Source organism: Diceros bicornis, chromosome 41 (genome assembly GCF_020826845.1).
Source record: "Diceros bicornis minor isolate mBicDic1 chromosome 41, mDicBic1.mat.cur, whole genome shotgun sequence".
Classification (NCBI taxonomy): domain Eukaryota; kingdom Metazoa; phylum Chordata; class Mammalia; order Perissodactyla; family Rhinocerotidae; genus Diceros; species Diceros bicornis.
In genome coordinates this window covers 15,530,829-15,675,007 of record NC_080780.1, presented here as the reverse complement: position 1 = coordinate 15,675,007, position 144,179 = coordinate 15,530,829, and positions in this window count along the sequence as shown.

Sequence of the window (144,179 nt, the reverse complement as noted above, 5' to 3'; positions counted from 1 at the left end):
GCTAAACGTTGTATGTCTCCAACTCCTAGAAATAACTTCATGCCCCATCTCCCTTACTTCCAGCTACTTAGGATCACATAACTCCGAATAATGTTTTGACACAGATTCCCAATTCGGGCATTCAGAACATATAGCACGTTGCTGTAAGCAAGCACATTCTCATTCAAAGTTGCAAGTTACTATGTAGGAACAAGTTTGTATAGGTATTTCAAAGATGCCCAGAACTGAGCTAAACTTGGTATGTGTCCAGCCTCTAGAAATATCTTCATGCCCCATCTCCCTTACTTCCAGCTAGTAAGGATCACATAATTCCTAACAAAGTTTTGACACAGATTCCCAATTCGGACATTCAGAACATGTAGCACGTTGCTGTAAGCAACCACATTCTCATTCAAAGTTGCAAGTTACTATGTAGGAACAAGTTTGTATAGGTATTTCAAAGATGCCCAGAACTGAGCTAAACTTGGTATGTCTCCAACTCCTAGAAATAACTTCATGCCCAATCTCCCTTACCTCCATCTAGTAAGGATCACATAATTCCTAACAAAGTTTTGACACAGATTCCCAATTCGGGCATTCAGAACATACATCACGTTGCTGTAAGCAAGCACATTCTCATTCAAAGTTGCAAGTTACTATGTAGGAACAAGTTTGTATAGGTATTTCAAAGATGCCCAGACTGAGCTAAACTTGGTATGTCTCCAACTCCTGGAAATAACTTCATGCCCCATCTCCCTTACTTCCAGCTAGTAAGGATCACATAATTCCTAAGAAAGTTTTGACACAGATTCCCAATTCGGGCATTCAGAACATATAGCACGTTGCTGTAAGCAAGCACATTCTCATTCAAAGTTGCAAGTTACTATGTAGGAACAAGTTTGTATAGGTATTTCAAAGATGCCCAGAACTGAGCTAAACTTGGTATGTGTTCAACTCCTAGAAATAATTTCATGCCCCATCTCCCTTACTTCCAGCTAGTAAGGATCACATAATTCCTAACAAAGTTTTGACACAGATTCCCAATTCGGGCATTCAGAACATATAGCACGTTGCTGTAAGCAAGCACTTTCTCATTCAAAGTTGCAAGTTACTATCTAGGAACAAGTTTATATAGGTATTTCAAAGATGCCCAGAACTGAGCTAAACTTGGTATGTCTCCAACTCCTAGAAATAACTTCATGCCCCATCTCCCTTACTTCCAGCTAGTTAGGATCACATAATTCCTAACAAAGTTTTGACACAGATTCCCAATACGGGCATTCAGAACATATAGCACGTTGCTGTAAGCAAGCACATTCTCATTAAAGTTGCAAGTTACTATGAAGGAACAAGTTTGTATAGGTATTTCAAAGATGCCCAGAACTGAGCTAAACTTGGTATGTGTCCAACTCCTAGAAATAACTTCATGCCCCATCTCCCTTACTTCCAGCTAGTAAGGATCACATAATTCCTAACAAAGTTTTGACACAGATTCCCAATTCGGGCATTCAGAACATATAGCACGTTGCTGTAAGCAAGCACATTCTCATTCAAAGTTGCAAGTTACTATCTAGGAACAAGTTTGTATAGGTATTTCAAAGATGCCCAGAACTGAGCTAAACTTGGTATGTCTCCAACTCCTAGAAATAACTTCATGCCCCATCTCCCTTACTTCCAGCTACTTAGGATCACATAACTCCGAAAAATGTTTTGACACAGATTCCCAATTCGGGCATTCAGAACATATAGCACGTTGCTGTAAGCAAGCACATTCTCATTCAAAGTTGCAAGTTACTATGTAGGAACAAGTTTGTATAGGTATTTCAAAGATGCCCAGAACTGAGCTAAACTTGGTATGTGTCCAGCCTCTAGAAATAACTTCATGCCCCATCTCCCTTACTTCCATCTAGTAAGGATTACATAATTTCAAACAAAGTTTTGACAGAGATTCCCAATTCGGGCATTCAGAACATGTAGCACGTTGCTGTAAGCAAGCACATTCTCATTCAAAGTTGCAAGTTACTATGTAGGAACAAGTTTGTATAGGTATATTAAAGATGCCCAGATCTGAGATAAACTTGGTATGTCTCCAACTCCTAGAAATAACTTCATGCCCCATCTCCCTTAATTTCAGCTAGTAAGGATCACATAATTCCTAACAAAGTTTTGACAAAGATTCCCAATTCGGGCATTCAGAACATATTGCACGTTGCTGTAAGCAAGCACATTCTCATTCAAAGTGGCAAGTTACTATGTAGGAACAAGTTTGTATAGGTATTTCAAAGATGCCCAGAACTGAGCTAAACTTGGTATGTGTTCAACTCCTAGAAATAATTTCATGCCCCATCTCCCTTACTTCCAGCTAGTAAGGATCACATAATTCCTAACAAAGTTTTGACACAGATTCCCAATTCGGGCATTCAGAACATATAGCACGTTGCTGTAAGCAAGCACTTTCTCATTCAAAGTTGCAAGTTACTATCTAGGAACAAGTTTATATAGGTATTTCAAAGATGCCCAGAACTGAGCTAAACTTGGTATGTCTCCAACTCCTAGAAATAACTTCATGCCCCATCTCCCTTACTTCCAGCTAGTTAGGATCACATAATTCCTAACAAAGTTTTGACACAGATTCCCAATACGGGCATTCAGAACATATAGCACGTTGCTGTAAGCAAGCACATTCTCATTAAAGTTGCAAGTTACTATGAAGGAACAAGTTTGTATAGGTATTTCAAAGATGCCCAGAACTGAGCTAAACTTGGTATGTGTCCAACTCCTAGAAATAACTTCATGCCCCATCTCCCTTACTTCCAGCTAGTAAGGATCACATAATTCCTAACAAAGTTTTGACACAGATTCCCAATTCGGGCATTCAGAACATATAGCACGTTGCTGTAAGCAAGCACATTCTCATTCAAAGTTGCAAGTTACTATCTAGGAACAAGTTTGTATAGGTATTTCAAAGATGCCCAGAACTGAGCTAAACTTGGTATGTCTCCAACTCCTAGAAATAACTTCATGCCCCATCTCCCTTACTTCCAGCTACTTAGGATCACATAACTCCGAATAATGTTTTGACACAGATTCCCAATTCGGGCATTCAGAACATATAGCACGTTGCTGTAAGCAAGCACATTCTCATTCAAAGTTGCAAGTTACTATGTAGGAACAAGTTTGTATAGGTATTTCAAAGATGCCCAGAACTGAGCTAAACTTGGTATGTGTCCAGCCTCTAGAAATAACTTCATGCCCCATCTCCCTTACTTCCATCTAGTAAGGATTACATAATTTCAAACAAAGTTTTGACAGAGATTCCCAATTCGGGCATTCAGAACATGTAGCACGTTGCTGTAAGCAAGCACATTCTCATTCAAAGTTGCAAGTTACTATGTAGGAACAAGTTTGTATAGGTATATTAAAGATGCCCAGATCTGAGATAAACTTGGTATGTCTCCAACTCCTAGAAATAACTTCATGCCCCATCTCCCTTAATTTCAGCTAGTAAGGATCACATAATTCCTAACAAAGTTTTGACAAAGATTCCCAATTCGGGCATTCAGAACATATTGCACGTTGCTGTAAGCAAGCACATTCTCATTCAAAGTGGCAAGTTACTATGTAGGAACAAGTTTGTATAGGTATTTCAAAGATGCCCAGAACTGAGCTAAACTTGGTATGTCTCCAACTCCTAGAAATAACTTCATGCCCCATCTTCCTTACCTCCATCTATTAAGGATCACATAATTCCTAACAAAGTTTTGACACAGATTCCCAATTCGGGCATTCAGAACATATAGCACGTTGCTCTAAGCAAGCACATTCTCATTCAAAGTTGCAAGTTACTATGTAGAAACAAGTTTGTATAGGTATTTCAAAGATGCCCAGAACTGAACTAAACTTGGTATGTCTCCAACTCCTAGAAATAACTTCATGCCCCATCTCCCTTACCTCCAGCTAGTAAGGATCACATAATTCCTAACAAAGTTTAGACACAGATTCCCAATTCGGGCATTCAGAACGTATAGCACGTTGCTGTAAGCAAGCACATTCTCATTCAATGTTGCAAGTTACTATGTAGGAAGAAGTTTGTATAGGTATTTCAAAGATGCCCAGAACTGAGCTAAACTTGGTATGTCTCCAACTCCTAGAAATAACTTCATAACCCATCTCCCTTACTTCCAGCTAGTTAGGATCACATAATTCCTAACAAAGTTTTGACACAGATTCCCAATTCGGGCATTCAGAACATATAGCACGTTGCTGTAAGCAAGCACATTCTCATTAAAGTTGCAAGTTACTATGTAGGAACAAGTTTGTATAGGTATTTCAAAGATGCCCAGAACTGAGCTAAACTTGGTATGTCTCCAACTCCTAGAAATAACTTCATGCCCCATCTCCCTTACTTCCAGCTAGTAAGGATCTCATAATTCCTAACAAAGTTTTGACACAGATTCCCAATTCGGTCATTCAGAACATATAGCACGTTGCTGTAAGCAAGCACATTCTCATTCAAAGTTGCAAGTTACTATGTAGGAACAAGTTTGTATAGGTATTTCAAAGATGCCCAGAACTGAGATAAACTTGGTATGTGTCCAGCCTCTAGAAATAACTTCATGCCCCATCTCCCTTACTTCCAGCTAGTAAGGATCACATAATTCCTAACAAAGTTTTGACACAGATTCCCAATTCGGACATTCAGAACATGTAGCACGTTGCTGTAAGCAAGCACATTCTCATTCAAAGTTGCAAGTTACTATGTAGGAACAAGTTTGTATAGGTATTTCAAAGATGCCCAGAACTGAGCTAAACTTGGTATGACTCCAACTCCTAGAAATAACTTCATGCCCCATCTCCATTACTTCCATCTAGTAAGGATTACATAATTTCTAACAAAGTTTTGACACAGATTCCCAATTCGGGCATTCAGAACATGTAGCACGTTGCTGTAAGCAAGCACATTCTCATTCAAAGTTGCAAGTTACTATGTAGGAACAAGTTTGTTTAGGTATTTTAAAGATGCCCAGATCTGAGATAAACTTGGTATGTGTCCAACTCCTAGAAATAACTTCATGCCCCATCTCCCTTACTTCCAGCTAGTAAGGATCACATAATTCCTAACAAAGATTTGACACAGATTCCCAATTCGGACATTCAGAACATGTAGCACGTTGCTGTAAGCAACCACATTCTCATTCAAAGTTGCAAGTTACTATGTAGGAACAAGTTTGTATAGGTATTTCAAAGATGCCCAGAACTGAGCTAAACTTGGTTTGTGTCCAACTCCTAGAAATAACTTCATGCCCCATCTCCCTTACTTCCAGCTAGTAAGGATCACATAATTCCTAACAAAGTTTTGACACAGATTCCCAATTCGGGCATTCAGAACATATAGCACGTTGCTGTAAGCAAGCACATTCTCATTCAAATTTGCAAGTTACTATGTAGGAACAAGTTTGTATAGGTATTTCAAAGATGCCCAGAACTGAGCTAAACTTGGTATGTGTCCAACTCCTAGAAATAACTTCATGCCCCATCTCCCTTACTTCCAGCTAGTAAGCATCACATAATTCCTAAGAAAGTTTTGACACAGATTCCCAATTCGGGCATTCAGAACATATAGCACGTTGCTGTAAGCAAGCACATTCTCATTCAAAGTTGCAAGATATTATGTAGGAACAAGTTTGTATAGGTATTTCAAAGATGCCCAGAACTGAGCTAAACGTTGTATGTCTCCAACTCCTAGAAATAACTTCATGCCCCATCTCCCTTACTTCCAGCTAGTAAGGATCACATAATTCCTAACAAAGTTTTGACACAGATTCCCAATTCGGGCATTCAGAACATATAGCACGTTGCTGTAAGCAAGCACATTCTCATTCAAAGTTGCATGTTACTATGTAGGAACAAGTTTGTATAGGTATTTCAAAGATGCCCAGAACTGGGCTAAACTTGGTATGTCTCCAACTCCTAGAAATAACTTCATGCCCCATCTCCCTTACCTCCAGCTAGTAAGGATCACATAATTCCTAACAAAGTTTTGACACAGATTCAAATTTCGGGCATTCAGAACATATAGCACGTTGCTGTAAGCAAGCACATTCTCATTCAAAGTTGCAAGTTACTATCTAGGAACAAGTTTATATAGGTATTTCAAAGATGCCCAGAACTGAGCTAAACTTGGTATGTGTCCAACTCCTAGAAATAACTTCATGCTCCATCTCCCTTACTTCCAGCTAGATAGGATCACATAATTCCTAACAAAGTTTTGACACAGATACCCAATTCGGGCATTCAGAACATATAGCACGTTGCTGTAAGCAAGCACATTCTCATTAAAGTTGCAAGTTACTATGTAGGAACAAGTTTGTATAGGTATTTCAAAGATGCCCAGAACTGAGATAAACTTGGTATGTGTCCAACTCCTAGAAATAACTTCATGCCCCATCTCCCTTACTTCCAGCTAGTAAGGATCACATAATTCCTAACAAAGTTTTGACACAGATTCCCAATTCCGGCATTCTGAACATATAGCACGTTGCTGTAAGCAAGCACATTCTCATTCAAAGTTGCAAGTTACTATGTAGGAACAAGTTTGTATAGGTATTTCAAAGATGCCCAGAACTGAGCTAAACTTGGTATGTGTCCAACTCCTAGACCTAACTTCATGCCCCATCTCACTTACTTGCAGCTAGTAAGGATCACATAATTCCTAACAAGGTTTTGACACAGATTCCCAATTCGGACATTCAGAACATGTAGCACGTTGCTGTAAGCAAGCACATTCTCATTCAAAGTTGCAAGTTACTATGTAGGAACAAGTTTGTATAGGTATTTCAAAGATGCCCAGAACTGAGCTAAACTTGGTATGACTCCAACTCCTAGAAATAACTTCATGCCCCATCTCCCTTACTTCCATCTAGTAAGGATTACATAATTTCTAACAAAGTTTTGACACAGATTCCCAATTCGGGCTTTCAGAACATGTAGCACGTTGCTGTAAGCAAGCACATTCTCATTCAAAGTTGCAAGTTACTATGTAGGAACAAGTTTGTATAGGTATTTTAAAGATGCCCAGATCTGAGATAAACTTGGTATGTCTCCAACTCCTAGAAATAACTTCATGCCCCATCTCCCTTACTTCCAGCTAGTAAGGATCACATAATTCCTAACAAAGTTTTGACACAGATTCCCAATTCGGGCATTCAGAACATATAGCACTTTGCTGTAAGCAAGCACATTCTCATTCAAAGTGGCAAGTTACTATGTAGGCACAAGTTTGTATAGGTATTTCAAAGATGCCCAGAACTGAGCTAAACTTGGTATGTGTCCAGCCTCTAGAAATAACTTCATGCCCCATCTCCCTTACTTCCAGCTAGTAAGGATCACATAATTCCTAAGAAAGTTTTGACACAGATTCCCAATTCGGGCATTCAGAACATATAGCACGTTGCTGTAAGCAAGCACATTCTCATTCAAAGTTGCAAGTTACTATGTAGGAACAAGTTTGTATAGGTATTTCAAAGATGCCCGGAACTGAGCTAAACGTTGTATGTGTCCCACTCCTAGAAATAACTTCATGCCCCATCTCCCTTACTTCCAGCTAGTAAGGATCACATAATTCCTAACAAAGTTTTGACACAGATTCCCAATTCGGGAATTCAGAACATATAGCACGTTGCTGTCAGCAAGCACATTCTCATTCAAAGTTGCAAGTTACTATGTAGGAACAAGTTTGTATAGGTATTTCAAAGATGCCCAGAACTGAGCTAAACTTGGTATGTCTGCAACTCCTAGAAATAACTTCATGCCCCATATCCCTTACTTCAGGCTAGTAGGGATCACATAATTTCTAACAAAGTTTTGACACAGATTCCCAATTCGGGCATTCAGAACATATAGCACGTTGCTGTAAGCAAGCACATTCTCATTCAAAGTTGCAAGTTACTATGTAGGAACAAGTTAGTATAGGTATTTCAAAGATGCCCAGAACTGAGCTAAACGTTGTATGTCTCCAACTCCTAGAAATAACTTCATGCCCCATCTCCCTTACTTCCAGCTAGTAAGGATCACATAATTCCTAACAAAGTTTTGACACAGATTCCCAATTCGGGCATTCAGAACATATAGCACGTTGCTGTAAGCAAGCACATTCTCATTCAAAGTTGCAAGTTATTATGTAGGAACAAGTTTGTATAGGTATTTCAAAGATGCCCAGAACTGAGCTAAACTTGGTATGTGTCCAACCTCTAGAAATAACATCATGCCCCATCTCCCTTACTTCCAGCTAGTAAGGATCACATAATTCCTAACAAAGTTTTGACACATATTCCCAATTCTGGCATTCAGAACATATAGCACGTTGCTTAAGCAAGCACATTCTCATTCAAAGTTGCAAGTTACTATGTAGGAACAAGTTTGTATAGGTATTTCAAAGATGCCCAGAACTGAGCTAAACGTTTTATGTCTCCAACTCATAGAAATAACTTCATGCCCCATCTCCCTTACTTCCAGCTAGTTAGGATCACATAATTCCTAACAAAGTTTTGACACAGATTCCCAATTCGGGCATTCAGAACATATAGCACGTTGCTGTAAGCAAGCACATTCTCATACAAAGTTGCAAGTTACTATGTAGGAACAAGTTTGTATAGGTATTTCAAAGATGCCCAGAACTGGGCTAAACTTGGTATGTGTCCAACTCCTAGAAATAACTTCATGAACCATCTCCCTTACTTCCAGCTAGTAAGGATCACATAATTCCTAACAAAGTTTTGACACAGATTCCCACTTCGGGCATTCGGAACATATAGCACGTTGCTGTAAGCAAGCACATTCTCATTCAAAGTGGCAAGTTACTATGTAGGAACAAGTTTGTATAGGTATTTGAAAGACGCCCAGAATTGAGCTAAACGTTGTATGTCTGCAACTCCTAGAAATAACTTCATGCCCCATCTCCCTTACTTCAGGCTAGTAATGATCACATAATTTCTAACAAAGTTTTGACACAGATTCCCAATTCGGGCATTCAGAACATATAGCACGTTGCTGTAAGCAAGCACATTCTCATTCAAAGTTGCAAGTTACTATGTAGGAACAAGTTTGTATAGGTATATCAAAGATGCCCAGAACTGAGCTAAACGTTGTATGTCTCCAACTACTACAAATAACTTCATGCCCCATCTCCCTTACTTCCAGCTAGTAAGGATCACATAATTTCTAACAAAGTTTTGACAGAGATTCCCAGTTCGGGCATTCAGAACATATAGCACGTTGCTGTAAGCAAGCACATTCTCATTCAAAGTTGCAAGTTAGTATGTAGGAACAAGTTTGTATAGGTATTTGAAAGATGCTCAGAACTGAGCTAAACTTGGTATGTCTCCAACTCCTAGAAATAACTTCATGCCCCATTTCCCTTACATCCAGCTAGTAAGGATCACATAATTCCTAACAAAGTTTTGCCACAGATTCCCAATTCGGACATTCAGAACATATAGCACGTTGCTGTAAGCAAGCACATTCTCATTCAAAGTTGCAAGTTACTATGTAGGAACAAGTTTGTATAGGTATTTCAAAGATGCCCAGAACGGAGCTAAACTTGGTATGTCTCCAACTCCTAGAAATAACTTCATGCCCCATCTCCCTTACTTCCAGCTAGTAAGGATCACATAATTCCTAACAATGTTTTGACACAGATTCCCAATTCGGGCATTCAGAACATATAGCACGTTGCTGTAAGCAAGCACATTCTCATTAAAGTTGCAAGTTACTATGTAGGAACAAGTTTGTATAGGTTTTTCAAAGATTCCCAGAACTGAGCTAAACTTGGTATGTGTCCAACTCCTAGAAATAACTTCATGCCCCATCTCCCTTACTTCCAGCTAGTAAGGATCACATAATTCCTAACAAAGTTTTGACACAGATTCCCAATTCGGGCATTCAGAACATATAGCACGTTGCTGTAAGCAAGCACATTCTCATTCAAAGTTGCAAGTTACTATGTAGGAACAAGTTTGTATAGGTATTTCAAAGATGCCCAGAACTGAGCTAAACTTGGTATGTGTCCAACTCCTAGAAATATCTTCATGCCCCATCTCCCTTACTTCCAGCTAGTAAGGATCACATAATTCCTAAGAAAGTTTTGACACAGATTCCCAATTCGGGCATTCAGAACATATAGCACGTTGCTGTAAGCAAGCACATTCTCATTCAACGTTGCAAGTTACTATGTAGGAACAAGTTTGTATAGGTATTTCAAAGATGCCCAGAACTGGGCTAAACTTGGTATGTGTCCAACTCCTAGAAATAACTTCATGCCCCATCTCCCTTACTTCCAGCTAGTAAGGATCACATAATTCCTAACAAAGTTTTGACACAGATTCCCAATTCGGGCAGTCAGAACATATAGCACGTTGCTGTAAGCAAGCACATTCTCATTCAAAGTTGCAAGTTACTATGTAGGAACAAGTTTGTATAGGTATATCAAAGATGCCCAGAACTGAGCTAAACGTTGTATGTCTCCAACTCCTACAAATAACTTCATGCCCCATCTCCCTTACTTCCAGCTAGTAAGGATCACATAATTTCTAACAAAGTTTTGACAGAGATTCCCAGTTCGGGCATTCAGAACATATAGCACGTTGCTGTAAGCAAGCACATTCTCATTCAAAGTGGCAAGTTACTATGTAGGAACAAGTTTGTATAGGTATTTGAAAGATGCTCAGAACTGAGCTAAACTTGGTATGTCTCCAACTCCTAGAAATAACTTCATGCCCCATTTCCCTTACTTCCAGCTAGTAAGGATCACATAATTCCTAACAAAGTTTTGCCACAGATTCCCAATTCGGACATTCAGAACATGTAGCACGTTGCTGTAAGCAAGCACATTCTCATTCAAAGTGGCAAGTTACTATGTAGGAACAAGTTTGTATAGGTATTTCAAGGATGCCCAGAACTGAGCTAAACGTTGTATGTCTCCAACTCCTAGAAATAACTTCATGCCCCATCTCCCTTACTTCCATCTAGTAAGGATTACATAATTCCTAACAAAGTTTTGACACAGATTCCGAATTCGGGCATTCAGAACATACAGCACGTTGCTGTAAGCAAGCACATTCTCATTCAAAGTGGCAAGTTACTATGTAGGAACAAGTTTGTATAGGTATTTCAAAGATGCCCAGAACTGAGCTAAACTTGGTATTTCTCCAACTCCTAGAAATAACTTCATGCCACATATCCCTTACTTCAGGCTAGTAAGGATCACATAATTTCTAACAAAGTTTTGACACAGATTCCCAATTCGGGCATTCAGAACATATAGCACGTTGCTGTAAGCAAGCACATTCTCATTCAAAGTTGCAAGTTACTATGTAGGAACAAGTTAGTATAGGTATTTCAAAGATGCCCAGAGCTGAGCTAAACTTGGTATGTCTCCAACTCCTCGAAATAACTTCATGCCCCATCTCCCTTACCTCCATCTAGTAAGGATCACATAATTCCTAACAAAGTTTTGACACATATTCCCAATTCGGGCATTCAGAACATATAACACGTTGCTGTAAGCAAGCACATTCTCATTCAAAGTTGCAAGTTACTATGTAGGAACAAGTTTGTATAGGTATTTCAAAGATGCCCAGAACTGAGCTAAACTTGGTATGTCTCCAACTCCTAGAAATAACTTCATGCCCCATATCCCTTACCTCCATCTAGTAAGGATCACATAATTTCTAACAAAGTTTTGACACAGATTCCCAATTCGGGCATTCAGAACGTATAGCACGTTGCTGTAAGCAAGGACATTCTCATTCAAAGTTGCAAGTTACTATGTAGGAAGAAGTTTGTATAGGTATTTCAAAGATGCCCAGAACTGAGCTAAACTTGGTATGTCTCCAACTCCTATAAATAACTTCATGCCCCATCTCCCTTACTTCCAGCTAGTAAGGATCACATAATTCCTAACAAAGTTTTGACACAGATTCCAAATTCGGGCATTCAGAACATATAGCACGTTTCTGTAAGCAAGCACATTCTCATTCAAAGTTTCAAGTTAGTATGTAGGAACAAGTTTGTATAGGTATTTCAAAGATGCCCAGAACTGAGCTAAACTTGGTATGTGTTCAACTCCTAGAAATAATTTCATGCCCCATCTCCCTTACTTCCAGCTAGTAAGGATCACATAATTCCTAACAAAGTTTTGACACAGATTCCCAATTCGGGCATTCAGAACGTATAGCACGTTGCTGTAAGCAAGCACATTCTCATTCAAAGTTGCAAGTTACTATGTAGGAACAAGTTTGTATAGGTATTTCAAAGATGCCACGAACTGAGCTAAACTTGGTATGTCTCCAACTCCTAGAAATAACTTCATGCCCCATCTCCCTTACTTCCAGCTAGTAAGGATCACATAATTCCTAACAAAGTTTTGACACAGATTCCCAATTCGGGCATTCAGAACATATAGCACGTTGCTGTAAGCAAGCACATTCTCATTCAAAGTTGCATGTTACTATGTAGGAACAAGTTTGTATAGGTATTTCAAAGATTCCCAGAACTGGGCTAAACTTGGTATGTGTCCAACTCCTAGAAATAACTTCATGCCCCATCTCCCTTACTTCCAGCTAGTAAGGATCACATAATTCCTAACAAAGTTTTGACACAGATTCCCAATTCGGGCATTCAGAACATATAGCACGTTGCTGTAAGCAAGCACATTCTCATTCAAAGTGGCAAGTTACTATGTAGGAACAAGTTTGTATAGGTATTTCAAAGATTGCCAGAACTGGGCTAAACATGGTATGTGTCCAACTCCTAGAAAAAACTTCATGCCCCATCTCCCTTACTTCCAGCTAGTAAGGATCACATAATTCCTAACAAAGTTTTGACACAGATTCCCAATTCGGGCATTCAGAACATATAGCACGTTGCTGTAAGTAAGAACATTCTCATTCAAAGTTGCAAGTTACTATCTAGGAACAAGTTTGTATAGGTATTTCAAAGATGCCCAGAACTGAGCTAAACGTTGTATGTCTCCAACTCCTAGAAATAACTTCATGCCCCTTCTCCCTTACTTCCAGCTACTTAGGATCACATAACTCCGAATAATGTTTTGACACAGATTCCCAATTCGGGCATTCAGAACATATAGCACGTTGCTGTAAGCAAGCACATTCTCATTCAAAGTTGCAAGTTACTATGTAGGAACAAGTTTGTATAGGTATTTCAAAGATGCCCAGAACTGAGCTAAACTTGGTATGTGTCCAGCCTCTAGAAATATCTTCATGCCCCATCTCCCTTACTTCCAGCTAGTAAGGATCACATAATTCCTAACAAAGTTTTGACACAGATTCCCAATTCGGACATTCAGAACATGTAGCACGTTGCTGTAAGCAACCACATTCTCATTCAAAGTTGCAAGTTACTATGTAGGAACAAGTTTGTATAGGTATTTCAAAGATGCCCAGAACTGAGCTAAACTTGGTATGTCTCCAACTCCTAGAAATAACTTCATGCCCCATCTCCCTTACCTCCATCTAGTAAGGATCACATAATTCCTAACAAAGTTTTGACACAGATTCCCAATTCGGGCATTCAGAACATACATCACGTTGCTGTAAGCAAGCACATTCTCATTCAAAGTTGCAAGTTACTATGTAGGAACAAGTTTGTATAGGTATTTCAAAGATGCCCAGAACTGAGCTAAACTTGGTATGTCTCCAACTCCTAGAAATAACTTCATGCCCCATCTCCCTTACCACCAGCTAGTAAGGATCACATAATTCCTAACAAAGTTTTGACACAGATTCCCAATTCGGGCATTCAGAACGTATAGCACGTTGCTGTAAGCAAGCACATTCTCATTCAAAGTTGCAAGTTACTATGTAGGAACAAGTTTGTATAGGTATTTCAAAGATGCCACGAACTGAGCTAAACTTGGTATGTCTCCAACTCCTAGAAATAACTTCATGCCCCATCTTCCTTACTTCCAGCTAGTAAGGATCACATAATTCATAACAAAGTTTTGACACAGATTCCCAATTCGGGCATTCAGAACATATAGCACGTTGCTGTAAGCAAGCACATTCTCATTCAAAGTTGCATGTTACTATGTAGGAACAAGTTTGTATAGGTATTTCAAAGATGCCCAGAACTGGGCTAAACTTGGTATGTGTCCAACTCCTAGAAATAACTTCATGCCCCATCTCCCTTACTTCCAGCTAGTAAGGATCACATAATTCCTAACAAAGTTTTGACACAGATTCCCAATTCGGGCATTCAGAACATATAGCACGTTGCTGTAAGTAAGAACATTCTCATTCAAAGTTGCAAGTTACTATCTAGGAACAAGTTTGTATAGGTATTTCAAAGATGCCCAGAACTGAGCTAAACTTGGTATGTCTCCAACTCCTAGAAATAACTTCATGCCCCATCTCCCTTACTTCCAGCTACTTAGGATCACATAACTCCGAATAATGTTTTGACACAGATTCCCAATTCGGGCATTCAGAACATATAGCACGTTGCTGTAAGCAAGCACATTCTCATTCAAAGTTGCAAGTTACTATGTAGGAACAAGTTTGTATAGGTATTTCAAAGATGCCCAGAACTGAGCTAAACTTGGTATGTGTCCAGCCTCTAGAAATAACTTCATGCCCCATCTCCCTTACTTCCAGCTAGTAAGGATCACATAATTCCTAACAAAGTTTTGACACAGATTCCCAATTCGGACATTCAGAACATGTAGCACGTTGCTGTAAGCAACCACATTCTCATTCAAAGTTGCAAGTTACTATGTAGGAACAAGTTTGTATAGGTATTTCAAAGATGCCCAGAACTGAGCTAAACTTGGTATGTCTCCAACTCCTAGAAATAACTTCATGCCCCATCTCCCTTACCTCCATCTAGTAAGGATCACATAATTCCTAACAAAGTTTTGACACAGATTCCAAATTCGGGCATTCAGAACATACATCACGTTGCTGTAAGCAAGCACATTCTCATTCAAAGTTGCAAGTTACTATGTAGGAACAAGTTTGTATAGGTATTTCAAAGATGCCCAGAACTGAGCTAAACTTGGTATGTCTCCAACTCCTAGAAATAACATCATGCCCCATCTCCCTTACCACAAGCTAGTAAGGATCACATAATTCCTAACAAAGTTTTGACACAGATTCCCAATTCGGGCATTCAGAACGTATAGCACGTTGCTGTAAGCAAGCACATTCTCATTCAAAGCTGCAAGTTACTATGTAGGAACAAGTTTGTATAGGTATTTCAAAGATGCCCAGAACTGAGCTAAACTTGGTATGTGTCCAACTCCTAGAAATAACTTCATGCCCCATCTCCCTTACTTCCAGCTAGTTAGGATCACATAATTCCTAACAAAGTTTTGACACAGATTCCCAATTCGGGCATTCAGAACATATAGCACGTTGCTGTAAGCAAGCACATTCTCATTAAAGTTGCAAGTTACTATGTAGGAACAAGTTTGTATAGGTATTTCAAAGATTCCCAGAACTGAGCTAAACTTGGTATGTGTCCAACTCCTAGAAATAACTTCATGCCCCATCTCCCTTACTTCCAGCTAGTAAGGATCACATAATTCCTAACAAAGTTTTGACACAGATTCCCAGTTCGGGCATTCAGAACATATAGCACGTTGCTGTAAGCAAGCACATTCTCATTCAAAGTGGCAAGTTACTATGTAGGAACAAGTTTGTATAGGTATTGCAAAGATGCTCAGAACTGAGCTAAACGTTGTATGTCTCCAACTCCTAGAAATAACTTCATGCCCCATTTCCCTTACTTCCAGCTAGTAAGGATCACATAATTCCTAACAAAGTTTTGCCACAGATTCCCAATTCGGACATTCAGAACATGTAGCACGTTGCTGTAAGCAAGCACATTCTCATTCAAAGTTGCAAGTTACTATGTAGGAACAAGTTTGTATAGGTATTTCAAAGATGCCCAGAACTGAGCTAAACTTGGTATGTCTCCAACTCCTAGAAATAACTTCATGCCCCATCTCCCTTACCTCCATCTAGTAAGGATCACATAATTCCTAACAAAGTTTGACACATATTCCCAATTCGGGCATTCAGAACATATAGCACGTTGCTGTAAGCAAGCACATTCTCATTCAAAGTTGCAAGTTACTATGTAGGAACAAGTTTGTATAGGTATTTCAAAGATGCCCAGAACTGAGCTAAACTTGGTATGTCTCCAACTCCTAGAAATAACTTCATGCCCCATCTCCCTTACCTCCAGCTAGTAAGGATCACATAATTCCTAACAAAGTTTTGACACAGATTCCCAATTCGGGCATTCAGAACGTATAGCACGTTGCTGTAAGCAAGGACATTCTCATTCAAAGTTGCAAGTTACTATGTAGGAAGAAGTTTGTATAGGTATTTCAAAGATGCCCAGAACTGAGCTAAACTTGGTATGTCTCCAACTCCTGGAAATAACTTCATGCCCCATCTCCCTTACTTCCAGCTAGTAAGGATCACATAATTCCTAACAAAGTTTTGACACAGATTCCCAATTCGGGCATTCAGAACATATAGCACGTTTCTGTAAGCAAGCACATTCTCTTTCAAAGTTGCATGTTACTATGTAGGAACAAGTTTGTATAGGTATTTCAAAGATGCCCAGAACTCAGCTAAACTTGGTATGTGTCCAACTCCTAGAAATAACTTCATGCCCCATCTCCCTTACTTCCAGCTAGTAAGGATCACATAATTCCTAACAAAGTTTTGACACAGATTCCCAATTCGGGCATTCAGAACATATAGCACGTTGCTGTAAGCAAGCACATTCTCATTCAAAGTTGCAAGTTACTATCTAGGAACAAGTTTATATAGGTATTTCAAAGATGCCCAGAACTGAGCTAAACTTGGTATGTGTCCAACTCCTAGAAATAACTTCATGCCCCATCTCCCTTACATCCAGCTAGTTAGGATCACATAATTCCTAACAAAGTTTTGACACAGATTCCCAATACGGGCATTCAGAACATATAGCACGTTGCTGTAAGCAAGCACATTCTCATTAAAGTTGCAAGTTACTATGTAGGAACAAGTTTGTATAGGTATTTCAAAGATGCCCAGAACTGAGCTAAACTTGGTATGTGTCCAACTCCTAGAAATAACTTCATTCCCCATCTCCCTTACTTCCAGCTAGTAAGGATCACATAATTCCTAGCAAGTTTTGACACAGATTCCCATTTCGGGCATTCAGAACATATAGAACGTTGCTGTAAGCAAGCACATTCTCATTCAAAGTTGCAAGTTACTATGTAGGAACAAGTTTGTATAGGTATTTCAAAGATGCCCAGAACTGAGCTAAACTTGGTATGTGTCCAACTCCTAGAAATAACTTCATGCCCCATCTCCCTTACTTCCAGCTAGTAAGGATCACATAATTCCTAACAAATTTTTGACACAGATTCCCAAATCGGGCATTCAGAACATATAGCACGTTGCTGTAAGAAAGCACATTCTCATTCAAAGTTGCAAGTTACTATGTAGGAACAAGTTTGTATAGGTATTTCAAAGATGCCCAGAACTGAGCAAAACTTGGTATGTGTCCAACCTCTAGAAATAACTTCATGGCCCATCTCCCTTACTTCCAGCTAGGAAGGATCACATAATTCCTAACAAAGTTTCGACACAGATTCCCAATTCGGGCATTCCGAACATATAGCACGTTGCTGTAAGCAAGCACATTCTCATTCAAAGTTGCAAGTTACTATGTAGGAACAAGTTTGTATAGGTATTTCAAAGATGCCCAGAACTGGGCTAAACTTGGTATGTGTCCAACTCCTAGAAATAACTTCATGCCCCATCTCCCTTACTTCCAGCTAGTAAGGATCACATAATTTCTAACAAAGTTTTGACACAGATTCCCAATTCGGGCATTCAGAACATATAGCACGTTGCTGTAAGCAAGCACATTCTCATTCAAAGTTGCAAGTTACTATGTAGGAACAAGTTTGTATAGCTATTTCAAAGATGCCCAGAACTGAGCTAAACTTGGTATGTGTCCAGCCTCTAGAAATAACTTCATGCCCCATCTCCCTTGCTTCCAGCTAGTAAGGATCACATAATTCCTAACAAAGTTTTGACACAGATTCCCAATTCGGACATTCAGAACATGTAGCACGTTGCTGTAGGCAACCACATTCTCATTCAAAGTTGCAAGTTACTATGTAGGAACAAGTTTGTATAGGTATTTCAAAGATGCCCAGAACTGAGCTAAACTTGGTATGTCTCCAACTCCTAGAAATAACTTCATGCCCCATCTCCCTTACCTCCATCTAGTAAGGATCACATAATTCCTAACAATGTTTTGACACAGATTCCCAATTCGGGCATTCAGAACATACATCACGTTGCTGTAAGCAAGCACATTCTCATTCAAAGTTGCAAGTTACTATGTAGGAACAAGTTTGTATAGGTATTTCAAAGATGCCCAGAACTGAGCTAAACTTGGTATGTGTCCAACTCCTAGAAATAACTTCATGCCCCATCTCCCGTACTTCCAGCTAGTAAGGATCACATAATTCCTAACAAAGTTTTGAAACAGAATCCCAATTCGGGCATTGAGAACATATAGCACGTTGCTGTAAGCAAGCACATTCTCATTCAAAGTTGCAAGTTACTATCTAGGAACAAGTTTATATAGGTATTTCAAAGATGCCCAGAACTGAGCTAAACTTGGTATGTGTCCAACTCCTAGAAATAACTTCATGCCCCATCTCCCTTACTTCCAGCTAGTTAGGATCACATAATTCCTAACAAAGTTTTGACACAGATTCCCAATTCGGGCATTCAGAACATATAGCACGTTGCTGTAAGCAAGCACATTCTCATTAAAGTTGCAAGTTACTATGTAGGAACAAGTTTGTATAGGTATTTCAAGGATGCCCAGAACTGAGCTAAACTTGGTATGTGTCCAACTCCTAGAAATAACTTCATGCCCCATCTCCCTTACTTCCAGCTAGTAAGGATCACATAATTCCTAACAAAGTTTTGACACAGATTCCCAATTCGGGCATTCAGAACATATAGCACGTTGCTGTAAGCAAGCACATTCTCATTCAAAGTTGCAAGTTACTATGTAGGAACAAGTTTGTATAGGTATTTCAAAGATGCCCAGAACTGAGCTAAACTTGGTATGTGTCCAACTCCTAGAAATAACTTCATGCCCCATCTCCCTTACTTCCAGCTAGTAAGGTTCACATAATTCCTAACAAAGTTTTGACACAGATTCCCAATTCGGGCATTCAGAACATAGAGCACGTTGCTGTAAGCAAGCACATTCTCATTCAAAGTTGCAAGTTACTATGTAGGAACAAGTTTGTATAGGTATTTCAAAGATGCCCGGAACTGAGCTAAACGTTGTATGTGTCCAACTCCTAGAAATAACTTCATGCCCCATCTCCCTTACTTCCAGCTAGTAAGGATCACATAATTCCTAACAAAGTTTTGACACAGATTCCCAATTCGGGAATTCAGAACATATAGCACGTTGCAGTAAGCAAGCACATTCTCATTCAATGTTGCAAGTTACTATGTAGGAACAAGTTTGTATAGGTATTTGAAAGATGCCCAGAACTGAGCTAAACTTGGTATTTCTCCAACTCCTAGAAATAACTTCATGCCACATCTCCCTTACTTCCAGCTAGTAAGGATCACATAATTCCTAACAAAGTTTCGACACAGATTCCCAATTCGGGCATTCAGAACATGTAGCACGTTGCTGTAAGCAAGCACATTCTCATTCAAAGTTGCAAGTTACTATGTAGGAACAAGTTTGTATAGGTATTTCAAAGATTCCCATAACTGAGCTAAACTTGGTATGTGTCGAACTCCTAGAAATAACTTCATGCCCCATCTCCCTTACTTCCAGCTACTAAGGATCACATAATTCCTAACAAAGTTTCGACACAGATTCCCAATTCGGGCATTCAAAACATATAGCACGTTGCTGTAAGCAAGCACATTCTCATTCAAAGTGGCAAGTTACTATGTAGGAACAAGTTTGTATAGGTATTTCAAAGATTCCCAGAACTGAGCTAAACTTGCTATGTGTCCAACTCCTAGAAATAACTTCATGCCCCATCTCCCTTACTTCCAACTAGTAAGGATCACATAATTCCGAACAAAGTTTTCACACAGATTCCCAATTCGGGCATTCAGAACATATAGCACGTTGCTGTAAGCAAGCACATTCTCATTCAAAGTGGCAAGTTACTATGTAGGAACAAGTTTGTGTAGGTATTTCAAAGATGCCCAGAACTGAGCTAAACGTTGCATGTCTCCAACTCCTAGAAATAACTTCATGCCCCATCTCCCTTACTTCCAGCTAGTAAGGATCACATAATTTCTAACAAAGTTTTGACACAGATTCCCAATTCGGGCATTCACAACATATAGCACGTTGCTGTAAGCAAGCACATTGTCATTCAAAGTGGCAAGTTACTATGTAGGAACAAGTTTATATAGGTATTTCAAAGAGACCCAGAACTGAGCTAAACTTGGTATGTGTCCAACTCCTAGAAATAACTTCATGCCCCATCTCCCTTACTTCCAGCTAGTAAGGATCACATAATTCCTAACAAAGTTTTGACACAGATTCCCAATTCGGGCATTCAGAACATAGAGCACGTTGCTGTCAGCAAGCACATTCTCATTAAAGTTGCAAGTTACTATGTAGAAACAAGTTTGTATAGGTATTTCAAAGATGCCCAGAACTGACCTAAACTCGCTATGTGTCCAACTCCTAGAAATAACTTCGTGCCTCATCTCCCTTACTTCAGGCTAGTAAGGATCACATAATTTCTAACAAAGATTTGACACAGATTCCCAATTCGGGCATTCAGATCATGTAGCACGTTGCTGTAAGCAAGCACATTCTCATTCAAAGTTGCAAGTTACTATGTAGGAACAAGTTTGTATAGGTATTTCAAAGATGCCCAGAACTGACCTAAACTTGGTATGTCTCCAACTCCTAGAAATAACTTCATGCCCCATCTCCCTTACTTCCAGCTACTAAGGATCACATAATTCCTAACAAAGTTTTGACACAGATTCCCAATTCGGGCATTCAGAACATATAGCACGTTGCTGTAAGCAAGCACATTCTCATTCAAAGTGGCAAGTTACTATGTAGGAACAAGTTTGTATAGGTATTTCAAACATGCCCGGAACTGAGCTAAACGTTGTATGTGTCCAAGTCCTAGAAATAACTTCATGCCCCATCTCACTTACTTCCAGCTAGTAAGGATCACATAATTCCTAACAAAGTTTTGACACAGATTCCCAATTCAGGAATTCAGAACATATAGCACGTTGCTGTAAGCAAGCACATTCTCATTCAAAGTTGCAAGTTACTATGTAGGAACAAGTTTGTATAGGTATTTCAAAGATGCCCAGAACTGAGCTAAACTTGGTATTTCTCCAACTCCTAGAAATAACTTCATGCCCCATCTCCCTTACTTCCAGCTAGTAAGGATCACATAATTCTGAACAAAGTTTTGACACATTTTCCCAATTCGGGCATTCAGAACATATAGCACGTTGCTGTAACCAAGCACATTGTCATTCAAAGTTGCATGTTACTATGTAGGAACAAGTTTGTATAGGTATTTCAAGATGCCCAGAACTGGGTTAAACTTGGCATGTGTCCAACTCCTAGAAATAACATCATGCCCCATCTCCCTTACTTCCAGCTAGTAAGGATCACATAATTTCTAACAACGTTTTGACACAGATTCCCAATTCGGGCATTCAGAACATATAGCACGTTGCTGTCAGCAAGCACATTGTCATTCAAAGTTGCATGTTACTATGTAGGAACAAGTTTGTATAGGTATTTCAAGATGCCCAGAACTGGGCTAAACTTGGTATGTGTCCAACTCCTAGAAATAACTTCATGCCCCATCTCCCTTACTTCCAGCTAGTAAGGATCACATAATTTCTAACAAGTTTTGACACAGTTTCCCAATTAGGGCATTCAGAACATATAGCACCCTGCTGTAAGCAAGCACATTCTCATTCAAAGTGGCAAGTTACTATGTAGGAACAAGTTTGTATAGGTATTTCAAAGATGCCCAGAACTGAGCTAAACGTTGTATGTCTCCAACTCCTAGAAATAACTTCATGCCCCATCTCCCTTACTTCCAGCTAGTAAGGATCACATAATTCCTATCAAAGTTTTGACACAGATTCCCAATTCGGGCATTCAGAATCTATAGCACGTTGCAGTAAGCAAGCACATTCTCATTCATAGTTGCATGTTACTATGTAGGAACAAGTTTGTATAGGTATTTCAAAGATGCCCAGAACTGGGCTAAACTTGGTATGTGTCCAACTCCTAGAAATAACTTCATGCCCCATCTCACTTACTTCCAGCTAGTAAGGATCACATAATTTCTAACAAAGTTTTGACACAGATTCCCTATTCGGGCATTCAGAACATATAGCACGTTGCTGTAAGCAAGCACATTCTCATTCAAAGTTGCAAGTTACTACGTAGGAATAAGTTTGTATAGGTATTTCAAAGATGCCCGGAACTGAGCTAAACTTGGTATGTCTCCAACTCCTAGAAATAACTTCATGCCCCATCTCCCTTACTTCCAGCTAGTAAGGATCACATAATTCCTAACAAAGTTTTGACACAGATTCCCAATTCGGGCATTCAGAACCAATAGCACGTTGCTGTAAGCAAGCACATTCTCATTCCAAGTGGCAAGTTACTATGTAGGAACAAGTTTGTATAGGTATTTCAAAGATGCCCAGAACTGAGTTAAACGTTGCATGTCTCCAACTCCTAGAAATAACTTCATGCCCCATCTCCCTTACTTCCAGCTAGTAAGGATCACATAATTTCTAACAAAGTTTTGACACAGATTCCCAATTCGGGCATTCAGAACACATAGCACGTTGCTGTAAGCAAGTACATTCTCATTCAAAGTGGCAAGATACTATGTAGGAACAAGTTTATATAGGTATTTCAAAGAGACCCAGAACTGAGCTAAACTTGGTATGTGTCCAACTCCTAGAAATAACTTCATGCCCCATCTCCCTTACTTCCAGCTAGTAAGGATCACATAATTCCTAACAAAGTTTTGACACAGATTCCCTATTCGGGCATTCAGAACATAGAGCACGTTGCTGTCAGCAAGCACATTCTCATTAAAGTTGCAAGTTACTATGTAGGAACAAGTTTGTATAGGTATTTCAAAGATGCCCAGAACTGAGCTAAACTTGGTATGTGTCCAGTCTCTAGAAATAACTTCATGCCCCATCTCCCTTACTTCCAGCTAGTAAGGATCACATAATTTCTAACAAAGTTTTGACACAGATTCCCAATTCGGGCATTCAGAACATGTAGCACGTTGCTGTAAGCAAGCACATTCTCATTCAAAGTGGCAAGTTACTATGTAGGAACAAGTTTGTATAGGTATTTCAAAGATGCCCAGAACTGAGCTAAACTTGGTATGTCTCCAACTCCTAGATATAACTTCATGCCCCTCTCTCTTACTTCCAGCTACTAAGGATCACATAATTCCTAACAAAGTTTTGACACAGATTCCCAATTCGGGCATTCAGAACATATAGCACGTTGCTGTAAGCAAGCACATTCTCATTCAAAGTGGCAAGTTACTATGTAGGAACAAGTTTGTATAGGTATTTCAAAGATGCCAAGAACTGAGCTAAACGTTGTATGTCTCCAACTCCTAGAAATAACTTCATGCCCCATCTCCCTTACTTCCAGCTAGTAAGGATCACATAATTTCTAACAAACTTTTGACACAGATTCCCAATTCGGGCATTCAGAACATATAGCACGTTGCTGTAAGCAAGCACATTGTCATTCAAAGTGGCAAGTTACTATGTAGGAACAAGTTTGTATAGGTATTTCAAAGATGCCGAGAACTGAGCTAAACATTGTATGACACCAATTCCTAGAAATAAATTCATGCCCCATCTCCCTTACTTCCAGCTAGTAAGGATCACATAATTTCTACCAAAGTTTTGACACAGATTCCAAATTCGGGCATTTAGAACATATAGCACGTTGCTGTAAGCAAGCACATTCTCATTAAAAGTTGCAAGTTACTATGTAGGAACAAGTTTGTATAGGTATTTCAAAGATGCCCGGAACTGAGCTAAACTTGGTATGTGTCCAACCTCTAGAAATAACTTCATGCCCCATCTCTCTTACTTCCAGCTAGTAAGGATCACATAATTTCTAACAAAGTTTTGACACAGATTCCCAATTCGGGCATTCAGAACATATAGCACGTTGCTGTAAGCAAGCACATTCTCATTCAAAGTGGCAAGTTACTATGTAGGAACAAGTTTGTATAGGTATTTCAAAGATGCCCAGAACTGAGCTAAACGTTGTATGTCTCCAACTCACAGAAATAACTTCATGTCCCATTTCCCTTACCTCCAGCTAGTAAGGATCACATAACTTCTAACAAAGTTTTGACACAGATTCCCAATTCGGGCATTCAGAACCAATAGCACGTTGCTGTAAGCAAGCACATTCTCATTCCAAGTGGCAAGTTACTATGTAGGAACAAGTTTGTATAGGTATTTCAAAGATGCCCAGAACTGAGTTAAACGTTGCATGTCTCCAACTCCTAGAAATAACTTCATGCCCCATCTCCCTTACTTCCAGCTAGTAAGGATCACATAATTTCTAACAAAGTTTTGACACAGATTCCCAATTCGGGCATTCAGAACACATAGCACGTTGCTGTAAGCAAGCACATTCTCATTCAAAGTGGCAAGATACTATGTAGGAACAAGTTTATATAGGTATTTCAAAGAGACCCAGAACTGAGCTAAACTTGGTATGTGTCCAACTCCTAGAAATAACTTCATGCCCCATCTCCCTTACCTCCATCTAGTAAGGATCACATAATTCCTAACAAAGTTTTGACACAGATTCCCAATTCGGGCATTCAGAACATATAGCACGTTGCTGTAAGCAAGCACATTCTCATTCAAAGTGGCAAGTTATTATGTAGGAACAAGTTTGTATAGGTATTTCAAAGAGGCCCAGAACTGAGCTAAACGTTGTATGTCTCCAACTCCTAGAAATAACTTCATGCGCCATCTCCCTTACTTCCAGCTAGTAAGGATCACATAATTCCTAACAAAGTTTTGACACAGATTCCCAATTCGGGCATTCAGAAGATATAGCACGTTGCTGTAAGCAAGCACATTCTCATTCAAACTGGCAAGTTACTATGTAGGAACAAGTTAGTTTAGGTATTTCAAAGATGCCCAGAACTGAGCTAAACGTTGTATGTCTCCAACTCCTAGAAATAACTTCATGCCCCATCTCCCTTACTACCAGCTAATAAGGATCACATAATTCCGAACAAAGTTTTGACGCAGATTCCCAATTCGGGCATTCAGAACATATAGCACGTTGCTGTAAGCAAGCACATTCTCATTCAAACTTGCAAGTTACTATGTAGGAACAAGTTTGTATAGGTATTTCAAAGATGCCCAGAACTGAGCTAAACTTGGTATTTCTCCAACTCCTAGAAATAACTTCATGCCCCATCTCCCTTACTTCCAGCTAGTAAGGATCACATAATTCCTAACAAAGTTTTGACACAGATTCCCAATTCGGGCATTCAGAACATATAGCACGTTGCTGTAAGCAAGCACATTCTCATTCAAAGTTGCAAGTTACTATGTAGGAACAAGTTTGTATAGGTATTTCAAAGATGCCCAGAACTGAGCTAAACATGGTATGTCTCCAACTCCTAGAAATAACTTCATGCCCCATCTCCCTTACTTCCAGCTAGTAAGGATCACATAATTTCTAACAAAGTTTTGACACAGATTCCTATTTCAGGCATTCAAAACATATAGCACGTTGCTGTAAGCAAGCACATTCTCATTCAAAGTGGCAAGTTACTATGTAGGAACAAGTTTGTATAGGTATTTCAAAGATGCCCAGAACTGAGCTAAACTTGGTATGTGTCCTTCTCCTAGAAATAACTTCATGCCTCATCTCCCTTACCTACATTTAGTAAGGATCACATAATTCCGAACAAAGTTTTGACACAGATTCCAAATTCGGGCATTCAGAACATATAGCACGTTGCTGTAAGCAAGCATTCTCATTCAAAGTGGCAAGTTACTATGTAGGAACAAGTTTGTATAGGTATTTCCAAGATGTCCAGAACTGAGCTAAACGTTGTATGTCTCCAACTCCTAGAAATAACTTCATGCCTCATCTCCCTTACTTCCAGCTAGTAAGGATCACATAATTCCTAACAAAGTTTTGACACAGATTCCCAATTCGGGCATTCAGAACATATAGCACGTTGCTGTAAGCAAGCACATTCTCATTCAAAGTGGCAAGTTATTATGTAGGAACAAGTTTGTATAGGTATTTCAAAGATGCCCAGAACTGAGCTAAACGTTGTATGTCTCCAACTCCTAGAAATAACTTCATGCGCCATCTCCCTTACTTCCAGCTAGTAAGGATCACATAATTCCTAACAAAGTTTTGACACAGATTCCCAATTCGGGCATTCAGAAGATATAGCACGTTGCTGTAAGCAAGCACATTCTCATTCAAAGTGGCAAGTTACTATGTAGGAACAAGTTAGTTTAGGTATTTCAAAGATGCCCAGAACTGAGCTAAACGTTGTATGTCTCCAACTCCTAGAAATAACTTCATGCCCCATCTCCCTTACTTCCAGCTAATAAGGATCACATAATTCCGAACAAAGTTTTGACACAGATTCCCAATTCGGGCATTCAGAACATATAGCACGTTGCTGTAAGCAAGCACATTCTCATTCAAAGTTGCAAGTTACTATGTAGGAACAAGTTTGTATAGGTATTTCAAAGATGCCCAGAACTGAGCTAAACTTGGTATTTCTCCAACTCCTAGAAATAACTTCATGCCCCATATCCCTTACTTCCAGCTAGTAAGGATCACATAATTCCTAACAAAGTTTTGACACAGATTCCCAATTCGGGCATTCAGAACATATAGCACGTTGCTGTAAGCAAGCACATTCTCATTCAAAGTTGCAAGTTACTATGTAGGAACAAGTTTGTATAGGTATTTCAAAGATGCCCAGAACTGAGCTAAACATGGTATGTCTCCAACTCCTAGAAATAACTTCATGCCCCATCTCCCTTACTTCCAGCTAGTAAGGATCACATAATTTCTAACAAAGTTTTGACACAGATTCCTATTTCAGGCATTCAAAACATATAGCACGTTGCTGTAAGCAAGCACATTCTCATTCAAAGTGGCAAGTTACTATGTAGGAACAAGTTTGTATAGGTATTTCAAAGATGCCCAGAACTGAGCTAAACTTGGTATGTGTCCTTCTCCTAGAAATAACTTCATGCCTCATCTCCCTTACCTACATTTAGTAAGGATCACATAATTCCGAACAAAGTTTTGACACAGATTCCAAATTCGGGCATTCAGAACATATAGCACGTTGCTGTAAGCAAGCACATTCTCATTCAAAGTGGCAAGTTATTATGTAGGAACAAGTTTGTATAGGTATTTCAAAGATGCCCAGAACTGAGCTAAACGTTGTATGTCTCCAACTCCTAGAAATAACTTCATGCGCCATCTCCCTTACTTCCAGCTAGTAAGGATCACATAATTCCTAACAAAGTTTTGACACAGATTCCCAATTCGGGCATTCAGAACGTATAGCACGTTGCTGTAAGCAAGCACATTCTCATTCAAAGTGGCAAGTTACTATGTAGGAACAAGTTAGTTTAGGTATTTCAAAGATGCCCAGAACTGAGCTAAACGTTGTATGTCTCCAACTCCTAGAAATAACTTCATGCCCCATCTCCCTTACTTCCAGCTAATAAGGATCACATAATTCCGAACAAAGTTTTGACACAGATTCCCAATTCGGGCATTCAGAACATATAGCACGTTGCTGCAAGCAAGCACATTCTCATTCAAAGTTGCAAGTTACTATGTAGGAACAAGTTTGTATAGGTATTTCAAAGATGCACAGAACGGAGCTAAACGTTGTATGTCTCCAACTCCTAGAAATAACTTCATGCCCCATCTCCCTTACTTAAGGCTAGTAAGGATCACATAATTTCTAACAAAGTTTTGACACAGATTCCCAATTGGCGCATTCAGAACATATAGCACGTTGCTGTAAGCAAGCACATTCTCATTCAAAGTTGCAAGTTACTATGTAGGAACAAGTTTGTATAGGTATTTCAAAGATGCCCAGAAATGAGCTAAACTTGGTATGTCTCCAACTCCTAGAAATAACTTCATGCCCCATCTCCCTTACTTCCAGCTAGTAAGGATCACATAATTCCTAACAAAGTTTTGACACAGATTCCCAATTCGGGCATTCAGAACATATAGCACGTTGCTGTAAGCAAGCACATTCTCATTCAAAGTTGCAAGTTACTATGTAGGAACAAGTTTGTATAGGTATTTCAAAGATGCCCAGAACTGAGCTAAACTTGGTATTTCTCCAACTCCTAGAAATAACTTCATGCCCCATCTCCCTTACTTCCAGCTAGTAAGGATCACATAATTCCTAACAAAGTTTTGACACAGATTCCCAATTCGGGAATTCAGAACATATAGCACGTTGCTGTAAGCAAGCACATTCTCATTCAAAGTTGCAAGTTACTCTGTAGGAACAAGTTTGTATAGGTATTTCAAAGATGCCCAGAACTGAGCTAAACATGGTATGTCTCCAACTCCTAGAAATAACTTCATGCCCCATCTCCCTTACTTCCAGCTAGTAAGGATCACATAATTTCTAACAAAGTTTTGACACAGATTCCTATTTCAGGCATTCAAAACATATAGCACGTTGCTGTAAGCAAGCACATTCTCATTCAAAGTGGCAAGTTACTATGTAGGAACAAGTTTGTATAGGTATTTCAAAGATGCCCAGAACTGAGCTAAACTTGGTATGTGTCCTTCTCCTAGAAATAACTTCATGCCTCATCTCCCTTACCTACATTTAGTAAGGATCACATAATTCCGAACAAAGTTTTGACACAGATTCCAAATTCGGGCATTCAGAACATATAGCACGTTGCTGCAAGCAAGCACATTCTCTTTCAAAGTGGCAAGTTACTATGTAGGAACAAGTTTGTATAGGTATTTCCAAGATGTCCAGAACTGAGCTAAACGTTGTATGTCTCCAACTCCTAGAAATAACTTCATGCCCCATCTCCCTTACTTCCAGCTAGTAAGGATCACATAATTCCTAACAAAGTTTTGACACAGATTCCCAATTCGGGCATTCAGAACATATAGCACGTTGCTGTAAGCAAGCACATTCTCATTCAAAGTGGCAAGTTACTATGTAGGAACAAGTTTGTGTAGGTATTTCAGAGATGCCCAGAACTGAGCTAAACGTTGTATGTCTCAAACTCCTAGAAATAACTTCATGCGCCATCTCCCTTACTTCCAGCTAGTAAGGATCACATAATTCCTAACAAAGTTTTGACACAGATTCCCAATTCGGGCATTCAGAAGATATAGCACGTTGCTGTAAGCAAGCACATTCTCATTCAAAGTGGCAAGTTACTATGTAGGAACAAGTTAGTTTAGGTATTTCAAAGATGCCCAGAACTGAGCTAAACGTTGTATGTCTCCAACTCCTAGATAACTTCATGCCCCATCTCCCTTACTTCCAGCTAATAAGGATCACATAATTCCGAACAAAGTTTTGACACAGATTCCCAATTCGGGCATTCAGAACATATAGCACGTTGCTGCAAGCAAGTACATTCTCATTCAAAGTTGCAAGTTACTATGTAGGAACAAGTTTGTATAGGTATTTCAAAGATGCACAGAACGGATCTAAACGTTGTATGTCTCCAACTCCTAGAAATAACTTCATGCCCCATCTCCCTTACTTCCAGCTAGTAAGGATCACATAATTCCGAACAAAGTTTTCACACAGATTCACATTTCGGGCATTCAGAACATATAGCACGTTGCTGTAAGCAAGCACATTCTCATTCAAAGTGGCAAGTTACTATGTAGGAACAAGTTTGTATCGGTATTTCAAAGATGACCAGAACTGAGATAAACTTGGTATATGTCCAACTCCTAGAAATAACTTCATGCCCCATCTCCCTTACTTCCAGCTAGTAAGGATCACATAATTCCTAAGAAAGTTTTGACACAGATTCCCAATTCGGGCATTCAGAACATATAGCACGTTGCTGTAAGCAAGCACATTCTCATTCAAAGTGGCAAGTTACTATGTAGGAACAAGTTTGTATAGGTATTTCAAAGATGCCCAGAACTGAGCTAAACTTGGTATGTGTCCAACCTCTAGAAATAACTTCATGCCCGATGTCCCTTACTTCCAGGTAGTAATGTTCACATAATTCCTAACAAAGTTTGACACAGATTCCCAATTCGGGCATTCAGAACATAAAGCACGTTGCTGTAAGCAAGCACATTCTCATTCAAAGTTGCAAGTTACTATGTAGGAACAAGTTTGTATAGGTATTTCAAAGATGCCCGGAACTGAGCTAAAGTTGGTATGTGTCCAACTCCTAGAAATAACTTCATGCCCCATCTCCCTTACTTCCAGCTAGTAAGGATCACATAATTCCTAACAAAGTTTTGACACAGATTCCCAATTCGGGCATTCAGAACATATAGCACGTTGCTGTAAGCAAGCACATTCTCATTCAAAGTTGCAAGTTACTATGTAGGAACAAGTTTGTATAGGTATTTCAAAGATGCCCAGAACTGAGCTAAACTTGGTATGTGTCCAACTCCTAGAAATAACTTCATGCCCCATCTCCCTTACTTCCAGCTAGTAACGTTCACATAATTCCTAACAAAGTTTTGACACAGATTCCCAATTCGGGCATTCAGAACATAGAGCACGTTGCTGTAAGCAAGCACATTCTCATTCAAAGTTGCAAGTTACTATGTAGGAACAAGTTTGTATAGGTATTTCAAAGATGCCCGGAACTGAGCTAAACGTTGTATGTGTCCAACTCCTAGAAATAACTTCATGCCCCATCTCCCTTACTTCCAGCTAGTAAGGATCACATAATTCCTAACAAAGTTTTGACACAGATTCCCAATTCGGGAATTCAGAACATATAGCACGTTGCAGTAAGCAAGCACATTCTCATTCAATGTTGCAAGTTACTATGTAGGAACAAGTTTGTATAGGTATTTGAAAGATGCCCAGAACTGAGCTAAACTTGGTATTTCTCCAACTCCTAGAAATAACTTCATGCCACATCTCCCTTACTTCCAGCTAGTAAGGATCACATAATTCCTAACAAAGTTTCGACACAGATTCCCAATTCGGGCATTCAGAACATGTAGCACGTTGCTGTAAGCAAGCACATTCTCATTCAAAGTTGCAAGTTACTATGTAGGAACAAGTTTGTATAGGTATTTCAAAGATTCCCATAACTGAGCTAAACTTGGTATGTGTCGAACTCCTAGAAATAACTTCATGCCCCATCTCCCTTACTTCCAGCTACTAAGGATCACATAATTCCTAACAAAGTTTCGACACAGATTCCCAATTCGGGCATTCAAAACATATAGCACGTTGCTGTAAGCAAGCACATTCTCATTCAAAGTGGCAAGTTACTATGTAGGAACAAGTTTGTATAGGTATTTCAAAGATTCCCAGAACTGAGCTAAACTTGCTATGTGTCCAACTCCTAGAAATAACTTCATGCCCCATCTCCCTTACTTCCAACTAGTAAGGATCACATAATTCCGAACAAAGTTTTCACACAGATTCCCAATTCGGGCATTCAGAACATATAGCACGTTGCTGTAAGCAAGCACATTCTCATTCAAAGTGGCAAGTTACTATGTAGGAACAAGTTTGTGTAGGTATTTCAAAGATGCCCAGAACTGAGCTAAACGTTGCATGTCTCCAACTCCTAGAAATAACTTCATGCCCCATCTCCCTTACTTCCAGCTAGTAAGGATCACATAATTTCTAACAAAGTTTTGACACAGATTCCCAATTCGGGCATTCACAACATATAGCACGTTGCTGTAAGCAAGCACATTGTCATTCAAAGTGGCAAGTTACTATGTAGGAACAAGTTTATATAGGTATTTCAAAGAGACCCAGAACTGAGCTAAACTTGGTATGTGTCCAACTCCTAGAAATAACTTCATGCCCCATCTCCCTTACTTCCAGCTAGTAAGGATCACATAATTCCTAACAAAGTTTTGACACAGATTCCCAATTCGGGCATTCAGAACATAGAGCACGTTGCTGTCAGCAAGCACATTCTCATTAAAGTTGCAAGTTACTATGTAGAAACAAGTTTGTATAGGTATTTCAAAGATGCCCAGAACTGACCTAAACTTGCTATGTGTCCAACTCCTAGAAATAACTTCGTGCCTCATCTCCCTTACTTCAGGCTAGTAAGGATCACATAATTTCTAACAAAGATTTGACACAGATTCCCAATTCGGGCATTCAGATCATGTAGCACGTTGCTGTAAGCAAGCACATTCTCATTCAAAGTTGCAAGTTACTATGTAGGAACAAGTTTGTATAGGTATTTCAAAGATGCCCAGAACTGACCTAAACTTGGTATGTCTCCAACTCCTAGAAATAACTTCATGCCCCATCTCCCTTACTTCCAGCTACTAAGGATCACATAATTCCTAACAAAGTTTTGACACAGATTCCCAATTCGGGCATTCAGAACATATAGCACGTTGCTGTAAGCAAGCACATTCTCATTCAAAGTGGCAAGTTACTATGTAGGAACAAGTTTGTATAGGTATTTCAAACATGCCCGGAACTGAGCTAAACGTTGTATGTGTCCAAGTCCTAGAAATAACTTCATGCCCCATCTCACTTACTTCCAGCTAGTAAGGATCACATAATTCCTAACAAAGTTTTGACACAGATTCCCAATTCAGGAATTCAGAACATATAGCACGTTGCTGTAAGCAAGCACATTCTCATTCAAAGTTGCAAGTTACTATGTAGGAACAAGTTTGTATAGGTATTTCAAAGATGCCCAGAACTGAGCTAAACTTGGTATTTCTCCAACTCCTAGAAATAACTTCATGCCCCATCTCCCTTACTTCCAGCTAGTAAGGATCACATAATTCTGAACAAAGTTTTGACACATTTTCCCAATTCGGGCATTCAGAACATATAGCACGTTGCTGTAAGCAAGCACATTGTCATTCAAAGTTGCATGTTACTATGTAGGAACAAGTTTGTATAGGTATTTCAAGATGCCCAGAACTGGGCTAAACTTGGCATGTGTCCAACTCCTAGAAATAACATCATGCCCCATCTCCCTTACTTCCAGCTAGTAAGGATCACATAATTTCTAACAACGTTTTGACACAGATTCCCAATTCAGGCATTCAGAACATATAGCACGTTGCTGTCAGCAAGCACATTGTCATTCAAAGTTGCATGTTACTATGTAGGAACAAGTTTGTATAGGTATTTCAAGATGCCCAGAACTGGGCTAAACTTGGTATGTGTCCAACTCCTAGAAATAACTTCATGCCCCATCTCCCTTACTTCCAGCTAGTAAGGATCACATAATTTCTAACAAGTTTTGACACAGTTTCCCAATTAGGGCATTCAGAACATATAGCACCCTGCTGTAAGCAAGCACATTCTCATTCAAAGTGGCAAGTTACTATGTAGGAACAAGTTTGTATAGGTATTTCAAAGATGCCCAGAACTGAGCTAAACGTTGTATGTCTCCAACTCCTAGAAATAACTTCATGCCCCATCTCCCTTACTTCCAGCTAGTAAGGATCACATAATTCCTATCAAAGTTTTGACACAGATTCCCAATTCGGGCATTCAGAACCTATAGCACGTTGCAGTAAGCAAGCACATTCTCATTCATAGTTGCATGTTACTATGTAGGAACAAGTTTGTATAGGTATTTCAAAGATGCCCAGAACTGGGCTAAACTTGGTATGTGTCCAACTCCTAGAAATAACTTCATGCCCCATCTCACTTACTTCCAGCTAGTAAGGATCACATAATTCCTAACAAAGTTTTGACACAGATTCCCAATTCGGGCATTCAGAACATATAGCACGTTGCTGTAAGCAAGCACATTCTCATTCAAAGTTGCAAGTTACTATGTAGGAACAAGTTTGTATAGGTATTTCAAAGATGCCCAGAACTGAGCTAAACATGGTATGTCTCCAACTCCTAGAAATAACTTCATGCCCCATCTCCCTTACTTCCAGCTAGTAAGGATCACATAATTTCTAACAAAGTTTTGACACAGATTCCTATTTCAGGCATTCAAAACATATAGCACGTTGCTGTAAGCAAGCACATTCTCATTCAAAGTGGCAAGTTACTATGTAGGAACAAGTTTGTATAGGTATTTCAAAGATGCCCAGAACTGAGCTAAACTTGGTATGTGTCCTTCTCCTAGAAATAACTTCATGCCTCATCTCCCTTACCTACATTTAGTAAGGATCACATAATTCCGAACAAAGTTTTGACACAGATTCCAAATTCGGGCATTCAGAACATATAGCACGTTGCTGTAAGCAAGCACATTCTCATTCAAAGTGGCAAGTTATTATGTAGGAACAAGTTTGTATAGGTATTTCAAAGATGCCCAGAACTGAGCTAAACGTTGTATGTCTCCAACTCCTAGAAATAACTTCATGCGCCATCTCCCTTACTTCCAGCTAGTAAGGATCACATAATTCCTAACAAAGTTTTGACACAGATTCCCAATTCGGGCATTCAGAACGTATAGCACGTTGCTGTAAGCAAGCACATTCTCATTCAAAGTGGCAAGTTACTATGTAGGAACAAGTTAGTTTAGGTATTTCAAAGATGCCCAGAACTGAGCTAAACGTTGTATGTCTCCAACTCCTAGAAATAACTTCATGCCCCATCTCCCTTACTTCCAGCTAATAAGGATCACATAATTCCGAACAAAGTTTTGACACAGATTCCCAATTCGGGCATTCAGAACATATAGCACGTTGCTGCAAGCAAGCACATTCTCATTCAAAGTTGCAAGTTACTATGTAGGAACAAGTTTGTATAGGTATTTCAAAGATGCACAGAACGGAGCTAAACGTTGTATGTCTCCAACTCCTAGAAATAACTTCATGCCCCATCTCCCTTACTTAAGGCTAGTAAGGATCACATAATTTCTAACAAAGTTTTGACACAGATTCCCAATTGGCGCATTCAGAACATATAGCACGTTGCTGTAAGCAAGCACATTCTCATTCAAAGTTGCAAGTTACTATGTAGGAACAAGTTTGTATAGGTATTTCAAAGATGCCCAGAAATGAGCTAAACTTGGTATGTCTCCAACTCCTAGAAATAACTTCATGCCCCATCTCCCTTACTTCCAGCTAGTAAGGATCACATAATTCCTAACAAAGTTTTGACACAGATTCCCAATTCGGGCATTCAGAACATATAGCACGTTGCTGTAAGCAAGCACATTCTCATTCAAAGTTGCAAGTTACTATGTAGGAACAAGTTTGTATAGGTATTTCAAAGATGCCCAGAACTGAGCTAAACTTGGTATTTCTCCAACTCCTAGAAATAACTTCATGCCCCATCTCCCTTACTTCCAGCTAGTAAGGATCACATAATTCCTAACAAAGTTTTGACACAGATTCCCAATTCGGGAATTCAGAACATATAGCACGTTGCTGTAAGCAAGCACATTCTCATTCAAAGTTGCAAGTTACTCTGTAGGAACAAGTTTGTATAGGTATTTCAAAGATGCCCAGAACTGAGCTAAACATGGTATGTCACCAACTCCTAGAAATAACTTCATGCCCCATCTCCCTTACTTCCAGCTAGTAAGGATCACATAATTTCTAACAAAGTTTTGACACAGATTCCTATTTCAGGCATTCAAAACATATAGCACGTTGCTGTAAGCAAGCACATTCTCATTCAAAGTGGCAAGTTACTATGTAGGAACAAGTTTGTATAGGTATTTCAAAGATGCCCAGAACTGAGCTAAACTTGGTATGTGTCCTTCTCCTAGAAATAACTTCATGCCTCATCTCCCTTACCTACATTTAGTAAGGATCACATAATTCCGAACAAAGTTTTGACACAGATTCCAAATTCGGGCATTCAGAACATATAGCACGTTGCTGCAAGCAAGCACATTCTCTTTCAAAGTGGCAAGTTACTATGTAGGAACAAGTTTGTATAGGTATTTCCAAGATGTCCAGAACTGAGCTAAACGTTGTATGTCTCCAACTCCTAGAAATAACTTCATGCCCCATCTCCCTTACTTCCAGCTAGTAAGGATCACATAATTCCTAACAAAGTTTTGACACAGATTCCCAATTCGGGCATTCAGAACATATAGCACGTTGCTGTAAGCAAGCACATTCTCATTCAAAGTGGCAAGTTACTATGTAGGAACAAGTTTGTATAGGTATTTCAGAGATGCCCAGAACTGAGCTAAACGTTGTATGTCTCAAACTCCTAGAAATAACTTCATGCGCCATCTCCCTTACTTCCAGCTAGTAAGGATCACATAATTCCTAACAAAGTTTTGACACAGATTCCCAATTCGGGCATTCAGAAGATATAGCACGTTGCTGTAAGCAAGCACATTCTCATTCAAAGTGGCAAGTTACTATGTAGGAACAAGTTAGTTTAGGTATTTCAAAGATGCCCAGAACTGAGCTAAACGTTGTATGTCTCCAACTCCTAGATAACTTCATGCCCCATCTCCCTTACTTCCAGCTAATAAGGATCACATAATTCCGAACAAAGTTTTGACACAGATTCCCAATTCGGGCATTCAGAACATATAGCACGTTGCTGCAAGCAAGTACATTCTCATTCAAAGTTGCAAGTTACTATGTAGGAACAAGTTTGTATAGGTATTTCAAAGATGCACAGAACGGATCTAAACGTTGTATGTCTCCAACTCCTAGAAATAACTTCATGCCCCATCTCCCTTACTTCCAGCTAGTAAGGATCACATAATTCCGAACAAAGTTTTCACACAGATTCACATTTCGGGCATTCAGAACATATAGCACGTTGCTGTAAGCAAGCACATTCTCATTCAAAGTGGCAAGTTACTATGTAGGAACAAGTTTGTATCGGTATTTCAAAGATGACCAGAACTGAGATAAACTTGGTATATGTCCAACTCCTAGAAATAACTTCATGCCCCATCTCCCTTACTTCCAGCTAGTAAGGATCACATAATTCCTAAGAAAGTTTTGACACAGATTCCCAATTCGGGCATTCAGAACATATAGCACGTTGCTGTAAGCAAGCACATTCTCATTCAAAGTGGCAAGTTACTATGTAGGAACAAGTTTGTATAGGTATTTCAAAGATGCCCAGAACTGAGCTAAACTTGGTATGTGTCCAACCTCTAGAAATAACTTCATGCCCGATGTCCCTTACTTCCAGGTAGTAATGTTCACATAATTCCTAACAAAGTTTGACACAGATTCCCAATTCGGGCATTCAGAACATAAAGCACGTTGCTGTAAGCAAGCACATTCTCATTCAAAGTTGCAAGTTACTATGTAGGAACAAGTTTGTATAGGTATTTCAAAGATGCCCGGAACTGAGCTAAAGTTGGTATGTGTCCAACTCCTAGAAATAACTTCATGCCCCATCTCCCTTACTTCCAGCTAGTAAGGATCACATAATTCCTAACAAAGTTTTGACACAGATTCCCAATTCGGGCATTCAGAACATATAGCACGTTGCTGTAAGCAAGCACATTCTCATTCAAAGTTGCAAGTTACTATGTAGGAACAAGTTTGTATAGGTATTTCAAAGATGCCCAGAACTGAGCTAAACTTGGTATGTGTCCAACTCCTAGAAATAACTTCATGCCCCATCTCCCTTACTTCCAGCTAGTAACGTTCACATAATTCCTAACAAAGTTTTGACACAGATTCCCAATTCGGGCATTCAGAACATAGAGCACGTTGCTGTAAGCAAGCACATTCTCATTCAAAGTTGCAAGTTACTATGTAGGAACAAGTTTGTATAGGTATTTCAAAGATGCCCGGAACTGAGCTAAACGTTGTATGTGTCCAACTCCTAGAAATAACTTCATGCCCCATCTCCCTTACTTCCAGCTAGTAAGGATCACATAATTCCTAACAAAGTTTTGACACAGATTCCCAATTCGGGAATTCAGAACATATAGCACGTTGCAGTAAGCAAGCACATTCTCATTCAATGTTGCAAGTTACTATGTAGGAACAAGTTTGTATAGGTATTTGAAAGATGCCCAGAACTGAGCTAAACTTGGTATTTCTCCAACTCCTAGAAATAACTTCATGCCACATCTCCCTTACTTCCAGCTAGTAAGGATCACATAATTCCTAACAAAGTTTCGACACAGATTCCCAATTCGGGCATTCAGAACATGTAGCACGTTGCTGTAAGCAAGCACATTCTCATTCAAAGTTGCAAGTTACTATGTAGGAACAAGTTTGTATAGGTATTTCAAAGATTCCCATAACTGAGCTAAACTTGGTATGTGTCGAACTCCTAGAAATAACTTCATGCCCCATCTCCCTTACTTCCAGCTACTAAGGATCACATAATTCCTAACAAAGTTTCGACACAGATTCCCAATTCGGGCATTCAAAACATATAGCACGTTGCTGTAAGCAAGCACATTCTCATTCAAAGTGGCAAGTTACTATGTAGGAACAAGTTTGTATAGGTATTTCAAAGATTCCCAGAACTGAGCTAAACTTGCTATGTGTCCAACTCCTAGAAATAACTTCATGCCCCATCTCCCTTACTTCCAACTAGTAAGGATCACATAATTCCGAACAAAGTTTTCACACAGATTCCCAATTCGGGCATTCAGAACATATAGCACGTTGCTGTAAGCAAGCACATTCTCATTCAAAGTGGCAAGTTACTATGTAGGAACAAGTTTGTGTAGGTATTTCAAAGATGCCCAGAACTGAGCTAAACGTTGCATGTCTCCAACTCCTAGAAATAACTTCATGCCCCATCTCCCTTACTTCCAGCTAGTAAGGATCACATAATTTCTAACAAAGTTTTGACACAGATTCCCAATTCGGGCATTCACAACATATAGCACGTTGCTGTAAGCAAGCACATTGTCATTCAAAGTGGCAAGTTACTATGTAGGAACAAGTTTATATAGGTATTTCAAAGAGACCCAGAACTGAGCTAAACTTGGTATGTGTCCAACTCCTAGAAATAACTTCATGCCCCATCTCCCTTACTTCCAGCTAGTAAGGATCACATAATTCCTAACAAAGTTTTGACACAGATTCCCAATTCGGGCATTCAGAACATAGAGCACGTTGCTGTCAGCAAGCACATTCTCATTAAAGTTGCAAGTTACTATGTAGAAACAAGTTTGTATAGGTATTTCAAAGATGCCCAGAACTGACCTAAACTTGCTATGTGTCCAACTCCTAGAAATAACTTCGTGCCTCATCTCCCTTACTTCAGGCTAGTAAGGATCACATAATTTCTAACAAAGATTTGACACAGATTCCCAATTCGGGCATTCAGATCATGTAGCACGTTGCTGTAAGCAAGCACATTCTCATTCAAAGTTGCAAGTTACTATGTAGGAACAAGTTTGTATAGGTATTTCAAAGATGCCCAGAACTGACCTAAACTTGGTATGTCTCCAACTCCTAGAAATAACTTCATGCCCCATCTCCCTTACTTCCAGCTACTAAGGATCACATAATTCCTAACAAAGTTTTGACACAGATTCCCAATTCGGGCATTCAGAACATATAGCACGTTGCTGTAAGCAAGCACATTCTCATTCAAAGTGGCAAGTTACTATGTAGGAACAAGTTTGTATAGGTATTTCAAACATGCCCGGAACTGAGCTAAACGTTGTATGTGTCCAAGTCCTAGAAATAACTTCATGCCCCATCTCACTTACTTCCAGCTAGTAAGGATCACATAATTCCTAACAAAGTTTTGACACAGATTCCCAATTCAGGAATTCAGAACATATAGCACGTTGCTGTAAGCAAGCACATTCTCATTCAAAGTTGCAAGTTACTATGTAGGAACAAGTTTGTATAGGTATTTCAAAGATGCCCAGAACTGAGCTAAACTTGGTATTTCTCCAACTCCTAGAAATAACTTCATGCCCCATCTCCCTTACTTCCAGCTAGTAAGGATCACATAATTCTGAACAAAGTTTTGACACATTTTCCCAATTCGGGCATTCAGAACATATAGCACGTTGCTGTAAGCAAGCACATTGTCATTCAAAGTTGCATGTTACTATGTAGGAACAAGTTTGTATAGGTATTTCAAGATGCCCAGAACTGGGCTAAACTTGGCATGTGTCCAACTCCTAGAAATAACATCATGCCCCATCTCCCTTACTTCCAGCTAGTAAGGATCACATAATTTCTAACAACGTTTTGACACAGATTCCCAATTCAGGCATTCAGAACATATAGCACGTTGCTGTCAGCAAGCACATTGTCATTCAAAGTTGCATGTTACTATGTAGGAACAAGTTTGTATAGGTATTTCAAGATGCCCAGAACTGGGCTAAACTTGGTATGTGTCCAACTCCTAGAAATAACTTCATGCCCCATCTCCCTTACTTCCAGCTAGTAAGGATCACATAATTTCTAACAAGTTTTGACACAGTTTCCCAATTAGGGCATTCAGAACATATAGCACCCTGCTGTAAGCAAGCACATTCTCATTCAAAGTGGCAAGTTACTATGTAGGAACAAGTTTGTATAGGTATTTCAAAGATGCCCAGAACTGAGCTAAACGTTGTATGTCTCCAACTCCTAGAAATAACTTCATGCCCCATCTCACTTACTTCCAGCTAGTAAGGATCACATAATTCCTATCAAAGTTTTGACACAGATTCCCAATTCGGGCATTCAGAACCTATAGCACGTTGCAGTAAGCAAGCACATTCTCATTCATAGTTGCATGTTACTATGTAGGAACAAGTTTGTATAGGTATTTCAAAGATGCCCAGAACTGGGCTAAACTTGGTATGTGTCCAACTCCTAGAAATAACTTCATGCCCCATCTCACTTACTTCCAGCTAGTAAGGATCACATAATTTCTAACAAAGTTTTGACACAGATTCCCTATTCGGGCATTCAGAACATATAGCACGTTGCTGTAAGCAAGCACATTCTCATTCAAAGTTGCAAGTTACTACGTAGGAATAAGTTTGTATAGGTATTTCAAAGATGCCCGGAACTGAGCTAAACTTGGTATGTCTCCAACTCCTAGAAATAACTTCATGCCCCATCTCCCTTACTTCCAGCTAGTAAGGATCACATAATTCCTAACAAAGTTTTGACACAGATTCCCAATTCGGGCATTCAGAACCAATAGCACGTTGCTGTAAGCAAGCACATTCTCATTGCAAGTGGCAAGTTACTATGTAGGAACAAGTTTGTATAGGTATTTCAAAGATGCCCAGAACTGAGTTAAACGTTGCATGTCTCCAACTCCTAGAAATAACTTCATGCCCCATCTCCCTTACTTCCAGCTAGTAAGGATCACATAATTTCTAACAAAGTTTTGACACAGATTCCCAATTCGGGCATTCAGAACACATAGCACGTTGCTGTAAGCAAGCACATTCTCATTCAAAGTGGCAAGATACTATGTAGGAACAAGTTTATATAGGTATTTCAAAGAGACCCAGAACTGAGCTAAACTTGGTATGTGTCCAACTCCTAGAAATAACTTCATGCCCCATCTCCCTTACTTCCAGCTAGTAAGGATCACATAATTCCTAACAAAGTTTTGACACAGATTCCCTATTCGGGCATTCAGAACATAGAGCACGTTGCTGTCAGCAAGCACATTCTCATTAAAGTTGCAAGTTACTATGTAGGAACAAGTTTGTATAGGTATTTCAAAGATGCCCAGAACTGAGCTAAACTTGGTATGTGTCCAGTCTCTAGAAATAACTTCATGCCCCATCTCCCTTACTTCCAGCTAGTAAGGATCACATAATTTCTAACAAAGTTTTGACACAGATTCCCAATTCGGGCATTCAGAACATGTAGCACGTTGCTGTAAGCAAGCACATTCTCATTCAAAGTGGCAAGTTACTATGTAGGAACAAGTTTGTATAGGTATTTCAAAGATGCCCAGAACTGAGCTAAACTTGGTATGTCTCCAACTCCTAGATATAACTTCATGCCCCTCTCTCTTACTTCCAGCTACTAAGGATCACATAATTCCTAACAAAGTTTTGACACAGATTCCCAATTCGGGCATTCAGAACATATAGCACGTTGCTGTAAGCAAGCACATTCTCATTCAAAGTGGCAAGTTACTATGTAGGAACAAGTTTGTATAGGTATTTCAAAGATGCCAAGAACTGAGCTAAACGTTGTATGTCTCCAACTCCTAGAAATAACTTCATGCCCCATCTCCCTTACTTCCAGCTAGTAAGGATCACATAATTTCTAACAAACTTTTGACACAGATTCCCAATTCGGGCATTCAGAACATATAGCACGTTGCTGTAAGCAAGCACATTGTCATTCAAAGTGGCAAGTTACTATGTAGGAACAAGTTTGTATAGGTATTTCAAAGATGCCGAGAACTGAGCTAAACATTGTATGACACCAATTCCTAGAAATAAATTCATGCCCCATCTCCCTTACTTCCAGCTAGTAAGGATCACATAATTTCTACCAAAGTTTTGACACAGATTCCAAATTCGGGCATTTAGAACATATAGCACGTTGCTGTAAGCAAGCACATTCTCATTAAAAGTTGCAAGTTACTATGTAGGAACAAGTTTGTATAGGTATTTCAAAGATGCCCGGAACTGAGCTAAACTTGGTATGTGTCCAACCTCTAGAAATAACTTCATGCCCCATCTCTCTTACTTCCAGCTAGTAAGGATCACATAATTTCTAACAAAGTTTTGACACAGATTCCCAATTCGGGCATTCAGAACATATAGCACGTTGCTGTAAGCAAGCACATTCTCATTCAAAGTGGCAAGTTACTATGTAGGAACAAGTTTGTATAGGTATTTCAAAGATGCCCAGAACTGAGCTAAACGTTGTATGTCTCCAACTCACAGAAATAACTTCATGTCCCATTTCCCTTACCTCCAGCTAGTAAGGATCACATAACTTCTAACAAAGTTTTGACACAGATTCCCAATTCGGGCATTCAGAACCAATAGCACGTTGCTGTAAGCAAGCACATTCTCATTCCAAGTGGCAAGTTACTATGTAGGAACAAGTTTGTATAGGTATTTCAAAGATGCCCAGAACTGAGTTAAACGTTGCATGTCTCCAACTCCTAGAAATAACTTCATGCCCCATCTCCCTTACTTCCAGCTAGTAAGGATCACATAATTTCTAACAAAGTTTTGACACAGATTCCCAATTCGGGCATTCAGAACACATAGCACGTTGCTGTAAGCAAGCACATTCTCATTCAAAGTGGCAAGATACTATGTAGGAACAAGTTTATATAGGTATTTCAAAGAGACCCAGAACTGAGCTAAACTTGGTATGTGTCCAACTCCTAGAAATAACTTCATGCCCCATCTCCCTTACCTCCATCTAGTAAGGATCACATAATTCCTAACAAAGTTTTGACACAGATTCCCAATTCGGGCATTCAGAACATATAGCACGTTGCTGTAAGCAAGCACATTCTCATTCAAAGTGGCAAGTTATTATGTAGGAACAAGTTTGTATAGGTATTTCAAAGAGGCCCAGAACTGAGCTAAACGTTGTATGTCTCCAACTCCTAGAAATAACTTCATGCGCCATCTCCCTTACTTCCAGCTAGTAAGGATCACATAATTCCTAACAAAGTTTTGACACAGATTCCCAATTCGGGCATTCAGAAGATATAGCACGTTGCTGTAAGCAAGCACATTCTCATTCAAACTGGCAAGTTACTATGTAGGAACAAGTTAGTTTAGGTATTTCAAAGATGCCCAGAACTGAGCTAAACGTTGTATGTCTCCAACTCCTAGAAATAACTTCATGCCCCATCTCCCTTACTACCAGCTAATAAGGATCACATAATTCCGAACAAAGTTTTGACGCAGATTCCCAATTCGGGCATTCAGAACATATAGCACGTTGCTGTAAGCAAGCACATTCTCATTCAAACTTGCAAGTTACTATGTAGGAACAAGTTTGTATAGGTATTTCAAAGATGCCCAGAACTGAGCTAAACTTGGTATTTCTCCAACTCCTAGAAATAACTTCATGCCCCATCTCCCTTACTTCCAGCTAGTAAGGATCACATAATTCCTAACAAAGTTTTGACACAGATTCCCAATTCGGGCATTCAGAACATATAGCACGTTGCTGTAAGCAAGCACATTCTCATTCAAAGTTGCAAGTTACTATGTAGGAACAAGTTTGTATAGGTATTTCAAAGATGCCCAGAACTGAGCTAAACATGGTATGTCTCCAACTCCTAGAAATAACTTCATGCCCCATCTCCCTTACTTCCAGCTAGTAAGGATCACATAATTTCTAACAAAGTTTTGACACAGATTCCTATTTCAGGCATTCAAAACATATAGCACGTTGCTGTAAGCAAGCACATTCTCATTCAAAGTGGCAAGTTACTATGTAGGAACAAGTTTGTATAGGTATTTCAAAGATGCCCAGAACTGAGCTAAACTTGGTATGTGTCCTTCTCCTAGAAATAACTTCATGCCTCATCTCCCTTACCTACATTTAGTAAGGATCACATAATTCCGAACAAAGTTTTGACACAGATTCCAAATTCGGGCATTCAGAACATATAGCACGTTGCTGTAAGCAAGCATTCTCATTCAAAGTGGCAAGTTACTATGTAGGAACAAGTTTGTATAGGTATTTCCAAGATGTCCAGAACTGAGCTAAACGTTGTATGTCTCCAACTCCTAGAAATAACTTCATGCCTCATCTCCCTTACTTCCAGCTAGTAAGGATCACATAATTCCTAACAAAGTTTTGACACAGATTCCCAATTCGGGCATTCAGAACATATAGCACGTTGCTGTAAGCAAGCACATTCTCATTCAAAGTGGCAAGTTATTATGTAGGAACAAGTTTGTATAGGTATTTCAAAGATGCCCAGAACTGAGCTAAACGTTGTATGTCTCCAACTCCTAGAAATAACTTCATGCGCCATCTCCCTTACTTCCAGCTAGTAAGGATCACATAATTCCTAACAAAGTTTTGACACAGATTCCCAATTCGGGCATTCAGAAGATATAGCACGTTGCTGTAAGCAAGCACATTCTCATTCAAAGTGGCCAAGTTACTATGTAGGAACAAGTTAGTTTAGGTATTTCAAAGATGCCCAGAACTGAGCTAAACGTTGTATGTCTCCAACTCCTAGAAATAACTTCATGCCCCATCTCCCTTACTTCCAGCTAATAAGGATCACATAATTCCGAACAAAGTTTTGACACAGATTCCCAATTCGGGCATTCAGAACATATAGCACGTTGCTGTAAGCAAGCACATTCTCATTCAAAGTTGCAAGTTACTATGTAGGAACAAGTTTGTATAGGTATTTCAAAGATGCCCAGAACTGAGCTAAACTTGGTATTTCTCCAACTCCTAGAAATAACTTCATGCCCCATATCCCTTACTTCCAGCTAGTAAGGATCACATAATTCCTAACAAAGTTTTGACACAGATTCCCAATTCGGGCATTCAGAACATATAGCACGTTGCTGTAAGCAAGCACATTCTCATTCAAAGTTGCAAGTTACTATGTAGGAACAAGTTTGTATAGGTATTTCAAAGATGCCCAGAACTGAGCTAAACATGGTATGTCTCCAACTCCTAGAAATAACATCATGCCCCATCTCCCTTACTTCCAGCTAGTAAGGATCACATAATTTCTAACAAAGTTTTGACACAGATTCCTATTTCAGGCATTCAAAACATATAGCACGTTGCTGTAAGCAAGCACATTCTCATTCAAAGTGGCAAGTTACTATGTAGGAACAAGTTTGTATAGGTATTTCAAAGATGCCCAGAACTGAGCTAAACTTGGTATGTGTCCTTCTCCTAGAAATAACTTCATGCCTCATCTCCCTTACCTACATTTAGTAAGGATCACATAATTCCGAACAAAGTTTTGACACAGATTCCAAATTCGGGCATTCAGAACATATAGCACGTTGCTGTAAGCAAGCACATTCTCATTCAAAGTGGCAAGTTATTATGTAGGAACAAGTTTGTATAGGTATTTCAAAGATGCCCAGAACTGAGCTAAACGTTGTATGTCTCCAACTCCTAGAAATAACTTCATGCGCCATCTCCCTTACTTCCAGCTAGTAAGGATCACATAATTCCTAACAAAGTTTTGACACAGATTCCCAATTCGGGCATTCAGAACGTATAGCACGTTGCTGTAAGCAAGCACATTCTCATTCAAAGTGGCAAGTTACTATGTAGGAACAAGTTAGTTTAGGTATTTCAAAGATGCCCAGAACTGAGCTAAACGTTGTATGTCTCCAACTCCTAGAAATAACTTCATGCCCCATCTCCCTTACTTCCAGCTAATAAGGATCACATAATTCCGAACAAAGTTTTGACACAGATTCCCAATTCGGGCATTCAGAACATATAGCACGTTGCTGCAAGCAAGCACATTCTCATTCAAAGTTGCAAGTTACTATGTAGGAACAAGTTTGTATAGGTATTTCAAAGATGCACAGAACGGAGCTAAACGTTGTATGTCTCCAACTCCTAGAAATAACTTCATGCCCCATCTCCCTTACTTAAGGCTAGTAAGGATCACATAATTTCTAACAAAGTTTTGACACAGATTCCCAATTGGCGCATTCAGAACATATAGCACGTTGCTGTAAGCAAGCACATTCTCATTCAAAGTTGCAAGTTACTATGTAGGAACAAGTTTGTATAGGTATTTCAAAGATGCCCAGAAATGAGCTAAACTTGGTATGTCTCCAACTCCTAGAAATAACTTCATGCCCCATCTCCCTTACTTCCAGCTAGTAAGGATCACATAATTCCTAACAAAGTTTTGACACAGATTCCCAATTCGGGCATTCAGAACATATAGCACGTTGCTGTAAGCAAGCACATTCTCATTCAAAGTTGCAAGTTACTATGTAGGAACAAGTTTGTATAGGTATTTCAAAGATGCCCAGAACTGAGCTAAACTTGGTATTTCTCCAACTCCTAGAAATAACTTCATGCCCCATCTCCCTTACTTCCAGCTAGTAAGGATCACATAATTCCTAACAAAGTTTTGACACAGATTCCCAATTCGGGAATTCAGAACATATAGCACGTTGCTGTAAGCAAGCACATTCTCATTCAAAGTTGCAAGTTACTCTGTAGGAACAAGTTTGTATAGGTATTTCAAAGATGCCCAGAACTGAGCTAAACATGGTATGTCTCCAACTCCTAGAAATAACTTCATGCCCCATCTCCCTTACTTCCAGCTAGTAAGGATCACATAATTTCTAACAAAGTTTTGACACAGATTCCTATTTCAGGCATTCAAAACATATAGCACGTTGCTGTAAGCAAGCACATTCTCATTCAAAGTGGCAAGTTACTATGTAGGAACAAGTTTGTATAGGTATTTCAAAGATGCCCAGAACTGAGCTAAACTTGGTATGTGTCCTTCTCCTAGAAATAACTTCATGCCTCATCTCCCTTACCTACATTTAGTAAGGATCACATAATTCCGAACAAAGTTTTGACACAGATTCCAAATTCGGGCATTCAGAACATATAGCACGTTGCTGCAAGCAAGCACATTCTCTTTCAAAGTGGCAAGTTACTATGTAGGAACAAGTTTGTATAGGTATTTCCAAGATGTCCAGAACTGAGCTAAACGTTGTATGTCTCCAACTCCTAGAAATAACTTCATGCCCCATCTCCCTTACTTCCAGCTAGTAAGGATCACATAATTCCTAACAAAGTTTTGACACAGATTCCCAATTCGGGCATTCAGAACATATAGCACGTTGCTGTAAGCAAGCACATTCTCATTCAAAGTGGCAAGTTACTATGTAGGAACAAGTTTGTATAGGTATTTCAGAGATGCCCAGAACTGAGCTAAACGTTGTATGTCTCAAACTCCTAGAAATAACTTCATGCGCCATCTCCCTTACTTCCAGCTAGTAAGGATCACATAATTCCTAACAAAGTTTTGACACAGATTCCCAATTCGGGCATTCAGAAGATATAGCACGTTGCTGTAAGCAAGCACATTCTCATTCAAAGTGGCAAGTTACTATGTAGGAACAAGTTAGTTTAGGTATTTCAAAGATGCCCAGAACTGAGCTAAACGTTGTATGTCTCCAACTCCTAGATAACTTCATGCCCCATCTCCCTTACTTCCAGCTAATAAGGATCACATAATTCCGAACAAAGTTTTGACACAGATTCCCAATTCGGGCATTCAGAACATATAGCACGTTGCTGCAAGCAAGTACATTCTCATTCAAAGTTGCAAGTTACTATGTAGGAACAAGTTTGTATAGGTATTTCAAAGATGCACAGAACGCATCTAAACGTTGTATGTCTCCAACTCCTAGAAATAACTTCATGCCCCATCTCCCTTACTTCCAGCTAGTAAGGATCACATAATTCCGAACAAAGTTTTCACACAGATTCACATTTCGGGCATTCAGAACATATAGCACGTTGCTGTAAGCAAGCACATTCTCATTCAAAGTGGCAAGTTACTATGTAGGAACAAGTTTGTATCGGTATTTCAAAGATGACCAGAACTGAGATAAACTTGGTATATGTCCAACTCCTAGAAATAACTTCATGCCCCATCTCCCTTACTTCCAGCTAGTAAGGATCACATAATTCCTAAGAAAGTTTTGACACAGATTCCCAATTCGGGCATTCAGAACATATAGCACGTTGCTGTAAGCAAGCACATTCTCATTCAAAGTGGCAAGTTACTATGTAGGAACAAGTTTGTATAGGTATTTCAAAGATGCCCAGAACTGAGCTAAACTTGGTATGTGTCCAACCTCTAGAAATAACTTCATGCCCGATGTCCCTTACTTCCAGGTAGTAATGTTCACATAATTCCTAACAAAGTTTGACACAGATTCCCAATTCGGGCATTCAGAACATAAAGCACGTTGCTGTAAGCAAGCACATTCTCATTCAAAGTTGCAAGTTACTATGTAGGAACAAGTTTGTATAGGTATTTCAAAGATGCCCGGAACTGAGCTAAAGTTGGTATGTGTCCAACTCCTAGAAATAACTTCATGCCCCATCTCCCTTACTTCCAGCTAGTAAGGATCACATAATTCCTAACAAAGTTTTGACACAGATTCCCAATTCGGGCATTCAGAACATATAGCACGTTGCTGTAAGCAAGCACATTCTCATTGAAGTTGCAAGTTACTATGTAGGAACAAGTTTGTATAGGTATTTCAAAGATGCCCAGAACTGAGTTAAACTTGGTATGTGTCATACTCCTAGAAATAACTTCATGCCCCAGCTCCCTTACTTCCAGCTAGTAAGGATCACATAATTCCTAACAAAGTTTTGACACAGATTCCCAATTCGGGCATTCAGAACATATAGCACGTTGCTGTAAGCAAGCACATTCTCATTCAAAGTGGCAAGTTACTATGTAGGAACAAGTTTGTATAGGTATTTCAAAGATGCCCAGAATTGAGCTCACCTTGTTATGTCTCCAACTCCTGGAAATAACTTCATCCCCCTTCTCCCTTAAATCCATCTAGTAAGGATCACATAATTTCTAACAAAGTTTTGAGACAGATTCCCAATTCGGGCATTCAGAACATATAGCACGTTGCTGTAAGCAAGCACATTCTCATTCAAAGTGGCAAGTTACTATGTAGGAACAAGTTTGTATAGGTATTTCCAAAATGCCCAGAACTGAGCTAAACTTGGTATGTGTCCAACTCCTAGAAAGAACTTCATGCCCCATCTCACTTACATCCAGCTAGTAAGGATCACATAATTTCTAACAAAGTTTGGACACAGATTCCCAATTCGGGCATTCAGAACATATAGCACGTTGCTGTAAGCAAGCAAATTCTCATTCAAAGTGGCAAGTTACTATGTAGGAACAAGTTTGTATAGGTATTTCAAAGATTCCCAGAACTGAGCTAAACGTTGTATGTCTCTAACTCCTAGAAATAACTTCATGCCCCATCTCCCTTACTTCCAGCTAGTAAGGATCACATAATTTCTAACAAAGTTTTGACACAGATTCCCAATTCGGGCATTCAGAACATATAGCACGTTGCTGTAAGCAAGCACATTCTCATTCAAAGTGGCAAGTTACTATGTAGGAACAAGTTTATATAGGTATTTCAAAGATACCCAGAACTGAGCTAAACTTGGTATGTGTCCAACTCCTAGAAATAACTTCATGCCCCATCTCCCTTACTTCCAGCTAGCAAGGATCACATAATTCCTAACAAAGTTTTGAAACAGATTCCCAATTCGGGCATTCAGAACATATAGCACGTTGCTGTAAGCCAGCACATTCTCATTCAAAGTTGCAAGTTACTATGTAGGAACAAGTTTGTATAGGTATTTCAAAGATGCCCAGAACTGAGCTAAACTTGGTATGTCTCCAACTCCTAGAAATAACTTCATGCCCCATCTCCCTGACTTCAGGCTAATAAGGATCACATAATTTCTAACAAAGTTTTGACACAGATTCCCAATTCGGGCATTCAGAACATATAGCACGTTGCTGTAAGCAAGCACATTCTCATTCAAAGTGGCAAGTTACTATGTAGGAACAAGTTTGTATAGGTATTTCAAAGATGCCCAGAACTGAGCTAAACGTTGTATGTCTCCAACGCCTAGAAATAACTTCATGCCCCATCTCCCTTACTTCCAGCTAGTAAGGATCACATAATTCCTAACAAAGTTTTGACACAGATTCTGAATTCGGGCATTCAGATGATATAGCACGTTGCTGTAAGCAAGCACATTCTCATTCAAAGTGGCAAGTTACTATGTAGGAACAAGTTAGTTTAGGTATTTCAAAGATGCCCAGAACTGAGCTAAACGTTTTTTGTCTCCAACTCCTAGAAATAACTTCATGCCCCATCTCCCTTACTTCCAGCTAGTAAGGATCACATAATTCCTAACAATGTTTTGACACAGATTCCCAATTCGGGCATTCAGAACATATAGCACGTTGCTGTAAGCAAGCACATTCTCATTCAAAGTTGCAAGTTACTATGTAGGAACAAGTTTGTATAGGTATTTCAAAGATGCCCAGGACTGAGCTAAACTTGGTATGTGTCCAACTCACAGAAATAACTTCATGCCCCATCTCCCTTACTTCCAGCTAATAAGGATCACATAATTCCGAACAAAGTTTTGACACAGATTCCCAATTCGGGCTTTCAGAACATATAGCACGTTGCTGCAAGCAAGCACATTCTCATTCAAAGTTGCAAGTTACTATGTAGGAACAAGTTTGTATAGGTATTTCAAAGATGCCCAGAACTGAGCTAAACTTGGTATGTGTCCAACAACCAGAAATAACTTCATGCCCCATCTCCCTTACTTCCAGCTAATAAGGATCACATAATTCCGAAAAAAGATTTGACACAGATTCCCAATTCGGGTATTCAGAACATATAGCACGTTGCTGCAAGCAAGCACATTCTCATTCAAAGTGGCAAGTTACTATGTAGGAACAAGTTTGTATAGGTATTTCAAAGATGCCCAGAACTGAGCTAAACGTTGTATGTCTCCAACTCCTAGAAATAACTTCATGCCCCATCTCCCTTACTTCCAGCTAGTAAGGATCACATAATTCCTAACAAAGTTTTGACACAGATTCCCAATTCGGGCATTCAGATCATATAGCACGTTGCTGTAAGCAAGCACATTCTCATTCAAAGTGGCAAGTTACTATGTAGGAACAAGTTAGTTTAGGTATTTCAAAGATGCCCAGAACTGAATTAAACGTTTTATGTCTCCAACTCCTAGAAATAACTTCATGCCCCATCTCCCTTACTTCCAGCTAGTAAGGATCACATAATTCCTAACAAAGTTTTGACACAGATTCCCAATTCGGGCATTCAGAACATATAGCACGTTGCTGTAAGCAAGCACATTCTCATTCAAAGTTGCAAGTTACTATGTAGGAACAAGTTTGTATAGGTATTTCAAAGATGCCCAGAACTGAGCTAAACTTGGTATGTATCCAACTCCCAGAAATAACTTCAGGCCCCATCTCCCTTACTTCCAGCTAATAAGGATCACATAATTCCGAACAAAGTTTTGACACAGATTCCCAATTCGGGCATTCAGAACATATAGCACGTTGCTGTAAGCAAGCACATTCTCATTCAAAGTTGCAAGTTACTATGTAGGAACAAGTTTGTATAGGTATTTCAAAGATGCCCAGAACTGAGCTAAACTTGGTATGTGTCCAACTCCCAGAAATAACTTCAGGCCCCATCTCCCTTACTTCCAGCTAATAAGGATCACATAATTCCGAACAAAGTTTTGACACAGATTCCCAATTCGGGCATTCAGAACATATAGCACGTTGCTGTAAGCAAGCACATTCTCATTCAAAGTGGCAAGTTACTATGTAGGAACAAGTTTGTATAGGTATTTCAAAGATGCCCAGAACTGAGCTAAACTTGGTATGTGTCCAACCTCTAGAAATAACTTCATGCCCCGTCTCCCTTACTTCCAGCTAGTAAGGATCACATAATTCCTAACAAAGTTTTGACACAGATTCCCAATTCGGGCATTCAGAACATATAGCACGTTGCTGTAAGCAAGCACATTCTCATTCAAAGTTGCAAGTTACTATGTAGGAACAAGTTTGTATAGGTATTTCAAAGATGCCCAGAACTGAGCTAAACTTGGTATGTGTCCAACTCCCAGAAATAACTTCAGGCCCCATCTCCCTTACTTCCAGCTAATAAGGATCACATAATTCCGAACAAAGTTTTGACACAGATTCCCAATTCGGGCATTCAGAACATATAGCACGTTGCTGTAAGCAAGCACATTCTCATTCAAAGTGGCAAGTTACTATGTAGGAACAAGTTTGTATAGGTATTTCAAAGATGCCCAGAACTGAGCTAAACTTGGTTGTGTCCAACCTCTAGAAATAACTTCATGCCCCGTCTCCCTTACTTCCAGCTAGTAAGGATCACATAATTCCTAACAAAGTTTTGACACAGATTCCCAATTCGGGCATTCAGAACATATAGCACGTTGCTGTAAGCAAGCACATTCTGATTCAAAGTTGCAAGTTACTATGTAGGAACAAGTTTGTATAGGTATTTCAAAGATGCCCAGAACTGAGCTAAACTTGGTATGTGTCCAATCTCTAGAAATAACTTCATGCCCCGTCTCCCTTACTTCCAGCTAGTAAGGATCACATAATTCCTATCAAAGTTTTGACACAGATTCCCAATTCGGGCATTCAAAACATATAGCACGTTGCTGTAAGCAAGCACATTCTCATTCAAAGTGGCAGGTTACTATGTAGGAACAAGTTTGTATAGGTATTTCACAGATGCCCAGAACTGAGCTAAACTTGGTATGTGTCCAACTCCTAGAAATAACTTCATGCCCCATCTCCCTTACTTCCAGCTAGTAAGGATCACATAATTCCTAACAAAGTTTTGACACAGATTCCCAATTCGGGCATTCAAAACATATAGCACGTTGCTGTAAGCAAGCACATTCTCATTCAAAGTGGCAAGTTACTATGTAGGAACAAGTTAGTTAGGTATTTCAAAGATGCCCAGAACTGAGCTAAACGTTTTATGTCTCCAACTCCTACAAATAACTTCATGCCCCATCTCCCTTACTTCCAGCTAGTAAGGATCACATAATTCCTAACAAAGTTTTGACACAGATTCCCAATTCGGGCATTCAGAACATATAGCACGTTGCTGTAAGCAAGCACATTCTCATTCAAAGTTGCAATTTACTATGTAGGAACAAGTTTGTATAGGTATTTCAAAGATGCCCAGAACTGAGCTAAACTTGGTATGTGTCCAACTCCTAGAAAGAACTTCATGCCCCATCTCCCTTACTTCCAGCTAGTAAGGATCACATAATTTCTAACAAATTTTTGACACAGATTCCCAATTCAGGCATTAAAAACATATAGCACGTTGCTGTAAGCAAGCACATTCTCATTCAAAGTGGCAGGTTACTATGTAGGAACAAGTTTGTATAGGTATTTCAAAGATGCCCAGAACTGAGCTAAACGTTGTATGTCTCCAACTCCTAGTAATATCTTCATGCCCCATCTCCCTTACTTCCAGCTAGTAAGGATCACATAATTCCTAACAAAGTTTTGACACAGATTCCCAATTCGGGCATTCAGATCATATAGCACGTTGCTGTAAGCAAGCACATTCTCATTCAAAGTGGCAAGTTACTATGTAGGAACAAGTTAGTTTAGGTATTTCAAAGATGCCCAGAACTGAGCTAAACTTGGTATGTGTCCAACTCCTAGAAATAACTTCATGCCCCATCTCCCTTACTTCCAGCTAGTAAGGATCACATAATTCCGAACAAAGTTTTGACACAGATTCCCAATTCGGGCATTCAGAACATATAGCACGTTGCTGCAAGCAAGCACATTCTCATTCCAAGTGGCAAGTTACTATGTAGGAACAAGTTTGTATAGGTATTTCAAAGATGCCCAGAACTGAGCTAAACGTTGTATGTCTCCAACTCCTAGAAATAACTTCATGCCCCATCTCCCTTACTTCCAGCTAGTAAGGATCACATAATTCCTAACAAAGTTTTGACACAGATTCCCAATTCGGGCATTCAGATCATATAGCACGTTGCTGTAAGCAAGCACATTCTCATTCAAAGTTGCAAGTTACTATGTAGGAACAAGTTAGTTTAGGTATTTCAAAGATGCCCAGAACTGAGCTAAACGTTTTATGTCTCCAACTCCTAGAAATAACTTCATGCCCCATCTCCCTTACTTCCAGCTAGTAAGGATCACATAATTCCTAAGAAAGTTTTGACACAGATTCCCAATTGGGCATTCAGAACATATAGCACGTTGCTGTAAGCAAGCACATTCTCATTCAAAGTTGCAAGTTACTATGTAGGAACAAGTTTGTATAGGTATTTCAAAGATGCCCAGAACTGGGCTAAACTTGGTATGTGTCCAACTCCTAGAAATAACTTCATGCCCCATCTCCCTTACTTCCAGCTAGTAAGGATCACATAATTCCTAACAAAGTTTTGACACAGATTCCCAATTCGGGCATTCAGAACATATAGCACGTTGCTGTAAGCAAGCACATTCTCATTCAAAGTTGCAAGTTACTATGTAGGAACAAGTTTGTATAGGTATTTCAAAGATGCCCAGAACTGAGCTAAACTTGGTATGTGTCCAACTCCTAGAAATAACTTCATGCCCCATCTCCCTTACTTCCAGCAAGTAAGGATCACATAATTCCGAACAAAGTTTTGACTCAGATTCCCAATTCGGGCATTCAGAACATATAGCACGTTGCTGCAAGCAAGCACATTCTCATTCAAAGTGGCAAGTTACTATGTAGGAACAAGTTTGTATAGGTATTTCAAAGATGCCCAGAACTGAGCTAAACGTTGTATGTCTCCAACTCCTAGAAATAACTTCATGCCCCATCTCCCTTACTTCCAGCTGCTAAGGATCACATAATTCCTAACAAAGTTTTGACACAGATTCCCAATTCGGGCATTCAGATCATATAGCACGTTGCTGTAAGCAAGCACATTCTCATTCAAAGTTGCAAGTTACTATGTAGGAACAAGTTTGTATAGGTATTTCAAAGATGCCCAGAACTGGGCTAAACTTGGTATGTGTCCAACTCCTAGAAATAACTTCATGCCCAATGTCCCTTACTTCCAGCTAGTAAGGATCACATAATTCCGAACAAAGTTTTCACACTGAATCACATTTCGGGCATTCAGAACATATAGCACGTTGCTGTAAGCAAGCACATTCTCATTCAAAGTGGCAAGTTATTATGTAGGAACAAGTTTGTATAGGTATTTCAAAGATGCCCAGAACTGAGCTAAACGTTGTATGTCTCCAACTCCTAGAAATAACTTCATGCCCCATCCCCCTTACTTCAGGCTAGTAAGGATCACATAATTCCAAACAAAGTTTTGACACAGATTCCCAATTCGGGCATTCAGAACATATAGCACGTTGCTGTAAGCAAGCACATTCTCATTCAAAGTGGCAAGTTACTATGTAGGAACAAGTTTGTATAGGTATTTCAAAGGTGCCCAGAACTGAGCTAAACGTTGTATGTCTCCAACTCCTAGAAATAACTTCATGCCCCATCTCCCTTACTTCCAGCTAGTAAGGATCACATAATTCCTAACAAAGTTTTGACACAGATTCTCAATTCGGGCATTCAGAACATATAGCACGTTGCTGTAAGCAAGCACATTCTCATTCAAAGTTGCAAGTTACTATGTAGGAACAAGTTTGTATAGGTATTTCAAAGATGCCCAGAACTGGGCTAAACTTGGTATGTGTCCAACTCCTAGAAATAACTTCATGCCCCATCTCCCTTACTTCCAGCTAGTAAGGATCACATAATTCCAAACAAAGTTTTGACACAGATTCCCAATTCGGGCATTCAGAACATATAGCACGTTGCTGTAAGCAAGCACATTCTCATTCAAAGTGGCAGGTTACTATGTAGGAACAAGTTTGTATAGGTATTTCACAGATGCCCAGAACTGAGCTAAACTTGGTATGTGTCCAACTCCTAGAAATAACTTCATGCCCCATCTCCCTTACTTCCAGCTAGTAAGGATCACATAATTCCGAACAAAGTTTTGACACAGATTCCCAATTCGGGCATTCAGAACATATAGCACGTTGCTGTAAGCAAGCACATTCTCATTCAAAGTTGCAAGTTACTATGTAGGAACAAGTTTGTATAGGTATTTCAAAGATGCCCAGAACTGGGCTAAACTTGGTATGTGTCCAACTCCTAGAAATAACTTCATGCCCCATCTCCCTTACTTCCAGCTAGTAAGGATCACATAATTCCGAACAAAGTTTTCACACAGATTCACATTTCGGGCATTCAGAACATATAGCACGTTGCTGTAAGCAAGCACATTCTCATTCAAAGTGGCAAGTTACTATGTAGGAACCAGTTTGTATAGGTATTTCAAAGATGCCCAGAACTGAGCTAAACGATGTATGTCTCCAACTCCTAGAAATAACTTCATGCCCCATCTCCCTTACTTCCAGCTAGTAAGAATCACATAATTCCTAACAAAGTTTTGACACAGATTCCCAATTCGGGCATTCAGAACATATAGCACGTTGCTGTAAGCAAGCACATTCTCATTCAAAGTGGCAAGTTACTATGTAGGAACAAGTTTGTATAGGTATTTCAAAGATGCCCAGAACTGAGCTAAACGTTGTATGTCTCCAACTCCTAGTAATAACTTCATGCCCCATCTCCCTTACTTCCAGCTAGTAAGGATCACATAATTCCTAACAAAGTTTTGACACAGATTCCCAATTCGGGCATTCAGATCATATAGCACGTTGCTGTAAGCAAGCACATTCTCATTCAAAGTTGCAAGTTACTATGTAGGAACAAGTTAGTTTAGGTATTTCAAAGATGCCCAGAACTGAGCTAAACATGGTATGTGTCCAACTCCTAGAAATAAGTTCATGCCCCATCTCCCTTACTTCCAGCTAGTAAGGATCACATAATTCCGAACAAAGTTTTGACACAGATTCCCAATTCGGGCATTCAGAACATATAGCACGTTGCTGCAAGCAAGCACATTCTCATTCAAAGTGGCAAGTTACTATGTAGAAACAAGTTTGTATAGGTATTTCAAAGATGCCCAGAACTGAGCTAAACGTTGTATGTCTCCAACTCCTAGAAATAACTTCATGCCCCATCTCCCTTACTTCCAGCTGGTAAGGATCACATAATTCCTAACAAAGTTTTGACACAGATTCCCAATTCGGGCATTCAGATCATATAGCACGTTGCTGTAAGCAAGCACATTCTCATTCAAAGTGGCAAGTTACTATGTAGGAACAAGTTAGTTTAGGTATTTCAAAGATGCCCAGAACTGAGCTAAACATTTTATGTCTCAAACTCCTAGAAATAACTTCATGCCCCATCTCCCTTACTTCCAGCTAGTAAGGATCACATAATTCCTAACAAAGTTTTGACACAGATTCCCAATTCGGGCATTCAGATCATATAGCACGTTGCTGTAAGCAAGCACATTCTCATTCAAAGTGGCAAGTTACTATGTAGGAACAAGTTAGTTTAAGTATTTCAAAGATGCCCAGAAGTGAGCTAAACGTTTTATGTCTCCAACTCCTAGAAATAACTTCATGCCCAATATCCCTTACTTCCAGCTAGTAAGGATCACATAATTCCTAACAAAGTTTTGACACAGATTCCCAATTCGGGCATTCAGAACATATAGCACGTTGCTGTAAGCAAGCACATTCTCATTCAAAGTTGCAAGTTACTATGTAGGAACAAGTTAGTTGAGGTATTTCAAAGATGCCCAGAACTGGGCTAAACTTGGTATGTGTCCAACTCCTAGAAATAACTTCATGCCCCATCTCCCTTACTTCCAGCTAGTAAGGATCACATAATTCCAAACAAAGTTTTGACACAGATTCCCAATTCGGGCATTCAGAACATATAGCACGTTGCTGTAAGCAAGCACATTCTCATTCAAAGTGGCAAGTTACTATGTAGGAACAAGTTTGTATAGGTATTTCAAAGATGCCCAGAACTGAGCTAAACGTTGTATGTCTCCAACTCCTAGAAATAACTTCATGCCCCATCTCCCTTACTTCCAGCTAGTAAGGATCACATAATTCCGAACAAAGTTTTGACACAGATTCCCAATTCAGGCATTCAAAACATATAGCACGTTGCTGTAAGCAAGCACATTCTCATTCAAAGTGGCAGGTTACTATGTAGGAACAAGTTTGTATAGGTATTTCACAGATGCCCAGAACTGAGCTAAACTTGGTATGTGTCCAACTCCTAGAAATAACTTCATGCCCCATCTCCCTTACTTCCATTTAGTAAGGATCACATAATTCCGAACAATATTTCCACACAGATTCCCATTTCGGGCATTCAGAACATATAGCACGTTGCTGTAAGCAAGCACATTCTCATACAAAGTGGCAAGTTACTATGTAGGAACCAGTTTGTATAGGTATTTCAAAGATGCCCAGAACTGAGCTAAACGTTGTATGTCTCCAACTCCTAGAAATAACTTCATGCCCCATCTCCCTTACTTCCAGCTGGTAAGAATCACATAATTCCTAACAAAGTTTTGACACAGATTCCCAATTCGGACATTCAGAACATATAGCACGTTGCTGTAAGCAAGCACATTCTCATTCAAAGTGGCAAGTTACTATGTAGGAACAAGTTTGTATAGGTATTTCAAAGATGCCCAGAACTGAGCTAAACGTTGTATGTCTCCAACTCCTAGTAATAACTTCATGCCCCATCTCCCTTACTTCCAGCTAGTAAGGATCACATAATTCCTAACAAAGTTTTGACACAGATTCCCAATTCGGGCATTCAGATCATATAGCACGTTGCTGTAAGCAAGCACATTCTCATTCAAAGTAGCAAGTTACTATGTAGGAACAAGTTAGTTTAGGTATTTCAAAGATGCCCAGAACTGAGCTAAACTTGGTATGTGTCCAACTCCTAGAAATAACTTCATGCCCCATCTCCCTTACTTCCAGCTAGTAAGGATCACATAATTCCGAACAAAGTTTTGACACAGATTCCCAATTCGGGCATTCAGAACATATAGCACGTTGCTGCAAGCAAGCACATTCTCATTCAAAGTGGCAAGTTACTATGTAGCAACAAGTTTGTATAGGTATTTCAAAGATGCCCAGAACTGAGCTAAACATTGTATGTCTCCAACTCCTAGAAATAACTTCATGCCCCATCTCCCTTACTTCCAGCTAGTAAGGATCACATAATTCCTAACAAAGTTTTGACACAGATTCCCAATTCGGGCATTCAGATCATATAGCACGTTGCTGTAAGCAAGCACATTCTCATTCAAAGTGGCAAGTTACTATGTAGGAACAAGTTAGTTTAGGTATTTCTAAGATGCCCAGAACTGAGCTAAACGTTTTATGTCTCCAACTCCTAGAAATAACTTCATGCCCCATCTCCCTTACTTCCAGCTAGTAAGGATCACATAATTCCTAACAAAGTTTTGACACAGATTCCCAATTCGGGCATTCAGAACATATAGCACGTTGCTGTAAGCAAGCACATTCTCATTCAAAGTTGCAAGTTACTATGTAGGAACAAGTTTGTATAGGTATTTCAAAGATGCCCAGAACTGGGCTAAACTTGGTATGTGTCCAACTCCTAGAAATAACTTCATGCCCCATCTCCCTTACTTCCAGCTAGAAGGATCACATAATTCCAAACAAAGTTTTGACACAGATTCCCAATTCGGGAATTCAGAACATATAGCACGTTGCTGTAAGCAAGCACATTCTCATTCAAAGTTGCAAGTTACTATGTAGGAACAAGTTTGTATAGGTATTTCAAAGATGCCCAGAAGTGAGCTAAACTTGGTATTTCTCCAACTCCTAGAAATACCTTCATGCCCCATCTCCCTTACTTCCAACTAGTAAGGATCACATAATTCCTAACAAATTTTTGACACAGATTCCCAATTCGGGCATTCAGAACATGTAGCACGTTGCTGTAAGCAAGCACATTCTCATTCAAAGTTGCAAGTTACTATGTAGGAACAAGTTTGTATGGGTATTTCAAAGATGACCAGAACTGAGCTAAACGTTGTATGTCTCCAACTCCTAGAAATAACTTCATGCCCCATCTCCCTTACTTCAGGCTAGTAAGGATCACATAATTTCTAACAAAGTTTTGACACAGATTCCCAATTGGGGCATTCAGAACATATAGCACGTTGCTGTAAGCAAGCACATTCTCATTCAAAGTTGCAAGTTACTATGGAGGAACAAGTTTGTATAGGTATTTCAAAGATGCCCAGAACTGGGCTAAACTTGGTATGTGTCCAACTCCTAGAAATAACTTCATGCCCTATCTCCCTTACTTCCAGCTAGTAAGGATCACATAATTCCGAACAAAGTTTTCACACAGATTCACATTTCGGGCATTCAGAACATATAGCACGTTGCTGTAAGCAAGCACATTCTCATTCAAAGTGGCAAGTTACTATGTAGGAACAAGTTAGTTTAGGTATTTCAAAGATGCCCGGAACTGAGCTAAACGTTTTATGTCTCCAACTCTTAGAAAGAACTTCATGCCCCATCTCCCTTACTTCCAGCTAGTAAGGATCACATAATTCCTAACAAAGTTTTGACACAGATTCCCAATTCGGGCATTCAGAACATATAGCACGTTGCTGTAAGCAAGCACATTCTCATTCAAAGTTGCAAGTTACTATGTAGGAACAAGTTTGTATAGGTATTTCAAAGATGCCCAGAACTGGGCTAAACTTGGTATGTGTCCAACTCCTAGAAATAACTTCATGCCCTATCTCCCTTACTTCGAGCTAGTAAGGATCACATAATTCCGAACAAAGTTTTCACACAGATTCACATTTCGGGCATTCAGAACATATAGCACGTTGCTGTAAGCAAGCACATTCTCATTCAAAGTGGCAGGTTACTATGTAGGAACAAGTTTGTATAGGTATTTCAAAGATGCCCAGAACTGAGCTAAACGTTGTATGTCTCCAACTCCTAGAAATAACTTCATGCCCCATCTCCCTTACTTCAGGCTAGTAAGGATCACATAATTCCAAACAAAGTTTTGACACAGATTCCCAATTCGGGCATTCAGAACATATAGCACGTTGCTGTAAGCAGGCACATTCTCATTCAAAGTGGCAAGTTACTATGTAGGAACAAGTTTGTATAGGTATTTCAAAGATGCCCAGAACTGAGCTAAACATTGTATGTCTCCAACTCCTAGAAATAACTTCATGCCCCATCTCCCTTACTTCCAGCTAGTAAGGATCACATAATTCCTAACAAAGTTTTGACACAGATTCCCAATTCGGGCATTAAGATCATATAGCACGTTGCTGTAAGCAAGCACATTCTCATTCAAAGTGGCAAGTTACTATGTAGGAACAAGTTAGTTTAGGTATTTCTAAGATGCCCAGAACTGAGCTAAACGTTTTATGTCTCCAACTCCTAGAAATAACTTCATGCCCCATCTCCCTTACTTCCAGCTAGTAAGGATCACATAATTCCTAACAAAGTTTTGACACAGATTCCCAATGCGGGCATTCAGAACATATAGCACGTTGCTGTAAGCAAGCACATTCTCATTCAAAGTTGCAAGTTACTATGTAGGAACAAGTTTGTATAGGTATTTCAAAGATGCCCAGAACTGGGCTAAACTTGGTATGTGTCCAACTCCTAGAAATAACTTCATGCCCCATCTCCCTTACTTCCAGCTAGAAGGATCACATAATTCCAAACAAATTTTTGACACAGATTCCCAATTCGGGCATTCAGAACATATAGCACGTTGCTGTAAGCAAGCACATTCTCATTCAAAGTTGCAAGTTACTATGTAGGAACAAGTTTGTATGGGTATTTCAAAGATGACCAGAACTGAGCTAAACGTTGTATGTCTCCAACTCCTAGAAATAACTTCATGCCCCATCTCCCTTACTTCAGGCTAGTAAGGATCACATAATTTCTAACAAAGTTTTGACACAGATTCCCAATTGGGGCATTCAGAACATATAGCACGTTGCTGTAAGCAAGCACACTCTCATTCAAAGTTGCAAGTTACTATGGAGGAACAAGTTTGTATAGGTATTTCAAAGATGCCCAGAACTGGGCTAAACTTGGTATGTGTCCAACTCCTAGAAATAACTTCATGCCCTATCTCCCTTACTTCCAGCTAGTAAGGATCACATAATTCCGAACAAAGTTTTCACACAGATTCACATTTCGGGCATTCAGAACATATAGCACGTTGCTGTAAGCAAGCACATTCTCATTCAAAGTGGCAAGTTACTATGTAGGAACAAGTTAGTTTAGGTATTTCAAAGATGCCCGGAACTGAGCTAAACGTTTTATGTCTCCAACTCTTAGAAAGAACTTCATGCCCCATCTCCCTTACTTCCAGCTAGTAAGGATCACATAATTCCTAACAAAGTTTTGACACAGATTCCCAATTCGGGCATTCAGAACATATAGCACGTTGCTGTAAGCAAGCACATTCTCATTCAAAGTTGCAAGTTACTATGTAGGAACAAGTTTGTATAGGTATTTCAAAGATGCCCAGAACTGGGCTAAACTTGGTATGTGTCCAACTCCTAGAAATAACTTCATGCCCTATCTCCCTTACTTCGAGCTAGTAAGGATCACATAATTCCGAACAATGTTTTCACACAGATTCACATTTCGGGCATTCAGAACATATAGCACGTTGCTGTAAGCAAGCACATTCTCATTCAAAGTGGCAGGTTACTATGTAGGAACAAGTTTGTATAGGTATTTCAAAGATGCCCAGAACTGAGCTAAACGTTGTATGTCTCCAACTCCTAGAAATAACTTCATGCCCCATCTCCCTTACTTCAGGCTAGTAAGGATCACATAATTCCAAACAAAGTTTTGACACAGATTCCCAATTCGGGCATTCAGAACATATAGCACGTTGCTGTAAGCAGGCACATTCTCATTCAAAGTGGCAAGTTACTATGTAGGAACAAGTTTGTATAGGTATTTCAAAGATGCCCAGAACTGAGCTAAACATTGTATGTCTCCAACTCCTAGAAATAACTTCATGCCCCATCTCCCTTACTTCCAGCTAGTAAGGATCACATAATTCCTAACAAAGTTTTGACACAGATTCCCAATTCGGGCATTAAGATCATATAGCACGTTGCTGTAAGCAAGCACATTCTCATTCAAAGTGGCAAGTTACTATGTAGGAACAAGTTAGTTTAGGTATTTCTAAGATGCCCAGAACTGAGCTAAACGTTTTATGTCTCCAACTCCTAGAAATAACTTCATGCCCCATCTCCCTTACTTCCAGCTAGTAAGGATCACATAATTCCTAACAAAGTTTTGACACAGATTCCCAATGCGGGCATTCAGAACATATAGCACGTTGCTGTAAGCAAGCACATTCTCATTCAAAGTTGCAAGTTACTATGTAGGAACAAGTTTGTATAGGTATTTCAAAGATGCCCAGAACTGGGCTAAACTTGGTATGTGTCCAACTCCTAGAAATAACTTCATGCCCCATCTCCCTTACTTCAAGCTAGAAGGATCACATAATTCCAAACAAATTTTTGACACAGATTCCCAATTCGGGCATTCAGAACATATAGCACGTTGCTGTAAGCAAGCACATTCTCATTCAAAGTTGCAAGTTACTATGTAGGAACAAGTTTGTATGGGTATTTCAAAGATGACCAGAACTGAGCTAAACGTTGTATGTCTCCAACTCCTAGAAATAACTTCATGCCCCATCTCCCTTACTTCAGGCTAGTAAAGATCACATAATTTCTAACAAAGTTTTGACACAGATTCCCAATTGGGGCATTCAGAACATATAGCACGTTGCTGTAAGCAAGCACATTCTCATTCAAAGTTGCAAGTTACTATGTAGGAACAAGTTTGTATAGGTATTTCAAAGATGCCCAGAACTGGGCTAACCTTAGTATGTGTCCAACTCCTATAAATAACTTCATGCCCTATCTCCCTTACTTCCAGCTAGTAAGGATCACATAATTCCGAACAAAGTTTTCACACAGATTCACATTTCGGGCATTCAGAACATATAGCACGTTGCTGTAAGCAAGCACATTCTCATTCAAAGTGGCAAGTTACTATGTAGGAACAAGTTAGTTTAGGTATTTCAAAGATGCTCAGAACTGAGCTAAACGTTTTATGTCTCCAACTCTTAGAAAGAACTTCATGCCCCATCTCCCTTACTTCCAGCTAGTAAGGATCACATAATTCCTAACAAAGTTTTGACACAGATTCCCAATTCGGGCATTCAGAACATATAGCACGTTGCTGTAAGCAAGCACATTCTCATTCAAAGTTGCAAGTTACTATGTAGGAACAAGTTTGTATAGGTATTTCAAAGATGCCCAGAACTGAGCTAAACTTGGTATGTGTCCAACTCCCAGAAATAACTTCAGGCCCCATCTCCCTTACTTCCAGCTAATAAGGATCACATAATTCCGAACAAAGTTTTCACACAGATTCCCAATTCGGGCATTCAGAACATATAGCACGTTGCTGTAAGCAAGCACATTCTCATTCAAAGTTGCAAGTTACTATGTAGGAACAAGTTTGTATAGGTATTTCAAAGATGCCCAGAACTGAGCTAAACTTGGTATGTGTCCAACTCCCAGAAATAACTTCAGGCCCCATCTCCCTTACTTCCAGCTAGTAAGGATCACATAATTCCTAACAAAGTTTTGACACAGATTCCCAATTCGGGCATTCAGATCATATAGCACGTTGCTGTAAGCAAGCACATTCTCATTCAAAGTTGCAAGTTACTATGTAGGAACAAGTTTGTATAGGTATTAAAATGATGCCCAGAACTGAGCTAAACTTAGTATTTCTCCAACTCCTAGAAATAACTTCATGCCCCATCTCCCTTACTTCCAAATAGTAAGGATCACATACTTCCTAACAAAGTTTTGACACAGATTCCCAATTCGGGCATTCAGAACATGTAGCACGTTGCTGTAAGCAAGAACATTCTCATTCAAAGTTGCAAGTTACTATGTAGGAACAAGTTTGTATAGGTATTTCAAAGATGCCCAGAACTGAGCTAAACTTGATATGTCTCCAACTCCTAGAAATAACTTCATGCCCCATCTCCCTTACTTCCAGCTATTAAGGATCACATAATTCCGAACAAAGTTTTGACACAGATTCCCAATTCGGGCATTCAGAACATATAGCACGTTGCTGTAAGCAAGCACATTCTCATTCAAAGTTGCAAGTTACTATGTAGGAACAAGTTTGTATAGGTATTTCAAAGATGCCCAGAACTGGGCTAAACTTGGTATGTGTCCAACTCCTAGAAATAACTTCATGCCCTATCTCCCTTACTTTCAGCTAGTAAGTATCACATAATTCCGAACAAAGTTTTCACACAGATTCACATTTCGGGCATTCAGAACATATAGCACGTTGCTGTAAGCAAGCACATTCTCATTCAAAGTGGCAGGTTACTATGTAGGAACAAGTTTGTATAGGTATTTCAAAGATGCCCAGAACTGAGCTAAACGTTGTATGTCTCCAACTCCTAGAAATAACTTCATGCCCCATCTCCCTTACTTCAGGCTAGTAAGGATCACATAATTCCAAACAAAGTTTTGACACAGATTCCCAATTCGGGCATTCAGAACATATAGCACGTTGCTGTAAGCAGGCACATTCTCATTCAAAGTGGCAAGTTACTATGTAGGAACAAGTTTGTATAGGTATTTCAAAGATGCCCAGAACTGAGCTAAACATTGTATGTCTCCAACTCCTAGAAATAACTTCATGCCCCATCTCCCTTACTTCCAGCTAGTAAGGATCACATAATTCCTAACAAAGTTTTGACACAGATTCCCAATTCGGGCATTCAGATCATATAGCACGTTGCTGTAAGCAAGCACATTCTCATTCAAAGTGGCAAGTTACTATGTAGGAACAAGTTAGTTTAGGTATTTCTAAGATGCCCAGAACTGAGCTAAACCTTTTATGTCTCCAACTCCTAGAAATAACTTCATGCCCCATCTCCCTTACTTCCAGCTAGTAAGGATCACATAATTCCGAACAAAGTTTTGACACAGATTCCCAATTCGGGCATTCAGAACATATAGCACGTTGCTGTAAGCAAGCACATTCTCATTCAAAGTTGCAAGATACTATGTAGGAACAAGTTTGTATAGGTATTTCAAAGATGCCCAGAACTGAGCTAAACTTGGTATTGTCCAACTCCCAGAAATAACTTCATGCCCCATCTCCCTTACTTCCAGCTAATAAGGATCACATAATTCCGAACAAAGTTTTGACACAGATTCCCAATTCGGGCATTCAGAACATATTAGCACGTTGCTGTAAGCAAGCACATTCTCATTCAAAGTGGCAAGTTACTATGTAGGAACAAGTTTGTATAGGTATTTCAAAGATGCCCAGAACTGAGCTAAACTTGGTATGTGTCCAACCTCTAGAAATAACTTCATGCCCCATCTCCCTTACTTCCAGCTAGTAAGGATCACATAATTCCTAACAAAGTTTTGACACAGATTCCCAATTCGGGAATTCAGAACATATAGCACGTTGCTGTAAGCAAGCACATTCTCATTCAAAGTTGCAAGTTACTATGTAGGAACAAGTTTGTATAGGTATTAAAATGATGCCCAGAACTGAGCTAAACTTGGTATTTCTCCAACTCCTGGAAATAACTTCATGCCCCATCTCCCTTACTTCCAGCTAGTAAGGATCACATAATTCCTAACAAAGTTTTGACACAGATTCCCAATTCGGGCATTCAGAACATATAGCACGTTGCTGTAAGCAAGCACATTCTCATTCAAAGTTGCAAGTTACTATGTAGGAACAAGTTTGTATAGGTATTTCAAAGATGCCCAGAACTGAGCTAAACTTGGTATGTGTCCAACTCCCAGAAATAACTTCAGGCCCCATCTCCCTTACTTCCAGCTAATAAGGATCACATAATTCCGAACAAAGTTTTCACACAGATTCCCAATTCGGGCATTCAGAACATATAGCACGTTGCTGTAAGCAAGCACATTCTCATTCAAAGTTGCAAGTTACTATGTAGGAACAAGTTTGTATAGGTATTTCAAAGATGCCCAGAACTGAGCTAAACTTGGTATGTGTCCAACTCCCAGAAATAACTTCAGGCCCCATCTCCCTTACTTCCAGCTAGTAAGGATCACATAATTCCTAACAAAGTTTTGACACAGATTCCCAATTCGGGCATTCAGATCATATAGCACGTTGCTGTAAGCAAGCACATTCTCATTCAAAGTTGCAAGTTACTATGTAGGAACAAGTTTGTATAGGTATTAAAATGATGCCCAGAACTGAGCTAAACTTAGTATTTCTCCAACTCCTAGAAATAACTTCATGCCCCATCTCCCTTACTTCCAAATAGTAAGGATCACATACTTCCTAACAAAGTTTTGACACAGATTCCCAATTCGGGCATTCAGAACATGTAGCACGTTGCTGTAAGCAAGAACATTCTCATTCAAAGTTGCAAGTTACTATGTAGGAACAAGTTTGTATAGGTATTTCAAAGATGCCCAGAACTGAGCTAAACTTGATATGTCTCCAACTCCTAGAAATAACTTCATGCCCCATCTCCCTTACTTCCAGCTATTAAGGATCACATAATTCCGAACAAAGTTTTGACACAGATTCCCAATTCGGGCATTCAGAACATATAGCACGTTGCTGTAAGCAAGCACATTCTCATTCAAAGTTGCAAGTTACTATGTAGGAACAAGTTTGTATAGGTATTTCAAAGATGCCCAGAACTGGGCTAAACTTGGTATGTGTCCAACTCCTAGAAATAACTTCATGCCCTATCTCCCTTACTTTCAGCTAGTAAGTATCACATAATTCCGAACAAAGTTTTCACACAGATTCACATTTCGGGCATTCAGAACATATAGCACGTTGCTGTAAGCAAGCACATTCTCATTCAAAGTGGCAGGTTACTATGTAGGAACAAGTTTGTATAGGTATTTCAAAGATGCCCAGAACTGAGCTAAACGTTGTATGTCTCCAACTCCTAGAAATAACTTCATGCCCCATCTCCCTTACTTCAGGCTAGTAAGGATCACATAATTCCAAACAAAGTTTTGACACAGATTCCCAATTCGGGCATTCAGAACATATAGCACGTTGCTGTAAGCAGGCACATTCTCATTCAAAGTGGCAAGTTACTATGTAGGAACAAGTTTGTATAGGTATTTCAAAGATGCCCAGAACTGAGCTAAACATTGTATGTCTCCAACTCCTAGAAATAACTTCATGCCCCATCTCCCTTACTTCCAGCTAGTAAGGATCACATAATTCCTAACAAAGTTTTGACACAGATTCCCAATTCGGGCATTCAGATCATATAGCACGTTGCTGTAAGCAAGCACATTCTCATTCAAAGTGGCAAGTTACTATGTAGGAACAAGTTAGTTTAGGTATTTCTAAGATGCCCAGAACTGAGCTAAACCTTTTATGTCTCCAACTCCTAGAAATAACTTCATGCCCCATCTCCCTTACTTCCAGCTAGTAAGGATCACATAATTCCGAACAAAGTTTTGACACAGATTCCCAATTCGGGCATTCAGAACATATAGCACGTTGCTGTAAGCAAGCACATTCTCATTCAAAGTTGCAAGATACTATGTAGGAACAAGTTTGTATAGGTATTTCAAAGATGCCCAGAACTGAGCTAAACTTGGTATTGTCCAACTCCCAGAAATAACTTCATGCCCCATCTCCCTTACTTCCAGCTAATAAGGATCACATAATTCCGAACAAAGTTTTGACACAGATTCCCAATTCGGGCATTCAGAACATATTAGCACGTTGCTGTAAGCAAGCACATTCTCATTCAAAGTGGCAAGTTACTATGTAGGAACAAGTTTGTATAGGTATTTCAAAGATGCCCAGAACTGAGCTAAACTTGGTATGTGTCCAACCTCTAGAAATAACTTCATGCCCCATCTCCCTTACTTCCAGCTAGTAAGGATCACATAATTCCTAACAAAGTTTTGACACAGATTCCCAATTCGGGAATTCAGAACATATAGCACGTTGCTGTAAGCAAGCACATTCTCATTCAAAGTTGCAAGTTACTATGTAGGAACAAGTTTGTATAGGTATTAAAATGATGCCCAGAACTGAGCTAAACTTGGTATTTCTCCAACTCCTGGAAATAACTTCATGCCCCATCTCCCTTACTTCCAAATAGTAAGGATCACATAATTCCTAACAAAGTTTTGACACAGATTCCCAATTCGGGCATTCAGAACATGAAGCACGTTGCTGTAGGCAAGCACATTCTCATTCAAAGTTGCAAGTTACTATGTAGGAACAAGTTTGTATAGGTATTTCAAAGATGCCCAGAACTGAGCTAAACTTGGTATGTGTCCAACTCCTAGAAATAACTTCATGCCCCATCTCACTTACTTCCACCTAGTAAGGATCACATAATTCCTAACAAAGTTTTGACACAGATTCCCAATTCGGGCATTCAGAACATATAGCACGTTGCTGTAAGCAAGCACATTCTCATTCAATGTTGCAAGTTACTATGTAGGAACATGTTTGTATAGGTATTTCAAAGATTCTCAGAACTGAGATAAACTTGGTATGTCTCCAACTCCTAGAAATAACTTCATGCTCCATCTCCCTTACTTCCAGCTAGTAAGGATCACATAATTCCTAACAAAGTTTTGACACAGATTCCCAATTCGGGCATTCAGAACATGTAGCACGTTGCTGTAAGCAAGCACATTCTCATTCAAAGTTGCAAGTTACTATGTAGGAGCAAGTTTGTATAGGTATTTCAAAGATCCCCAGAACTGACCTAAACTTGGTATGTCTCCAACTCCTAGAAATAACTTCATGCCCCGTCTCCCTTACTTCCAGCTAGTAAGGATCCCATAATTTCTAACAAAGTTTTGACACAGATTCCCAATTCAGGCATTCAGAACATATAGCACGTTGCTGTAAGCAAGCACATTCTCATTCAAAGTGGCAAGTTACTATGTAGGAACAAGTTTGTATTGGTATTTCAAAGATGCCCAGAACTGAGCTAAACGTTGTATGTCTCCAACTCCTAGAAATAACTTCATGCCCCATCTCCCTTACTTCCAGCTAGTAAGGATCACATAATTCCGAACAAAGTTTTCACACAGATTCCCAATTCGGGCATTCAGAACATATAGCACGTTGCTGTAAGCAAGCACATTCTCATTCAAAGTGGCAAGTTACAATGTAGGAACAAGTTTGTATAGATATTTCAAAGATGCCCAGAACTGAGCTAAACGTTGTATGTCTCCAACTCCTAGAAATAACTTCATGCCCCATCTCCCTTACTTCCACCTAGTAAGGATCACATAACTCCTAACAAAGATTTGACACAGATTCCCAATTCGGGCATTCAGAACATATAGCACGTTGCTGTAAGCAAGCACATTCTCATTCAAAGTTGCAAGTTACTATGTAGGAACAAGTTTGTATAGGTATTTCAAAGATGCCCAAAACTGAGCTAAACTAGGTATGTGTCCAGCCTCTAGAAATAACTTCATGCCCCATCTCCCTTACTTCCAGCTAGTAAGGATCACATAATTCCTAACAAAGTTTTGACACAGATTCCCAATTCGGGCATTCAGAACATATAGCACGTTGCTGTAAGCAAGCACATTCTCATTCAAAGTTGCAAGTTACTATGTAGGAACAAGTTTGTATAGGTATTTTAATGATGCCCAGAACAGAGCTAAACTTGGTATTTCTCCAACTCCTAGAAATAACTTCATGCCCCATCTCCCTTACTTCCAGCTAGTAAGGATCACATAATTCCTAACAAAGTTTTGACACAGATTCCCAATTCGGGCATTCAGAACATGTAGCACGTTGCTGTAAGCAAGCACATTCTCATTCAAATTTGCAAGTTACTATGTAGGAACAAGTTTGTATAGGTATTTCAAAGATGCCCAGAACTGAGCTAAACTTGGTTTGTCTCCAACTCCTAGAAATAACTTCATGCCCCATCTCCCTTACTTCCAGCTAGTAAGGATCACATAATTTCTAACAAAGTTTTGACACAGATTCCCAATTCAGGCATTCAGAACATATAGCACGTTGCTGTAAGCAAGCACATTCTCATTCAAAGTTGCAAGTTACTGTGTAGGAACAAGTTTGTATAGGTATTTCAAAGATGCCCAGAAGTGAGCTAAACTTGGTATGTGTAAACTCCTAGAAATAACTTCATGCCCCATCTCCCTTACTTCCAGCTAGTAAGGATCACATAATTCCGAACAAAGTTTTCACACAGATTCCCAATTCGGGCATTCAGAACATATAGCACGTTGCTGTAAGCAAGCACATTCTCATTCAAAGTGGCAAGTTACTATGTAGGAACAAGTTTGTATAGGTATTTCAAAGATGCCCAGAACTGAGCTAAACGTTGTATGTCTCCAACTCCTAGAAATAACATCATGCCCCATCTCCCTTACTTCCAGCTAGTAAGGATCACATAATTCCTAACAAAGCTTTGACAGAGATTCCCAATTCGGGCATTCAGAACATATAGCACGTTGCTGTAAGCAAGCACATTCTCATTCAAAGTGGCAAGTTACTATGTAGGAACAAGTTTGTATAGGTATTTCAAAGATGCCCAGAACTGAGCTAAACGTTGTATGTCTCCATCTCCTAGAAATAACTTCATGCCCCATCTCCCTTACTTCCAGCTAGTAAGGATCACATAATTCCTAACAAAGTTTTGACACAGATTTCCAATTCGGGCATTCAGAACATATAGCACGTTGCTGTAAGCAAGCACATTCTCATTCAATGTTGCAAGTTACTATGTAGGAACATGTTTGTATAGGTATTTCAAAGATTCTCAGAACTGAGATAAACTTGGTATGTCTCCAACTCCTAGAAATAACTTCATGCTCCATCTCCCTTACTTTCATCTAGTAAGGATCACATAATTCCTATCAAAGTTTTGACACAGATTCCCAATTCGGGCATTCAGAACATATAGCACGTTGCTGTAAGCAAGCACATTCTCATTCAAAGTGGCAAGTTACCATGTAGGAACAAGTTTGTATAGGTATATCAAAGATGCCCAGAACTGAGCTAAACTTGGTATGTGTCCAGCCTCTAGAAATAACTTCATGCCCCATCTCCCTTACTTCCAGCTAGTAAGGATCACATAATTCCTAACAAAGTTTTGACACAGATTCCCATTTCGGGCATTCAGAACATATAGCACGTTGCTGTAGGCAAGCACATTCTCATTCAAAGTGGCAAGTTACTATGTAGGAACAAGTTTGTATAGGTATTTCAAAGATGCCCAGAACTGAGCTAAACTTGGTATGTGTCCAACTCCTACAAATAACTTCATGCCCCATCTCCCTTACTTCCAGCTAGTAAGGATCACATAATTCCTAACAAAGTTTTGACACAGATTCGCAATTCGGGCATTCAGAACATATAGCACGTTGCTGTAAGCAAGCACATTCTCATTCAAAGTTGCAAGTTACTATGTAGGAACAAGTTTGTATAGGTATTTCAAAGATGCCCAGAACTTAGATAAACTTGGTATGTATGTGTCCACCTCCTAGAAATAACTTCATGCCCCATCTACCTTACTTCCAGCTAGTAAGGATCACATAATTCCGAACAAAGTTTTGACACAGATTCCCAATTCGGGCATTCAGAACATATAGCACGTTGCTGTAAGTAAGCACATTCTCATTTAAAGTTGCAAGTTACTATGTAGGAACAAGTTTGTATAGGTATTTCCAAGATGCCCAGAACTGAGCTAAACGTTGTATGTCTCCAACTCCTAGAAAAATCTTCATGCCCCATCTCCCTTACTTCAGGCTAGTAAGGATCACATAATTCCTAACAAAGTTTTGACACAGATTCCCAATTCGGGCATACAGAACATATAGCACGTTGCTGTAAGCAAGCACATTCTCATTCAAAGTTGCAAGTTACTATGTAGGAACAAGTTTGTATAGGTATTTCAAAGATGCCCAGAACTGAGCTAAACTTGGTATGTGTCAAACTCCTAGAAATAACTTCATGCCCCATCTCCCTTACTTCCAACTAGTAAGGATCACATAATTCCTAACAAAGTTTTGACACAGATTCCCAATTCGGGCATTCAGAACATGTAGCACGTTGCTGTAAGCAAGCACATTCTCATTCAAAGTTGCAAGTTACTATGTAGGAACAAGTTTGTATAGGTATTTCAAAGATGCCCAGAACTAAGCTAAACGTTGTATGTCTCAAACTCCTAGAAATAACTTCATGCCCCATCTCCCTTACTTCCATCTAGTAAGGATTACATAATTTCTAACAAAGTTTTGACACAGATTCCCAATTCGGGCATTCAGAACATATAGCACGTTGCTGTAAGCAAGCACATTCTCATTCAAAGTTGCAAGTTACTATGTAGGAACAAGTTTGTATAGGTATTTCAAAGATGCCCAGAACTGAGCTAAACTTGGTATGAGTCCATCTCCTAGAAATAACTTCATGCCCCATCTCCCTTACTTCCACCTAGTAAGGATCACATAATTCCTAACAAAGTTTTGACAAAGATTTCCAATTCGGGCATTCAGAACATATAGCACGTTGCTGTAAGCAAGCACATTCTCATTCAATGTTGCAAGTTACTATGTAGGAACATGTTTGTATAGGTATTTCAAAGATTCTCTGAACTGAGATAAACTTGGTATGTCTCCAACTCCTAGAAATAACTTCATGCTCCATCTCCCTTACTTTCATCTAGTAAGGATCACATAATTCCTATCAAAGTTTTGACACAGATTCCCAATTCGGTCATTCAGAACATATAGCACGTTGCTGTAAGCAAGCACATTCTCATTCAAAGTGGCAAGTTACCATGTAGGAACAAGTTTGTATAGGTATATCAAAGATGCCCAGAACTGAGCTAAACTTGGTATGTGTCCAGCCTCTAGAAATAACTTCATGCCCCATCTCCCTTACTTCCAGCTAGTAAGGATCACATAATTCCTAACAAAGTTTTGACACAGATTCCCATTTCGGGCATTCAGAACATATAGCACGTTGCTGTAGGCAAGCACATTCTCATTCAAAGTGGCAAGTTACTATGTAGGAACAAGTTTGTATAGGTATTTCAAAGATGCCCAGAACTGAGCTAAACTTGGTATGTGTCCAACTCCTAGAAATAACTTCATGCCCCATCTCCCTTACTTCCAGCTAGTAAGGATCACATAATTCCTAACAAAGTTTTGACACAGATTCCCAATTCGGGCATTCAGAACATATAGCACGTTGCTGTAAGCAAGCACATTCTCATTCAAAGTTGCAAGTTACTATGTAGGAACAAGTTTGTATAGGTATTTCAAAGATGCCCAGAACTGAGCTAAACTTGGTATTTCTCCAACTCCTAGAAATAACTTCTTGCCCCATCTCCCTTACTTCCAGCTAGTAAGGATCACATAATTCCTAACAAAGTTTTGACACAGATTCCCAATTCGGGCATTCAGAACATGTAGCACGTTGCTGTAAGCAAGCACATTCTCATTCAAAGTTGCAAGTTACTATGTAGGAATAAGTTTGTATAGGTATTTCAAAAATGCCCGGAACTGAGCTAAACGTTATATGTGTCCAACTCCTACAAATATCTTCATGCCCCATCTCACTTACTTCCATCTAGTAAGGATCACATAATTCCTAAGAAAATTTTGACACAGATTAACAATTCGGGCATTCAGAACCTATAGCACGTGGCTGCAAGCAAGCACATTCTCATTCAAAGTGGCAAGTTACTATGTAGGAACAAGTTTGTATAGGTATTTCAAAGATGCCCAGAACTAAGCTAAACTTGGTATGTCTCCAACTCCTAGAAACATCTTCATGCCCCATCTCCCTTACTTGCAGCTAATAATTATCACATAATTCCGAACAAAGTTTTGACACAGATTCCCAATTCGGGCATTCAGAACATATAGCACGTTGCTGCAAGCAAGCACATTCTCATTCAAAGTTGCAAGTTACTATGTAGGAACAAGTTTGTATAGGTATTTCAAAGAAGCCCGGAACTGAGCAAAACGTTGTATGTGTCCAACTCCTAGAAATAACTTCATGCCCCATGTCCCTTACTTCCAGCTAGTAAGGATCACATAATTCCGAACAAAGTTTTGACACAGATTCCCAATTCGGGCATTCAGAACATGTAGCACGTTGCTGTAAGCAAGCACATTCTCATTCAAAGTTGCAAGTTACTATGTAGGAACAAGTTTGTATAGGTATTTCAAAGATGCCCAGAACTGAGCTAAAAGTTGTATGTCTCCAACTCCTAGAAATAACTTCATGCCCCATCTCCCTTACTTCCATCTAGTAAGGATTACATAATTTCTAACAAAGTTTTGACACAGATTCCCAATTCGGGCATTCAGAACATATAACACGTTGCTGTAAGCAAGCACATTCTCATTCAAAGTTGCAAGTTACTATGTAGGAACAAGTTTGTATAGGTATTTCAAAGATGCTCAGAACTGAGATAAACTTGGCATGTCTCCAACTCCTAGAAATAACTTCATGCTCCATCTCCCTTACTTTCAGCTAGTAAGGATCACATAATTCCTATCAAAGTTTTGACACAGATTCCCAATTCGGGCATTCAGAACATATAGCACGTTGCTGTAAGCAAGCACATTCTCATTCAAAGTGGCAAGTTACCATGTAGGAACAAGTTTGTATAGGTATATCAAAGATGCCCAGAACTGAGCTAAACTTGGTATGTGTCCAGCCTCTAGAAATCACTTCATGCCCCATCTCCCTTACTTCCAGCTAGTAAGGATCACATAATTCCTAACAAAGTTTTGACACAGATTCCCAATTCGGGCATTCAGAACATATAGCACGTTGCTGTAAGCAAGCACATTCTCATTCAAAGTTGCAAGTTACTATGTAGGAACAAGTTTGTATAGGTATTTCAAAGATGCCCAGACTGAGCTAAACTTGGTATGTGTCCAACCTCTAGAAATAACTTCATGCTCCATCTCCCTTACTTCCAGCTAGTAAGGATCACATAATTCCTAACAAAGTTTTGACACAGATTCCCAATTCGGGCATTCAGAACATGTAGCACGTTGCTGTAAGCAAGCACATTCTCATTCAAAGTTGCAAGTTACTATGTAGGAATAAGTTTGTATAGGTATTTAAAAGATGCCCGGAACTGATCTAAACGTTGTATGTGTCCAACTCCTACAAATAACTTCATGCCCCATCTCACTTACTTCCATCTAGTAAGGATCACATAATTCCTAAGAAAGTTTTGACACAGATTCCCAATTCGGGCATTCAGAACATATAGCACGTGGCTGCAAGCAAGCACATTCTCATTCAAAGTGGCCAGTTACTATGTAGGAACAAGTTTGTATAGGTATTTCAAAGATGCCCAGAACTGAGCTAAACTTGGTATGTCTCCAACTCCTAGAAATATCTTCATGCCCCATCTCCCTTACTTGCAGCTAATAAGTATCACATAATTCCGAACAAAGTTTTGACACAGATTCCCAATTCGCGCATTCAGAACATATAGCACGTTGCTGCAAGCAAGCACATTCTCATTCAAAGTTGCAGGTTACTATGTAGGAACAAGTTTGTATAGGTATTTCAAAGAAGCCCGGAACTGAGCTAAACGTTGTATGTGTCCAACTCCTAGAAATAACTTCATGCCCCATCTCCCTTACTTCAGGCTAGTAAGGATCACATAATTCCTAACAAAGTTTTGACACAGATTCCCAATTCGGGCATTCAGAACATATAGCACGTTGCTGTAAGCAAGCACATTCTCATTCAAAGTGGCAAGTTACTATGTAAGAATAAGTTTGTATAGGTATTTCAAAGATGCCCGGAACTTAGCTAAACGTTGTATGTGTCCAACTCCTACAAATAACTTCATGCCCCATCTCATTTACTTCCATCTAGTAAGGATCACATAATTCCTAAGAAAGTTTTGACACAGATTCCCAATTCGGGCATTCAGAACATATAGCACGTGGCTGCAAGCAAGCACATTCTCATTCAAAGTGGCAAGTTACCATGTAGGAACTAGTTTGTATAGGTATATCAAAGATGCCCAGAACTGAGCTAAACTTGGTATGTGTCCAGCCTCTAGAAATAACTTCATGCCCCATCTCCCTTACTTCCAGCTAGTAAGGATCACATAATTCCTAACAAAGTTTTGACACAGATTCCCAATTCGGGCATTCAGAACATATAGCACGTTGCTGTAAGCAAGCACATTCTCATTCAAAGTTGCAAGTTACTATTTATGAACAAGTTTGTAAGGGATTTTAAAGATACCCAGAACTGAGCTAAACTTGGTATTTCTCCAACTCCTAGAAATAACATCATGCCCCATCTCCCTTACTTCCAGCTAGTAAGGATCACATAATTCCTAACAAAGTTTTGACACAGATTCCCAATTCGGGCATTCAGAACATGTAGCACGTTGCTGTAAGCAAGCACATTCTCATTCAAAGTTGCAAGTTACTATGTAGGAATAAGTTTGTATAGGTATTTCAAAGATGCCCGGAACTGAGCTAAACGTTGTATGTGTCCAACTCCTACAAATAACTTCATGCCCCATCTCATTTACTTCCATCTAGTAAGGATCACATAATTCCTAAGAAAGTTTTGACACAGATTCCCAATTCGGGCATTCAGAACATATAGCACGTGGCTGCAAGCCAACACATTCTCATTCAAAGTGGCAAGTTACTATGTAGGAACAAGTTTGTATAGGTATTTCAAAGATGCCCAGAACTGAGCTAAACTTGGTATGTCTCCAACTCCTAGAAATATCTTCATGCCCCATCTCCCTTACTTGCAGCTAATAAGTATCACATAATTCCGAACAAAGTTTTGACACAGATTCCCAATTCGGGCATTCAGAACATATAGCACGTTGCTGCAAGCAAGCACATTCTCATTCAAAGTTGCAAGTTACTATGTAGGAACAAGTTTGTATAGGTATTTCAAAGATGCCCAGAACTGAGCTAAACTTGGTATGTGTCCAACTCCTAGAAATAACTTCATGCCCCATCTCCCTTACTTCCAGCTAGTAAGGATCACATAATTCCTAACAAAGTTTTGACACAGATTCCCAATTCGGGCATTCAGAACATATAGCACGTTGCTGTAAGCAAGCACATTCTCATTCAAAGTTGCAAGTTACTATGTAGGAACAAGTTTGTATAGGTATTTCAAAGATGCCCAGATCTTAGATAAACTTGGTATGTATGTGTCCACCTCCTAGAAATAACTTCATGCCCCATCTCCCTTACTTCCAGCTAGTAAGGATCACATAATTCCTAACAAAGTTTTGACACAGATTCCCAATTCGGGCATTCAGAACATATAGCACGTTGCTGTAAGCAAGCACATTCTCATTCAAAGTGGCAAGTTACTATGTAGGAACAAGTTTGTATAGGTATTTCAAAGATGCCCAGAACTGAGCTAAACTTGGTATGTCTCCAACTCCTAGAAATAACTTCATGCCCCAACTCCCTTACTTCCAACTAGTAAGGATCACATAATTCCTAACAAAGTTTTGACACAGATTCCCAATTCGGGCATTCAGAATATGTAGCACGTTGCTGTAAGCAAGCACATTCTCATTCAAAGTTGCAAGTTACTATGTAGGAACAAGTTTGTATAGGTATTTCAAAGATGCCCAGAACTGAGCTAAACGTTGTATGTCTCCAACTCATAGAAATAACTTCATGCCCCATCTCCCTTACTTCCATCTAGTAAGGATTACATAATTTCTAACAAAGTTTTGACACAGATTCCCAATTCGGGCATTCAGAACATATAACACGTTGCTGTAAGCAAGCACATTCTCATTCAAAGTTGCAAGTTACTATGTAGGAACAAGTTTGTATAGGTATTTCAAAGATGCTCAGACCTGAGATAAACTTGCTATGTCTCCAACTCCTAGAAATAACTTCATGCTCCATCTCCCTTACTTTCAGCTAGTAAGGATCACATAATTCCTATCAAAGTTTTGACACAGATTCCCAATTCGGGAATTCAGAACATATAGCACGTTGCTGTAAGCAAGCACATTCTCATTCAAAGTGGCAAGTTACTATGTAGGAACAAGTTTGTATAGGTATATCAAAGATGCCCAGAACTGAGCTAAACTTGGTATGTGTCCAGCCTCTAGAAATAACTTCATGCCCCATCTCCCTTACTTCCAGCTAGTAAGGATCACATAATTCCGAACAAAGTTTTGACACAGATTCCCAATTCGGGCATTCAGAACATATAGCACGTTGCTGTAAGCAAGCACATTCTCATTCAAAGTTGCAAGTTACTATGTAGGAACAAGTTTGTATAGGTATTTCAAAGATGCCCAGAACTGAGCTAAACTTGGTATTTCTCCAACTCCTAGAAATAACTTCATGCCCCATCTTCCTTCCTTCCAGCTAGTAAGGATCACATAATTTCTAACAAAGTTTTGACACAGATTCCCAATTCGGGCATTCAGAACATATAGCACGTTGCTGTAAGCAAGCACATTCTCATTCAAAGTTGCAATTTACTATGTAGGAACAAGTTTGTATAGCTATTTCAAAGATGCCCAGAACTGAGCTAAACTTGGTATGTCTCCAACTCCTAGAAATAACTTCATGCCCCATCTCACTTACTTCCAGCTAGTAAGGATCACATAATTCCTAACAAAGTTTTGACACAGATTCCCAATTCGGGCATTCAGAACATATAGCACGTTGCTGTAAGCAAGCACATTCTCATTCAAAGTTGCAAGTTACTATGTAGGAACAAGTTTGTATAGGTATTTCAAAGATGCCCAGAACTGAGCTAAACTTGGTATGTGTCCACCTCCTAGAAATAACTTCATGCCCCATCTCCCTTACTTCCAGCTAGTAAGGATCACATAATTCCTAATAAAGTTTTGACACAGATTTCCAATTCGGGCATTCAGAACATATAGCGCGTTGCTGAAGTAGGCACATTCTCATTCAAAGTGGCAAGTTACTATGTAGGAACAAGTTTGTATAGGTATTTCCAAGATGCCCAGAACTGAGCTAAACGTTGTATGTCTCCAACTCCTAGAAATAACTTCATGCCCCATCTCCCTTACTTCAGGCTAGTAAGGATCACATAATTCCTAACAAAGTTTTGACACAGATTCCCAATTCGGGCATTCAGAACATATAGCACGTTGCTGTAAGCAAGCACATTCCTCCTTCAAAGTTGCAAGTTACTATGTAGGAACAAGTTTGTATAGGTATTTCAAAGATGCCCAGAACTGAGCTAAACGTTGTATGTCTCCAACTCCTAGAAATAACTTCAAGCCCCATCTCCCTTACTTCCATCTAGTAAGGATCACATAATTTCAAAGTTTTGACACAGATTCCCAATTCGGGCATTCAGAACATATAGCACTTTGCTGTAAGCAAGCACATTCTCAGTCAAAGTTGCAAGTTACTATGTAGGAACAAGTTTGTATAGGTATTTCAAAGATGCCCAGAACTGAGCTAAACTTGGTATGTGTCCAACTCCTAGAAATAACTTTATGCCCCATCTCACTTACTTCCAGGTACTAAGGATCACATAATTCCTAACAAAATTTTGACACAGATTCCCAATTCGGGCATTCAGAACATATATCACGTTGCTGTAAGCAAGCACATTCTCATTCAAAGTTGCAAGTTACTATGTAGGAACAAGTTTGTATAGGTATTTCAAAGATGCCCAGAACTGAGCTAAACTTGGTATGTGTCCAACTCCTAGAAATAACTTCATGCCCCATCTCCCTTACTTCCAGCTAGTAAGGATCACATAATTCCTAACAAAGTTTTGACACAGAATCCCAATTCGGGCATTAAGAACATGTAGCACGTTGCTGTAAGCAAGCACATTCTCATTCAAAGTGGCAAGTTACTATGTAGGAACAAGTTTGTATAGGTATTTCAAAGATGCCCAGAACTGAGCTAAACTTGGTATTTCTCCAACTCCTAGAAATAACTTCATGCCCCATCTTCCTTCCTTCCAGCTAGTAAAGATCACATAATTTCTAACAAAGTTTTGACACAGATTCCCAATTCGGGCATTCAGAACATATAGCACGTTGCTGTAAGCAAGCACATTCTCATTCAAAGTTGCAAGTTACTCTGTAGGAACAAGTTTGTATAGGTATTTCAAAGATGCCCACAACTGATCTAAACTTGGTATGTGTCCAACTCCTAGAAATAACTTCATGCCCCATCTCCCTTACTTCCAGCTAGTAAGGATCACATAATTCCTAACAAAATTTTGACCCAGATTCCCAATTCGGGCATTCAGAACATATAGCACGTTGCTGTAAGCAAGCACATTCTCATTCAAAGTTGCAAGTTACTATGTAGGAACAAGTTTGTATAGGTATTTAAAAGATGCCCAGAACAGAGCTAAACTTGGTATGTCTCCAACTCCTAGAAATAACTTCATGCCCCATCTCCCTTACTACCAGCTAGTAAGGATCACATAATTCCTAACAAAGTTTTGACACAGATTCCCAATTCGGGCATTCAGAACATATAGTACTTTGCTGTAAGCAAGCACATTCTCATTCAAAGTTGCAAGTTACTATGTAGGAACAAGTTTGTATAGGTATTTCAAAGATGCCCAGAACTGAGCTAAACGTTGTGTGTCTCCAACTCCTAGAAATAACTTCATGCCCCATCTCCCTTACTTCCATCTAGTAAGGATCATATAATTTCAAAGTTTTGACACAGATTCCCAATTCGGGCATTCAGAACATATAGCACTTTGCTGTAAGCCAGTACATTTTCATTCAAAGTTGCAAGTTACTATGTAGGAACAAGTTTGTATAGGTATTTCAAAGATGCCCAGAACTGAGCTAAACTTGGTATGTGTCCAACTCCTAGAAATAACTTCATGCCCCATCTCCCTTACTTCCAGCTACTAAGGATCACATAATTCCTAACAAAGTTTTGACACAGATTCCCAATTCGGGCTTTCAGAACATATAGCACGTTGCTGTAAGCAAGCACATTCTCATTCAAAGTTGCAAGTTACTATGTAGGAACATGTTTGTATAGGTATTTCAAAGATGCCCTGAACTGATCTAAACTTGGTATGTCTCCAACTCCTAGAAATAACTTCATGCCCCATCTCCCTTACTTCCAGTTAGTAAGGATCACATAATTCCTAACAAAGTTTTGACACAGATTCCCAATTCGGGCATTCAGAACATATAGCACGTTGCTGTAAGTAAGCACATTCTCATTCAAAGTTGCAAGTTACTATGTAGGAACAAGTTTGTATAGGTATTTCAAAGATGCCCAGAACTGAACTAAACTTGGTATGTGTCCAACCTCTAGAAATAACATCATGCCCCATCTCCCTTACTTCCAGCTAGTAAGGATCACATAATTCCTAACAAAGTTTTGACACAGATTCCCAATTCGGGCATTCAGAACATATAGCACGTTGCTGTAAGCAAGCACATTCTCATTCAAAGTTGCAAGTTACTATGTAGGAACAAGTTTGTATAGGTATTTCAAAGATGCCCACAACTGAGCTAACCTTGGTATGTGTCCAACTCCTAGAAATAACTTCATGCCCCATCTCCCTTACTTCCAGCTAGTAAGGATCACATAATTCCTAACAAAGTTTTGACACAGATTCCCAATTCGGGCATTCAGAACATATAGCACGTTGCTGAAAGTAAGCACATTCTCATTCAAAGTGGCAAGTTACTATGTAGGAACAAGCTTGTATAGGTATTTCAAAGATGCCCAGAACTGAACTAAACTTGGTATGTGTCCAACCTCTAGAATTAACTTCATGCCCCATCTCCCTTACTTCCAGCTAGTAAGGATCACATAATTCCTAACAAAGTTGGACACAGATTCCCAATTCGGGCATTCAGAACATATAGCACGTTGCTGTAAGCCAGCACATTCTCATTCAAAGTTGCAAGTTACTATGTAGGAACAAGTTTGTATAGGTATTTCAAAGATGCCCAGAACTAAGCTAAACATTGTATGTCTCCAACTCCTAGTAATATCTTCATGCCCCATCTCCCTTACTTCAGGCTAGCAAGGATCACATAATTCCTAACAAAGTTTTGACACAGATTCACAATTCGGGCATTCAGAACATATAGCACGTTGCTGTAAGCAAGCACTTTCTCATTCAAAGTGGCAAGTTACTATGTAGGAACAAGTTTGTATAGGTATTTCAAAGATGCCCAGAACTGAGCTAAACTTTGTATGTCTCCAACTCCTAGAAATAACTTCATGTCCCATCTCCCTTACTTCCAGCTAGTAAGGATCACATAATTCCTAACAAAGTTTTGACACAGATTCCCAATTCGGGCATTCAGAACATATAGCACGTTGCTGTAAGCAAGCACATTCTCATTCAAAGTTGCAAGTTACTATGTAGGAACAAGTTTGTATAGGTATTTCAAAGATGCCCAGAACTGAGCTAAACTTGGTATGTGTCTAACTCCTAGAAATAACTTCATGCCCCATCTCCCTTACTTTCAGCTAGTAAGTATCACATAATTCCTAACAAAGTTTTGACACAGATTCCCAATTCGGGCATTCAGAACATATAGCACGTTGCTGTAAGCAAGCACATTCTCATTCAAAGTTGCAAGTTACTATGTAGGAACGAGTTTGTACAGGTATTTCAAAGATGCCCAGAACTGAGCTAAACTTGGTATGTGTCCAACTCCCAGAAATAACTTCATGCCCCATCTCCCTTACTTCCTGCTAGTAAGGATCACATGATTCCTAACAAAGTTTTGACACAGATTCCCAATTCGGGCATTCAGAACATATAGCACGTTGCTGTAAGTAAGCACATTCTCATTCAAAGTGTCAAGTTACTATGTAGGAACAAGTTTGTATAGGTATTTCAAAGATGCCCAGAACTGAGCTAAACGTTGTATGTCTCCAACTCCTAGAAATAACTTCATGCCCCATCTCCCTTACCTCCAGCTAGTAAGGATCACATAATTCCTAACAAAGTTTTGACACAGATTTCCAATTCGGGCATTCAGAACATGTAGCACGTTGCTGTAAGCAAGCACATTCTCATTCAAAGTGGCAAGTTACTATGTAGGAACAAGTTTGTATAGGTATTTCAAAGATACCCAGAACTGAGCTAAACTTGGTATGTCTCCAACTCCTAGAAATAACTTCATGCCCCATCTCCCTTACTTCCAGCTAGTAAGGATCACATAATTCCTAACAAAGTTTTCACACAGATTCCTAATTCGGGCATTCAGAACATGTAGCACGTTGCTGTAAGCAAGCACAATATCATTCAAAGTTGCAAGTTACTATGTAGGAACAAGTTTGTATAGGTATTTCAAAGAAGCCCAGAACTGAGCTAAACTTGGTATGTGTCCACCTTCTAGAAATAACTTCATGCCCCATCTCCCTTACTTCCAGCTAGTAAGGATCACATAATTCCTAACAAAGTTTTGACACAGATTCCCAATTCGGGCATTCAGAACATATAGCACGTTGCTGTAAGCAAGCACATTCTCATTCAAAGTTGCAAGTTACTATGTAGGAACAAGTTTGTATAGATATTTCAAAGATGTCCAGAACTGAGCTAAACTTGGTATGTGTCTAACCTCTAGAAATAACTTCATGCCCCATCTCACTTACTTCCAGCTAGTAAGGATCACATAATTCCTAAGAAAGTTTTGACACAGATTTCCACTTCGGGCATTCAGAACATATAGCACGGTGCTGTAAGCAAGCACATTCTCATTCAAAGTGGCAAGTTACTATGTAGGAACAAGTTTGTATAGGTATTTCAAAGATGCCCAGAACTGAGCGAAACTTGGTATGTCTCCAACTTCTAGAAATAACTTCATGCCCCATCTCCCTTACTTCCAGCTTGTAAGGATCACATAATTCCTAACAAGTTTTGACACAGATTCCCAATTCGGGCATTCAGAACATATAGCACGTTGCTGTAAGCAAGCACATTCTCATTCAAAGTTGCAAGTTACTATGTAGGAACATGTTTGTATAGGTATTTCAATGATGCCCAGAACTAAGCTAAACGTTGTATGTCTCAAACTCCAAGAAATAACTTCATGCCCCATCTCCCTTACTTCAGGCTAGTAAGGATCACATAATTTCTAACAAAGTTTGGACACATATTCCCAATTCGGGCATTCAGAACATATAGCACGTTGCTGTAAGCAAGCACATTCACATTCAAAGTTGCAAGTTACTATGTAGGAACAAGTTTGTATAGGTATTTCAAAGATGCCCAGAACTAAGCTAAACGTTGTATGTCTCCAACTCCTAGAAATATCTTCATGCCCCATCTCCCTTACTTCCGGCTAGCAAGGATCACATAATTCGTAACAATGTTTTGACACAGATTCCCAATTCGCGCATTCAGAACATATAGCACGTTGCTGTAAGCAAGCACATTCTCATTCAAAGTTGCAAGTTACTATGTAGGAACAAGTTTGTATAGGTACTTCAAAGATGCCCAGAACTGAGCTAAACTTGGTATGTGTCCAACTCCTAGAAATAACTTCATGCCCCATCTCCCTTACTTCCAGCTAGTAATGATCACATAATTCCTAACAAAGTTTTGACACAGATTCCCAATTCGGGCATTCAGAACATATAGCACGTTGCTGTAAGCAAGCACATTCTCATTCAAAGTTGCAAGTTACTATGTAGGAACAAGTTTGTATAGGTATTTCAAAGATGCCCAGAACTGAGCTAAACTTGGTATGTGTCCAACTCCTAGAAATAACTTCATGCCCCGTCTCCCTTACTTCCAGCTAGTAAGGATCACATAATTCCTAACAAAGTTTTGACACAGATTCCCAATTCGGGCATTCAGAACATATAGCACGTTGCTGTAAGTAAGCACATTCTCATTCAAAGTGGCAAGTTACTATGTAGGAACAAGTTTGTATAGGTATTTCAAAGATGCCCAGAAGTGAGCTAAACGTTGTATGTCTCCAACTCCTAGAAATAACTTCATGCCCCATCTCCCTTACTTCAGGCTAGTAAGGATCACATAATTCCTAACAAAGTTTTGACACAGATTCCCAATTCGGGCATTCAGAACATGTAGTACGTTGCAGTAAGCAAGCACATTCTCATTCAAAGTTGCAAGTTACTATGTAGGAACAAGTTTGTATAGGTATTTCAAAGATGCCCAGAACTGAGCTAAACTTGGTATGTCTCCAACTCCTAGAAATAACTTCATGCCCCATCTCCCTTACTTCCAGCTAGTAAGGATCAAATAATTCCTAACAAAGTTTTGACACAGATTCCCAATTCGGGAATTCAGAACATGTAGCACGTTGCTGTAAGCAAGCACATTCTCATTCAAAGTGGCAAGTTACTATGTAGGAACAAGTTTGTATAGGTATTTCAAAGATGCCCAGAACTGAGCTAAACTTGGTATGTGTCCAACTCCTAGAAATAACTTCATGCCCCATCTCCCTTACTTTCAGCTAGTAAGGATCACATAATTCCTAACAAAGTTTTGACACAGATTCCCAATTCGGGCATTCAGAACATATAGCACGTTGCTGTAAGCAAGCACATTCTCATTCAAAGTTGCAAGTTACTATGTAGGAACAAGTTTGTACAGGTATTTCAAAGATGCCCAGAACTGAGCTAAACTTGGTATGTGTCCACCTCCTAGAAATAACTTCATGCCCCATCTCCCTTACCTCCAGCTAGTAAGGATCACATAATTCCTAACAAAGTTTTGACACAGATTCCCAATTCGGGCATTCAGAACATATAGCACGTTGCTGTAAGTAAGCACATTCTCATTCAAAGTGTCAAGTTACTATGTAGGAACAAGTTTGTATAGGTATTTCAAAGATGCCCAGAACTGAGCTAAACATTGTATGTCTCCAACTCCTAGAAATAACTTCATGCCCCATCTCCCTTACTTCAGGATAGTAAGGATCACATAATTTCTAACAAAGTTTGGACACATATTCCCAATTAGGGCATTCAGAACATATAGCACGTTGCTGTAAGCAAGCACATTCTCATTCAAAGTTGCAAGTTACTATGTAGGAACAAGTTTGTATAGGTATTTCAAAGATGCACACAACTGAGCTAAACTTGGTATGTCGCCAACTCCTAGAAATAACTTCATGCCCCATCTCCCTTACCTCCAGCTAGTAAGGATCACATAATTCCTAACAAAGTTTTGACACAGATTCCCAATTCAGGCATTCAGAACATGTAGCACGTTGCTGTAAGCAAGCACATTCTCATTCAAAGTGGCAAGTTACTATGTAGGAACAAGTTTGTATAGGTATTTCAAAGATACCCAGAACTGAGCTAAACTTGGTATGTCTCCAACTCCTAGAAATAACTTCATGCCCCATCTGCCTTACTTCCAGCTAGTAAGGATCACATAATTCCTAACAAAGTTTTGACACAGTTTCCTAATTGGGGCATTCAGAACATGTAGCACGTTGCTGTAAGCAAGCACATTCTCATTCAAAATTGCAAGTTACTATGTAGGAACAAGTTTGTATAGGTATTTCAAAGAAGCCCAGAACTGAGCTAATCTTGGTATGTGTCCAACTTCTAGAAATAACTTCATGCCCCATCTCCCTTACTTCCAGCTAGTAAGGATCACATAATTCCTAACAAAGTTTTGACACAGATTCCCAATTCGGGCATTCAGAACATATAGCACGTTGCTGTAAGCAAGCACATTCTCATTCAAAGTTGCAAGTTACTATGTAGGAACAAGTTTGTATAGATATTTCAAAGATGTCCAGAACTGAGCTAAACTTGGTATGTGTCTAACCTCTAGAAATAACTTCATGCCCCATCTCACTTACTTCCAGCTAGTAAGGATAACATAATTCCTAAGAAAGTTTTGACACAGATTTCCAATTCCGGCATTCAGAACATATAGCACGGTGCTGTAAGCAAGCACATTCTCATTCAAAGTTGCAAGTTACTATGTAGGAACAAGTTTGTATAGGTATTTCAAAGATGCCAAGAACTGAGCGAAAATTGGTATGTCTCCAACTTCTAGAAATAACATCATGCCCCATCTCCCTTACTTCCAGCTAGTAAGGATCACATAATTCCTAACAGAGTTTTGACACAGATTCCCAATTCGGGCATTCAGAACATATAGCACGTTGCTGTAAGTAAGCACATTCTCATTCAAAGTGGCAAGTTACTATGTAGGAACAAGTTTGTATAGGTATTTCAATGATGCCCAGAACTGAGCTAAACGTTGTATGTCTCCAACTCCTAGAAATAACTTCATGCCCCATCTCCCTTACTTCAGGCTAGTAAGGATCACATAATTTCTAACAAAGTTTGGACACATATTCCCAATTCGGGCATTCAGAACATATAGCACGTTGCTGTATGCAAGCACATTCTCATTCAAAGTTGCAAGTTACTATGTAGGAACAAGTTTGTATAGGTATTTCAAAGATGCCCACAACTGAGCTAAACTTGGTATGTCTCCAACTCCTAGAAATAACTTCATGCCCCATCTCCCTTACCTCCAGCTAGTAAGGATCACATAATTCCTAACAAAGTTTTGACACAGATTCCCAATTCGGGCATTCAGAACATGTAGCACGTTGCTGTAAGCAAGCACATTCTCATTCAAAGTGGCAAGTTACTATGTAGGAACAAGTTTGTATAGGTATTTCAAAGATGCCCAGAACTGAGCTAAACTTGGTATGTCTCCAACTCCTAGAAATAACTTCATGCCCCATCTCCCTTACTTCCAGCTAGTAAGGATCACATAATTCCTAACAAAGTTTTGACACAGATTCCCAATTCGGGCATTCAGAACATGTAGCACGTTGCTGTAAGCAAGCACATTCTCATTCAAAGTGGCAAGTTACTATGTAGGAACAAGTTTGTATAGGTATTTCAAAGATGCCCAGAACTGAGCTAAACTTGGTATGTGTCCAACTCCTAGAAATAACTTCATGCCCCATCTCCCTTACTTCCAGCTAGTAAGGATCACATAATTCCTAACAAAGTTTTGACACAGATTCCCAATTCGGGCATTCAGAACATATAGCACGTTGCTGTAAGCAAGCACATTCTCATTCAAAGTTGCAAGTTACTATGTAGGAACAAGTTTGTATAGGTATTTCAAAGATGCCCAGAACTGAGCTAAACTTGGTATGTGTCCAACTCCTAGAAATAACTTCATGCCCCATCTCCCTTGCTTCTAGCTAGTAAGGATGACATAATTTCTAACAAAGTTTTGACACAGATTCCCAATTCGGGCATTCAGAACATATAGCATGTTGCTGTAAGCAAGCACATTCTCATTCAAAGTTGCAAGTTACTATGTAGGAACAAGTTTGTATGGATATTTCAAAGATGCCCAGAACTGAGCTAAACGTTGTATGTCTCCAACTCCTAGAAATAACTTCATGCCCCATCCTCCTAACTTCCAGCTAGTAAGGATCACATAATTCCTAAAAAACTTTTGACACAGATTCCCAATTCGGGCATTCAGAACTTATAGCACGTTGCTGTAAGCAAGCACATTCTCATTCAAAGTGGCAAGTTACTATGTAGGAACAAGTTTGTATAGGTATTTCAAAGATGCCCAGAACTGAGCTAAACTTGTTATGTCTTCAACTCCTAGAAATAACTTCATGCCCCATCTCCCTTACTTCCGGCTAGTAAGGATCACATAATTCCTAACAATGTTTTGACACAGATTCCCAATTCGGGCATTCAGAACATATAGCACGTTGCTGTAAGCAAGCACATTCTCATTCAAAGTTGCAAGTTACTATGTAGGAACAAGTTTGTATAGGTATTTCAAAGATGCCCACAACTGAGCTAAACTTGGTATGTCTCCAACTCCTAGAAATAACTTCATGCCCCATCTCCCTTACTTCCAGCTAGTAAGGATCACATAATTCCTAACAACGTTTTGACACAGATTCCCAATTCGGGCATTCAGAACATACAGCTCGTTGCTGTAAGCAAGCACATTCTCATTCAAAGTTGCAAGTTACTATGTAGGAACAAGTTTGTATAGGTATTTCAAAGATGTCCAGAACTGAGCTAAACTTGGTATGTGTCCAACTCCTAGAAATAACTTCATGCCCCATCACCCTTACTTCCAGCTAGTAAGGATCACATAATTCCTAACAAAGTTTTGACACAGATTCCCAATTCGGGCATTCAGAACATATAGCACGTTGCTGTAAGTAAGCACATTCTCATTCAAAGTGGCAAGTTACTATGTAGGAACAAGTTTGTATAGGTATTTCAAAGATGCCCAGAACTGAGCTAAACTTGGTATTTCTCCAACTCCTAGAAATAACTTCATGTCCCATCTCCCTTACTTCAGGCTAGTAAGGATCACATAATTTCTAACAATGTTTTGACACAGATTCCCAATTCGGGCATTCAGAACATATAGCACGTTGCTGTAAGCAAGCACATTCTCATTCAAAGTTGCAAGTTACTATGTGGGAACAAGTTTGTATAGGTATTTCAAAGATGCCCAGAACTGAGCTAAACTTGACATGTCTCCAACTCCTAGAAATAACTTCATGCCCCATCTCACTTACTTCCAGCTAGTAAGGATCACATAATTCCTAACAAAGTTTTGACACAGATTCCCAATTCGGGCATTCAGAACATGTAGCACGTTGCTGTAAGCAAGCACATTCTCATTCAAAGATGCAAGTTACTATGTAGGAACAAGTTTGTATAGGTATTTCAAAGATGCCCAGAACTGAGCTAAATTTGGTATTTCTCCAACTCCTAGAAATAACTTCATGCCCCATTCCCCTAACTTCCAGCTAGTAAGGATCACATAATTCCTAACAAAGTTTTGACACAGATTCCCAATTCGGGCATTCAGAACATATAGCACGTTGCAGTAAGCAAGCACATTCTCATTCAAAGTTGCAAGTTACTATGTAGCAACTAGTTTGTATAGGTATTTCAACGATGCCCAGAACTGAGCTAAACGTTGTATGTATCCAACTCCTAGAAATAACTTCATGCCCCATCTCCCTTACTTCCGGCTAGTAAGGATCACATAATTCCTAACAAAGTTTTGACACAGATTCCCAATTCGGGCATTCAGAACATATAGCACGTTGCTGTAAGCAAGCACATTCTCATTCAAAGTTGCAAGTTACTATGTAGGAACAAGTTTGTATAGGTATTTCAAAGATGCCCAGAACTGAGCTAAACTTGGTATGTCTCCAACTCCTAGAAATAACTTCATGCCCCATCTCCCTTACTTCCAGCTAGTAAGGATCACATAATTCCTAAAAATTTTTGACACAGATTCGCAATTCGGGCATTCAGAACATATAGCACGTTGCTGTAAGCAAGCACATTCTCATTCAAAGTTGCAAGTTACTATGTAGGAACAAGTTTGTATAGGTATTTCAAAGATGCCCAGAACTGAGCTAAACTTGGTATGTGTCCAACTCCTAGAAATAACTTCATGCCCCATCTCCCTTACTTCCAGCTAGTACGGATCACATAATTCCTAACAAGGTTTTGACACAGATTCCCAATTCGGGCATTCAGAACATATAGCACGTTGCTGTAAGCAAGCACATTCTCATTCAAAGTTGCAAGTTACTATGTATGAACAAGTGTGTATAGGTATTTCAAAGATGCCCACAACTGAGCTAAACTTGGTATGTCTCCAACTCCAAGAAAAACTTCATGCCCCATCTCCCTTACTTCCAGCTAGTAAGGATCACATAATTCCTAACAAAGTTTTGACACAGATTCCCAATTCGGGCATTCAGAACATATAGCACGTTGCTGTAAGCAAGCACATTCTCATTCAAAGTTGCAAGTTACTATGTAGGAACAAGTTTGTATAGGTATTTCAAAGATGCCCAGAAGTGAGCTAAACGTTGTATGTCTCCAACTCTTAGAAATAACTTCATGCCCCATCTCCCTTACTTCCAGCTAGTAAGGATCACATAATTCCTAACAAAGTTTTGACACAGATTCCCAATTCGGGCATTCAGAACATGTAGCACGTTGCAGTAAGCAAGCACATTCTCATTCAAAATTGCAAGTTACTATGTAGGATCAAGTTTGTATAGGTATTTCAAAGATGCCCAGAACTGAGCTAAACTTGGTATGTCTCCAACTCCTAGAAATAACTTCATGCCCTATCTCCCTTACTTCCAGCTAGTAAGGATCACATAATTCCTAACAAAGTTTTGACACAGATTCCCAATTCGGGCATTCAGAACATGTAGCACGTTGCTGTAAGCAAGCACATTCTCATTCAAAGTGGCAAGTTACTATGTAGGAACAAGTTTGTATAGGTATTTCAAAGATGCCCAGAACTGAGCTAAACTTGGTATGTGTCCAACTCCTAGAAATAACTTCATGCCCCATCTCCCTTACTTTCAGCTAGTAAGAATCACATAATTCCTAACAAAGTTTTGACACAGATTCCCAATTCGGGCATTCAGAACATATAGCACGTTGCTGTAAGCAAGCACATTCTCATTCAAAGTGGCAAGTTACTATGTAGGAACAAGTTTGTATAGGTATTTCAAAGATGCCCAGAACTGAGCTAAACTTGGTATGTGTCCAACTCCTAGAAATAACTTCATGCCCCATATCCCTTACTTCCAGCTAGTAAGGATCACATAATTCCTAACAAAGTTTTGACACAGATTCCCAATTCGGGCATTCAGAACATATAGCACGTTGCTGTAAGTAAGCACATTCTCATTCAAAGTGGCAAGTTACTATGTAGGAACAAGTTTGTATAGGTATTTCAAAGATGCCCAGAACTGAGCTAAACGTTGTACGTCTCCAACTCCTAGAAATAACTTCATGCCCCATCTCCCTTACTTCAGGCTAGTAAGAATCACATAATTTCTAACAAAGTTTGGACACATATTCCCAATTCGGGCATTCGGAACATATAGCACGTTGCTGTAAGCAAGCACATTCTCATTCAAAGTTGCAAGTTACTATGTAGGAACAAGTTTGTATAGGTATTTCAAAGATGCCCAGAACTGAGCTAAACTTGGTCTGTGTCCAACTCCTAGAATTAACTTCATGCCCCATCTCCCTTACTTCCAGCTAGTAAGGATCACATAATTCCTAACAAAGTTTTGACACAGATTTCCAATTCGGGCATTCAGAACATATAGCGCGTTGCTGAAGTAGGCACATTCTCATTCAAAGTGGCAAGTTACTATGTAGGAACAAGTTTGTATAGGTATTTCCAAGATGCCCAGAACTGAGCTAAACGTTGTATGTCTCCAACTCCTAGAAATCACTTCATGCCCCATCTCCCTTACTTCAGGCTAGTAAGGATCACATAATTCCTAACAAAGTTTTGACACAGATTCCCAATTCGGGCATTCAGAACATATAGCACTTTGCTGTAAGCAAGTACATTTTCATTCAAAGTTTCAAGTTACTATGTAGGAACAAGTTTGTATAGGTATTTCAAAGATGCCCAGAACTGAGCTAAACTTGGTATGTGTCCAACTCCTAGAAATAACTTCATGCCCCATCTCCCTTACTTCCAGCTCGTAAGGATCACATAATTCCTAACAAAGTTTTGACACAGATTCCCAATTCGGGCATTCAGAACATATAGCACGTTGCTGCAAGCAAGCACATTCTCATTCAAAGTTGCAAGTTACTATGTAGGAACAAGTTTGTATAGGTATTTCAAAGATGCCCAGAACTGAGCTAAACTTGGTATGTCTCCAACTCCTAGAAATAACTTCATGCCCCATCTCCCTTACTTCCAGCTAGTAAGGATCACATAATTCCTAACAAAGTTTTGACACAGATTCCCAATTCGGGCATTCAGAACATATAGCACGTTGCTGTAAGCAAGCACATTCCTCATTCAAAGTTGCAAGTTACTATGTAGGAACAAGTTTGTATAGGTATTTCAAAGATGCCCAGAACTTAGCTAAACTTGGTATGTCTCCAACTCCTAGAAATAACTTCATGCCCCATCTCCCTTACTTCCAGCTAGTAAGGATCACATAATTCCTAACAAAGTTTTGACACAGATTCCCAATTCGGGTATTCAGAACATATAGCACGTTGCTGTAAGCAAGCACATTCTCATTCATAGTTGCAAGTTAGTATGTAGGAACAAGTTTGTATAGGTATTTCAAATATGCCCAGAACACAGCTAAACGTTGTATGTCTCCAACTCCTAGAAATAACTTCAAGCCCCATCTCCCTTACTTCCATCTAGTAAGGATCACATAATTTCAAAGTTTTGACACAGATTCCCAATTCGGGCATTCAGAACATATAGCACTTTGCTGTAAGCAAGCACATTCTCATTCAAAGTTGCAAGTTACTATGTAGGAACAAGTTTGTATAGGTATTTCAAAGATGCCCAGAACTGAGCTAAACTTGGTATGAGTCCAACTCCTAGAAATAACTTTATGCCCCATCTCCCTTACTTCCAGCTACTAAGGATCACATAATTCCTAACAAAGTTTTGACACAGATTCCCAATTCGGGCATTCAGAATATATATCACGTTGCTGTAAGCAAGCACATTCTCATTCAAAGTTGCAAGTTACTATGTAGGAACAAGTTTGTATAGGTATTTCAAAGATGCCCAGAACTGAGCTAAACTTGGTATTTCTCCAACTCCTAGAAATAACTTCATGCCCCATCTTCCTTCCTTCCAGCTAGTAAGGATCACATAATTTCTAACAAAGTTTTGACACAGATTCCCAATTCGGGCATTCAGAACATATAGCACGTTGCTGTAAGCAAGAACATTCTCATTCAAAGTTGCAATTTACTATGTAGGAACAAGTTTGTATAGCTATTTCAAAGATGCCCAGAACTGAGCTAAACTTGGTATGTCTCCAACTCCTAGAAATAACTTCATGCCCCATCTCCCTTACTTCCAGCTAGTAAGGATCACATAATTCCTAACAAAGTTTTGACACAGATTCCCAATTCGGGCATTCAGAACATATAGCACGTTGCTGTAAGCAAGCACATTCTCATTCAAAGTTGCAAGTTACTATGTAGGAACAAGTTTGTATAGGTATTTCAAAGATGCCCAGAACTGAGCTAATCTTGGTATGTGTCCACCTCCTAGAAATAACTTCATGCCCCATCTCCCTTACTTCCAGCTAGTAAGGATCACATAATTCCTAACAAAGTTTTGACACAGATTTCCAATTCGGGCATTCAGAACATATAGCGCGTTGCTGAAGTAGGCACATTCTCATTCAAAGTGGCAAGTTACTATGTAGGAACAAGTTTGTATAGGTATTTCCAAGATGCCCAGAACTGAGCTAAACGTTGTATGTCTCCAACTCCTAGAAATAACTTCATGCCCCATCCTCCTAACTTCCAGCTAGTAAGGATCACATAATTCCTAAAAAACTTTTGACACAGATTCCCAATTCGGGCATTCAGAACTTATAGCACGTTGCTGTAAGCAAGCACATTCTCATTCAAAGTGGCAAGTTACTATGTAGGAACAAGTTTGTATAGGTATCTCAAAGATGCCCAGAACTGAGCTAAACTTGTTATGTCTTCAACTCCTAGAAATAACTTCATGCCCCATCTCCCTTACTTCCGGCTAGTAAGGATCACATAATTCCTAACAATGTTTTGCCACAGATTCCCAATTCGGGCATTCAGAACATATAGCACGTTGCTGTAAGCAAGCACATTCTCATTCAAAGTTGCAAGTTACTATGTAGGAACAAGTTTGTATATGTATTTCAAAGATGCCCACAACTGAGCTAAACTTGGTATGTCTCCAACTCCTAGAAATAACTTAATGCCCCATCTCCCTTACTTCCAGCTAGTAAGGATCACATAATTCCTAACAACGTTTTGACACAGATTCCCAATTCGGGCATTCAGAACATACAGCACGTTGCTGTAAGCAAGCACATTCTCATTCAAAGTTGCAAGTTACTATGTAGGAACAAGTTTGTATAGGTATTTCAAAGATGTCCAGAACTGAGCTAAACTTGGTATGTGTCCAACTCCTAGAAATAACTTCATGCCCCATCACCCTTACTTCCAGCTAGTAAGGATCACATAATTCCTAACAAAGTTTTGACACAGATTCCCAATTCGGGCATTCAGAACATATAGCACGTTGCTGTAAGTAAGCACATTCTCATTCAAAGTGGCAAGTTACTATGTAGGAACAAGTTTGTATAGGTATTTCAAAGATGCCCAGAACTGAGCTAAACTTGGTATTTCTCCAACTCCTAGAAATAACTTCATGTCCCATCTCCCTTACTTCAGGCTAGTAAGGATCACATAATTTCTAACAATGTTTTGACACAGATTCCCAATTCGGGCATTCAGAACATATAGCACGTTGCTGTAAGCAAGCACATTCTCTTTCAAAGTTGCAAGTTACTATGTGGGAACAAGTTTGTATAGGTATTTCAAAGATGCCCAGAACTGAGCTAAACTTGACATGTCTCCAACTCCTAGAAATAACTTCATGCCCCATCTCACTTACTTCCAGCTAGTAAGGATCACATAATTCCTAACAAAGTTTTGACACAGATCCAATTCGGGCATTCAGAACATGTAGCACGTTGCTGTAAGCAAGCACATTCTCATTCAAAGATGCAAGTTACTATGTAGGAACAAGTTTGTATAGGTATTTCAAAGATGCCCAGAACTGAGCTAAACTTGGTATTTCTCCAACTCCTAGAAATAACTTCATGCCCCATTCCCCTAACTTCCAGCTAGTAAGGATCACATAATTCCTAACAAAGTTTTGACACAGATTCCCAATTCGGGCATTCAGAACATATAGCACGTTGCAGTAAGCAAGCACATTCTCATTCAAAGTTGCAAGTTACTATGTAGCAACTAGTTTGTATAGGTATTTCAAAGATGCCCAGAACTGAGCTAAACGTTGTATGTATCCAACTCCTAGAAATAACTTCATGCCCCATCTCCCTTACTTCCGGCTAGTAAGGATCACATAATTCCTAACAAAGTTTTGACACAGATTCCCAATTCGGGCATTCAGAACATATAGCACGTTGCTGTAAGCAAGCACATTCTCATTCAAAGTTGCAAGTTACTATGTAGGAACAAGTTTGTATAGGTATTTCAAAGATGCCCAGAACTGAGCTAAACTTGGTATGTCTCCAACTCCTAGAAATAACTTCATGCCCCATCTCCCTTACTTCCAGCTAGTAAGGATCACATAATTCCTAAAAATTTTTGACACAGATTCGCAATTCGGGCATTCAGAACATATAGCACGTTGCTGTAAGCAAGCACATTCTCATTCAAAGTTGCAAGTTACTATGTAGGAACAAGTTTGTATAGGTATTTCAAAGATGCCCAGAACTGAGCTAAACTTGGTATGTGTCCAACTCCTAGAAATAACTTCATGCCCCATCTCCCTTACTTCCAGCTAGTACGGATCACATAATTCCTAACAAAGTTTTGACACAGATTCCCAATTCGGGCATTCAGAACATATAGCACGTCGCTGTAAGCAAGCATATTCTCATTCAAAGTTGCAAGTTACTATGTATGAACAAGTGTGTATAGGTATTTCAAAGATGCCCACAACTGAGCTAAACTTGGTATGTCTCCAACTCCAAGAAAAACTTCATGCCCCATCTCCCTTACTTCCAGCTAGTAAGGATCACATAATTCCTAACAAAGTTTTGACACAGATTCCCAATTCGGGCATTCAGAACATATAGCACGTTGCTGTAAGCAAGCACATTCTCATTCAAATTTGCAAGTTACTATGTAGGAACAAGTTTGTATAGGTATTTCAAAGATGCCCAGAAGTGAGCTAAACGTTGTATGTCTCCAACTCTTAGAAATAACTTCATGCCCCATCTCCCTTACTTCCAGCTAGTAAGGATCACATAATTCCTAACAAAGTTTTGACACAGATTCCCAATTCGGGCGTTCAGAACATGTAGCACGTTGCAGTAAGCAAGCACATTCTCATTCAAAATTGCAAGTTACTATGTAGGAACAAGTTTGTATAGGTATTTCAAAGATGCCCAGAACTGAGCTAAACTTGGTATGTGTCCAACTCCTAGAAATAACTTCATGCCCTATCTCCCTTACTTCCAGCTAGTAAGGATCACATAATTCCTAACAAAGTTTTGACACAGATTCCCAATTCGGGCATTCAGAACATGTAGCACGTTGCTGTAAGCAAGCACATTCTCATTCAAAGTTGCAAGTTACTATGTGGGAACAAGTTTGTATAGGTATTTCAAAGATGCCCAGAACTGAGCTAAACTTGACATGTCTCCAACTCCTAGAAATAACTTCATGCCCCATCTCACTTACTTCCAGCTAGTAAGGATCACATAATTCCTAACAAAGTTTTGACACAGATTCCCAATTCGGGCATTCAGAACATGTAGCACGTTGCTGTAAGCAAGCACATTCTCATTCAAAGATGCAAGTTACTATGTAGGAACAAGTTTGTATAGGTATTTCAAAGATGCCCAGAACTGAGCTAAATTTGGTATTTCTCCAACTCCTAGAAATAACTTCATGCCCCATTCCCCTAACTTCCAGCTAGTAAGGATCACATAATTCCTAACAAAGTTTTGACACAGATTCCCAATTCGGGCATTCAGAACATATAGCACGTTGCAGTAAGCAAGCACATTCTCATTCAAAGTTGCAAGTTACTATGTAGCAACTAGTTTGTATAGGTATTTCAAAGATGCCCAGAACTGAGCTAAACGTTGTATGTATCCAACTCCTAGAAATAACTTCATGCCCCATCTCCCTTACTTCCGGCTAGTAAGGATCACATAATTCCTAACAAAGTTTTGACACAGATTCCCAATTCGGGCATTCAGAACATATAGCACGTTGCTGTAAGCAAGCACATTCTCATTCAAAGTTGCAAGTTACTATGTAGGAACAAGTTTGTATAGGTATTTCAAAGATGCCCAGAACTGAGCTAAACTTGGTATGTCTCCAACTCCTAGAAATAACTTCATGCCCCATCTCCCTTACTTCCAGCTAGTAAGGATCACATAATTCCTAAAAATTTTTGACACAGATTCGCAATTCGGGCATTCAGAACATATAGCACGTTGCTGTAAGCAAGCACATTCTCATTCAAAGTTGCAAGTTACTATGTAGGAACAAGTTTGTATAGGTATTTCAAAGATGCCCAGAACTGAGCTAAACTTGGTATGTGTCCAACTCCTAGAAATAACTTCATGCCCCATCTCCCTTACTTCCAGCTAGTACGGATCACATAATTCCTAACAAAGTTTTGACACAGATTCCCAATTCGGGCATTCAGAACATATAGCACGTTGCTGTAAGCAAGCACATTCTCATTCAAAGTTGCAAGTTACTATGTATGAACAAGTGTGTATAGGTATTTCAAAGATGCCCACAACTGAGCTAAACTTGGTATGTCTCCAACTCCAAGAAAAACTTCATGCCCCATCTCCCTTACTTCCAGCTAGTAAGGATCACATAATTCCTAACAAAGTTTTGACACAGATTCCCAATTCGGGCATTCAGAACATATAGCACGTTGCTGTAAGCAAGCACATTCTCATTCAAAGTTGCAAGTTACTATGTAGGAACAAGTTTGTATAGGTATTTCAAAGATGCCCAGAAGTGAGCTAAACGTTGTATGTCTCCAACTCTTAGAAATAACTTCATGCCCCATCTCCCTTACTTCCAGCTAGTAAGGATCACATAATTCCTAACAAAGTTTTGACACAGATTCCCAATTCGGGCATTCAGAACATGTAGCACGTTGCAGTAAGCAAGCACATTCTCATTCAAAATTGCAAGTTACTATGTAGGAACAAGTTTGTATAGGTATTTCAAAGATGCCCAGAACTGAGCTAAACTTGGTATGTCTCCAACTCCTAGAAATAACTTCATGCCCTATCTCCCTTACTTCCAGCTAGTAAGGATCACATAATTCCTAACAAAGTTTTGACACAGATTCCCAATTCGGGCATTCAGAACATGTAGCACGTTGCTGTAAGCAAGCACATTCTCATTCAAAGTGGCAAGTTACTATGTAGGAACAAGTTTGTATAGGTATTTCAAAGATGCCCAGAACTGAGCTAAACTTGGTATGTGTCCAACTCCTAGAAATAACTTCATGCCCCATCTCCCTTACTTTCAGCTAGTAAGAATCACATAATTCCTAACAAAGTTTTGACACAGATTCCCAATTCGGGCATTCAGAACATATAGCACGTTGCTGTAAGCAAGCACATTCTCATTCAAAGTGGCAAGTTACTATGTAGGAACAAGTTTGTATAGGTATTTCAAAGATGCCCAGAACTGAGCTAAACTTGGTATGTGTCCAACTCCTAGAAATAACTTCATGCCCCATCTCCCTTACTTCCAGCTAGTAAGGATCACATAATTCCTAACAAAGTTTTGACACAGATTCCCAATTCGGGCATTCAGAACATATAGCACGTTGCTGTAAGTAAGCACATTCTCATTCAAAGTGGCAAGTTACTATGTAGGAACAAGTTTGTATAGGTATTTCAAAGATGCCCAGAACTGAGCTAAACGTTGTATGTCTCCAACTCCTAGAAATAACTTCATGCCCCATCTCCCTTACTTCAGGCTAGTAAGAATCACATAATTTCTAACAAAGTTTGGACACATATTCCCAATTCGGGCATTCAGAACATATAGCACGTTGCTGTAAGCAAGCACATTCTCATTCAAAGTTGCAAGTTACTATGTAGGAACAAGTTTGTATAGGTATTTCAAAGATGCCCAGAACTGAGCTAAACTTGGTCTGTGTCCAACTCCTAGAATTAACTTCATGCCCCATCTCCCTTACTTCCAGCTAGTAAGGATCACATAATTCCTAACAAAGTTTTGACACAGATTTCCAATTCGGGCATTCAGAACATATAGCGCGTTGCTGAAGTAGGCACATTCTCATTCAAAGTGGCAAGTTACTATGTAGGAACAAGTTTGTATAGGTATTTCAAAGATGCCCAGAACTGAGCTAAACGTTGTATGTCTCCAACTCCTAGAAATAACTTCATGCCCCATCTCCCTTACTTCCATCTAGTAAGGATCATATAATTTCAAAGTTTTGACACAGATTCCCATTCGGGCATTCAGAACATATAGCACTTTGCTGTAAGCAAGTACATTTTCATTCAAAGTTTCAAGTTACTATGTAGGAACAAGTTTGTATAGGTATTTCAAAGATGCCCAGAACTGAGCTAAACTTGGTATGTGTCCAACTCCTAGAAATAACTTCATGCCCCATCTCCCTTACTTCCAGCTCGTAAGGATCACATAATTCCTAACAAAGTTTTGACACAGATTCCCAATTCGGGCATTCAGAACATATAGCACGTTGCTGTAAGCAAGCACATTCTCATTCAAAGTTGCAAGTTACTATGTAGGAACAAGTTTGTATAGGTATTTCAAAGATGCCCAGAACTGAGCTAAACTTGGTATGTCTCCAACTCCTAGAAATAACTTCATGCCCCATCTCCCTTACTTCCAGCTAGTAAGGATCACATAATTCCTAACAAAGTTTTGACACAGATTCCCAATTCGGGCATTCAGAACATATAGCACGTTGCTGTAAGCAAGCACATTCCTCATTCAAAGTTGCAAGTTACTATGTAGGAACAAGTTTGTATAGGTATTTCAAAGATGCCCAGAACTTAGCTAAACTTGGTATGTCTCCAACTCCTAGAAATAACTTCATGCCCCATCTCCCTTACTTCCAGCTAGTAAGGATCACATAATTCCTAACAAAGTTTTGACACAGATTCCCAATTCGGGTATTCAGAACATATAGCACGTTGCTGTAAGCAAGCACATTCTCATTCAAAGTTGCAAGTTAGTATGTAGGAACATGTTTGTATAGGTATTTCAAATATGCCCAGAACACAGCTAAACGTTGTATGTCTCCAACTCCTAGAAATAACTTCAAGCCCCATCTCCCTTACTTCCATCTAGTAAGGATCACATAATTTCAAAGTTTTGACACAGATTCCCAATTCGGACATTCAGAACATATAGCACTTTGCTGTAAGCAAGCACATTCTCATTCAAAGTTGCAAGTTACTATGTAGGAACAAGTTTGTATAGGTATTTCAAAGATGCCCAGAACTGAGCTAAACTTGGTATGAGTCCAACTCCTAGAAATAACTTTATGCCCCATCTCCCTTACTTCCAGCTACTAAGGATCACATAATTCCTAACAAAGTTTTGACACAGATTCCCAATTCGGGCATTCAGAATATATATCACGTTGCTGTAAGCAAGCACATTCTCATTCAAAGTTGCAAGTTACTATGTAGGAACAAGTTTGTATAGGTATTTCAAAGATGCCCAGAACTGAGCTAAACTTGGTATTTCTCCAACTCCTAGAAATAACTTCATGCCCCATCTTCCTTCCTTCCAGCTAGTAAGGATCACATAATTTCTAACAAAGTTTTGACACAGATTCCCAATTCGGGCATTCAGAACATATAGCACGTTGCTGTAAGCAAGAACATTCTCATTCAAAGTTGCAATTTACTATGTAGGAACAAGTTTGTATAGCTATTTCAAAGATGCCCAGAACTGAGCTAAACTTGGTATGTCTCCAACTCCTAGAAATAACTTCATGCCCCATCTCCCTTACTTCCAGCTAGTAAGGATCACATAATTCCTAACAAAGTTTTGACACAGATTCCCAATTCGGGCATTCAGAACATATAGCACGTTGCTGTAAGCAAGCACACTCTCATTCAAAGTTGCAAGTTACTATGTAGGAACAAGTTTGTATAGGTATTTCAAAGATGCCCAGAACTGAGCTAATCTTGGTATGTGTCCACCTCCTAGAAATAACTTCATGCCCCATCTCCCTTACTTCCAGCTAGTAAGGATCACATAATTCCTAACAAAGTTTTGACACAGATTTCCAATTCGGGCATTCAGAACATATAGCGCGTTGCTGAAGTAGGCACATTCTCATTCAAAGTGGCAAGTTACTATGTAGGAACAAGTTTGTATAGGTATTTCCAAGATGCCCAGAACTGAGCTAAACGTTGTATGTCTCCAACTCCTAGAAATAACTTCATGCCCCATCTCCCTTACTTCAGGCTAGTAAGGATCACATAATTCCTAACAAAGTTTTGACACAGATTCCCAATTCGGGCATTCAGAACATATAGCACGTTGCTGTAAGCAAGCACATTCCTCATTCAAAGTTGCAAGTTACTATGCAGGAACAAGTTTGTATAGGTATTTCAAAGATGCCCAGAACTGATCTAAACTTGGTATGTCTCCAACTCCTAGAAATAACTTCATGCCTCATCTCCCTTACTTCCAGCTAGTAAGGATCACATAATTCCTAACAAAATTTTGACCCAGATTCCCAATTCGGGCATTCAGAACATATAGCACGTTGCTGTAAGCAAGCACATTCTCATTCAAAGTTGCAAGTTACTATGTAGGAACAAGTTTGTATAGGTATTTAAAAGATGCCCAGAACTGAGCTAAACTTGGTATATCTCCAACTCCTAGAAATAACTTCATGCCCCATCTCCCTTACTTCCAGCTAGTAAGGATCACATAATTCCTAACAAAGTTTTGACACAGATTCCCAATTCGGGCATTCAGAACATATAGCATGTTGCTGTAAGCAAGCACATTCTCATTCAAAGTTGCAAGTTACTATGTAGGAACAAGTTTGTATGGATATTTCAAAGATGCCCAGAACTGAGCTAAACGTTGTATGTCTCCAACTCCTAGAAATAACTTCATGCCCCATCCTCCTAACTTCCAGCTAGTAAGGATCACATAATTCCTAAAAAACTTTTGACACAGATTCCCAATTCGGGCATTCAGAACTTATAGCACGTTGCTGTAAGCAAGCACATTCTCATTCAAAGTGGCAAGTTACTATGTAGGAACAAGTTTGTATAGGTATTTCAAAGATGCCCAGAACTGAGCTAAACTTGTTATGTCTTCAACTCCTAGAAATAACTTCATGCCCCATCTCCCTTACTTCCGGCTAGTAAGGATCACATAATTCCTAACAATGTTTTGACACAGATTCCCAATTCGGGCATTCAGAACATATAGCACGTTGCTGTAAGCAAGCACATTCTCATTCAAAGTTGCAAGTTACTATGTAGGAACAAGTTTGTATATGTATTTCAAAGATGCCCACAACTGAGCTAAACTTGGTATGTCTCCAACTCCTAGAAATAACTTAATGCCCCATCTCCCTTACTTCCAGCTAGTAAGGATCACATAATTCCTAACAACGTTTTGACACAGATTCCCAATTCGGGCATTCAGAACATACAGCACGTTGCTGTAAGCAAGCACATTCTCATTCAAAGTTGCAAGTTACTATGTAGGAACAAGTTTGTATAGGTATTTCAAAGATGTCCAGAACTGAGCTAAACTTGGTATGTGTCCAACTCCTAGAAATAACTTCATGCCCCATCACCCTTACTTCCAGCTAGTAAGGATCACATAATTCCTAACAAAGTTTTGACACAGATTCCCAATTCGGGCATTCAGAAAATATAGCACGTTGCTGTAAGTAAGCACATTCTCATTCAAAGTGGCAAGTTACTATGTAGGAACAAGTTTGTATAGGTATTTCAAAGATGCCCAGAACTGAGCTAAACTTGGTATTTCTCCAACTCCTAGAAATAACTTCATGTCCCATCTCCCTTACTTCAGGCTAGTAAGGATCACATAATTTCTAACAATGTTTTGACACAGATTCCCAATTCGGGCATTCAGAACATATAGCACGTTGCTGTAAGCAAGCACATTCTCATTCAAAGTTGCAAGTTACTATGTGGGAACAAGTTTGTATAGGTATTTCAAAGATGCCCAGAACTGAGCTAAACTTGACATGTCTCCAACTCCTAGAAATAACTTCATGCCCCATCTCACTTACTTCCAGCTAGTAAGGATCACATAATTCCTAACAAAGTTTTGACACAGATTCCCAATTCGGGCATTCAGAACATGTAGCACGTTGCTGTAAGCAAGCACATTCTCATTCAAAGATGCAAGTTACTATGTAGGAACAAGTTTGTATAGGTATTTCAAAGATGCCCAGAACTGAGCTAAACTTGGTATTTCTCCAACTCCTAGAAATAACTTCATGCCCCATTCCCCTAACTTCCAGCTAGTAAGGATCACATAATTCCTAACAAAGTTTTGACACAGATTCCCAATTCGGGCATTCAGAACATATAGCACGTTGCAGTAAGCAAGCACATTCTCATTCAAAGTTGCAAGTTACTATGTAGCAACTAGTTTGTATAGGTATTTCAAAGATGCCCAGAACTGAGCTAAACGTTGTATGTATCCAACTCCTAGAAATAACTTCATGCCCCATCTCCCTTACTTCCGGCTAGTAAGGATCACATAATTCCTAACAAAGTTTTGACACAGATTCCCAATTCGGGCATTCAGAACATATAGCACGTTGCTGTAAGCAAGCACATTCTCATTCAAAGTTGCAAGTTACTATGTAGGAACAAGTTTGTATAGGTATTTCAAAGATGCCCAGAACTGAGCTAAACTTGGTATGTCTCCAACTCCTAGAAATAACTTCATGCCCCATCTCCCTTACTTCCAGCTAGTAAGGATCACATAATTCCTAAAAATTTTTGACACAGATTCGCAATTCGGGCATTCACAACATATAGCACGTTGCTGTAAGCAAGCACATTCTCATTCAAAGTTGCAAGTTACTATGTAGGAACAAGTTTGTATAGGTATTTCAAAGATGCCCAGAGCTGAGCTAAACTTGGTATGTGTCCAACTCCTAGAAATAACTTCATGCCCTATCTCCCTTACTTCCAGCTAGTAAGGATCACATAATTCCTAACAAAGTTTTGACACAGATTCCCAATTCGGGCATTCAGAACATGTAGCACGTTGCTGTAAGCAAGCACATTCTCATTCAAAGTGGCAAGTTACTATGTAGGAACAAGTTTGTATAGGTATTTCAAATATGCCCAGAACTGAGCTAAACTTGGTATGTGTCCAACTCCTAGAAATAACTTCATGCCCCATCTCCCTTACTTTCAGCTAGTAAGAATCACATAATTCCTAACAAAGTTTTGACACAGATTCCCAATTCGGGCATTCAGAACATATAGCACGTTGCTGTAAGCAAGCACATTCTCATTCAAAGTGGCAAGTTACTATGTAGGAACAAGTTTGTATAGGTATTTCAAAGATGCCCAGAACTGAGCTAAACTTGGTATGTGTCCAACTCCTAGAAATAACTTCATGCCCCATCTCCCTTACTTCCAGCTAGTAAGGATCACATAATTCCTAACAAAGTTTTGACACAGATTCCCAATTCGGGCATTCAGAACATATAGCACGTTGCTGTAAGTAAGCACATTCTCATTCAAAGTGGCAAGTTACTATGTAGGAACAAGTTTGTATAGGTATTTCAAAGATGCCCAGAACTGAGCTAAACGTTGTATGTCTCCAACTCCTAGAAATAACTTCATGCCCCATCTCCCTTACTTCAGGCTAGTATGAATCACATAATTTCTAACAAAGTTTGGACACATATTAACAATTCGGGCATTCAGAACATATAGCACGTTGCTGTAAGCAAGCACATTCTCATTCAAAGTTGCAAGTTACTATGTAGGAACAAGTTTGTATAGGTATTTCAAAGATGCCCAGAACTGAGCTAAACTTGGTCTGTGTCCAACTCCTAGAATTAACTTCATGCCCCATCTCCCTTACTTCCAGCTATTAAGGATCACATAATTCCTAACAAAGTTTTGACACAGATTTCCAATTCGGGCATTCAGAACATATAGCGCGTTGCTGAAGTAGGCACATTCTCATTCAAAGTGGCAAGTTACTATGTAGGAACAAGTTTGTATAGGTATTTCCAAGATGCCCAGAACTGAGCTAAACGTTGTATGTCTCCAACTCCTAGAAATAACTTCATGCCCCATCTCCCTTACTTCAGGCTAGTAAGGATCACATAATTCCTAACAAAGTTTTGACACAGATTCCCAATTCGGGCATTCAGAACATATAGCACGTTGCTGTAAGCAAGCACATTCCTCATTCAAAGTTGCAAGTTACTATGTAGGAACAAGTTTGTATAGGTATTTCAAAGATGCCCAGAACTGAGCTAAACTTGGTATGTCTCCAACTCCTAGAAATAACTTCATGCCACATCTCCCTTACTTCCAGCTAGTAAGGATCACATAATTCCTAACAAAGTTTTGACACAGATTCCCAATTCGGGCATTCAGAACATATAGCACGTTGCTGTAAGCAAGCACATTCTCATTCATAGTTGCAAGTTACTATGCAGGAACAAGTTTGTATAGGTATTTCAAATATGCCCAGAACTGAGCTAAACGTTGTATGTCTCCAACTCCTAGAAATATCTTCAAGCCCCATCTCCCTTACTTCCATCTAGTAAGTATCACATAATTTCAAAATTTTGACACAGATTCCCAATTCGGGCATTCAGAACATATAGCACTTTGCTGTAAGCAAGCACATTCTCATTCAAAGTTGCAAGTTACTATGTAGGAACAAGTTTGTATAGGTATTTCAAAGATGCCCAGAACTGAGCTAAACGTTGTATGTCTCCAACTCCTAGAAATAACTTCATGCCCCATCTCCCTTACTTCCATCTAGTAAGGATCATATAATTTCAAAGTTTTGACACAGATTCCCATTCGGACATTCAGAACATATAGCACTTTGCTGTAAGCAAGTACATTTTCATTCAAAGTTTCAAGTTACTATGTAGGAACAAGTTTGTATAGGTATTTCAAAGATGCCCAGAACTGAGCTAAACTTGGTATGTGTCCAACTCCTAGAAATAACTTCATGCCCCATCTCCCTTACTTCCAGCTAGTAAGGATCACATAATTCCTAACAAAGTTTTGACACAGATTCCCAATTCGGGCATGCAGAACATATAGCACGTTGCTGTAAGAAAGCACATTCTCATTCAAAGTGGCAAGTTACTATGTAGGAACAAGTTTGTATAGGTATTTCAAAGATGCCCAGAACTGAACTAAACTTGGTATGTGTCCAACCTCCAGAAATAACTTCATGCCCCATCTCCCTTTCTTCCAGCTAGTAAGGATCACATAATTCCTAACAAAGTTTTAACACAGATTCCCAATTCGGGCATTCAGAACATATAGCACGTTGCTGTAAGCAAGCACATTCTCATTCAAAGTGGCAAGTTACTATGTAGGAACAAGTTTGTATAGGTATTTCAAAGATGCCCAGAACTGAGCTAAACTTGGTATGTCTCCAACTCCTAGAAATAACTTCATGCCCCATCTCCCTTACTTCCAGCTAGTAAGGATCACATAATTCCTAACAAAGTTTTGACACAGATTCCCAATTCGGGCATTCAGAACATATAGCACGTTGCTGTAAGCAAGCACATTCCTCATTCAAAGTTGCAAGTTACTATGTAGGAACAAGTTTGTATAGGTATTTCAAAGATGCCCAGAACTTAGCTAAACTTGGTATGTCTCCAACTCCTAGAAATAACTTCATGCCCCATCTCCCTTACTTCCAGCTAGTAAGGATCACATAATTCCTAACAAAGTTTTGACACAGATTCCCAATTCGGGTATTCAGAACATATAGCACGTTGCTGTAAGCAAGCACATTCTCATTCAAAGTTGCAAGTTAGTATGTAGGAACAAGTTTGTATAGGTATTTCAAATATGCCCAGAACACAGCTAAACGTTGTATGTCTCCAACTCCTAGAAATAACTTCAAGCCCCATCTCCCTTACTTCCATCTAGTAAGGATCACATAATTTCAAAGTTTTGACACAGATTCCCAATTCGGGCATTCAGAACATATAGCACTTTGCTGTAAGCAAGCACATTCTCATTCAAAGTTGCAAGTTACTATGTAGGAACAAGTTTGTATAGGTATTTCAAAGATGCCCAGAACTGAGCTAAACTTGGTATGAGTCCAACTCCTAGAAATAACTTTATGCCCCATCTCCCTAATTTCCAGCTACTAAGGATCACATAATTCCTAACAAAGTTTTGACACAGATTCCCAATTCGGGCATTCAGAACATATATCACGTTGCTGTAAGCAAGCACATTCTCATTCAAAGTTGCAAGTTACTATGTAGGAACAAGTTTGTATAGGTATTTCAAAGATGCCCAGAACTGAGCTAAACTTGGTATTTCTCCAACTCCTAGAAATAACTTCATGCCCCATCTTCCTTCCTTCCAGCTAGTAAGGATCACATAATTTCTAACAAAGTTTTGACACAGATTCCCAATTCGGGCATTCAGAACATATAGCACGTTGCTGTAAGCAAGAACATTCTCATTCAAAGTTGCAATTTACTATGTAGGAACAAGTTTGTATAGCTATTTCAAAGATGCCCAGAACTGAGCTAAACTTGGTATGTCTCCAACTCCTAGAAATAACTTCATGCCGCATCTCCCTTACTTCCAGCTAGTAAGGATCACATAATTCCTAACAAAGTTTTGACACAGATTCCCAATTCGGGCATTCAGAACATATAGCACGTTGCTGTAAGCAAGCACATTCTCATTCAAAGTTGCAAGTTACTATGTAGGAACAAGTTTGTATAGGTATTTCAAAGATGCCCAGAACTGAGCTAAACTTGGTATGTGTCCACCTCCTAGAAATAACTTCATGCCCCATCTCCCTTACTTCCAGCTAGTAAGGATCACATAATTCCTAACAAAGTTTTGACACAGATTTCCAATTCGGGCATTCAGAACATATAGCGCGTTGCTGAAGTAGGCACATTCTCATTCAAAGTGGCAAGTTACTATGTAGGAACAAGTTTGTATAGGTATTTCCAAGATGCCCAGAACTGAGCTAAACGTTGTATGTCTCCAACTCCTAGAAATAACTTCATGCCCCATCTCCCTTACTTCAGGCTAGTAAGGATCACATAATTCCTAACAAAGTTTTGACACAGATTCCCAATTCGGGCATTCAGAACATATAGCACGTTGCTGTAAGCAAGCACATTCCTCATTCAAAGTTGCAAGTTACTATGTAGGAACAAGTTTGTATAGGTATTTCAAAGATGCCCAGAACTGATCTAAACTTGGTATGTCTCCAACTCCTAGAAATAACTTCATGCCCCATCTCCCTTACTTCCAGCTAGTAAGGATCACATAATTCCTAACAAAATTTTGACCCAGATTCCCAATTCGGGCATTCAGAACATATAGCACGTTGCTGTAAGCAAGCACATTCTCATTCAAAGTTGCAAGTTACTGTGTAGGAACAAGTTTGTATAGGTATTTAAAAGATGCCCAGAACTGAGCTAAACTTGGTATGTCTCCAACTCCTAGAAATAACTTCATGCCCCATCTCCCTTACTTCCAGCTAGTAAGGATCACATAATTCCTAACAAAGTTTTGACACAGATTCCCAATTCGGGCATTCAGAACATATAGTACTTTGCTGTAAGCAAGCACATTCTCATTCAAAGTTGCAAGTTACTATGTAGGAACAAGTTTCTATAGGTATTTCAAAGATGCCCAGAACTGAGCTAAACGTTGTATGTCTCCAACTCCTAGAAATAACTTCATGCCCCATCTCCCTTACTTCCATCTAGTAAGGATCATATAATTTCAAAGATTTGACACAGATTCCCAATTCGGGCATTCAGAACATATAGCACTTTGCTGTAAGCAAGTACATTTTCATTCAAAGTTGCAAGTTACTATGTAGGAACAAGTTTGTATAGGTATTTCAAAGATGCCCAGAACTGAGCTAAACTTGGTATGTGTCCAACTCCTAGAAATAACTTCATGCCCCATCTCCCTTACTTCCAGCTACTAAGGATCACATAATTCCTAACAAAGTTTTGACACAGATTCCCAATTCGGGCATTCAGAACATATAGCACGTTGCTGTAAGCAAGCACATTCTCATTCAAAGTTGCAAGTTACTATGTAGGAACATGTTTGTATATGTATTTCAAAGATGCCCTGAACTGAGCTAAACTTGGTATGTCTCCAACTCCTAGAAATAACTTCATGCCCCATCTCCCTTACTTCCAGCTAGTAAGGATCACATAATTCCTAACAAAGTTTTGACACAGATTCCCAATTCGGGCATTCAGAACATATAGCACGTTGCTGTAAGCAAGCACATTCTCATTCAAAGTTGCAAGTTACTATGTAGGAACAAGTTTGTATAGGTATTTCAAAGATGCCCAGAACTGAGCTAAACTTGGTATGTGTCCAACTCCTAGAAATAACTTCATGCCCCATCTCCCTTACTTTCAGCTAGTAAGGATCACATAATTCCTAACAAAGTTTTGACACAGATTCCCAATTGGGGCATTCAGAACATATAGCACGTTGCTGTAAGCAAGCACATTCTCATTCAAAGTTGCAAGTTACTATGTAGGAACGAGTTTGTACAGGTATTTCAAAGATGCCCAGAACTGAGCTAAACTTGGTATGTGTCCAACTCCCAGAAATAACTTCATGCCCCATCTCCCTTACTTCCAGCTAGTAAGGATCACATGATTCCTAACAAAGTTTTGACACAGATTCCCAATTCGGGCATTCAGAACATATAGCACGTTGCTGTAAGTAAGCACATTCTCATTCAAAGTTGCAAGTTACTATATAGGAACAAGTTTGTATAGATATTTCAAAGATGTCCAGAACTGAGCTAAACTTGGTATGTGTCTAACCTCTAGAAATAACTTCATGCCCCATCTCACTTACTTCCAGCTAGTAAGGATCACATAATTCCTAAGAAAGTTTTGACACAGATTTCCACTTCGGGCATTCAGAACATATAGCACGGTGCTGTAAGCAAGCACATTCTCATTCAAAGTGGCAAGTTACTATGTAGGAACAAGTTTGTATAGGTATTTCAAAGATGCCCAGAACTGAGCTAAACTTGGTATGTCTCCAACTCCTAGAAATAACTTCATGCCCCATCTCCCTTACTTCCAGCTAGTAAGGATCACATAATTCCTAACAAAGTTTTGACACAGATTCCCAATTCGGGCATTCAGAACATGTAGCACGTTGCTGTAAGCAAGCACATTCTCATTCAAAGTGGCAAGTTACTATGTAGGAACAAGTTTGTATAGGTATTTCAAAGATGCCCAGAACTGAGCTAAACTTGGTATGTGTCCAACTGCTAGAAATAACTTCATGCCCCATCTCCCTTACTTTCAGCTAGTAAGGATCACATAATTCCTAACAAAGTTTTGACACAGATTCCCAATTCGGGCATTCAGAACATATAGCACGTTGCTGTAAGCAAGCACATTCTCATTCAAAGTTGCAAGTTACTATGTAGGAACAAGTTTGTACAGGTATTTCAAAGATGCCCAGAACTGAGCTAATCTTGGTATGTGTCCAACTCCTAGAAATAACTTCATGCCCCATCTCCCTTACTTCCAGCTAGTAAGGATCACATAATTCCTAACAAAGTTTTGACACAGATTCCCAATTCGGGCATTCAGAACATATAGCACGTTGCTGTAAGTAAGCACATTCTCATTCAAAGTGTCAAGTTACTATGTAGGAACAAGTTTGTATAGGTATTTCAAAGATGCCCAGAACTGAGCTAAACATTGTATGTCTCCAACTCCTAGAAATAACTTCATGCCCCATCTCCCTTACTTCAAGCTAGTAAGGATCACATAATTTCTAACAAAGTTTGGACACATATTCCCAATTCGGGCATTCAGAACATATAGCACGTTGCTGTAAGCAAGCACATTCTCATTCAAAGTTGCAAGTTACTATGTAGGAACAAGTTTGTATAGGTATTTCAAAGATGCACACAACTGAGCTAAACTTGGTATGTGTCCAACTCCTAGAAGAAATAACTTCATGCCCCATCTCCCTTACTTCCGGCTAGTAAGGATCACATAATTCCTAACAAAGTTTTGACACAGATTCCCAATTCAGGCATTCAGAACATATAGCACGTTGCTGTAAGCAAGCACATTCTCATTCAAAGTTGCAAATTACTATGTAGGAACAAGTTTGTATAGGTATTTCAAAGATGCCCAGAACTGAGCGAAACTTGGTATGTCTCCAACTCCTAGAAATATCTTCTTGCCCCATCTCCCTTACTTCCGCCTAGTAAGGATCACATAATTCCTAACAAAGTTTTGACACAGATTCCCAATTCGGGCATTCAGAACATATAGCACGTTGCTGTAAACAAGCACATTCTCATTCAAAGTTGCAAGTTACTATGTAGGAACAAGTTTGTATAGGTATTTCAAAGATGCCCAGAACTGAGCGAAACTTGGTATGTCTCCAACTCCTAGAAATAACTTCATGCCCCATCTCCCTTACTTCCGTCTAGTAAGGATCACATAATTCCTAACAAAGTTTTGACACAGATTCCCAATTCGGGCATTCACAACATATAGCACGTTGCTGTAAGCAAGCACATTCTCATTCAAAGTTGCAAGTTACTATGTAGGAACAAGTTTGTATAGGTATTTAAAGATGCCCAGAACTGAGCTAAACTTGGTATGTGTCCAACTCCTAGAAATAACTTCATGCCCCATCTCCCTTACTTCCAGCTAGTAAGGATCACATAATTCCTAACAAAGTTTTGACACAGATTCCCAATTCGGGCATTCAGAACATATAGCACGTTGCTGTAAGCAAGCACATTCTCATTCAAAGTTGCAAGTTACTATGTAGGAACAAGTTTGTATAGGTATTTCAAAGATGCCCAGAACTAAGCTAAACGTTGTATGTCTCCAACTCCTAGAAATATCTTCATGCCCCATCTCCCTTACTTCCGGCTAGCAAGGATCACATAATTCGTAACAAAGTTTTGACACAGATTCCCAATTCGCGCATTCAGAACATAGAGCACGTTGCTGTAAGCAAGCACATTCTCATTCAAAGTTGCAAGTTACTATGTAGGAACAAGTTTGTATAGGTATTTCAAAGATGCCCAGAACTGAGCTAAACTTGGTATGTGTCCAACTCCTAGAAATAACTTCATGCCCCGTCTCCCTTACTTCCAGCTAGTAAGGATCACATAATTCCTAACAAAGTTTTGACACAGATTCCCAATTCGGGCATTCAGAACATATAGCACGTTGCTGTAAGTAAGCACATTCTCATTCAAAGTGGAAAGTTACTATGTAGGAACAAGTTTGTATAGGTATTTCAAAGATGCCCAGAAGTGAGCTAAACGTTGTATGTCTCCAACTCCTAGAAATAACTTCATGCCCCATCTCCCTTACTTCAGGCTAGTAAGGATCACATAATTCCTAACAAAGTTTTGACACAGATTCCCAATTCGGGCATTCAGAACATGTAGTACGTTGCAGTAAGCAAGCACATTCTCATTCAAAGTTGCAAGTTACTATGTAGGAACAAGTTTGTATAGGTATTTCAAAGATGCCCAGAACTGAGCTAAACTTGGTATGTCTCCAACTCCTAGAAATAACTTCATGCCCCATCTCCCTTACTTCCAGCTAGTAAGGATCACATAATTCCTAACAAAGTTTTGACACAGATTCCCAATTCGGGCATTCAGAACATGTAGCACGTTGCTGTAAGCAAGCACATTCTCATTCAAAGTGGCAAGTTACTATGTAGGAACAAGTTTGTATAGGTATTTCAAAGATGCCCAGAACTGAGCTAAACTTGGTATGTGTCCAACTCCTAGAAATAACTTCATGCCCCATCTCCCTTACTTTCAGCTAGTAAGGATCACATAATTCCTAACAAAGTTTTGACACAGATTCCCAATTCGGGCATTCAGAACATATAGCACGTTGCTGTAAGCAAGCACATTCTCATTCAAAGTTGCAAGTTACTATGTAGGAACAAGTTTGTACAGGTATTTCAAAGATGCCCAGAACTGAGCTAATCTTGGTATGTGTCCAACTCCTAGAAATAACTTCATGCCCCATCTCCCTTACTTCCAGCTAGTAAGGATCACATAATTCCTAACAAAGTTTTGACACAGATTCCCAATTCGGGCATTCAGAACATATAGCACGTTGCTGTAAGTAAGCACATTCTCATTCAAAGTGTCAAGTTACTATGTAGGAACAAGTTTGTATAGGTATTTCAAAGATGCCCAGAACTGAGCTAAACATTGTATGTCTCCAACTCCTAGAAATAACTTCATGCCCCATCTCCCTTACTTCAAGCTAGTAAGGATCACATAATTTCTAACAAAGTTTGGACACATATTCCCAATTCGGGCATTCAGAACATATAGCACGTTGCTGTAAGCAAGCACATTCTCATTCAAAGTTGCAAGTTACTATGTAGGAACAAGTTTGTATAGGTATTTCAAAGATGCACACAACTGAGCTAAACTTGGTATGTGTCCAACTCCTAGAAGAAATAACTTCATGCCCCATCTCCCTTACTTCCGGCTAGTAAGGATCACATAATTCCTAACAAAGTTTTGACACAGATTCCCAATTCAGGCATTCAGAACATATAGCACGTTGCTGTAAGCAAGCACATTCTCATTCAAAGTTGCAAATTACTATGTAGGAACAAGTTTGTATAGGTATTTCAAAGATGCCCAGAACTGAGCGAAACTTGGTATGTCTCCAACTCCTAGAAATATCTTCTTGCCCCATCTCCCTTACTTCCGCCTAGTAAGGATCACATAATTCCTAACAAAGTTTTGACACAGATTCCCAATTCGGGCATTCAGAACATATAGCACGTTGCTGTAAACAAGCACATTCTCATTCAAAGTTGCAAGTTACTATGTAGGAACAAGTTTGTATAGGTATTTCAAAGATGCCCAGAACTGAGCGAAACTTGGTATGTCTCCAACTCCTAGAAATAACTTCATGCCCCATCTCCCTTACTTCCGGCTAGTAAGGATCACATAATTCCTAACAAAGTTTTGACACAGATTCCCAATTCGGGCATTCAGAACATATAGCACGTTGCTGTAAGCAAGCACATTCTCATTCAAAGTTGCAAGTTACTATGTAGGAACAAGTTTGTATAGGTATTTCAAAGATGCCCAGAACTGAGCTAAACTTGGTATGTGTCCACCTCCTAGAAATAACTTCATGCCCCATCTCCCTTACTTCCAGCTAGTAAGGATCACATAATTCCTAACAAAGTTTTGACACAGATTTCCAATTCGGGCATTCAGAACATATAGCGCGTTGCTGAAGTAGGCACATTCTCATTCAAAGTGGCAAGTTACTATGTAGGAACAAGTTTGTATAGGTATTTCCAAGATGCCCAGAACTGAGCTAAACGTTGTATGTCTCCAACTCCTAGAAATAACTTCATGCCCCATCTCCCTTACTTCAGGCTAGTAAGGATCACATAATTCCTAACAAAGTTTTGACACAGATTCCCAATTCGGGCATTCAGAACATATAGCACGTTGCTGTAAGCAAGCACATTCCTCATTCAAAGTTGCAAGTTACTATGTAGGAACAAGTTTGTATAGGTATTTCAAAGATGCCCAGAACTGATCTAAACTTGGTATGTCTCCAACTCCTAGAAATAACTTCATGCCCCATCTCCCTTACTTCCAGCTAGTAAGGATCACATAATTCCTAACAAAATTTTGACCCAGATTCCCAATTCGGGCATTCAGAACATATAGCACGTTGCTGTAAGCAAGCACATTCTCATTCAAAGTTGCAAGTTACTATGTAGGAACAAGTTTGTATAGGTATTTAAAAGATGCCCAGAACTGAGCTAAACTTGGTATGTCTCCAACTCCTAGAAATAACTTCATGCCCCATCTCCCTTACTTCCAGCTAGTAAGGATCACATAATTCCTAACAAAGTTTTGACACAGATTCCCAATTCGGGCATTCAGAACATATAGTACTTTGCTGTAAGCAAGCACATTCTCATTCAAAGTTGCAAGTTACTATGTAGGAACAAGTTTCTATAGGTATTTCAAAGATGCCCAGAACTGAGCTAAACGTTGTATGTCTCCAACTCCTAGAAATAACTTCATGCCCCATCTCCCTTACTTCCATCTAGTAAGGATCATATAATTTCAAAGTTTTGACACAGATTCCCAATTCGGGCATTCAGAACATATAGCACTTTGCTGTAAGCAAGTACATTTTCATTCAAAGTTGCAAGTTACTATGTAGGAACAAGTTTGTATAGGTATTTCAAAGATGCCCAGAACTGAGCTAAACTTGGTATGTGTCCAACTCCTAGAAATAACTTCATGCCCCATCTCCCTTACTTCCAGCTACTAAGGATCACATAATTCCTAACAAAGTTTTGACACAGATTCCCAATTCGGGCATTCAGAACATATAGCACGTTGCTGTAAGCAAGCACATTCTCATTCAAAGTTGCAAGTTACTATGTAGGAACATGTTTGTATATGTATTTCAAAGATGCCCTGAACTGAGCTAAACTTGGTATGTCTCCAACTCCTAGAAATAACTTCATGCCCCATCTCCCTTACTTCCAGCTAGTAAGGATCACATAATTCCTAACAAAGTTTTGACACAGATTCCCAATTCGGGCATTCAGAACATATAGCACGTTGCTGTAAGCAAGCACATTCTCATTCAAAGTTGCAAGTTACTATGTAGGAACAAGTTTGTATAGGTATTTCAAAGATGCCCAGAACTGAGCTAAACTTGGTATGTGTCCAACTCCTAGAAATAACTTCATGCCCCATCTCCCTTACTTTCAGCTAGTAAGGATCACATAATTCCTAACAAAGTTTTGACACAGATTCCCAATTGGGGCATTCAGAACATATAGCACGTTGCTGTAAGCAAGCACATTCTCATTCAAAGTTGCAAGTTACTATGTAGGAACGAGTTTGTACAGGTATTTCAAAGATGCCCAGAACTGAGCTAAACTTGGTATGTGTCCAACTCCCAGAAATAACTTCATGCCCCATCTCCCTTACTTCCAGCTAGTAAGGATCACATGATTCCTAACAAAGTTTTGACACAGATTCCCAATTCGGGCATTCAGAACATATAGCACGTTGCTGTAAGTAAGCACATTCTCATTCAAAGTTGCAAGTTACTATGTAGGAACAAGTTTGTATAGATATTTCAAAGATGTCCAGAACTGAGCTAAACTTGGTATGTGTCTAACCTCTAGAAATAACTTCATGCCCCATCTCACTTACTTCCAGCTAGTAAGGATCACATAATTCCTAAGAAAGTTTTGACACAGATTTCCACTTCGGGCATTCAGAACATATAGCACGGTGCTGTAAGCAAGCACATTCTCATTCAAAGTGGCAAGTTACTATGTAGGAACAAGTTTGTATAGGTATTTCAAAGATGCCCAGAACTGAGCTAAACTTGGTATGTCTCCAACTCCTAGAAATAACTTCATGCCCCATCTCCCTTACTTCCAGCTAGTAAGGATCACATAATTCCTAACAAAGTTTTGACACAGATTCCCAATTCGGGCATTCAGAACATGTAGCACGTTGCTGTAAGCAAGCACATTCTCATTCAAAGTGGCAAGTTACTATGTAGGAACAAGTTTGTATAGGTATTTCAAAGATGCCCAGAACTGAGCTAAACTTGGTATGTGTCCAACTCCTAGAAATAAATTCATGCCCCATCTCCCTTACTTTCAGCTAGTAAGGATCACATAATTCCTAACAAAGTTTTGACACAGATTCCCAATTCGGGCATTCAGAACATATAGCACGTTGCTGTAAGCAAGCACATTCTCATTCAAAGTTGCAAGTTACTATGTAGGAACAAGTTTGTACAGGTATTTCAAAGATGCCCAGAACTGAGCTAATCTTGGTATGTGTCCAACTCCTAGAAATAACTTCATGCCCCATCTCCCTTACTTCCAGCTAGTAAGGATCACATAATTCCTAACAAAGTTTTGACACAGATTCCCAATTCGGGCATTCAGAACATATAGCACGTTGCTGTAAGTAAGCACATTCTCATTCAAAGTGTCAAGTTACTATGTAGGAACAAGTTTGTATAGGTATTTCAAAGATGCCCAGAACTGAGCTAAACATTGTATGTCTCCAACTCCTAGAAATAACTTCATGCCCCATCTCCCTTACTTCAAGCTAGTAAGGATCACATAATTTCTAACAAAGTTTGGACACATATTCCCAATTCGGGCATTCAGAACATATAGCACGTTGCTGTAAGCAAGCACATTCTCATTCAAAGTTGCAAGTTACTATGTAGGAACAAGTTTGTATAGGTATTTCAAAGATGCACACAACTGAGCTAAACTTGGTATGTGTCCAACTCCTAGAAGAAATAACTTCATGCCCCATCTCCCTTACTTCCGGCTAGTAAGGATCACATAATTCCTAACAAAGTTTTGACACAGATTCCCAATTCAGGCATTCAGAACATATAGCACGTTGCTGTAAGCAAGCACATTCTCATTCAAAGTTGCAAATTACTATGTAGGAACAAGTTTGTATAGGTATTTCAAAGATGCCCAGAACTGAGCGAAACTTGGTATGTCTCCAACTCCTAGAAATATCTTCTTGCCCCATCTCCCTTACTTCCGCCTAGTAAGGATCACATAATTCCTAACAAAGTTTTGACACAGATTCCCAATTCGGGCATTCAGAACATATAGCACGTTGCTGTAAACAAGCACATTCTCATTCAAAGTTGCAAGTTACTATGTAGGAACAAGTTTGTATAGGTATTTCAAAGATGCCCAGAACTGAGCGAAACTTGGTATGTCTCCAACTCCTAGAAATAACTTCATGCCCCATCTCCCTTACTTCCGTCTAGTAAGGATCACATAATTCCTAACAAAGTTTTGACACAGATTCCCAATTCGGGCATTCACAACATATAGCACGTTGCTGTAAGCAAGCACATTCTCATTCAAAGTTGCAAGTTACTATGTAGGAACAAGTTTGTATAGGTATTTAAAGATGCCCAGAACTGAGCTAAACTTGGTATGTGTCCAACTCCTAGAAATAACTTCATGCCCCATCTCCCTTACTTCCAGCTAGTAAGGATCACATAATTCCTAACAAAGTTTTGACACAGATTCCCAATTCGGGCATTCAGAACATATAGCACGTTGCTGTAAGCAAGCACATTCTCATTCAAAGTTGCAAGTTACTATGTAGGAACAAGTTTGTATAGGTATTTCAAAGATGCCCAGAACTAAGCTAAACGTTGTATGTCTCCAACTCCTAGAAATATCTTCATGCCCCATCTCCCTTACTTCCGGCTAGCAAGGATCACATAATTCGTAACAAAGTTTTGACACAGATTCCCAATTCGCGCATTCAGAACATAGAGCACGTTGCTGTAAGCAAGCACATTCTCATTCAAAGTTGCAAGTTACTATGTAGGAACAAGTTTGTATAGGTATTTCAAAGATGCCCAGAACTGAGCTAAACTTGGTATGTGTCCAACTCCTAGAAATAACTTCATGCCCCGTCTCCCTTACTTCCAGCTAGTAAGGATCACATAATTCCTAACAAAGTTTTGACACAGATTCCCAATTCGGGCATTCAGAACATATAGCACGTTGCTGTAAGTAAGCACATTCTCATTCAAAGTGGAAAGTTACTATGTAGGAACAAGTTTGTATAGGTATTTCAAAGATGCCCAGAAGTGAGCTAAACGTTGTATGTCTCCAACTCCTAGAAATAACTTCATGCCCCATCTCCCTTACTTCAGGCTAGTAAGGATCACATAATTCCTAACAAAGTTTTGACACAGATTCCCAATTCGGGCATTCAGAACATGTAGTACGTTGCAGTAAGCAAGCACATTCTCATTCAAAGTTGCAAGTTACTATGTAGGAACAAGTTTGTATAGGTATTTCAAAGATGCCCAGAACTGAGCTAAACTTGGTATGTCTCCAACTCCTAGAAATAACTTCATGCCCCATCTCCCTTACTTCCAGCTAGTAAGGATCACATAATTCCTAACAAAGTTTTGACACAGATTCCCAATTCGGGCATTCAGAACATGTAGCACGTTGCTGTAAGCAAGCACATTCTCATTCAAAGTGGCAAGTTACTATGTAGGAACAAGTTTGTATAGGTATTTCAAAGATGCCCAGAACTGAGCTAAACTTGGTATGTGTCCAACTCCTAGAAATAACTTCATGCCCCATCTCCCTTACTTTCAGCTAGTAAGGATCACATAATTCCTAACAAAGTTTTGACACAGATTCCCAATTCGGGCATTCAGAACATATAGCACGTTGCTGTAAGCAAGCACATTCTCATTCAAAGTTGCAAGTTACTATGTAGGAACAAGTTTGTACAGGTATTTCAAAGATGCCCAGAACTGAGCTAATCTTGGTATGTGTCCAACTCCTAGAAATAACTTCATGCCCCATCTCCCTTACTTCCAGCTAGTAAGGATCACATAATTCCTAACAAAGTTTTGACACAGATTCCCAATTCGGGCATTCAGAACATATAGCACGTTGCTGTAAGTAAGCACATTCTCATTCAAAGTGTCAAGTTACTATGTAGGAACAAGTTTGTATAGGTATTTCAAAGATGCCCAGAACTGAGCTAAACATTGTATGTCTCCAACTCCTAGAAATAACTTCATGCCCCATCTCCCTTACTTCAAGCTAGTAAGGATCACATAATTTCTAACAAAGTTTGGACACATATTCCCAATTCGGGCATTCAGAACATATAGCACGTTGCTGTAAGCAAGCACATTCTCATTCAAAGTTGCAAGTTACTATGTAGGAACAAGTTTGTATAGGTATTTCAAAGATGCACACAACTGAGCTAAACTTGGTATGTGTCCAACTCCTAGAAGAAATAACTTCATGCCCCATCTCCCTTACTTCCGGCTAGTAAGGATCACATAATTCCTAACAAAGTTTTGACACAGATTCCCAATTCAGGCATTCAGAACATATAGCACGTTGCTGTAAGCAAGCACATTCTCATTCAAAGTTGCAAATTACTATGTAGGAACAAGTTTGTATAGGTATTTCAAAGATGCCCAGAACTGAGCGAAACTTGGTATGTCTCCAACTCCTAGAAATATCTTCTTGCCCCATCTCCCTTACTTCCGCCTAGTAAGGATCACATAATTCCTAACAAAGTTTTGACACAGATTCCCAATTCGGGCATTCAGAACATATAGCACGTTGCTGTAAACAAGCACATTCTCATTCAAAGTTGCAAGTTACTATGTAGGAACAAGTTTGTATAGGTATTTCAAAGATGCCCAGAACTGAGCGAAACTTGGTATGTCTCCAACTCCTAGAAATAACTTCATGCCCCATCTCCCTTACTTCCGGCTAGTAAGGATCACATAATTCCTAACAAAGTTTTGACACAGATTCCCAATTCGGGCATTCACAACATATAGCACGTTGCTGTAAGCAAGCACATTCTCATTCAAAGTTGCAAGTTACTATGTAGGAACAAGTTTGTATAGGTATTTCAAAGATGCCCAGAACTGAGCTAAACTTGGTATGTCTCCAACTCCTAGAAATAACTTCATGCCCCATCTCCCTTACTTCCAGCTAGTAAGGATCACATAATTCCTAAAAAAGTTTTGACACAGATTCCCAATGCGGGCATTCAGAACATATAGCACGTTGTTGTAAGCAAGCACATTCTCATTCAAAGTTGCAAGTTACTATGTAGGAACAAGTTTGTATAGGTATTTCAAAGATGCCCAGAACTGAGCTAAATTTGCTATGTGTCCAACTCCTAGAAATAACTTCATGCCCCATCTCCCTTACTTCCAGCTAGTAAGGATCACATAATTTCTAACAATGTTTTGACACAGATTCCCAATTCGGGCATTCAGAACATATAGCACGTTGCTTTAAGCAAGCACATTCTCATTCAAAGTTGCAAGTTACTATGTAGGAACAAGTTTGTATAGGTATTTCAAAGATGCCCAGAACTGAGCTAAACTTGGTATGTGTCCAACTCCTAGAAATAACTTCATGCCCCATCTCCCTTACTTCCAGCTACTAAGGATCACATAATTCCTAGCAAAGTTTTGACACAGATTCCCAATTCGGGCATTCAGAACATATAGCACGTTGCTGTAAGCAAGCACATTCTCATTCAAATTTGCAAGTTACTATGTAGGAACAAGTTTGTATAGGTATTTCAAAGATGCCCAGAACTGAGCTAAACTTGGTATGTGTCCAACTCCTAGAAATAACTTCAGGCCCCATCTCGCTTACTTCCAGCTAGTAAGGATCACATAATTCCTAACAAAGTTTTGACACAGATTCCCAATTCGGGCATTCAGAACATATAGCAGGTTGCTGTAAGCAAGCACATTCTCATTCAAAGTTGCAAGTTACTATGTAGGAACAAGTTTGTATAGGTATTTCAAAGATGCCCACAACTGAGCTAAACTTGGGATGTCTCCAACTCCTAGAAATAATTTCATGCCCTATCTCACTTACTTCCAGCTAGTAAGGATCACATAATTCCTAACAAAGTTTTGACACAGATTCCCAATTCGGGCATTCAGAACATGTAGCACGTTGCTGTAAGCAAGCACATTCTCATTCAAAGTTGCAAGTTACTATGTAGGAACAAGTTTGTATAGGTATTTCAAAGATGCCCAGAACTGAGCTAAACGTTTTTTGTTTCCAACTCCTAGAAATAACTTCATGCCCCATCTCCCTTACTTCCAGCTAGTAAGGATCACGTAATTCTTAACAAAGTTTTGACACAGATTCCCAATTCGGGCATTCAGAACATATAGCACGTTGCTGTAAGCAAGCACATTCTCATTCAAAGTTGCAAGTTACTATGTAGGAACAAGTTTGTATAGGTATTTCAAAGAGGCCCAGAACTGAGCTAAACTTGCTATGTCTCCAACTCCTAGAAATAACTTCATGCCCTATCTCCCTTACTTCCAGCTAGTAAGGATCACATAATTCCTAACAAAGTTTTGACACAGATTCCCAATTCGGGCATTCAGAACATGTAGCACGTTGCTGTATGCAAGCACATTCTCATTCAAAGTTGCAAGTTACTATGTAGGAACAAGTTTGTATAGGTATTTCAAAGATGCCCACAACTGAGCTAAACTTGGTATGTCTTCAACTCCTACAAATAACTTCATGCCCTATCTCCCTTACTTCCAGCTAGTAAGGATCACATAATTCCTAAGAAAGTTTTGACAAAGATTCCCAATTCGGGAATTCAGAACATGTAGCACGTTGCTGTAAGCAAGCACATTCTCATTCAAAGATGCAAGTTACTATGTAGGAACAAGTTTGTATAGGTATTTCAAAGATGCCCAGAACTGAGCTAAACTTGGTATTTCTCCAACTCCTAGAAATAAATTCATGCCCCATCTCCCTTACTTCCATCTAGTAAGGATCACATAATTCCGAACAAAGTTTTGACACAGATTCCCAATTCGGGCATTCAGAACATATAGCACGTTGCTGTAAGCAAGCACATTCTCATTCAAAGTTGCAAGTTACTATGTAGGAACAAGTTTGTATAGGTATTTCAAAGATTCCCAGAACTGAGCTAAACTTGGTATGTCTCCAACTCCTAGAAATAACTTCATGCCCCATCTCCCTTACTTCCAGCTAGTAAGGATCACATAATTCCTAACAATGTTTTGACACAGATTCCCAATTCGGGCATTCAGAACATGTAGCACGTTGCTGTAAGCAAGCACATTCTCATTCAAAGTTGCAAGTTACTATGTAGGAACAAGTTTGTATAGGTATTTCAAAGATGCCCAGAACTGAGCTAAACTTTGTATGTCTCCAACTCCTAGAAATAACTTCATGCCCCATCTCCCTTACTTCAGGCTAGTTAGGATCACATAATTTCTAACAATGTTTTGACACAGATTCCTAATTCGGGCATTCAGAACATATAGCACGTTGCTGTAATCAAGCACATTCTCATTCAAAGTTGCAAGTTACTATGTAGGAACAAGTTTGTATAGGTATTTCAAAGATGCCCAGAACTGAGCTAAACTTGGCATGTCTCCAACTCCTAGAAATAACTTCATGCCCCATCTCCCTTACTTCCAGCTAGTAAGGATCACATAATTCCTAACAAAGTTTTGACACAGATTCCCAATTCGGGAATTCAGAATATGTAGCACGTTGCTGTAAGCAAGCACATTCTCATTCAAAGATGCAAGTTACTATGTAGGAACAAGTTTGTATAGGTATTTCAAAGATGCCCAGAACTGAGCTAAACTTGGTATTTCTCCAACTCCTAGAAATAAATTCATGCCCCATCTCCCTTACTTCCATCTAGTAAGGATCACATAATTCCGAACAAAGTTTTGACACAGATTCCCAATTCGGGCATTCAGAACATATAGCACGTTGCTGTAAGCAAGCACATTCTCATTCAAAGTTGCAAGTTACTATGTAGGAACAAGTTTGTATAGGTATTTCAAAGATGCCCAGAACTGAGCTAAACTTGGTATGTCTCCAACTCCTAGAAATAACTTCATGCCCCATCTCCCTTACTTCCAGCTAGTAAGGATCACATAATTCCTAACAATGTTTTGACACAGATTCCCAATTCGGGCATTCAGAACATGTAGCACGTTGCTGTAAGCAAGCACATTCTCATTCAAAGTTGCAAGTTACTATGTAGGAACAAGTTTGTATAGGTATTTCAAAGATGCCCAGAACTGAGCTAAACGTTGTATGTCTCCAACTCCTAGAAAGAACTTCATGCCCCATCTCCCTTACTTCCAGCTAGTAAGGATCACATAATTCCTAACAAAGATTTGGCACAGATTCCCAATTCGGGCATTCAGAACATATAGCACGTTGCTGTAAGCAAGCACATTCTCATTCAAAGTTGCAAGTTACTATGTAGGAACAAGTTTGTATAGGTATTTCAAAGATGCCCAGAACTGAGCTAAACTTGGTATGTCTCCAACTCCTAGAAATAACTTCATGCCCCATCTCCCTTACTTCCGGCTAGTAAGGATCACATAATTCCTAACAAAGTTTTGACACAGATTCCCAATTCGGGCATTCAGAACATGTAGCACGTTGCTGTAAGCAAGCACATTCTCATTCAAAGTTGCAAGTTACTATGTAGGAACAAGTTTGTATAGGTATTTCAAAGATGCCCAGAACTGAGCTAAACTTGGTATGTGTCCAACCTCTAGAAATAACTTCATGCCCCATCTCCCTTACTTCCAGCTAGTAAGGATCACATAATTCGAAACAAAGTTTTGACTCCGATTCCAAATTCGGGCATTCAGAACATATAGCACGTTGCTGTAAGCAAGCACATTCTCATTCAAAGTGGCAAGTTACTATGTAGGAACAAGTTTGTATAGGTATTTCAAAGATGCCCAGAACTGAGCTAAACTTTGTATGTCTCCAACTCCTAGCAATAACTTCACGCCCCATCTCCCTTACTTCCAGCTGGTAAGGATCACATAATTCCTAACAAAGTTTTGTCACAGATTCCCAATTCGGGCATTCAGAACATATAGCACGTTGCTGTAAGCAAGCACATTCTCATTCAAAGTTGCAAGTTACTATGTAGGAACAAGTTTGTATAGGTATTTCAAAGATGCCCAGAACTGAGCTAAACTTGGGATGTCTCCACCTCCTAGAAATAACTTCATGCCCCATTTCCCTTACTTCCAGCTAGTAAGGATCACATAATTCCTAACAAAGTTTTGACACAGATTCCTAATTCGGGCATTCAGAACATATAACACGTGGCTGTAAGAAATCACATTCTCATTCAAAGTTGCAAGTTACTATGTAGGAACAAGTTTGTATAGGTATTTCAAAGAGGCCCACAACTGAGCTAAACTTGGTATGTCTCCAACTCCTAGAAATAACTTCATGCCCCATCCCCCTAACTTTCAGCTAGTAAGGATCACATAATTCCTAACAAAGTTTTGACACAGATTCCCAATTCGGGCATTCAGAACATGTAGCACGTTGCTGTAAGCAAGCACATTCTCATTCAAAGTTGCAAGTTACTATGTAGGAACAAGTTTGTATAGGTATTTCAAAGATGCCCACAACTGAGCTAAACTTGGTATGTCTCCAACTCCTAGAAGAAATAACTTCATTCCCCATCTCCCTTATTTCCGGCTAGTAAGGATCACATAATTCCTAACAAAGTTTTGACACAGATTCCCAATTCGGGCATTCAGAACATATAGCACGTTGCTGTAAGCAAGCACATTCTCATTCAAAGTTGCAAGTTACTATGTAGGAACAAGTTTGTATAGGTATTTCAAAGATGCCCAGAACTGAGCTAAACTTGGCATGTCTCCAACTCCTAGAAATAACTTCATGCCCCATCTCCCTTACTTCCAGCTAGTAAGGATCACATAATTCCTAACAAAGTTTTGACAAAGATTCCCAAATCGGGAATTCAGAACATGTAGCACGTTGCTTTAAGCAAGCACATTCTCCTTCAAAGTTGCAAGTTACTATGTAGGAACAAGTTTGTATAGGTATTTCAAAGATGCCCAGAACTGAGCTAAACTTGGTATGTGTCCAACTCCTAGAAATAACTTCATGCCCCATCTCCCTTACTTCCACTCAGTAAGGATCACATAATTCCTAACAAGGTTTTGACACAGATTCCAAATTCGGGCATTCAGAACATATAGCACGTTGCTGTAAGCAAGCACATTCTCATTCAAAGTTGCAAGTTACTATGTAGGAACAAGTTTGTATAGGTATTTCAAAGATGCCCACAACTGAGCTAAACTTGGGATGTCTCCAACTCCTAGAAATAACTTCATGCCCTATCTCCCTTACTTCCAGCTTGTAAGGATCACATAATTCCTAACAAAGTTTTGACACAGATTCCCAATTCGGGCATTCAGAACATGTAGCACGTTGCTGTAAGCAAGCACATTCTCATTCAAAGTTGCAAGTTACTATGTAGGAACAAGTTTGTATAGGTATTTCAAAGATGCCCAGAACTGAGCTAAACGTTGTATGTCTCCAACTCCTAGAAATAACTTCATGCCCCATCTCCCTTACTTCCAGCTAGTAAGGATCACATAATTCCTAACAAAGTTTTGACACAGATTCCCAATTCGGGCATTCAGAACATATAGCACGTTGCTGTAAGCAAGCACATTCTCATTCAAAGTGGCAAGTTACTATGTAGGAACAAGTTTGTATAGGTATTTCAAAGATGCCCAGAACTGAGCTAAACGTTGTATGTCTCCAACTCCTAGAAATAACTTCATGCCCCATCTCCCTTACTTCCAGCTACTAAGGATCACATAATTCCTAGCAAAGTTTTGACACAGATTCCCAATTCGGGCATTCAGAACATATAGCACGTTGCTGTAAGCAAGCACATTCTCATTCAAAGTTGCAAGTTACTATGTAGGAACAAGTTTGTATAGGTATTTCAAAGATGCCCAGAACTGAGCTAAACTTGGTATGTGTCCAACTCCTAGAAATAACTTCAGGCCCCATCTCGCTTACTTCCAGCTAGTAAGGATCACATAATTCCTAACAAAGTTTTGACACAGATTCCCAATTCGGGCATTCAGAACATATAGCAGGTTGCTGGAAGCAAGCACATTCTCATTCAAAGTTGCAAGTTACTATGTAGGAACAAGTTTGTATAGGTATTTCAAAGATGCCCACAACTGAGCTAAACTTGGGATGTCTCCAACTCCTAGAAATAATTTCATGCCCTATCTCACTTACTTCCAGCTAGTAAGGATCACATAATTCCTAACAAAGTTTTGACACAGATTCCCAATTCGGGCATTCAGAACATGTAGCACGTTGCTGTAAGCAAGCACATTCTCATTCAAAGTTGCAAGTTACTATGTAGGAACAAGTTTGTATAGGTATTTCAAAGATGCCCAGAACTGAGCTAAATGTTTTTTGTTTCCAACTCCTAGAAATAACTTCATGCCCCATCTCCCTTACTTCCAGCTAGTAAGGATCACGTAATTCTTAACAAAGTTTTGACACAGATTCCCAATTCGGGCATTCAGAACATATAGCACGTTGCTGTAAGCAAGCACATTCTCATTCAAAGTTGCAAGTTACTATGTAGGAACAAGTTTGTATAGGTATTTCAAAGAGGCCCACAACTGAGCTAAACTTGGTATGTCTCCAACTCCTAGAAATAACTTCATGCCCTATCTCCCTTACTTCCAGCTAGTAAGGATCACATAATTCCTAACAAAGTTTTGACACAGATTCCCAATTCGGGCATTCAGAACATGTAGCACGTTGCTGTATGCAAGCACATTCTCATTCAAAGTTGCAAGTTACTATGTAGGAACAAGTTTGTATAGGTATTTCAAAGATGCCCACAACTGAGCTAAACTTGGTATGTCTTCAACTCCTACAAATAACTTCATGCCCTATCTCCCTTACTTCCAGCTAGTAAGGATCACATAATTCCTAAGAAAGTTTTGACAAAGATTCCCAATTCGGGAATTCAGAACATGTAGCACGTTGCTGTAAGCAAGCACATTCTCATTCAAAGATGCAAGTTACTATGTAGGAACAAGTTTGTATAGGTATTTCAAAGATGCCCAGAACTGAGCGAAACTTGGTATTTCTCCAACTCCTAGAAATAAATTCATGCCCCATCTCCCTTACTTCCATCTAGTAAGGATCACATAATTCCGAACAAAGTTTTGACACAGATTCCCAATTCGGGCATTCAGAACATATAGCACGTTGCTGTAAGCAAGCACATTCTCATTCAATGTTGCAAGTTACTATGTAGGAACAAGTTTGTATAGGTATTTCAAAGATTCCCAGAACTGAGCTAAACATGGTATGTCTCCAACTCCTAGAAATAACTTCATGCCCCATCTCCCTTACTTCCAGCTAGTAAGGATCACATAATTCCTAACAATGTTTTGACACAGATTCCCAATTCGGGCATTCAGAACATGTAGCACGTTGCTGTAAGCAAGCACATTCTCATTCAAAGTTGCAAGTTACTATGTAGGAACAAGTTTGTATAGGTATTTCAAAGATGCCCAGAACTGAGCTAAACTTCGTATGTCTCCAACTCCTAGAAATAACTTCATGCCCCATCTCCCTTACTTCCATCTAGTAAGGATCACATAATTCCGAACAAAGTTTTGACACAGATTCCCAATTCGGGCATTCAGAACATATAGCACGTTGCTGTAAGCAAGCACATTCTCATTCAAAGTTGCAAGTTACTATGTAGGAACAAGTTTGTATAGGTATTTCAAAGATGCCCAGAACTGAGCTAAACTTGGTATGTCTCCAACTCCTAGAAATAACTTCATGCCCCATCTCCCTTACTTCCAGCTAGTAAGGATCACATAATTCCTAACAATGTTTTGACACAGATTCCTAATTCGGGCATTCAGAACATGTAGCACGTTGCTGTAAGCAAGCACATTCTCATTCAAAGTTGCAAGTTACTGTGTAGGAACAAGTTTGTATAGGTATTTCAAAGATGCCCAGAACTGAGCTAAACTTGGTATGTCTCCAACTCCTACAAATAACTTCATGCCCCATCTCCCTTACTTCCAACTAGTAAGGATCACATAATTCCTAACAATGTTTTGACACAGATTCCCAATTCGGGCATTCAGAACATGTAGCACGTTGCTGTAAGCAAGCACATTCTCATTCAAAGTGGCAAGTTACTATGTAGGAACAAGTTTGTATAGGTATTTCAAAGATGCCCAGAACTGAGCTAAACTTTGTATGTCTCCAACTCCTAGCAATAACTTCACGCCCCATCTCCCTTACTTCCAGCTGGTAAGGATCACATAATTCCTAACAAAGTTTTGTCACAGATTCCCAATTCGGGCATTCAGAACATATAGCACGTTGCTGTAAGCAAGCACATTCTCATTCAAAGTTGCAAGTTACTATGTAGGAACAAGTTTGTATAGGTATTTCAAAGATGCCCAGAACTGAGCTAAACTTGGTATGTCTCCACCTCCTAGAAATAACTTCATGCCCCATCTCCCTTACTTCCAGCTAGTAAGGATCACATAATTCCTAACAAAGTTTTGACACAGATTCCTAATTCGGGCATTCAGAACATATAACACGTGGCTGTAAGAAAGCACATTTTCATTCAAAGTTGCAAGTTACTATGTAGGAACAAGTTTGTATAGGTATTTCAAAGATGCCCAGAACTGAGCTAAACTTGGTATGTGTCCAACTCCTAGAAATAACTTCATGCCCCATCCCCCTAACTTTCAGCTAGTAAGGATCACATAATTCCTAACAAAGTTTTGACATAGATTCCCAATTCGGGCATTCAGAACATGTAGCACGTTGCTGTAAGCAAGCACATTCTCATTCAAAGTTGCAAGTTACTATGTAGGAACAAGTTTGTATAGGTATTTCAAAGATGCCCACAACTGAGCTAAACTTGGTATGTCTCCAACTCCTAGAAGAAATAACTTCATGCCCCATCTCCCTTATTTCCGGCTAGTAAGGATCACATAATTCCTAACAAAGTTTTGACACAGATTCCCAATTCGGGCATTCAGAACATATAGCACGTTGCTGTAAGCAAGCACATTCTCATTCAAAGTTGCAAGTTACTATGTAGGAACAAGTTTGTATAGGTATTTCAAAGATGCCCAGAACTGAGCGAAACTTGTTATGTCTCCAACTCCTAGAAATAACTTCATGCCCCATCTCCCTTACTTCCGGCTAGTAAGGATCACATAATTCCTAACAAAGTTTTGACACAGATTCCCAATTCGGGCATTCAGAACATGTAGCACGTTGCTGTAAGCAAGCACATTCTCATTCAAAGTTGCAAGTTACTATGTAGGAACAAGTTTGTATAGGTATTTCAAAGATGCCCAGAACTGAGCTAAACGTTGTATGTCTCCAACTCCTAGAAATAACTTCATGCCCCATCTCCCTTACTTCCAGCTAGTAAGGATCACATAATTCCTAACAAAGTTTTGACACAGATTCCCAATTCGGGCATTCAGAACATGTAGCACGTTGCTGTAAGCAAGCACATTCTCATTCAAAGTTGCAAGTTACTATGTAGGAACAAGTTTGTATAGGTATTTCAAAGATGCCCACAACTGAGCTAAACTTGGTATGACTCCAACTGCTAGAAATAACTTCATGCCCTATCTCCCTTACTTCCAGCTAGTAAGGATCACATAATTCCTAAAAAGTTTTGACACAGATTCCCAATTCGGGCATTCAGAACATGTAGCACGTTGCTGTAAGCAAGCACATTCTCATTCAATGTTGCAAGTTACTATGTAGGAACAAGTTTGTATAGGTATTTCAAAGATGCCCAGAACTGAGATAAACTTGGTATGTGTCCAACTCCTAGAAATAACTTCATGCCCCATCCCCCTAACTTCCAGCTAGTAAGGATCACATAATTCCTAACAAAGTTTTGACACAGATTCCCAATTCGGGCATTCAGAACATATAGCACGTTGCTGTAAGCAAGCACATTCTCATTCAAAGTGGCAAGTTACTATGTAGGAACAAGTTTGTATAGGTATTTCAAAGATGCCCAGAACTGAGCTAAACGTTGTATGTCTCCAACTCCTAGAAGAAATAACTTCATGCCCCATCTCCCTTACTTCCAGCTAGTAAGGATCACATAATTCCTAACAAAGTTTTGACACAGATTCCCAATTCGGGCATTCAGAACATGTAGCACGTTGCTGTAAGCAAGCACATTCTCATTCAAAGTTGCAAGTTACTATGTAGGGACAAGTTTGTATAGGTATTTCAAAGATGCCCAGAACTGAGCGAAACTTGGGATGTGTCCAACTCCTAGAAATAACTTCATGCCCCATCTCCCTTACTTCCGGCTAGTAAGGATCACATAACTCCTAACAAAGTTTTGACACAGATTCCCAAATCGGGCATTCAGAACATATAGCACGTTGCTGTAAGCAAGCACATTCTCATTCAAAGTTGCAAGTTACTATGTAGGAACAAGTTTGTATAGGTATTTCAAAGATGCCCAGAACTGAGCTAAACTTGGTATGTCTCCACCTCCTAGAAATAACTTCATGCCCCATCTCCCTTACTTCCAGCTAGTAAGGATCACATAATTCCTAAAAAAGTTTTGACACAGATTCCCAATTAGGGCATTCAGAACATATAGCACGTGGCTGTAAGCAAGCACATTCTCATTCAAAGTTGCAAGTTACTATGTAGGAACAAGTTTGTATAGGTATTTCAAAGATGCCCAGAACTGAGCTAAACTTGGTATGTCTCCACCTCCTAGAAATAACTTCATGCCCCATCTCCCTTACTTCCAGCTAGTAAGGATCACATAATTTCTAACAAAGTTTTGACACAGATTCCCAATTCGGGCATTCAGAACATGTAGCACGTTGCTGTAAGTAAGCACATTCTCATTCAAAGTGGCAAGTTACTATGTAGGAACAAGTTTTGTATAGGTATTTCAAAGATGCCCAGAACTGAGCTAAACTTGGTATGTGTCCAACTCCTAGAAATAACTTCATGCCCCATCCCCCTAACTTTCAGCTAGTAAGGATCACATAATTCCTAACAAAGTTTTGACACAGATTCCCAATTCGGGCATTCAGAACATGTAGCACGTTGCTGTAAGCAAGCACATTCTCATTCAAAGTTGCAAGTTACTATGTAGGAACAAGTTTGTATAGGTATTTCAAAGATGCCCACAACTGAGCTAAACTTGGTATGTCTCCAACTCCTAGAAGAAATAACTTCATGCCCCATCTCCCTTATTTCCGGCTAGTAAGGATCACATAATTCCTAACAAAGTTTTGACACAGATTCCCAATTCGGGCATTCAGAACATATAGCACGTTGCTGTAAGCAAGCACATTCTCATTCAAAGTTGCAAGTTACTATGTAGGAACAAGTTTGTATAGGTATTTCAAAGATGCCCAGAACTGAGCGAAACTTGTTATGTCTCCAACTCCTAGAAATAACTTCATGCCCCATCTCCCTTACTTCCGGCTAGTAAGGATCACATAATTCCTAACAAAGTTTTGACACAGATTCCCAATTCGGGCATTCAGAACTTGTAGCACGTTACTGTAAGCAAGCACATTCTCATTCAAAGTTGCAAGTTACTATGTAGGAACTAGTTTGTATAGGTATTTCAAAGATGCCCAGAACTGAGCTAAACGTTGTATGTCTTCAACTCCTAGAAATAACTTCATGCCCCATCTCCCTTACTTCCAGCTAGTAATGATCAAATAATTCCTAACAAAGTTTTGACACAGATTCCCAATTCGGGCATTCAGAACATGTAGCACGTTGCTGTAAGCAAGCACATTCTCATTCAAAGTTGCAAGTTACTATGTAGGAACAAGTTTGTATAGGTATTTCAAAGATGCCCACAACTGAGCAAAACTTGGTATGACTCCAACTGCTAGAAATAACTTCATGCCCTATCTCCCTTACTTCCAGCTAGTAAGGATCACATAGTTCCTAAAAAGTTTTGACACAGATTCCCAATTCGGGCATTCAGAACATGTAGCACGTTGCTGTAAGCAAGCACATTCTCATTCAAAGTTGCAAGTTACTATGTAGGAACAAGTTTGTATAGGTATTTCAAAGATGCCCAGAACTGAGCTAAACTTGGTATGTGTCCAACTCCTAGAAATAACTTCATGCGCCATCCCCCTAACTTCCAGCTAGTAAGGATCACATAATTCCTAACAAAGTTATGACACAGATTCCCAATTCTGGCATTCAGAACATATAGCACGTTGCTGTAAGCAAGCACATTCTCATTCAAAGTGGCAAGTTACTATGTAGGAACAAGTTTGTATAGGTATTTCAAAGATGCCCAGAACCGAGCTAAACGTTGTATGTCTCCAACTCCTAGAAGAAATAACTTCATGCCCCATCTCCCTTACTTCCAGCTAGTAAGGATCACATAATTCCTAACAAAGTTTTGACACAGATTCCCAATTCGGGGATTCAGAACATGTAGCACGTTGCTGTAAGCAAGCACATTCTCATTCAAAGTTGCAAGTTACTATGTAGGAACAAGTTTGTATAGGTATTTCAAAGATGCCCACAACTGAGCTAAACTTGGTATGTCTCCAACTCCTAGAAATAACTTCATGCCCTATCTCCCTTACTTCCAGCTAGTAAGGATCACATAATTCCTAACAAAGTTTTGACACAGATTCCCAATTCGGGCATTCAGAACATGTAGCACGTTGCTGTAAGCAAGCACATTCTCATTCAAAGTTGCAAGTTACTATGTAGGAACAAGTTTGTATAGGTATTTCAAAGATGCCCAGAACTGAGCTAAACTTGGTATGTGTCCAACTCCTAGAAATAACTTCATGCCCCATCCCCCTAACTTCCAGCTAGTAAGGATCACATAATTCCTAACAAAGTTTTGACACAGATTCCCAATTCGGGCATTCAGAACATGTAGCACATTGCTGTAAGCAAGCACATTCTCATTCAAAGTTGCAAGTTACTATGTAGGAACAAGTTTGTATAGGTATTTCAAAGATTCCCAGAACTGAGCTAAACGTTGTATGTCTCCAACTCCTAGAAATAACTTCATGCCCCATCTCCCTTACTTCCAGCTAGTAAGGATCACATAATTCCTAACAAAGTTTTGACACAGATTCCCAATTCGGGCATTCAGAACATGTAGCACGTTGCTATAAGCAAGCACATTCTCATTCAAAGTTGCAAGTTACTATGTAGGAACAAGTGTGTATAGGTATTTCAAAGATGCCCACAACTGAGCTAAACTTGGTATGACTCCAACTGCTAGAAATAACTTCATGCCCTATCTCCCTTACTTCCAGCTAGTAAGGATCACATAATTCCTAAAAAGTTTTGACACAGATTCCCAATTCGGGCATTCAGAACATGTAGCACGTTGCTGTAAGCAAGCACATTCTCATTCAAAGTTGCAAGTTACTATGTAGGAACAAGTTTGTATAGGTATTTCAAAGATGCCCAGAACTGAGCTAAACTTGGTATGTGTCCAACTCCTAGAAATAACTTCATGCCCCATCCCCCTAACTTCCAGCTAGTAAGGATCACATAATTCCTAACAAAGTTTTGACACAGATTCCCAATTCGGGCATTCAGAACATATAGCACGTTGCTGTAAGCAACCACATTCTCATTCAAAGTGGCAAGTTACTATGTAGGAACAAGTTTGTATAGGTATTTCAAAGATGCCCAGAACTGAGCTAAACGTTGTATGTCTCCAACTCCTAGAAGAAATAACTTCATGCCCCATCTCCCTTACTTCCAGCTAGTAAGGATCACATAATTCCTAACAAAGTTTTGACACAGATTCCCAATTCGGGCATTCAGAACATGTAGCACGTTGCTGTAAGCAAGCACATTCTCATTCAAAGTTGCAAGTTACTATGTAGGAACAAGTTTGTATAGGTATTTCAAAGATGCCCAGAACTGAGCTAAACGTTGTATGTCTCCAACTCCTAGAAATAACTTCATGCCCCATCCCCCTTACTTCAGGCTAGTAAGGATCACATAATTTCTAACAATGTTTTGACACAGATTCCTAATTCGGGCATTCAGAACATATAGCACGTTGCTGTAAGCAAGCACATTCTCATTCAAAGTTGCAAGTTACTATGTAGGAACAAGTTTGTATAGGTATTTCAAAGATGCCCAGAACTGAGCTAAACTTGGCATGTCTCCAACTCCTAGAAATAACTTCATGCCCCATCTCCCTTACTTCCAGCTAGTAAGGATCACATAATTCCTAACAAAGTTTTGACAAAGATTCCCAATTCGGGAATTCAGAACATGTAGCACGTTGCTGTAAGCAAGCACATTCTCATTCAAAGATGCAAGTTACTATGTAGGAACAAGTTTGTATAGGTATTTCAAAGATGCCCAGAACTGAGCTAAACTTGGTATGTGTCCAACTCCTAGAAATAACTTCATGCACCATCTCCCTTACTTCCAGCTAGTAAGGATCACATAATTCCTAACAAAGTTTTGACACAGATTCCCAATTCGGGCATTTAGAACATATAGCACGTTGCTGTAAGCAAGCACATTCTCATTCAAAGTGGCAAGATACTATGTAGGAACAAGTTTGTATAGGTATTTCAAAGATGCCCACAACTGAGCTAAACTTGGTATGTCTCCAACTCCTAGAAGAAATAACTTCATGCCCCATCTCCCTTACTTCCGGCTAGTAAGGATCACATAATTCCTAACAATGTTTTGACACAGATTCCCAATTCGGGCATTCAGAACATATAGCACGTTGCTGTAAGCAAGCACATTCTCATTCAAAGTTGCAAGTTACTATGTAGGAACAAGTTTGTATAGGTATTTCAAAGATGCCCAGAACTGAGCTAAACTTGTTATGTCTCCAACTCCTAGAAATAACTTCATGCCCCATGTCCCTTACTTCCGGCTAGTAAGGATCACATAATTCCTAACAAAGTTTTGACACAGATTCCCAATTCGGGCATTCAGAACATGTAGCACGTTGCTGTAAGCAAGCACATTCTCATTCAAAGTTGCAAGTTACTATGTAGGAACAAGTTTGTATAGGTATTTCAAAGATGCCCACAACTGAGCTAAACTTGGTATGACTCCAACTGCTAGAAATAACTTCATGCCCTATCTCCCTTACTTCCAGCTAGTAAGGATCACATAATTCCTAAAAAGTTTTGACACAGATTCCCAATTCGGGCATTCAGAACATGTAGCACGTTGCTGTAAGCAAGCACATTCTCATTCAAAGTTGCAAGTTACTATGTAGGAACAAGTTTGTATAGGTATTTCAAAGATGCCCAGAACTGAGCTAAACTTGGTATGTGTCCAACTCCTAGAAATAACTTCATGCCCCATCCCCCTAACTTCCAGCTAGTAAGGATAACATAATTCCTAACAAAGTTTTGACACAGATTCCCATTTCGGGCATTCAGAACATGTAGCACGTTGCTGTAAGCAAGCACATTCTCATTCAAAGTTGCAAGTTACTATGTAGGAACAAGTTTGTATAGGTATTTCAAAGATGCCCAGAACTGAGCGAAACTTTGGATGTGTCCAACTCCTAGAAATAACTTCATGCCCCATCTCACTTACTTCCGTCTAGTAAGGATCACATAATTCCTAACAAAGATTTGACACAGATTCCCAAATCGGGCATTCAGAACATATAGCACGTTGCTGTAAGCAAGCACATTCTCATTCAAAGTTGCAAGTTACTATGTAGGAACAAGTTTGTATAGGTATTTCAAAGATGCCCAGAACTGAGCTAAACTTGGTATGTCTCCACCTCCTAGAAATAACTTCATGCCCCATCTCCCTTACTTCCAGCTAGTAAGGATCACATAATTCCTAACAAAGTTTTGACACAGATTCCCAATTCGGGCATTCAGAACATATAGCACGTTGCTGTAAGCAAGCACATTCTCATTCAAAGTTGCAAGTTACTATGTAGGAACAAGTTTGTATAGGTATTTCAAAGATGCCCAGAACTGAGCTAAACTTGGTATTTCTCCAACTCCTAGAAATAACTTCATGCCCCATCTCCCTTATTTCAGGCTAGTAAGGATCACATAATTTCTAACAATGTTTTGACACAGATTCCTAATTCGGGCATTCAGAACATATAGCACGTTGCTTTAAGCAAGCACATTCTCATTCAAAGTTGCAAGTTACTATGTAGGAACAAGTTTGTATAGGTATTTCAAAGATGCCCACAACTGAGCTAAACTTGGGATGTCTCCAACTCCTAAAAATAACTTCATGCCCTATCTCCCTTACTTCCAGCTAGTAAGGATCACATAATTCCTAACAAAGTTTTGACACAGATTCCCAAATCGGGCATTCAGAACATGTAGCACGTTGCTGTAAGCAAGCACATTCTCATTCAAAGTTGCAAGTTACTATGTAGGAACAAGTTTGTATAGGTATTTCAAAGATGCCCAGAACTGAGCTAAACATTGTATGTCTCCAACTCCTAGAAATAACTTCATGCCCCATCTCCCTTACTTCCAGCTAGTAAGGATCACATAATTCCTAACAAAGTTTTGACACAGATTCCCAATTCGGGCATTCAGAACATGTAGCACGTTGCTGTAAGCAAGCACATTCTCATTCAAAGTTGCAAGTTACTATGTAGGAACAAGTTTGTATAGGTATTTCAAAGATGCCCAGAACTGAGCTAAACGTTGTATGTCTCCAACTCCTAGAAATAACTTCATGCCCCATCTCCCTTACTTCAGGCTAGTAAGGATCACATAATTTCTAACAATGTTTTGACACAGATTCGTAATTCGGGCATTCAGAACATATAGCACGTTGCTGTAAGCAAGCACATTCTCATTCAAAGTTGCAAGTTACTATGTAGGAACAAGTTTGTAAAGGTATTTCAAAGATGCCCAGAACTGAGCTAAACTTTGCATGTCTCCAACTCCTAGAAATAACTTCATGCCCCATCTCCCTTACTTCCAGCTAGTAAGGATCACATAATTCCTAAGAAAGTTTTGACAAAGATTCCCAATTCGGGAATTCAGAACATGTAGCACGTTGCTGTAAGCAAGCACATTCTCATTCAAAGATGCAAGTTACTATGTAGGAACAAGTTTGTATAGGTATTTCAAAGATGCCCAGAACTGAGCTAAACTTGGTATTTCTCCAACTCCTAGAAATAACTTCATGCCCCATCTCCCTTACTTCCAGCTAGTAAGGATCACATAATTCCGAACAAAGTTTTGACACAGATTCCCAATTCGGGCATTCATAACATATAGCACGTTGCTGTAAGCAAGAACATTCTCATTAAAAGTTGCAAGTTACTATGTAGGAACAAGTTTGTATAGGTATTTCAAAGATGCCCAGAACTGAGCTAAACGTTGTATGTCTCCAACTCCTAGAAATAACTTCATGCCCCATCTCCCTTACTTCCAGCTAGTAAGGATCACATAATTCCTAACAAAGTTTTGACACAGATTCCGAATTCGGGCATTCAGAACATGTAGCACGTTGCTGTAAGCAAGCACATTCTCATTCAAAGTTGCAAGTTACTATGTAGGAACAAGTTTGTATAGGTATTTCAAAGATGCCCAGAACTGAGCTAAACGTTGTATGTCTCCAACTCCTAGAAATAACTTCATGCCCCATCCCCCTTACTTCAGGCTAGTAAGGATCACATAATTTCTAACAATGTTTTGACACAGATTCCTAATTCGGGCATTCAGAACATATAGCACGTTGCTGTAAGCAAGCACATTCTCATTCAAAGTTGCAAGTTACTATGTAGGAACAAGTTTGTATAGGTATTTCAAAGATGCCCAGAACTGAGCTAAACTTGGCATGTCTCCAACTCCTAGAAATAACTTCATGCCCCATCTCCCTTACTTCCAGCTAGTAAGGATCACATAATTCCTAACAAAGTTTTGACAAAGATTCCCAATTCGGGAATTCAGAACATGTAGCACGTTGCTGTAAGCAAGCACATTCTCATTCAAAGATGCAAGTTACTATGTAGGAACAAGTTTGTATAGGTATTTCAAAGATGCCCAGAACTGAGCTAAACTTGGTATGTGTCCAACTCCTAGAAATAACTTCATGCACCATCTCCCTTACTTCCAGCTAGTAAGGATCACATAATTCCTAACAAAGTTTTGACACAGATTCCCAATTCGGGCATTTAGAACATATAGCACGTTGCTGTAAGCAAGCACATTCTCATTCAAAGTGGCAAGTTACTATGTAGGAACAAGTTTGTATAGGTATTTCAAAGATGCCCACAACTGAGCTAAACTTGGTATGTCTCCAACTCCTAGAAGAAATAACTTCATGCCCCATCTCCCTTACTTCCGGCTAGTAAGGATCACATAATTCCTAACAATGTTTTGACACAGATTCCCAATTCGGGCATTCAGAACATATAGCACGTTGCTGTAAGCAAGCACATTCTCATTCAAAGTTGCAAGTTACTATGTAGGAACAAGTTTGTATAGGTATTTCAAAGATGCCCAGAACTGAGCTAAACTTGTTATGTCTCCAACTCCTAGAAATAACTTCATGCCCCATGTCCCTTACTTCCGGCTAGTAAGGATCACATAATTCCTAACAAAGTTTTGACACAGATTCCCAATTCGGGCATTCAGAACATGTAGCACGTTGCTGTAAGCAAGCACATTCTCATTCAAAGTTGCAAGTTACTATGTAGGAACAAGTTTGTATAGGTATTTCAAAGATGCCCACAACTGAGCTAAACTTGGTATGACTCCAACTGCTAGAAATAACTTCATGCCCTATCTCCCTTACTTCCAGCTAGTAAGGATCACATAATTCCTAAAAAGTTTTGACACAGATTCCCAATTCGGGCATTCAGAACATGTAGCACGTTGCTGTAAGCAAGCACATTCTCATTCAAAGTTGCAAGTTACTATGTAGGAACAAGTTTGTATAGGTATTTCAAAGATGCCCAGAACTGAGCTAAACTTGGTATGTGTCCAACTCCTAGAAATAACTTCATGCCCCATCCCCCTAACTTCCAGCTAGTAAGGATAACATAATTCCTAACAAAGTTTTGACACAGATTCCCATTTCGGGCATTCGGAACATGTAGCACGTTGCTGTAAGCAAGCACATTCTCATTCAAAGTTGCAAGTTACTATGTAGGAACAAGTTTGTATAGGTATTTCAAAGATGCCCAGAACTGAGCTAAACTTGGTATTTCTCCAACTCCTAGAAATAACTTCATGCCCCATCTCCCTTATTTCAGGCTAGTAAGGATCACATAATTTCTAACAATGTTTTGACACAGATTCCTAATTCGGGCATTCAGAACATATAGCACGTTGCTTTAAGCAAGCACATTCTCATTCAAAGTTGCAAGTTACTATGTAGGAACAAGTTTGTATAGGTATTTCAAAGATGCCCACAACTGAGCTAAACTTGGGATGTCTCCAACTCCTAAAAATAACTTCATGCCCTATCTCCCTTACTTCCAGCTAGTAAGGATCACATAATTCCTAACAAAGTTTTGACACAGATTCCCAAATCGGGCATTCAGAACATGTAGCACGTTGCTGTAAGCAAGCACATTCTCATTCAAAGTTGCAAGTTACTATGTAGGAACAAGTTTGTATAGGTATTTCAAAGATGCCCAGAACTGAGCTAAACATTGTATGTCTCCAACTCCTAGAAATAACTTCATGCCCCATCTCCCTTACTTCCAGCTAGTAAGGATCACATAATTCCTAACAAAGTTTTGACACAGATTCCCAATTCGGGCATTCAGAACATGTAGCACGTTGCTGTAAGCAAGCACATTCTCATTCAAAGTTGCAAGTTACTATGTAGGAACAAGTTTGTATAGGTATTTCAAAGATGCCCAGAACTGAGCTAAACGTTGTATGTCTCCAACTCCTAGAAATAACTTCATGCCCCATCTCCCTTACTTCAGGCTAGTAAGGATCACATAATTTCTAACAATGTTTTGACACAGATTCGTAATTCGGGCATTCAGAACATATAGCACGTTGCTGTAAGCAAGCACATTCTCATTCAAAGTTGCAAGTTACTATGTAGGAACAAGTTTGTAAAGGTATTTCAAAGATGCCCAGAACTGAGCTAAACTTTGCATGTCTCCAACTCCTAGAAATAACTTCATGCCCCATCTCCCTTACTTCCAGCTAGTAAGGATCACATAATTCCTAAGAAAGTTTTGACAAAGATTCCCAATTCGGGAATTCAGAACATGTAGCACGTTGCTGTAAGCAAGCACATTCTCATTCAAAGATGCAAGTTACTATGTAGGAACAAGTTTGTATAGGTATTTCAAAGATGCCCAGAACTGAGCTAAACTTGGTATTTCTCCAACTCCTAGAAATAACTTCATGCCCCATCTCCCTTACTTCCATCTAGTAAGGATCACATAATTCCGAACAAAGTTTTGACACAGATTCCCAATTCGGGCATTCATAACATATAGCACGTTGCTGTAAGCAAGAACATTCTCATTAAAAGTTGCAAGTTACTATGTAGGAACAAGTTTGTATAGGTATTTCAAAGATGCCCAGAACTGAGCTAAACTTGGTATGTCTCCAACTCCTAGAAATAACTTCATGCCCCATCTCCCTTACTTCCAGCTAGTAAGGATCACATAATTCCTAACAAAGTTTTGACACAGATTCCGAATTCGGGCATTCAGAACATGTAGCACGTTGCTGTAAGCAAGCACATTCTCATTCAAAGTTGCAAGTTACTATGTAGGAACAAGTTTGTATAGGTTTTTCAAAGATGCCCAGAACTGAGCGAAACTTGGGATGTGTCCAACTCCTAGAAATAACTTCATGCCCCATCTCCCTTACTTCCGGCTAGTAAGGATCACATAATTCCTAACAAAGTTTTGACACAGATTCCCAATTCGGGCATTCAGAACATGTAGCACGTTGCTGTAAG